This window comes from Python bivittatus, unplaced genomic scaffold, assembly GCF_059951505.1.
Source record: "Python bivittatus isolate LINGU-HERP-01145 unplaced genomic scaffold, Pbiv_v1 ctg000080_np1212, whole genome shotgun sequence".
NCBI classification, from domain to species: domain Eukaryota; kingdom Metazoa; phylum Chordata; class Lepidosauria; order Squamata; family Pythonidae; genus Python; species Python bivittatus.
The window spans coordinates 32,275,833-32,416,839 of NW_028277035.1; the positions used below are offsets into that span (position 1 = coordinate 32,275,833).

Genomic DNA, 141,007 nt, shown 5'->3' on the forward strand with positions numbered 1-141,007 from the left:
TAGTATGTGCTCCATTGATTATAGAAAAGCCTTTGTGTCAATCACGTCAAGCTGTGGAAAGTGCTCAGAAAAATGGGAATCTCAGAACATCTCATTGTCTTCATGAGAAACTTATATACAGGTCAGGAAGCCACAGTACAGACAAAATATGGTGAAACAGACTGGCTCCAGGTTAGCAAAGGAATGCAACAAAGCTGCATACTCTCCCCCTTATTTATTCAACCTATATGCTGAATATATATTAAGGGAAGCTGGATTGGAAGAAGATGAGTGTGGTTTTAAAACTGGAGGAAGAAACAGCAATAACATGCACTGTGCTGATGACACCACCCTGATAGCTGAAAATGCAAAAGATCTGTAAGCCCTAGTACTAAAAGTCAAACAGCGCAGTGAAAAATGGGACTAAAATTAAATATAAAGAAGACCAAACTAATGGCAACGGGTAGAACAACCAGCCTTAGAACTGACAATGAAGATACTGAAGTGGTGGATAGCTTCTGCCTTTTAGATTCAACCATCAACAGTAAAGGAACAAGCAGTCAAGAAAGACACTGCAAACTAGGACTTAGTAGAGCAGCCATGAAGGCCTTGGAAAAGATATTCAAATGCTGTGATGTGTCCATACCTTATAAAGATCAGAATCGTGCAAGCCATGGTATTTCCTCTGACACCTGATGGAAACGAAAGTTGGACTTTAAAGAAACAGGATAGGAAGAGTACTGATGCCTTTGAACTTTGATTTTGGAGAAGACTCCTGAGTATACTGTGGACAGCCAAGAAAACAAACTGATAGATCATCAGACCAATCAACCCAGGGTTCTCAGTCAAGCCACAAATAACCAGGTTCAAATTATCCTACTTTGGACACATCATACGAAGACCCAGCTCTCTGGAAAAGGCTCTAATTCTGGGAAAGATGGAAGGAAAGAGAAGGGGATGACCAGCAGCAAGGTGGATGGACTCAGTTACAGTAGCAATGAATGCCCTATTGGGAGACTTGAAAGAACAGGTTAGGGATAGATTGTCATGGATAAAATCTATCTGTGTGGTTGCTAGGAGTTGAAAACAACTTGATGGCACATAATCAATCAATGACTGATATAAATAAGAAAGAGGAAATTGGGTTCCATTCTAGTCAAGGTATAGCTTCTTGGTAATGAAAATAGTAGATGCCATTGATGTTCTTCAGGCTTACTAAATCTTTGCCAAAGAGGTCTTCAGAGCAAAATACTGTAGTAAGCCATACAGTGGTCTGTTTGGATTTGGTTTAGCATTAATACAAATCTAGCCAACCATGGCTTATTGAACAAACTGTGGCTTAAGATGATGAGCTAAGCCAGCAGAATTGTGGCTTGGAGAATTTTCCAAGTTCCAAGTTCTGTCCAGCTCAACTGACTCTACCCAGTCAAGCTAATCACTGTATTGCATAGTGAGGAAGGGTTATTCATTAGAGCTAGATTGACATTTAAACTGAGCAACAATTGGCTCCAGTAGAATTAAATGTAGCTTTCATTCTTTGGCACAACTGCTGTTATTAATATAGGAAAGGCCTTGCTTTAAATCACACACAACTGATCCACTTAGCTCAGATTGGTTGTGGCTCTCCAGGAAGCAAGAAGATATTTCACTTGCACTCCAAATAGCAGAAACAACTTTAACCCTTGTATATCAAGCCAAGCAAGCTGAGTGGATAATAACAACAAATATTTTTAAAAGCTGGTTTTCTTATTATAATAGATAACTTCCTTCTATTACTTTCCCTCCTGAATAACTCAATCAGCTTTTCCTAAACTATTGCCTTCCAGATGTGCTGGAGGATAACCCAATCATCTCCAATTCAGCATAGTTGCTGGGATCTGTAATCTAACATATCCGGAGGATAACAGGCTAAGCAGGATGTGTGCAATGCTTCAGTGTACTGGGGCCTGAACATAGCACCTGCTTCCACTCCTTAAACTAAATGCATCTTTTCTCAGGATTGTGCAGCAGCTGGGGAGGGCAGTCATACAATCTTAGGAAGAAACATGGCTGCTTTAAGGAGTTAGAGGTCAATGGTACATTTGCATTCCAGCACACTCTGAAGCAACTTCAACTTCAAACTATTGCACAGACCATATTATTTATAGACTGTCCTTTATTAATAGGTATAAGGTTGTATGCAATAAAACAATAAAATACAATTCCAAAACACCATTTGGAGGTATTAAAGATGTTACAGGACAAAGTGTATAATATAATAATAATATAAGTTAAGAAAATTATTTTTTCCATTTTTTTTATGACTTCTCCCTTTGTCATCAGACTGAATTCCCATTCTAAGCGTATTTCACTATCTCATCTCTGTTCTGAATGGGCTATGCTTGCTTCTCTCTGTAATTATCCTTACTGGTCTTTTCTATCATCTCCACTTTTGCCTTCCTGGAGAGATGGTCATGCAAGTTGCAGATATGTGAGTTTACTCAAAAGCAACTTCATTTTCTGCAATGTCTCCAGGAAACAACACAGTGTTCTTTCCCCAATCATTAAAGTTAAGGGCAAAATTATTTTTGATTGACACCCTTAAATCATATACCTACCTACCAGAGCATATTTCTGTTCCAGTAAGTATTGGTATTAGTCCCCAGAGCTTCAGTGTTTTCCTCTTAAACCCCTGAGTTTCAAAATTAAAAGCATAAAGACAACTGCAGAAAATTATATTAAGGGCCAACCTTGTCTGTTTTAAAGCAATTCAGGCAGCAATCCTAAGGCCACTTACTTGGGAGTAAGCTGTACTGAACTCTACAAGACAAGCTGTGCCACTGTGTTTAAGCTTGTGCCTCACCTGCTGAATCTGATTTAATAACTTAGCTTTGAACTCTTGTTAGAACCTAAGCTTTTGGCATTTTGCATTTATCACAGAGCAACAGAACTTGACATTTAACAAAAGAGGCTTATAGAGATTTTCCCTTTTCATTTCATGCAAAAATGGGAATGATTCATTCTTAGGAAGTTGCTTTGGTCCCAGAATTTTCCTTGCCAAGCTGATTTTAAAAGCTTGCCAAGCTGATTTTTTACATATATAGTTTTATATATTCACTCACCACTGAAATGTCTACATTCAGAGCATTTCTGGCTTTCTTCACTAAGAGCTGCTTGAATATTTAAGTGAAGTACATATCTACATATTCAGCAGAACCTCACTTTATAACAAAATTCTCCTTTCAATTCTCATTCACATGAGTGATTTAGGCCTTCTCCTGGGAGTGGTCATGCAAATTGCTGCGATTTGTATTTAGATCTGAGCCATTCCCCAAACACATCTGTATGGAAAATCTGGCCTAAGCCCCTATAACTCTCATTAGGGGATAAAGTGATTAAAATAAAACATGATGATTATTCCCATGAATGTATGGTGTGCATAATATTAAGAAAGGTATAGTTATCCTTAAACTGCAGAGAAGCAGTACATTATTTGGACTAAATAATATCTACTTTTAGGGACAGATAGGAATGAGGGCATCAGAAGTAGGATCACACATTTGAGTCTCCATTCTCCATTTTCTCTTTTGCTTGGGTTGTTATTTCACTGAGTTTATCATTACATTCCCTAATCATGGTATGAATATGCCCAGGTAACCATTTTTATATGTCATAATCACATGATATTGCATTCTTCCCATCCCCAGTGCACAGCAGAGACCCCTTAAAGTTATATCTAATGTTCCAGTTTGAGGTGGTATTTTCCCACTTCTTCCAGTGCAGATTTTGCTGTGGACATCATCTAGGACACTTCGTCAACAATATGGTTGATGATTTCATTGGGACTGGGAACTTTAGGTTGTCACTGACATGCCCCCTTTTCTCTGGTTGCTGGGCATTGTCCTCTATGGCTATTTTTATTTTGACTATGGGTGAGACCAGACACCTAGCCTCTGCAGAGGCAGTTGCCCATGTAATGCCTGGCCTGTGTTTTCTGAAGCACTTGTTAGGTCTTAGGAAGGCTCCTTATACACTTGGATTTAGTGCTTTTTTTTTTTAAAGAGGACTAGATCTGTTTTGTAAACATGGTTTAGTGCTCTTGGTAAAAGAGTGCTAGTTCTGTGCTGTACTGAAGGTCAAGTTAAACCAGTAAGAAGGTCTGGGTTCTGTACGTCATGTATTGCTGCTTTTGTCACCAGGGAGTGCATTACAGGTTTTTGCACTGCTTCTACCAATAAAGTGTTTCACAAAACCATAGCATACAAACCCAGTGCCCAAAGATAAAACACTTGGATTTTAAACCCCACTCACAAAGAAACACATCAACAGAAGCAGAGCTCACCTAACCTCCTGACCCAACCAATGATATCCCAAAGGAAGGATTTATTAGATCTTCTTCATCTCTAGCATCTGCATCTAGGGTTTTGTGAAAAAGAAAGAAAAAGAAATTCTCTTTGAGTGGTTCATGATGTTAGGATTTTAAACTCTGTAATCAACAGGGATTGCTACCTGTTGCCTCTTAATTCAGATCTTCTGGAATGCCTTCAAAGGGCATGCTTTTCACTAAATTGGATTTGAAGGGAGCTTACAATTTCATTTGGATGAAGGAGGGCATGAATATTTTATAGACTTTGACCATAGGTAAGGATGAAGCTTGCTGTTGATTGCTTGCTCCCCCCACTTCAGCCTGTGCCCCTTCTCCATGTCTGTTAGCCTGACTGACAGTACACAGGCTTGGAGGAGGACCAAAGGGTGAGGCAGGAGAAAGTGCGTCTGAAGCTCCTTGCCAACCTCACTTCTGCACCTGGGACTTGTTAGCTGGGCTATTTCTTAACATAAGTATAGCATTCTCTGGAAAGAATGCTAAGCCCACGTCCAAAAAGGCCCAGCTGACAGGTCACCCAGGTGCAGAAGTGGGGTGTGGGATGAAGTGAGAGGGTTTATGGTTCTTTCCAAACTGACAAGTCCCAGACATAAAGTTATGACTTGGGCAAATTGAAAGGTGGCTGTACCCTCAGTTCCAAGCACCCACCCACACTAGCCCAATGCTGCCCTACCTCATCTTAAAGACAACAATTGGTGGTTGCTTTCTAGCTGGCAGGTGATGTTTGGTGAGAGGGTGAACAAAAAGCCAGGGAATCTGCCAGTTGCTTTCCTTAACTTGTCCTGCTTCATCCTTACCTATGGTCAAAGTAAGGACTCCATTAGTCACCAGTCTTGTTATTGTGGCTTGGCGGTCAAGGCAGTGCAACACATTCCAACTCAAGGACTGGAGGATAGCATGTTAACATGGACAGCTGACCGTGCCCATACAGAAAGAACTGCCAGATTACACTTGCTCAGCCTCTAAACCAAATGCAGTCTGCAAGAACAGTTTTATTGGGCTAAAATGGATGACAATGGCACAAAAAAGCAATTGTCTGCAAGCTGCTTATTTTGCTTCCTATATAAACAAACTCTGGCTATCTGGGTTATTGGGAGCAAAACTGCATTCTTATGCTGATCTTATGCTTCTTATGCTTTATGACATTTGATCATAATGCTATTGCATCCTTAAAAAGAGAAACTGAGGGAAAGCTAACCTTTATCCCACTGCACTATTCCATATCCAAAGATCACATTCCCATAACCTTGGTATTAAGGCCTCCTGTCTACCCACAGATTATATGCACTGCAAGTCCCTCAACGATTCTTTGTGATGGGAAATCCTGTTATCCAGCAGCCCTGTGGTCCTCAGACTTCAGTTCATGATCATTCACAACATGGGGTGTATTACCAAAACTTGGTTAGGTCAGGGCAAAAGCTACCCTTCTGTGTTTTGGATCCTGCCACAGTCTTGAACTATTTATCAGGTGAGGGAAAGGGGTGGTAGTGATGTAACCTGACATCTTATTTGTGACTAGGGGCCTGCCCTTTGATGTCAGAAAAGTAAACACCTACACTGAGCTGTCAAGACAAGCTGGGTGCCCTGTTGCCCAGTGAGAGCCTACATGGGGCTCCCTGATCCTTTCTCTAGGCTGGTATTTAATTCACTTGTCTTTTGGTGTTGAGTGACTTCAATCCCCATGTCCTGAGGGCAGGGTTGAGGACAACCATGGAGTTCAGGACCTTCATAGTAGCCATGGGTTTGTACAGATAATCTCTGGCCCATCACATGTTGGTAGACATACTTTGGACCTCATCTTTGCCTCAGAGTAGTTATGCTATGATCTGGAAAAGGAGGACGTTGTATCTAGTCCATTGCCATGGTCGGATAACTTCCTGGTCCAACTGAGGTTGACTGCCATGTGAGACTTTAGTAGGACCTATTAGGAGGATTCCCTTTCCCCCCACCTGAGGCAGAGCAAATTCAAAAGAGAATGGTAGCTCCTGAATGAAGGGGAAATAACTCAGCAGAAAGCATGAGGCTCAATGGGAAATGTGACAGTAGTTTATGCGACTTGTATAATTTCCTTTTCCATTGCGGTTCTGTTTACTTGCTGCAACATTCTTACTCCTAAAGGGATACATGTATTATTGTAATACTGTAAACTGAATGAATAATCTGTCAACCAATGCTTTTCTCTATAATATGCAACCACTCCTTCAATCCAAGGAAGCAGGTTTTTTGTTTTTTTTAAAGATGAAATTTAAGCACATACTGCTGCCTAAAGGAAACACAAGGAATGACTCAGAACTAGGCAGAATGAAGGACGGGTGCTCTGGAAAACTAAACATCAAACTTAAGAGGGTTAATACATCTGCATGTTATTTCTGAAATGAAACTTGAAAATATATTTCATTATGATAATTATATTGCCTTTAATTAATTTGTGTGTTCAATTGATATATTCATTATGTCAAGCCTCAAGGTTTATGGAGGGAATATTAGATCTGCATATATTTTCCATCAAGCTTTGGCTGATAATATTTTCAGGACTGTATTACACTTTATATTATGAACCTGCCTGGCAATGCTCTTTTAAATCAATAGTTTTACTTAAGTTTCTTCACTAAAAATTGAAGTACCATTCATGGAACAGAATGTGAGAAGAGCTTTGGGAACAGATCAAAAACCTACATAGATCAGCAACTTTTTCCCCACAGTAGCTACTAGATTTTCTGGGACTTTCACCCTGCAGTAAATAGTATTCTGCATAAGCCTTAAATTTTGTGTTAGAAAGTACGTATAGACAGTCCTCTACTTACAAACTTTCGAGTTCCGAACTTTTGCTGATATGAACAAACCTCCAACAACTTCAACAGTTGAAGGTGTGCATGTGAATGTATGCCTGGAAGTGTTTGGCGCACCATATACATATGCCGGAAGTTTACCAAGCACATGCATACATGTGGCGTGCCGTACACTTCTGGGCGTCCATATGCAGTGTGTCGTGGTTGGACTTATGAACAAAATGGACTTATGAACAGCCTCTTGGAATGTAACCTGTTTGTAATATGGGGATGGAGCAGGGGAGAGAGGAGATAAAAATTTTAACTGCTTTGGGAAGAGACCATGATAAGTCTTGACTCTGTGTATAAGTGTGTAGGAGAATTAACTTAAAATTAAGGTAAACCACACCACTATCCCTAGCCCCATATTTTACGAAGCAACACCCCCCCCCAATAGTATGAAAACCTTAGGCCAGCACATACTCACTAAGATGACGTAGTACAGCTGCCTTTATCCAGAGATCCATCTAATCCCTTTTCAAAGCCATCCAAGTGAGCAGCCGTTGCTGCATCTTTCCAAATTCTGCATTTTTACAATGTGCTTGTGAAGAGGTAAGTTTTTTCCTCTCTGGCCCGGACATTCACCATTGTGCTTCACTAGGTATCCCAGGATGGTAACCCTTTGAGAAGGCAAAATCTTTAAGTGATGGGTTTGGGGAGGGAGGGAATGGTACAGACTCAGACGAGAACTGAAGTTTTGCCTCCTTACATCGCAGGTAAGGATTTGATTTACAAAAATAGTGATTTCTTTTCAAACAAAATTGAGGATTTATCCATCTTTTTTTCCAAATATATCTCTTGATATAACTATTTCTAAATTGTATTTACTATGTATCTTATTCCTTTGGTTCTTAGGGCCTATCTGTGTCTTTAATTTCCCTCTTTTTCTGCTACAGACAGGCTTGAATTGCCCACGTCTGTCCACATTATCAGGGTTCAGCTAGGCCCATCTTAGTCGCTTTCCCAGCCGAGGAACGTGAAGAAGCAATTTTTTCTCCTTAGCCTGAGTCCTACTCACTCTTCAGCTGCAAAGTTTCACTGACTTGGTTGCTAGGTGGTTTTTCAGCCAGGTAACTGCTGCCTCAGTTGCTGCATTCTTCGGTTTCTGGCTAGAAAGGGAAAGCTTGTTATGCTGTTGGCACTGCTGTGGAAGCTGGTGTGGCTGCTGGGCTCTGCCTCTCTGCCCACCTCATGCAGCTGCTCTTGCTTCTGAACCAGCTCCCGCCTCTTCCAGGCCTTCAGTTGCCTGCTGCCTGTGGGCTCTGACCCCACAGACTCACCAAGCCAGCTTTGTCTTGGGCATCCTTTGCTTAGCTCTGCTCTCAGTGGTGATGCTTTTTCTCTCACTCCAGTGCAAAATGATGGAATGCCTCCTCCTGACACACCCATACCCCGACCTGCCAGCCTTCTTCCTTTGTAGCTTGAGGGCAGGCGTGGTCCAGCTAATTCAGCTGCAGCCTGGAAGTCCTAGAGGGGAAGAAGGGCAGGCTCGGGCAGACTGTTGTGAGCCTCTCTTCCTATGCTTTTATCTTTATCACGCTTGTTCCTTCCCTGCATAATTTTTTAACCCTTTATTATGCCTCAGATATAGTAACCTTTCCTCATAGGGGAATTCCTCTAATCTCATGATGATTTTGGTTGTCTTTTTCTCTGCACTTTTTTCTTGCTCAGCTTCTGAATCATGTACAGAGTTCTTCCATTTGCCATGATACTCTGGCACACACAAGCGTGGAGATAATGAAGGAGGAGGAGGAGGAGGAGGAGGAGGAGGAGGAGGAGGAGGAGGAGGAGGAGGAGGAAAACTTTTTGGCAATCCTCTGAGGGATTCATGGGGAAGTATGTCCCTAATTATCTTAGTTCTATATAATAGCAATTTTTACAGTTTGATAGGGAATGGCTGGATCACATTAGTCTAACAGCAAGAGCTGTGATCATTTATATCATGCTTGTGATCAAAATGATCCTCAGTGCAATGCTGGTTTGCATTTGTATGGAATGTTTCTTCCCATGAACTATAATTAAAATAATACTTTTAAAGAATGTCAGTGCATTTGTACTCTTAAAAGTTCTCCCTTTTCATTGAATTTCCAGTAAATTATCTCCAAATGTTTTGTAATTATTCACAAACCCTGAGCACATCAGCCTGCAAGGCACATATTATGCTTTGCGGTGGAAATTTGCTTTTGTTTTTGATACACGCAGCATCTGCGAGGAGCATTTCTTGTTAAAATTTCACACATGCACATACTTCTGGTTTGCAATGACTTCCAAAGAAAAAGTACTGTTTCCTTTGATGATGTATAATAAGAAACAATAATAAAATAACAGGCATACATGATGAGATAAGGAAGTTGTGTGATTATATACGGTAACAATCTGTGGTGCTTTTCTTTCTTTTAGGACAGGAGATGTGTAATATTTGTGATTGCATAACTCTCCCTAAAGGAAACATTTTAAAACACTAATTGAAGAAAAGGCATCTGAGTGAAACAGATTTGTACTTAAAATTTGGGGGAAAGTTTGGGGTAAATATGGAGAATGGGATTTACAAGACAATCTACTGGAGTAACAATCCCCTTTCTTCCTACAAGAAAAGCAGTATAAAAATGCTGTTCAAATGAGCAAAACCACACTGTAGCAGCCCAGAACTCCAATGAAAAGAAACAAACTACTTTTATAGCAGCTTTCAACACACTGAATACCCATATAACTTCATTAAAAGGTGTCTTTCCATGCAACCAGTTAGAACACAACCACCACAACCCATGAAAAGAAAAATTTTTCCATACACCAAAAGTATATGAGAAACCATCCAGCAGATGACTTGAACTACTAGGCACCACAGTAGTCCACAAAAAAAGAAAAAAGCTAAATTAAATGCAACAATAGTAGTTACAGATATGAACTGTGGTTAAAGATTTTAAACCACAAATTGAATCTTAACCACACAGAATTGTCTAGTCTTTCCTTTATGCTGATAAAGAATTTGTTCAAAGACTGAGAGTTGACAAATTTCATCAACTAGCTTTTGTCATCTGACATGCAAGTACAGGTGACAATCTTTTTGGCAACAGTCCAGTGTAGTAAATCCAAAGTTCTTCATAGAGGGACAAATTCCAAACTTTTGGAATATAACTTAACAACGCATTAAGATCTTTAAATCTTAAACTTCCTTCCATGAACCTGGTTCACCATAATAAGCATATTAAACAAAAGGTCTTGATCACAATATGCATATTAACACATATTCAATTTTATTACTTCGTTAACATAACCAACCTTTTAAAAACATCCATTGAGGAGTACAATGGATCCTCAGAAGAATTTTGGATGAAGTAACCTTGTTTTAAGACCCTAAAAATGTATTTAACATTTTTAAGAACCTGAGACCCCTGATTTTGTAACCCAATTTTCTATTCTAAATTTCTTGCATATTATCCATATTTAGTTTAGTAAAGTTTTTAAATTGACAGTAAAACTGAACTGTCGGTTTAGCCTCTAAACAAGCCTTTCTCTGTCACATTCAAAACTATTGGAGTTTCTGGGGCCTCCATTACATCTGGTCTCAACAAAGAACGTAACAAATGCTTTAACTGTATTGTTTATTTATTTGATTTTTAAGATTTATAAGGCCACCCAACTCAAACAGTATGACTCTGGGCAGTATACAGCATAAACAGTGAATCAAAAGAAGAAGAAAAAACAAAGAAAACCATATAACACTAAACAGATAATATATAGTAATATTAAATGTAACATGTAAACTTTTTGGTGGTGTCTTTAGATTTGCAAAGGCACCATGCCCATTTTAGGGCTGATATTAAAAAAAATTATAGATGTAATGCCCCCCTGCCCCCGCTCAAAAAGATCAGCAACTCTGCTGTCAGTTTTCAGCCACTGAGATTGATGCCAGCTCAGAGAAGTACAAAACAGGAGGCTGGAGATTGCAATTTGTGCCCTCTCCCCCTGAGCATTTAACCCTAGAAGTCTCCCCTCCTGGTTCTTTCCTGCTCCATCTTCCTCTCTTGCCCCATTGCCCAGCCTTTACTCATTGCTGAATTCAGCCCCACATGAACAAGAGATCCCAGGGCAGAGGGATGGGAGGGTGGGAGGCCCTGAATAAAGCAGATTATCTGGTCCCTTTTCAGTCAGGATTCAGGCTGGGCTATAGTACCAAGACAGCATTGGTTGCACTTGTGGATGACCTTTGGAGGGCTCAGGATGTGGTGTGTCTGTCCTGGCCCTTCTGGATATCTTGGCAGCTTTCAGTACTATTGACCATGGTATCTTGTCTGGACTGGCTCTGGGGTTTGGGAGTCGGAGGCACTGCCTCAAGGCTTGGGTCTCATTCCCCTCTTATTTAACAACTCCCGTGGAAAGATCTGGTGCACAATCTGGGGGTCCTCCTAGAGTCATGTCTCCTGTTGGAAGATGTGGTGGTATGTGGGAATGACCTTGGGAGACAGGAGGAAGATCCACAGCCTAGGCAATGGTCCGATAAGAGACAGCTCAGTCTGCAGGTGGGGAAAAAGCCTGGAAAGCATTTCAGAAGGGACCCTCCCTAGTTTTCCGGAGACTAAGAAGAGAGGAGGGAAGAAATACTTTCACTCTTGCAAGATTCTGTTTAATGTAACCCTACGATAAAGATAGTGCTGATGCTCCTAGTCGTGCTTCTCGTCTGGACTACCTTGGAGTACTAAATGAAGAGCAGGTAGCAGCAAAGGCCAGGGGGTGGAGTGGGGGGCTTTGCACAAATTCATCTTGTACCCCAATTGCACCCATTCCTGGACTGGGAGGTCTTGCTCACAGTCACTCACGCCTTAGTCACTTCCTGTTTAGATTACTGCAATGTGCTCTACATGGGGCTGCCCTTGAAGACCATCTGGAAACTGCAGCTGGTCCAGAATGCAGCACTGTGTGCAGTTTTGGGTTCTCTGTGGTTCACCTGAGTAATATCTAGTAACACCACTGCTGCATGAGCTGCACTGGCTCCCAGTTGCTTTCCAGGTGCAGCTCAAGGTGCCGGTTATTATCTTTAAAGCCCTACGTGGCACAGGGTCAGGTTGTTTGTGGGGCCATCTCTTCTTGAGGGTATCTACCAATCCTATCAGGTTATTAGGATGAGCATACTCCCCTCCCTTAAATGTCACCTGATGGCAATTTATATTCCTTTTGTAACCTTGCAAACATTATAAAAGCTCCATTAGGATAACGGGTAACTATCCCATTCTCATCCTACACTTAACCACCATTATTAAATATAGCATACTGATTTTGAGGTGATACTAATTTTCACCATATTCCTTCTTTTCCAGACTGTTTTCAACCATCTATTAATTTTACCATTAATTTTCATTATCCAGGCGTGCATATGTGTGTGATGGGATGGGGTGTTTCTCAATAGAAGTGGCATCATTATTTATTCTAGCATTTACTTTCTCTATTAAAATTGCTCAGCTTTTAAATCCCCTTTGTAATTGTTTTCTGATTTTTCTGTAGGACATTCTTTTTCCTCATCACTGTTTGCCAATGTCTGTGAGTAAACAGAAACATTTGCCTTTAAAACAAGTCAGCTTCTCTTTCCTAACCATTACCTCAGAGTACAATTGTGCCAAATGTTGGCACTAAAACAATTCCATCCAAAGAAAGCCAATAACAGAATAAGAAGGATGGAAGAATGCCTGAGAAATAAACATGGATGAAACTGTAATTAGCTCTCCAAAACCTCCCACAAAAGTTGGGGGAAATACATCGACAATTTAAAAAGTGGATTTGTTGAGTTTTGGAAATTGAAGACTCTAAACCTGTGAATGTTAAACAACTTTGCCAGGAAAACTCTAATTCGCTTCCATTTTTCTTTTTACCAAGAGACACTGAGAACTTAGTTGCATGTGACATTTGCATTTGAGTTTTGAAAATATCAAATAGGTGGCTATTTTTAATCAGGACCACTGCATGTAGGAAACACCAGGATTCTGACTAGAACTTGTCCTGGACACTGCAATTCACAACTGAAAAATACCCCCCCCGCCCCCCCAGGGCAATAAGAGCTTTTTTTTTTTTTCCCATCAAAAATTACAGCACAATGGATTGAGTTGGCTTTTATCAAAAGCATGGAAGAATTAAACTTCCTGTATACTCTACTGTATTTTAAATGTTATTACATTGTTACAAAGTGCAAGACACTGTGGGCAATGTTTATAACATTTTGAGTAGTTAAAGTCCTGGAGGCTTTAGTTACACACACTCATTGCTTTAAGCCGCAAGTAGCAGTCCTGTCAGGGGCATTCACAGAAAAAGTAAAAATATTAAGATGGCAGCCACAACTGCATGACTGAAGCCCCACCCATTTTTATATGTGTCATCCATTATTTTCCTCACCCCTCCAGCTCTATTAAGATGGCATACAATTAATGCCCCTGAGATCTGGAACCATCTGTATAGCCAAGTAAATAGTTCCACTTTCCTCTGCTTGAAATATAATGAGGGGCAATTATCCTCAGGAGAGCAATATGAGAAAATAAGGGTTAATTCTCCAACTGTCACAGCTGTATTTAGAAAAAAGAAAAAGCAAAGTAAATGGAAAGGCAGTATTGTTTAGAAGGGGGATAAAGTCTGGGATGGCTCATAAGAGCCCAGTCATTTCTGTAACTTATAGAAATCAAGGTTAGTGCAGTAGACTTTTTTTTTTAGTATTATGGGAGGCAAAATTTACTATTTATGAGTTCCAGTCAGAACTAATAAATGCTAATTGACTTGACATGTTAGAAATGAACACTGACACTAGTGTCTTGACCAGAAGTATCATAGCTGGCCCTTATATGGAGTGGACCAAATACTCTTTATTGTATTGCAGCTCTATTAAGATGGCATACAATTAATGGAATTTTGCAACTATTTGGACAGCATCTTTTATTTTGATGCTTGGTCATATTGCAGTATGATGTATTCCTTTGCCTGTTAAAGCAATAGGTTCATTCTTTATCTCTTTGTAATCTTTGTGCTTCTCCTTAGAAAGAAAAGATTACTCTGAATTCTGCTTGGCACAAAAGGTTATTTTATCTATGTTTGTGAATAAATACAAGGAATGCTGCCAAAATTTGAAACAAAAAAGAAACTCAGTGCTTTAACTGATAAATGCCATGAAGCTAGTGAATATGTCCTTTGGATGTGAATAATCTTGTTGCATTAAGTCACATGCAAAACGTGAATATTTCTGATAAATGAATTGGAGCTCTTGTTGACATCCAGGTGGCTTTCTTCCTCCACTCCTGTCAAAACCCCCAACTGCCAACTGACTTGAGAGCTTCCAGGAAAGCTGCTACATTATAGCAAAAGGTATTAGTAATGAAGGTAAATGCATTATTAAAATGGAGGTTCCAAAGCAGCTAGAATTCAAAAATCTTATACTGATTATAGACCAAATTAACAGTGTGCATTAGATTTAACTTGGTTCAAGATCCCAAGGAAGATCAGGTCCTTTTGGGAATGGCAAACAGGCTTAACCACTGTGTTCTAATTTTGGTTGTCAAAGAAACTCCAGTTCCAGTTTTTTTCTTTTTCTTCTTTGGTGTTGCAGGGCTAGAGCAAAAGACCATATTGTGGCAGAACAAACAAATAATTTCATTTTTATAAAACATAACAGAAATTTGTCATATTTCAGCCCTCTGTTATCTCTGACCAGCTGCACATTTTGCTGTAATCTGAAAAGAAATCATCCATTTGTAGTTTTCATTTGATAGATTATAGAAGAATGGAAGGGTTTTTTTCCCCCTGAATCCAGTGACATCAAACTGGATTACTTGACCCACATTATGTAAGCATCTTCTAAAGCTTCAAATCAGATCCCTAAACCAGACTGAGTAGTTTCTACATTTACATTAAAAAATCCATATACCCATAACTCCTCAAATTATTCATCACATTTGAATTACACTTTCATTTGAATTACACTTAATTGTTCTGTTATGCCAGTAATAGACATCAGTATTGAAAGAGAACCCGATGACTAATTCTCTGCTCTGTGAGCATAATTTCTCTCCATCTCATCTTGCAAGCAACACAAGTTGTTTCCCTCACCACCTCCATTCTCTCCTAGACTGGAACTAGCACAGATCACGTTTGGTAACAAAGCACCACCAGCAGGTAGATTTCATTGTTTCAGTTTTCCATGGGCAGAATAATCTCAGCATAAGATAATAGTGGCTGGAAGAACATAACATGCTGACTGAAAAGCTACAATTGCCATAGGCTGAGAAGGTCAAAGAAGTAGAATAAGGTCTATCAAGCAATCTCAGTTGGAGCTCTTGCATAGCAACTTGGCACAGGGAGATTTCTCTCCATTGTCAGCTGTGTGAATTTCAGCAGTTAAGTCCTCTTCCCTCTCTCAGAGTGTCCGAGGGGCCTTAACACCTATGAGCTGGTAGCCAAGGGGTTGTTGAAGGTTGAAGTGTCCCCTGCATATGTGAGCGTTTCTGAGAGCAGGCATCTAACCCAACCAAGAAATAATGAAGCCGGTTTTATTATTATAACTTAGAGGAGATAGATGATAGGGATAGGCAAAGTCTAGCACCTTGTTAGCTACGTCCTACGAAGAGACCTAGCGCATCTGCTCTGTGGACATGGACCTGGGAAAAATGACAGAAGGAAGTGGTCTTAAATTAGCAATCTCTTAGGCAGAGAATAGGCAGAGTATTATACAAAGAGGGGTCACAGAAAATCCTTAACTTCCTTTCTGCATCCTACTGTCCCCTGTGGTCAGTAGGTCTTAAGGTACTGAGGAGTCGGTGCCACTGGATTTGGACCTCCAATAAGGGTGATGCCAGAGATATGAAGAATGCAGGCAGGACATCTTGCCTAAAGAATCCTGGCTTTTTAGGAGCACCATATTATTTTGTTCCTGATATTACATTGGGATGGAAATATTTTGCAGTAATTAATTCTTGCATTATTCCTGTGTGCTAAAACTATCCACTACTAGGGCTGCAAAAATCAAGATTATCACTAGATAGCAGCAAAGAGTTAGAATTTTCTCTATCTCTTTGCTTCCATTTAGGAGCTGCCTAGATTTTTGCATCCCAGATAGGATAACCCTACTGTGAATCTCATGTCATCTTAGAAAATGTAGCTCCTTGGGACAAAAGGTGTTACATATTTATCCCAATTAAACTGTTTATTGGAATTGGAACTTTTAAGGAAAAAATAAACATGTTATGGCAAGTATGAGAAATACCAGAATAGCAGCATTGATTGAAAGGGTTTAACTCTCCCTGTCTGTGCCTTTTGCCCTGATTAATAGCAGTTGGAAGATTTGATTCTCCAGGCTTGCATTTAAGTATTGTTTCTTTACATTCCTAAGATCTAAGCACAGATTCTCTTTCACATGTTCCTGTTCTCAACTGTTCACTTGTTTATCAAGAAAAGGGATGGGTAAACTTAAGATAAATGGATATTGCTGACAGCAGATGGCAGTGTGATAACACTTTTCCTTTTTAAAATGTTTAATTTGTGATTCACCTCAATGTTTAGAGAGGATTCACAGTGTGTGGTTTAAAGTGAAATTCAAAATATTGGCTTATCACCTTTAATCTGTCATCATTACAAACTAGGACTTCTTTTTCTAGAGGTGAACTGTAAGCTAAGTTTATGGATTCACACAAAGGGCAGGAAAATAATGCCTAACCCCTTGTCTCAGGGAATCAGGTTTGTGGGGGAAAGGTAGAACAAAGTAGAGAGTTCAGTCCCTAATTATTATAATGAAGTATGTCATATGTAATGGCAATCTAGATATAACTCTTGACAATGAAGATACTGAAGTGGTGGATATCTTCTGCCTTTTATTATCAACTATCAACAGTAAAGGAACTAACAGTCAAGAAATATGCCACAGACAAGCACTTGGTTCAGTCTAGGAAAAGGTATATGCAGAATGTGCCTATACCTACAAAGATCAGAATTACACAGGCATCATTTTCCCTGTGACAGTCTATGGAAGTGAAAGTTGGACTTTCCAGAAGCAGGATAGAAAGATTCTTGCTACTTTTGAACTTTGGTATTAGAGAAAACTCCTGAGAAAACCATGGAAAGCTAAGAAAACAAACGAATCCATTATTATTTAACTCAACTTGTTTTGATATAGCTTTTTTTCTTCAATTCCCATGAAAATGCTATTAAAATGTCACTTTTTGTCAATGTTTAGGCTACATCTACCATTACACAAGTAACCTTCTTTTCACCTTTTTCCTCCTACCCTTGCAGCTTCCTGGTGATTCTCAAAGTCTGATTTAAAGGATCCCCAGTTCAACAGAATGGTTTAAGGGGGTGCAGGGGCACTCCTTTCCAATAGCAGATGCTGTTCCATCACTAGATGAACACAGTTCTATTTCACCCACTGTAAGTTCATCCTAGGGAGGAATGTCCTAAAGCTTTGAGGTTATAACAGATTTTCATCACCTTTCTTCAGAAATATTGTGGTCACTTGGATGCTTTCACTCTGATCACCTTAGTTTCCATGTATACGATTTTCTTTTTTGGCTTCAGACCAAATGTGCAAATAAAGAGACATAGAAGTTCATGATTTTCTATGTTGACCATAGATTAGCTATTTGCCTTTAATTAGTCACATACTAGAATGACTTCTGGAACCTGTGGTTCTTATTGTACTGTCCCTTTAAGCTCTGGGAGTATGAGGTCACTTTGTGCTTTGAAGGCACTTTTGCGGGGAAGAGAGACAGAGAGTGGAATCGAGTTGTTTGAGTTCTGAGGCTGTTGAAAGTTGCCAAAGAAACCACTGCTCTGCAGTCATAATAGGACTCTGTGGGATGAGGATAAAAAAACAGATTTGAAAGAGGCATACTGAGATTCTCTTCTGTTGCTTGCCTGGTGCTGGAGGAGATGAATGTGAACTGCATCACCCAAGACTAAAACTGAACGGGACTGCTTAAAACGTAGTAATATGGGCAGCCTTCAGTTGGATGATTTTGTAGCTGGATGGGTAGGAGGTAAGTGATCCATGTGGGATAATGTGAAAAGACAGCAAAGGAATATTAAAAAGGGGCACAGATTTAGCTGGATGTTGATCAATTCTGAATTTAACAGATTGCACACATAGAGTTCAGTGTATTTCTCAGCCACTTGTATGTGTATAATACACCCCATTTTTGAAGAAAATATCTTCTGAATTAAGCAGTAGTTGCTTATAATGAACATTCAGCCCTGTGATTTTTCAAAGGCACTAGATCCATAAATGACAATTGGTTCAGGAGAGGAAAACAAAAACAAACAGGACTAAGTGTAGGTGAAAATTATTCAGGTTCCTTTCCCATTTTACTCATGCCTCTAATAAAGATTCAATAGAGATTTCCTAAATTAATTGAGCTGTGGGGTCAGATCCTGATGTTTAGACAGCTGGGATAGTGCTGTCTAATATTGGCCAGTCAGAATCCTCTATTCAGCCACTCCCTTCATGAGCTGTTGGTTTGACTAGAGATCAGGATAAGAAAATATGGACAAATGCCAACATTTTCAATCTCTTTTACTACTGGTCCCCAACTTATTGACAATCTGATGCTTTCATCTCAGTGGGTTGGACTTAAATATTCTAAACAGAGTTCTATTCAAAAAATAAAATGCTTCAAACCTTAAAAATAAAGGGTGATATCTGTTCCTTCCACTTTCCTTTTTCAGTTTCTTACATCCATCCCAAAATCTGCTCTAAAGTTTGAAGAACTCTCTGAAAGATTATGGAAAGTGATATAATACATTTTAAAGGATAGGAAGGAAATGGATGAAAATTGTCATCCTTTTCCATAGAATCAAAGTACTGTTTGCAAATATAAACCTTTTATAAATAGAACTCAGTTTTGCAAATGGAAGGATTCTATTAGATCTAGCTTCTACCTACTGAAGAACTTCTACTGATTTCTCAGATCCATTCTTGACCACAGCTAAATAAAGTTCCTCTTGATGCTTTACTGACAAAAGCACTGGATGTACACTCTTCAGTTTAGTTAACAGTTGGCTCAGTAGTACACAAATTTTCAGCAAATGGTCCAACAGATCTGGTGTGTGTGAGGGCTGAAGTTGACAAGATGGGAAACCCAGCAAGTATGGAACAGACAAACTGGTTGTGTAAACATAGTGTAGATGTGAATTGCCAAACTTCTGTGAAAGGGCTTGGAGACAATAGACACACCTATTCATAAAGTTTATGAATTTTATAAGGATCAAAGATCACCTACAGAAATAAGGATGTACGTCTCCCCTTTCTTTTATTGGAAACCCCTGGAGAATGACAATAGAATGACCACCTGCCAATAGCAAGCATCATTCATCTTTTGTAGTTCAGGTCTATGTCAAAGGAAGAATTATAAGGCACTTACTCACTACATGATCTCCCAGCCATATACACACCTATTATAAAGTACATTCCCTCAAGGCTAAGATTATAAGCCTAAGCGAATAGCAAGTGGCAAATATAGGTGATTATCCCTAAATTCCCAAACTATATCATGGTTATTACGTAACATAGAAAGATAAGCTTGTTGCATATTTAGAGATTGTACAGAAGGTCCAAAGCTCGCAAAAGGCTTTGGACTAGAAGATCCTATCTGCCCAAAGATCTAAGCATGACAGATACATTGGTTCCACGTCATTCATGTTCTTTTCAAAACGCATAGTATTCTGGCATTTCCACTTCAATCCATCTTTACCCTTTTCAGATTTTGTTCTCTTTTACTGCCTCTGCTTGCTAGAATAGACTCCGCATCCTGGGTTTGATTTGGATGTTAAGACCATTTGACTTTAACATACAATATTCAGATTATTAATAGGACAGTTAGTTCAAAAAATAATACTATAGGAAGCCATGCCAGGTTTAAGACATTTTCAGTGTGGAAATCGATCCTGTAAAGATGTTGCACTTCAGATGCATGGTAAGATATATCCTGGGTGATTCTGACAAGTTTAACTTGTTCATACTACATTTTAAATATTTTTCCTTTACAATTTTAGTTTAGTTTCAATATATGCACTTTTCCAAAGAAGTTGGACTATTTGCAACATTAAATCCTATAGGGAACATGAAGTTCCACTCCTCCACTTTCATCCTGATGTCTATATTTCATATTTAATAAACATTTAATATTCCATGGAGGTGTGAGTTGAGAAATATGACACTGACACTCCTGAATTGTAATTTGGAATATGCTTCCATTTTCCAGGTATATACATCCCTTTCTGTTATCAATTATTCAAGGGACATTGTCATGTAATTGGATCCATACACATATGAAACAAAGTTATTTGCAGAGTGCTCAAATGGAGTGGTATGCGTGGGATAGAGACATTTGGGAAAATCCCATTGTCTCCATTGGATGGTCATGATACCAGTGCTCCTGGTGGCTAAATGCGAATTAAAATGCCCATTTACTGCATCTGGAAGTAGGAGGCATGGGTTAGCAGTGATAGCTACACCACTGATGATAGCAGTTGCTGATAACTTTTAGCAAGGATTTTGTCTTATGACCCTAGTAACTGTTATCCAATTCCAGTTAGTTCCAATATCTTTTATAATTTCTTTCCACTAGCAGACCTTCCCCTCACACCAATCTTTGAAATCCTATTCTAGTTTTATTAAATTTCTCATCTCCATTACAACACATCTAGCCATTATGGTGACATTTTTTAATCCTTGTCAAATAAAAGTAAATAGATATACGGGTAATCTTTGTTTAGCAACTGCCTCATTTAGTGACCATACACAATTACGGTGGTGATGAAAAAGTGACTTTATGACCAATCCTCACATTTATGACCTTTGCAGGTCTGTAAAACAAAGGAAAGCTGAAGTAAGACCATAAGCACAGTTGCAGTTTCACTTAGTGACTGCTTCAATTAACAACTGAGTTGCTGGTCCCAATTGTGGTCACTAAACAAGGACCACCTGTAATGTTAAATTAAAATTATCCATTACTATCTGAACATCTTGATAAGATATAGCAGCCTCCTATAATATCTGCTTTTCTGTTATTTGGTCTTGGTTTTAATATGATGCCCTAGTGACTCCAGTTTCTTTTCCAGGGTTTCTATGTTCCAAGGAGTTAACTATCCTAATTTCAGCCCTGACACCATCTACTATGGTTTTTCCAAGGGGCTGCACATTTCTTCTCAATCCGGAATTATACATTGGTGTTACTCATTGAGTATATTGAGTTTCAATGGTGTATATGTTAAAAACAGAGAAGTACAGGTAGTCCCTGGGTTAAGAACACTTAGGTTATAGATGACCCATAGTTAAAACAGTGCCTATTGTAGCAAAATTTGAGTTAAATATACAATGATTTGAGTTAAATACACAATGGTTTGAGTTCATTACACAATACTACTTATACAATATTATACAATAATACTGTTCTGGCTTACACACAAATTCAACTTAAGGAACTCATTCTTAAACTGGGGACTACCTGTATATGGTGACATGATTAATATGTCTCTGCATGGCTTCCATTACTTGCTCCCTGAATAAAATAACTCTGGAGGGAGGGAAAATTATTAATACATGTGCTTGAATCAAGTTAACATAGAAAAATATATAGTCATGTCCATTTGATTCCCTCTTAATCTTTTCACCTGGGAATTATTCCATCCTGTAGTAACGTGCTTGGTGTCACTGGTTATCCTTTGCTGTTTAAATTAATATTGGAAAGTAAAAATTTATGTTCTTTCTCTGTAAAGTCTGACACTAAGATCTTATCAGTGCAATTGTAATGATCAATGTAAGACTCACAGTGACCTGTTCTAAGTCCCTAGCTAGAAGCTCATGGCAAAAGTTGGACTATTCAAATACCCTTGTGGCAAAATCTGGAAAGTCTGAGGTAAATGCAAATTGATCCTGAGATGTCAGACATTCTTCCCATGTACTGCAAAATCACGTGGGGTCCAGTAAAAGAACAATTCTCCAGTGGTCAATTTCTGACTTTTAAACCAGCATGTGACTGAAAACTACTTTAAATATCTCAAACTAGTTTAAATGGTGAAAAGTCTAAGTGTACATCTGTTTCCTTTTTCTAAATTCAGTTGCCAGTCAGAATTCCTTCTCCAATCCAGGTTACATATAATTTTGTTTGCTGCCCTATTTTGTCTAAATTTCATGTAGTTTTACCAAATTTGAAATACCTCTAGCAGTGCTTGAGCACTTCATGTGAACCAAATTTCATGTTCCTAAGATTTCTACTTTTACTTATGAGCAATATAATGTTCAAAGTAATAAAACCAACCTTATGATCCTCTAATCTATTTTATATCCTACCTGTTCTCTGAGAACTCAAGGCAACCTACATGGTAGTCCTGCCAACTTTACCCTATAACAACCTCCGAGGTAGACTGGGCTGAGAAAGAGTGAATGGTCTAAAATCCCTCAGTGAGCTCTGTAGCTGAATGAGACTTGAACCTGGTCTTCCTGGCTCAAGCTCAGGACATTCACCCTACAAAACATTTTCTAATATATATTAACTATACAATGCATAACATACATACAGCAACATTGGTATTCATCTATTTAGATTTCATAATGTGGTACAATAATTTAATGATGTAATATATGCCTAATAGACAACTTCACAGAAGTAAAATGGCAGAAAGCACTTAAAGAAAACTAGGCATCAGAACATCATTTCTCCCTTTAATGCACATACACTGCAAAGAGAGTAGCAGAGGTTCCAGGCCAACTCCTTTGTGGAAGGCATTTCCCACTTCCACTGGGAAAGCTCTCTTGTCATTTAGTAGCTTTCTGTGATTATGTCCCACGGCATCTGCAAGCAAGCCAAGATTTCATTGAAATGACAAGACGTGTCATGATGTCATGACACAAGCGCCACCCCTTACCCAGTTGGGGCAGAGTTTGCCTCATGATACCACAACACATGGGTCATCGTTTACCTTCCCTCTTGCCTTTTTGGTGGATGCCTGTGAAGGGATGTAGATCTGACCTGGGTATTGGGAAGGACTGAATGAGCCATTCAGAGAGAGCTTTCAGAAAAGATTTTTCAGAAAGAGTGAAGCATGAGAAAGACAAAAATAACTGCTCCTTGATCATGTTCAGTATAAGATGGGGCAGAGAGAAACTTGAAGAGGCTTTCAAGCATCTGTTATTCTATCCTACTACAATAAAGAGCATTCCTGGAATCCCTCTTGTGACTGTTTGTTGACCTTACCCACCTCGGCTGACAATGTCATGTCTGCTATAGGTGAAAGGTCATGACACATTTCCTTTCCCAAATTATGAAAGTTGACAGTGTATCTTTTGCTCATGGGTTCATTTTTTGCATGAAGAAAGAAATAGAAAAGAGAAAGTACAACTGGTTCATGCTTCTTTTTCTTTTGTATCATAAGAACCTAAGACACGAAAATCAGGTTCCAAAGAAGAACAGGAAATATACACTTTCAGACTTATAAGGTCTCTGTCCTTGATTAGATGTTCAGTATTTTGTCCTGTCCTGAATCACTGAAGAAGCATTAGATCTCAGGACCTTTCTTCATGATCAGGTGGCTTGTTGCCTTATGATAGCAAGCGTTGTAATTCCTTCTTTAACAGTCACTGTAAGACAATTTCTTATAAATTGCCAGCTGCCTTTGGTTGTGAATTTTTGCAACTTGCCTTTTGTTGAAATTGGTGTAGGATTTCTAGAAGAAATTGTCAGAACGTACTTAGGTTTGACTGCAGTGAGTGTAGAAGATAATTGGGAGAGGAATCTGGAGTGGCAATATTCTTAGCAAATGAATAGTTTCTATTTTTTTGCTTTTTCTATTCATTAAGCAAATGTTCCATATACAAATATGGGAAAAAGATTCAGAGGCTCTTTTGCTTTAATTTGAGTAGTGGTGGTTATCATTTATTATGCAAACTCTCTGCCTTTTTCCATCACTCAAAGGTCAAGGGAAACATGGAAGATCATGATAAACAGTTATGAGTTTAGACTTTCTTTTTTTCCTTTACCTATGTTCAAGTATTATAACTGGTCCATCCCAACATGCATGCATGATTATTTATTTATTTATTTATTTATTTATTTAAATTTGTTATAGCCAACTCCAATGGATTTAAGATTGCATTGCATTTGTTAAGAAGCCTAATTTCATGTACTGAACTGTTTATCATACAAATGCCATTAGGTCCTATAAAGATTGCTAGATCTCAAGATTCCCAAAATGATGGAGTTATAATTAGCAAAGTAGTGTATTATTAACTGCTGGGAGGGGAAAGAAAATGATGTTTGCATTTTCTAACTCAAGCCAGATTACACACAGCAGTCTCCACCTGCTCCTGACCTGCATTCATGCTGGTTTAACTCTAAGATGCTTTAAGAAAATCCTGTCTAGACTGAGATACTTTGGCAACAGCTTACAAGGTAATCAGTCCAGACAGCAGGTTACCATGCCCTCCCACTGGATAATTTCCCTGCCACTGTGCCCTCCTCCTTTTCTGTTCCAGGAAAGAAATGACCAATTGCTTTCCTTCCTGTGGGTGGGACTTAATGGATGTACAGTATATACTTTTGTGTGTATGTGTGTCTATATATACATGCACATACACACAATTTTAAAATACATATATATGCAGGCATAACAACCAGGTTTAAAAGAAAAGATATTTCTTACTATTGTACTGGTTTCTAGTATCTTCTAGAGCTTGTTTACCAGTAACACTACAGTAATACAGTGGTTATGACACTTCTCTTGTGAATAATAGGTTGCTAGTTTGAAGCCCAATAGAAAAATGTTTGTGTACTATTTTTCTTTCCCTGAGCTATAAACATTTCCCTGGGATTTTTTAAAATAATCAGATGGTGTACCATTTCATCATTTCTCCAGTTACTTGAAATATAAGGGGATGAAACCCTTTCACTTTGAGAGTCTGGAGACACAAGAGACTGTACAAATGATGAAACAATGTACTGCTGGATTTTAAAATAAAATAGTCAAAAGCAGATACATCAAGGAAAGAAAAATAGTTAAGTAAAAAATAATCCACTGTTTCAAACCAGCAACCTTCAATTTACAAGGCAAGTGCCATAATAATCGTGTTGTTATAGCATCATTGATTCAAGTAGCTCTAGAAGACATTAGAGATTATGGTAACCATTGAGTTAACTGAGAGGGCATTCCTGCCTCGGCCAAATAGTCAGTGAATTGGTGGGGTTAGCCTGTAATGAATAAAGCACAATAGCCAAAACTGAAAGGTTTGCCCCAGGAGACTTAAGGGGAAAAGAGTAGTCTAAAACCACAGCAGGAAAATGTGCCCAAAGGTCACATCTGCAGTGGGAGGGGCATGAGTTCAGAGTAATGTCATCTGTTCCTGCTCTCTGAAAATTTTTGTTGGCCTGTTCTGGCTATGGGGCAGTATGGATAAGCCATTAATGTCAAATCAGTGTCAAATGGACTCTGATTTAAGATCATGACTGACTACCACTTGACACTGTCATCTAAAAGATGAAAGTATAAAAATTTGTAATGTCCCAAGAAGCCACTCAAACAAACCAACCAACCCAAAATTTTTTAAAAAAACAAAAACTGTCAGCCATCAGTAGACACATAGAAATAAATCATATTTATACACCATTCAAAAGAGACAAGAAAAAGCCAAGAAGGAAACAAAAAGACCAGAACACATCCCCTCCAGCAGCTAACACCCAGATAAGCAGGAATTAACACCAGACAAACAATCAAGCAGAAAACAAGACCCTAATGAAGGAACTACCAAGGTGAAACTCACACCCCCACCAACACTGGCAGGGCAAGCTACTGTACATAAACAGGGAGCAAACCCCACACTCACTAGCACTGATCACTAGCACACTCACTAGCACCTAGTCAGGTAATGAAACGTCTGCCAGCAAACAACCAAGCTCAGAGAGCACCAAGGATCCACAGTTCAGCCCTGAACTACATATATTCTCTTCTATGGTAAAAAACCTGTGTCAGGTTATAAAGAAAATATACTGTAAGAAAACTCCACATTAACTTCCATTGTTACAGTTTGCATAAGTGTTTGGTTTCTGTAGTTTTTGAACTGTCAGGTACTCATTTGAAAAATCCCAAGGCTCAGCACTTTCTCAACGTTGCACTAAAAAAAAACACATTTCCTGGCTGTCAATCTAGACAGATCACATCTCTTAAATGTCTGGCAACTCCTCAGATGTTATACACCGTCAAGCTATAAAATGCTATGGAATTAATGCTATGGAAAATGTAAGTGACCTGTCACCTTTCTAGTACAGATAGCAACAGTTGTACTGATGAGTTATTAACAGCAAATGTCATTTACTCATATAGCCAGAAATAAACCTCTCCTTTTGCAGCACACATAGAATTAGAGAAATGTGTCTCCTTTATATCATAAGCATACTATGTACTCGTACTAAAAAGGCAATACATTAAGTGGCCATTATGGATCATATTAAGAAAAATTAAAGGAACAAGTTCAAATTTTTTAAAACTATAGGTAATCATTTCTAAGGCTTACTTAAAGATTAAACACTATCCAGCAAATTACCCGAATCAAGAATCCAAGAAAAGAAAATGTAAAGAATAATGAGTTAAATCAAGCAGTCCCTTTAATGGAATTTCACTTAGGGAACCTTCCTGCAAGTGGATTAGAGTTAAAATTTTCCATTTGCCCCTGATAACTGAAGTGGCTCTCCAAATGAGCACTAGAGATGGCGAAGAATGTCATAAGGGGAAGAAAGCATCAATGAAAATAATCTTCCCCTTTGTTCTAAGCTTGGGTAATTGAAGTCAGCATCTAATTAGACCATTTTGTTTAATGTTCAAATCATTTTGAAAAATAGGATTGCAGTGCCTTCTTAAAGTAATGCTTTGTGGCAAAGTATCTGAATCTGGAATATAGACACTGTAAGTGTTATTGAGCCCTTTGGAATAAAAAACAAAAGAAAACTCCGTACATTTCTGATAAACAGAATCATAGAGACAACATAGGAGGAAGGAACAAACTCACACATGTTCCCTAAGAATGGGCCTTAAAAACCACGTGTTCCCCAATAACAGCAACTCCTGCTTCCTTCCTACTCCTTAGAACTTGGATAAAAAATAGTGCTTTGTGCTGACCTGCAGGGGCTCCTATGGACTTCTCTAGCGGCTGTCTATGTTCCCATTGTTTTCATGGTTCGCATAACTCCTCCAGTGGGAGCTGAACAAGGGGGAATTGTGATTGATTCAAGTGACACCAATGTTGGGAGTCAGTAGAAAAAATGTTGCTTTGTTGTTGCTTTCTTTTTAATGAAACTCTTTAATTATTATTTTAACTTACAGGAGCTGCAGGTGTAATTGTGGGACATCCTTTGGACACAGTAAAAGTAAGTGTGTGTGTGTGTGTGTGTGTAATGCAATACTTATTCATGTAAAGAAATCATTCAGTACTAGGGAGAGTGGAAATACTTTCTGTTGTAGGGTATATTTTGCATGATTAACAAAACCCAGAAAAATACAATCCTGGTTTAATTACTAATCTGCTACTAAGGCAAATAATTAGGACCATTTAAAAAAATACTGGCAATACAGGGCAGAGATAAACTGGAATGATCTCTATATTACATGCATGCAAGAAAATTAATAAACCTTTTTTGCCCCATTTCTGCCAAGGGAATTAAGTTCATATTATATTGAAACTGGGATTTTTATTTGGAAATTTGATCCTTTTGGGAGGTCATTCTAGTTATGTGAAACTTTTTTTTTACACTGGTAGCTATAGCTTAAAAATATCTATGAAGAAGGTGACTTTTGAATTAGTATGGTCCATCAGAGTTCAAGTTCTTGATTTAGCATGCTGTCACTAAGCTTTTTGGATCTGTTATGGTGCAACTAAAGAATCACTTTGGTGCATTTTGATGGCACAGCAGATTAGAAGGAAACTTTTATTAATGTGGGAATAAGCCTTGAGATTGTAACAGGAAGTTTATTTTCTTCATTCATGGCCTCATACACTTTGTGGTGCACACTGATGGAATATGTAACAATTACTAGGTTCCCATGAATAGAATTGTGGTTCTGTATGCTTGGAGGATTTTAAACACAAAAGTGCCAAAGTACAGTGTTTGGTTGAATGCTCCCCCCTTCCTGTAATAACTTTGCCAAAGAATTAATCACATTTGTGTATTTGCAATTTACTGTGCTGTCCGTGAATTTGTCTGGAAGTAAGTATTGAAGGGATATGTGCTTCCCAGTTCTGCCAAATGGATGGCTTTACTGTCATTGCTGGTAGCACGTGCTAGGAGTCAACAATAGACCTTCTGGGAACATTTTTGCTACGTTTCCTACTTTTGCCTGGGCACAGCCAAGAAACAAGCAACACATCGTTCAATACAACTGTCAAGCTGGCCCCTTCTCTACTATTGGATCTTGATGCAGCTTTGTTACATTTCCAAATCAGCGAGGGAAAGGAAAAGATCTTAAATGGTGAATTAAGAAGTGGAGTCATAGAGCAATTCAGTATTTACTGATGAAGTAGCAAAGGTGCATCCTGAGGATAAGGGAATGAGAGTGGAGAGCCGTGCTGAATAGCTCAGTGTATTTGAATGTGGATTATGTTCTAGTACAGCAAGTCTCTTCAAATCAACAAATAAGGCATATAGACTATGCTCGAAGTGAGTACTTTGACTCTTTGCAAAACTTTGAGCCCAGTTAGAAATGTGCCAGATGCCAATAAACAAGAAAATAACATGATGGCCAGTGAATAAGAGGAATTTGGAAAGCAGTTTAAGTATAATCTGGGTTTCAACATTGCTATATTAGTTTGATTTTGAAGGTGGATGAGTGAGTGGGGTGTTCTGCTTTCACAGTACTGTGCTGTTGATTTTAGGAATAACAAATCTGCTTCTTAAAAAAAATCCACATGTACTGCTTTTTTTTTTTGACATAGCCCTCAGTGCAGTAGTTAATGTTTAAATTTCTTATAGGTCATCTGCGAATATCCTATACAGACTTTCTGTGAAATATTCTTCTCCCACCAAAAAAAAAAGGGGGGGGTGCGAGTTTACGTTTTCCAATATTGTATCATTATAAAGGCAGCAGTGTACAAATAACCCTGATCACTAATTAGTTGAGTTAGTGCCAGTATCTGCCAAGGCCTAAACCCAGACCACCCACTCTGAGCTGCAAAGCCCCTTGGCTCTGTTTCTCCTCTTTTGTTGCTGAAGTTTCCTGCTTGCTTGTCTCTTTCATATATCTGAACAGCAAGAAAGGCTAGAAGGCATTGCCCACATACATTCTCTTTTATAATGCAAGTTGGGGGTTCAGGGATAGGGCAACAAACAGAGCGGAGACAAAAGGAGACACCAACATCTTGCTTTGTAGCTCCCCAGTATCTGGAGCTGATCAGCTGCTTAGTACATTTTTCTTATCACTACTGGCCTCCTGCTAATAAGACTTATTACTGGATTTTCCCTCCATAAAGACATGGTAGTGTTTCTTGATAAGGCCCAGGAAGATATCCATTTTTACTACTTATACTTTAATCTCCCTCCCTCCTTCCCTCCCTCCCTCCCTCCCTCCCTCCCTCTCTCTCTCTCTCTCTCTCTCGCTCTCTCTCTCAATCATCTACTTCTTCCAGGGAATTCAGTAAGTTCATATCAAATTTGTTTATCAGAATAGCTCCCATCTAGGTCCAAAATGTGTATTTTGATCAGTATTTTGATACACCTCAGTATAGGTATTTATTCTAAATCCAGTGAAATGCACATCCACTAGGTTAGCCCTCCCAACTGTCAAGCCTACATGACACTTTTCTACAAGTCACATTGATACAGTGATCTATCTGTAGAGGGAGGGGTAGAAGTTTACAGGCTTTGCAACAGGGAAGTGATTTTGCTGAGAAAACAATTCTTTCTTTCTTTCCCACAATTTATCCAAGGAGTCTAAGATACATAGGCCTCCTTTTTATTCTCACAATAATTCTCTAAGATAAATTAGGCTGAGAGTTGGTGATGAGCCCAAACTCACCAAAGGAGCTTTATGGCTGAATAGGAACTTGAACTGGGTCTCCTATTCTTAATCAAACTTTTCTAAAATAGCCAATTTTGCACTCATTCAAAGGCCCAACCTTAACTTTCAATTATTTGCCACTCAGAATAAGGAACTTGTTTTCAGAATGTCTCAGACTAAATGATTCCTGACTTCAGAGACCGGGCAAACATTCTGATAATGAAACCTCTGTCCACAAACCTTTCCAGTTTCAATTTCAGGCAATATTATTGTGAGTTGTCCCTAATACTGCACCGGGATGCTGTGAGACAGACACTTTGATGCCTGCCAGTCCTCTCTGCATTAAGAAAAAGGAAACAAAATATTGTGGTGGCATTCTGATTGCTGAGTGGTGTTCCTTCGTCTTCTGGGCAGTACCCGATGCTGACATGCCAGGAGTACTTCCTTTAAGCACTTTCCAACCACTGCACCATGGGAAGCTGGGACTTGGGAAGCTGGACTCTCCACCAAGGAGAGCACAGACCACTTATCATCATTATTGTTATTCTGCATCTGACAAAAGGAATAAGGGCAATGCACATTTGCAAGAGTGCCAGCTGTGGTGTAATCTGATTAGTAGGACTCACTGCATTTTATTATTGGGTTGAAAGATCAAACTGGAAGTGCTTCAAGATTTTTATGTCATTCTTGTGGTTAAGAAGCCTCCTGTTGCTTGTAGCTGTGATATAACTTTATACCTTATCAGTCAGCTAGGCAAAATAGATTTTCTCCCACCATTTATGCTGGCTTTATAAGCTTCCACCTGACACCGTCTTCATTTTCACACCCCACTGACTATGTTCTTTTCATTTTCATCATTTCATCCTTAAATTAGGATTGTACTAATGTTAAATATTTCTTAGTGTTACAAATAAAGCCAAACATGGCATTCAAGCATATTACCAATTCAAGCCATGAGCTGTAGCATACTAAAGCAATGATGAAAGAATGGCAGGTAGATTTCTCAAAACCACCTTGTATTTCTTTTGATAATGTACCCCACTCAGCGCCATTTGATTCTTATCTTTTCCTTTTGTGTGAGGGCACTTTTTATTTTCTGCGCAAGTAAGGCAATTATTCCTGTTCAGTTTTGGAATGTGCTGTTTAGAAGTGTGTTCTATTCTTCCTTTCAAACCATGAATCAATACATTAAATAGCACTAAATTTGGCACAGGGCTTTAGCATGCCTCTTTTGTTAGAGCTCTTGGCCATCAGCATAACTCAACAGTGGAGCACAAGATTTGCCTACAAAAAGTTGCAGGTTCAGTCTTGGATTATGGCTGGGAAAGACTCATGAAAGGCATAACTACAGAACCCCTGATAATCACAATAAAAAATACTGGGATGAAGAAACCAGTGATCTAGTTCAGTTGTTCAATATAAACCACCTCCTATAGTAGCAATCATAGTTTGCATTTATATAGCTGAGAATATATATGTTGCCTGAAGCAGACATCACAGAATGATTTTTAGTTGGGCTTTTATAAATTCTAGAATCCTACATCATGTCTTGACCTTATTAGATAAACTGATTTTTATAATAAATAATTGATTTTTTTTCTCAAATGAATTTTAAGAGTGGATTAGAATACAGATTATCTATCTGATGATGGCAATGTACATAGAGCATGAATAATTCTCTAGGATGACTACCTAGATAGAGTTTCAGACTATCATTTGCAGAGTATGCTGACAGTGAAGGTTAAGATACTGTACTATAGTACAGTTTTTCTACTGGCAGACACTTGATAGAATGTACATTTTACTTTCATTTCCTTGTTTTCTCCCCTTTTGGTACAAAGCACAAATTAGAGTAAAATACAAATGTGCCTTGTTTGTTAAATACAAGCTCTCATTAATTGAAATTCATAATTGTATTCTTCTGCAGACTCGCTTACAAGCTGGGCAGGGTTATGGAAGCACATTTAACTGTGTCCGCACTGTATACAAAAATGAAGCTGTAAGTATGTTCTTGTGTCTGAAACATACCTGTACAGAGAACAAGGGAAGATTTTGATGTGTGTTAATTTATAAACCCAGTTTCCAGACAAAGAATCTTCAACTGGGAATGAGATTATTTTAAATCACTATCGCTTGTACAAAGAGAGATGGGGAAGTTTAACTGATCAGTGCTGCGATTTCAAAATTGTTTGACTCTATCAGGGGAATTCAGAGAAAGCTTCAGCTAAAATTCTATGTCATGAGTTAATATCATCTGTACTACTCTCTATATCAATGGAAGAAAGACTTCACCTATTAATATTTTCCCAACAAATTTATATACTGATGACACATCAGTGTTCAGACCATGCAGGAAAAACACTCAAATTTGACTTCTGTTTTGCTATTTTGCTTGAATATTGTCCATCAAGCAAAACATTTATGCCTTCAAAACCTTTGTGATGAAAAGTGTGATCTAGGTAAATCTATGAAGAATTCTGAAGAACTGAATAAAGTTCAGTTTTTTGTATTATTTTGACAGCATTCTTCCTCCCCCCCCCCAAAAAAAACCCTGTCATACATAATGTGGACTTGAAAGTATATTGATGTAGGGCATTTATACCACACTTCGTTTGCATCCATTAGGATTTCATGTGAAGTAAGACAAGCAACCCTTTGAATGCCAGGAATACATGAAGGAGCAAAATACAGTGTGCCTCTTTATTCATTAGTATTTTTAACATTTGCTTGCTCCTTCTTGTCTAGGAAACTCATATAGTTTCACTATGTATTCTAACTCCATGAGTATTCTGTGGTGGTATAGAAATATAGTAAGTCAATCAATCAATCAATCAATCCTTTCATTACAACTGTGTGAGAGATTATGACTGGTTTATGGATGAGTGGGATTTTGAACAAAGTGTTTTCTCAGTTGTCTTCTGACATTCTTACCCACTGCAGTACACTGGTTTGCACTCTGCAATGCAGACTGTGGGGTCTCCCAGAGAGGAGTGTAGATCTAATCAAGGGAATATGATGTATCCCCTCCTCATGTCACGGCCAGTGGGTGCAAGCAGTCTTGCCAGTTTTAGCTTTCTCTTGCTTTAGTTATGCAGTTTTGGCCAAATCATGCAACTGAAGCAGAAGGAAGCTAGAATCCACACAATCAAAGATATTAGCGACAGCAGTGTGTGCGTGTGAAATAATGTCATATCCAGAAGGCCCCTAAAATTTCCTCATTATTGGGTAATTAGTATTTTAGAGCAAGACTCTTAGAATCAAAGAATCATAAGCTATTGTACAGCTGAAAAGCATCCCAAAGATCTTCATCATTTTCTGAGGCAGTCTTCCTAACATAAATAGTTGAGACTGTTGGAATGACTCTTTCTAAACTTTAGCTGAATTCCCCTTTCTTCTCAATTGAATGTCTTGTCTTAAGTCCTTCCTTTTGGAGGAGTAAATAAATTTATTCCATTATCCATGAGTTTTTGCTTCAGATATTTGAAGGTAGCTATATCAGCAACCCTTAACAATCTCTTGAATATATAAAACATGGTCAAGCTTTCCACAGAGGGTATTCTCCACACACCCATTAGTTTAATAGTTAAATATACAAATTTGTCTTCTTGCTATCAAATCATGAACATTCATTAAACATTTTCCTTTCCAGCTTGGAAATATCACACAATATACCTATTATGTTAATGTCTTCATTTTATGAGTTCAAGTAGAGGCTAGACAGCCATCTGATGGGGTTACTTCCATTTGGAGTCCTGCTTTTACTAGAATCCAAGAAATCTGTTTCCTATATCCTCTATGTTGTTCCCATATGCAGCTCATGTTAAATTCTCTCATTACAATTTTCCATACTTGGCCAATTTTCCATACACTCTTTGCTCCCATTAAGTCCAGCCTGTTGACAATGGAGCAGACCAGACCAGACCAGAATTTCTTATTCAACACTCATACGTTACCTGTTTCATCATTTCTGCTACACATAGAAACCAACTCAGTGCTATGGTTCTATCAGTTCTCAATCCTTTCAAAATCTTTCTAGACATTTACCTTCAGAAAAACATGTCATGCCTAACTATTACTTTAATACTTATTAAAGTATTTTTTTCATTTTAACATATACCAACTCTATCTGTTTCAGATGTGGGAAGAACTGAAATTAATCCGTTCTTTTCATTTTCAAAGTGCATTAACTGCAAGAGTCATCTAACATCTATCATTAGCAATGTTCAATTCTTAGATTTTATATAATCTGTGCCCTTCACAGCCTCCTCTAATTTGCTAATTTAAAATCTTAATGGAGATACTGATAAGATTTTTAAAAGCTAAAAATATAAAGCGATGTCCTGAATGGAATACTTTTCCAGCAAGAATAAAAATCTATTAAAAAGCTGTCATTTGGACACATTCTTAAAGGGGCAATGAAACAAATGTTATTTATTTATTCATTTAAATTTACTGGCCACCCAACTCCAGTGGGCTCTTATTTACATCCTATTTTATTTTTCTTGCAGGTTGCTGGGTTTTTTAAGGGAATGTCTTTCCCACTAATCAGCATTGCTGTCTATAATGCAGTGGTATTTGGTGTCTTCAGCAGTACCCAAAGGTTCATTTGCCAACATCGCTATGGGAAATCTAACCATCCTCCTGTACTCATAGATTTAACTTTAGCAAGCATGGCAACTGGGGCTTTCTCAGTAGGAATTGGTAGCCCAGTTGAGCTAGTAAAAATAAGGCTGCAGATGCAGACACAAACTTTACTTACAGGTAAGTCTAGAATGTACCTATGCTTTTTAACATATTTATTATACTATACTATACTATATTATATTATATTATATTATATTATATTATATTATATTATATTATATTATATTATATTATAATATTATTTGGATTTCCAAATCTTTTATCATTTTATGTTTGGCAACAATTGTGCTATGTGAATATTGCAGCCATTCTCTGATTTTTTAAAATATCTTTCTAAGTTTTGCATCTGATTCCAAAGATTGAACTTTTAATAAAAAAAGAAAGTCACACAGCCATAAGAAAAGCCTTAGGCACAAGTAGTTCCCTTCTCCTAAGAGAAAAATGGCTTTTCAAGAAGTACATCCTCAGGACCCTCATTGTGAATTTACCCTAAATTAAACTATGGAACTGAATTAAATTACATTTACATAACTTTTGTCTGTCTACTGTGTTTGATCAGTGCACTCATTTTAAACGGAAAGAACCAGCATAAGCAATTTCACATCTTCCTGTTTCTTGGGTATACCCTTGAGCAGTAATTAGAGGTTCCTTTCATATTATGGGTTCTCTTTATCTTTTTTACTGCATTCTATACTAAGGAGTTTGCAGGGGAGAAGGAAGTGATGCAACGTGTGTCATGACATCATTACACCAAACCCACAACTTATATGTTTCTGTCCAATATCAGGACACAAGTATGCAAGGGCAGAGCTTGCATCCTGATGTTACCGCTCATGTGTCATCATTTTGATGCAACCTTACTTTGCTCTGGACAGCGATGATTCCATAGAATATTCCTATTAGGCAATAACACAGCTATCTCTGAAAGAACCAGCTTTAGCAACCATCAGAACTATCTTATTAAACAAATCTTTACCTCGTAAAACACAGTTGGAATACAATTACAGCTGTTCATTCAGCATGAATGTTTCCATGCTGGATTTAAATCATGTATCATTTTAGACAAGGTTTTATTTTGTTTACCTTTTTTTAAAAAATGTCCATGTTTCTTTAATGATATAGCTTGAGCCACCAATAGTGTTGTGCAACACAAATTCTTCTGGTCCGTGCCCAGGGTCCGAATAGTCTAGCATCCTTATTCCACAGGGACCAACCAGTTTTCTCTGGAAAGCAGTCAAACAGGGCATGAGAGAAATAGATGTGGAAAAAACAAACACATCAATCACTACTTGCATGGGTATAATCAAAACGTAGTCAAAAGAAAAACAAATACCTAAAAGCAATTCTAAATCAAGCAAACTTCTGATTTCATCTAACATATCACATCACTTACAATGGTATGCAAGGATGAAATGTGATTGTTTGACTTTAATGGATTATTTTCCTTTGTCTGATTTCTGGTGGCACCAAACTAGTGAACCTAGAGCTAGGAAGGGCCTTAAAACAGAAGGTATTAGCCATCAATTCATTATATATTTGGTGGCCACCCCAGCCCTTTGGAACAGCCTCCCACCTGAGATCCAAGGGATCCCTACCCTTTTAGCCTTCTGGAAGGCCACGAAGGCCTGGCTCTTTCCCCAAGCATTGGGCTAGGATGGGGGTTGAGCAGGGAGGCTGGCTGGTCTGGCACCTTGGGGGATGGGTACTTATGTTTTCATCCTTGTTTTTATGGATTGTTGTGAGCCTCCTAGAATCATTATGTGAGATAGGTGGCCATATAAGTCCTGTAAGTAAGCAACCAAGCAAGCTAAGTAGCTAGCTTTCCAGGTATTCGGGAGTGGAAATGGTGGTGGCATGAGAGTGCCTTTGCCTCTATAGTTCTTAGGCAGAAGAAAAGCAATAGGAAAGAAGAAATCAAAACAACTCCCCCCCACCCCCACCCCCAAAAAGCCAATATACACAACAAATCTCTGAGGAATTATTTGTACATGACACTGAAATCCCTTTTTGCTTGCCTCTGTAGCCAACCTGGAAATGAAGTACAGGGCAACTGGTGTATCAGTACAGAATGCCTACCGAGGTCCAATTCACTGTGTTGCCACAATTCTTCAGCAGGAAGGTTTGGCAGGACTCTATCGAGGTTCGACTGCCATGTTTCTGAGGGATGTTCCAGGATATTGCCTCTACTTTATCCCTTACGCATTTGTTTCCGTGTGGATCACTCCAGAGGAATGTCTTTCTCCCACTCCCTTTTCAGTGTGGATGGCTGGTGGGATTGCAGGTATGAACATTATTTAGCTGAGTTCACATCATGATACTGGGCCATAATATGGTTGGTTTGCTTTTGGGTTGGAACGGTAGGTGAATGCACTGGCTATAGGCTAGCATCTTGGGTAAACCAGGCAAATTTAAAGTATTGTTTAAAGCTCTTGGTATAGCATTATATATGTATGAATGCAGATGGTCAAAATTTATTTTGTTAATAAATCAGAATTAATAAAATATTTCTATGGAAGCTTTATAAACTAAGTCTCATACTTCAATACAAGAGAGGAAAGAAAAATGCAGTTAACTTGATTATCATGGTTGTTTTAGCATCAGTTATCAGATAATCTGTTGATTTTTGGGGGAGCTTTTAAAAACTGACTTGTTATGGAGAGCTTTCTCCTCATGTGAATGTTGCCATCTTTATTTTTATTTATTTTATTTGTGGTTTATGTTGTACATTTTTTATTTTTATTGGGTTAAGCATTGTTTTATTCCTACCATGGATATTTAGTCTGTATCTGTTTTATGTACGCTGCCAAGAGTCTATTTGGAATTTGGCACAAATAAAAATATGTGAAATAAATAAATGAATGAAAATTAACCAAATATGCACAAGAAATACTAGATCTGTCACTTAAGTCTACTTTTTATAAAATATATAATAATGTATTATTATATAATAATTTAAACAATGTATGAAATGCAGAATTAGATAAAGATGATTCACTCCTCTGCATAGGGGCTCTGATTGTGATTCAGAAGTTCCACCATAGATTAATTCAGTGAACCCACAAAAAAGTGTCGCTCTACAATGTTGTCCCCCAAAACATAGAAGAGTTTTCACTCTTGCTCACTGTAATGTCCTCCCCTCCTCTCCCTTGGAAGGAAGGTTCTATAACATACCAAGAGTTGTGGCTCTGTCCCTGTGGTGAGAGGGAAATTGAAACTGTGGCTCACTGCCTTTTTTATAGAAATCTATGAGAAATGTATATTTCCCCATGTATAACACAACATCTGGGCAGCCCAGAGGCTGATTGCCTTAGTCTCTTGCTAGCTGAACAAGTGGTAGGGATTTCAGACAATGTAGCTTGGTTTTGTGTTAGAGCTATGATTAAACCTAAACAACTCCTCCAAGTGAGGTGATCTGAGCCTTAATTAGGGTTCCATAACTCATTATATTTTCTCTTCCTTTCCCCCCTCCTTTCCTTCTTCCCCCTCCCCGCTTCCCCTCTTCTCTTTTTAAATATACACATAGCGCTCTATGTTTTATTTTTCTGTTTCTTTGTTATAATTGGCTGGAACATAATGGTCCATAATGGTCTTAATTCCAACAAACCCTAGCTGGGCTTCAGGAAGTATTAGACTTAATATAAGTTAGCATAGTCTTACATTCTCATAGTGTTTTATAAATTCTAGCATTACTTATGACTTTTTATAGCTATTTGGCTTACTTTATACCATTTAGATTATTCATTGTAAAAATTAATTGCAATTTCATAGAATTCGTTTGCATTTTCATACCTGTACTTTGTTATTTTCCCTTAACAATTTTATCTTTATTTTATTCTACCAGTGTGACTTTTTATTTTTATTTCTATTTTAGCCTAATTGTTATATTAGTTATATGCTGTTTTATGACCAAAATAAACATTTATTGACAGATTGATTCAGAGTTACACGAACAGGATTGGGTAAAAACATGGACTGCCAAGTCACATCAGTCAATTTAGATACAAATAAAATACATCAATCTGAAAATAAGTCATACTGGAGTGTACTTCTCCAGTAAAATTAGCACAGATTTCCAAGGATCTTTATATTGGCAAGGATGTAAAGAAAGGGGATATGTTGGGGATGAGATTTTGAAGAGAACTGTTAAAATAACATAATTAGATCTGTTAAACTGTAAACATCTGATTTAATGCTATCATGGCATGTATCATCTCTATGTAGATAAATATTTTGATCTCTCTTTTAATTATGTGTTTTCATTATGAGATAATTTTTAATACAGGAATGTGGAAAGTCACAGATTTTCCAAATCTTTTTTCATATAACAATTTCTACTGAAAGATGGTAATTTCTGGTGAGTTCTTTCTAAGTTGGTCTATTAATTTATAAAATAACACGAAGCTATCTGGCTATTCTTTTCTCTCTTTTACTGTGTCTGTTAATTTACTGTGAATAATGGGTAGGAAGTCCACTGAAGTCAGTATTTAATCTGTCCAATTATTTTCACACATCAGCACTGGCTCACATAAAAGCAAAGCCAGTTATTGGTTAACATGAATAGATTTTTCAACATTTCACAACCGAAGTACATTCCTCTAAGCCAGTGCTCTGTAAAAACATTTGCAGACCTAGAGCAATGTGCAAAGCATAGGTTAACTTATAACATACAATCCATTTATTTTGAAACTCTGACACAATTATATCTGAGATATGCTAAATTCTAAGATTACACCAAGTTCGAATGGCCTCTCTCATTTGTTTTGGATGTAAAACATTCTATATAAAATACTTGCTTCTTTTAAACTTACTTTTAATTAATGTTCTTTAGGGTATATCCTACATCACACCTACCAGTCAACATCCAGGCATAGTTTTATATATCCAGATGCATTTGGTTAACTTGAAGCTTTTCTGGTTGCAAAGGTGGGATGATGCTTTCTAAACTGCTGCATTAATAATAAGTCATATAAAGCATGGAGATTTAGGCTTGTACTAGCCAGCAGAAAGAACTTTTCCTTCATTTCCCATTAGTTTTTATCTATTCCCATGGGAAAGAGATGGCAACACTCCTACTGATATTTGGACCATTTCAATAATTCCACCCCCACCCTCATTCTGTTCAAATTGTTCCATCACAATGTTTCTGCAGAGAGACCCTACATAATAATGCAGTTAATCCTTCTAATATAATTGTGAATATATTGTGAGCTCTGTTTAGTAGGCAGCAGAAGTGGCCATAATTAGGAGTGGGCAAAACTTTTGAACCTCAAAATATTTGGACCTCAAATATGATTGCATGAATAGTTTGAACTAAAAAAAAGTATTTGCATTTGTTCCAAGATGGGAACAAAACAGCTGTTTTGAACAATGTTTTGGCAGTTCTGAGTACAATGACTGGGCTATTGTTCTGTGGTTTGTTCTGAGACTATTCTTATAACTATACTGAGATACTTTACATTGGTTTTTGCTGACTTTTTGGAACGATGACAGAGCCTGGCAAAATATTACTTCCTCCTCCCCCATAGAAATGTTAATTTTATTCATGTAGTTAAGCACTTGTAGCCTTTTCTTTTTAGCCAGCAAAAATAAGCACAGCAAAAGCAACAGTTGCTTTTATATTCTTGTCCATAGCCTGGCTGTGAAAAATATTTAATTGCTAAATAAATAATTAGGTGGAGCAATAATCCTTGCTGTTACCTGCCACCCAGTTTATAGAAAAATTGGTCATGGGGATAATTACATTCATCTGTTTTGTTTTGTTTTTCATTTTTGTCTGACTGCCTCTTCAGACTGGGAGGTTCTAAATTGAAAAGCATGCTGACTGAGACTGTCCTGTTAGGGCATGGACATGAGCAGGGGAGCAGGGATGGCAAATGGCATGCGGCATCTGCAGCAAGCTGTGAGGACACCAAAATGATAACATATTGTATATGTGGTGATGTCATCATGCAACTACTGCCCTTGCATACTTGTGTCTTGATGTCTGATGCAAGTAGATAAGTTGTAGCATTTGCATGATGACATTGTTGCGTGTGTATCATCATTCTGGCATGATCTCAGTTTGATGTGCAAGCCACTGCTTCTGGATTTTTTTTTTTAAAAAAATGAAAAGACTTATCTGTTGAAGTAAAAATTCCAGGACTTTTCCGATAACAGAACCTAAATTAACTAAATATTTTTTTCTGTTTTTTTCCCCCCAGCAATGCCCCATTATTTTCTACGGGAATATTTAAAAAAAAAAAGTTTTAAAAACTGTGGCCTTTTTTTTTTTTAATAGGATGGGCTCCAGGTACCAGTCAATGTAGACTATCATTGCATCCATTTTTGTGGCCCTGGTGTGAAGAATAAGGACATTAGAGATTCTTCTGAGTTCTCATTGTTTTCTATGGTTGAAATACTCTAAGCATTTCAAGTGCCTTTCTAAAAGTATGTTTAAACATTTCAGGTTGTGTCTTATCAGAACACAACCAATACAAAATAGTCTGATAGACAACTTGGTGTTTTGCCAATTGTCAAAGCACTGGCCGGGTGCAAGACAAGCGGTTCTTTTAGTTCTTTTAGATCCAGAGACAATGAACACACCAGTAGGTAAGGAGATTTTAAGCTTTATTGTTAACTCTAGCAAACAGATTTAAGCAGGAATATAAGAATTGGCAGATACCATTAAACAGAAATATAAAAGGATAGTATAAAAACATAACATACCAAGCAAGATGATAAAATTCTTCCCCTACTGTTGGGAGCTACCATAAGGCGACAGTGGAGACACCCCAAGATGGCTTAAATACCACAGCACCTAGTCCCAAGGCCTGTGTCCACACTACAAACCCCAGAGGCAATGCCAGGGCTTTTTATCAAAGTCTGGCATTGCAATCCCATGACTCTGTTTTGGAGTCAGGGGCTATGAGAGTTGACCTTGACCAGATATTATACCTGCTCATCAAAAGAATGAAGAGCCTGGGAACTGTATAGATAAGCTATTGCTTAACTTAAACAATCCTGAGGGTTTTCTCTTCTCCCCCCCCCCAACTTCTAAGTAAAAGTAAAAAACAAGCCAGCTAAACATTATTATGATTCAAAATGAGCTTTCTTAACATGTGCAGGAGAAATCAAACTATGTCACCTAAACTCATCAAAATAACTATGGTCCTCTGCATTGCCACTACACTTGGAACCTGGAACAAACAAGGTTAAAAGTTTTGAAAGGATGGTTTTTGTGATAAAGGATTATCTACAGAGGCATTGTTATGAGATTCTAGAGAGCTTTTTACTATATGTTCAGTACAAATTAAATCTTATGCAGGCAGTCCTAGCTTAACAACCACATTTAGGACCGGCAACTCCATCTCTAACTGACATGGTTATTAAGCAAGACATCACGTGACCATGATGGACTTATGACCTCACTTCTGCCATGGTCATTAAGTGAGTTTCCTGTGGTCATTAAGACAAACATCACGTGACCGCGACTTGCGATTTTACTGCCAGCTTCTCCACTGACTCTGCTTGTCGGAAGCCAGCTGTGAAGCATGCAAATGGTGCTCATGTGACCAAGGGACGCTGCAATGGTAATAAATTCCTGCCAGTTGCAAAGCACCCAAATGGTGATCACGTCACCGTGGGAATGCTGTGACAGTTATAAGTGTGAGGACCAGTCATAAAGTTACTATTTCAGTGGTGTCATAACTTCGAATGGTTGCTAAATAGGGCAATCATTAAGCAAGGACTATCTGCAATAACATTTTGCCACTCTTTCTTCACCTTAGGAAAAATATTTCAAAAACAAAATGACAACAAGTTTTGCTTTTATAAATGGAAGTCCCCTATCCCCCATTGGTAAGAATCTCTCCAACTCCCTCACCCCGAAAGATATCAGCTATTCTTTAATAAATTAATTCAAAATGTATCGTCTATCTACTATCTAACATCTACCAATTTCTCCCTAGGAATCATATCTTGGGGAACAGCAACTCCTATGGATGTTGTGAAAAGTCGTCTCCAAGCAGATGGGGTTTATTTAAACAAATACAAAGGAGTCATTGACTGTATCTGTCAAAGTTACCACAGTGAAGGTCTAAAAGTAAGCACTAACCTTTGAGAGTATCAGCTCATTACTGGTAACAAACTTAATATGAATGAATTGTCCCAATTAAAGAGCTGCATCCATGGGGAGTGGGGGGCAAGTAGGGTCAGAATGACAAAGCAGCATCATACCACACGGTTTGGGCATGTATGGCATCAAGGCACATGTACAAAAAAGGTGATACAAAAATTCTGCTTTCATTAGCCTGATCCCCTTGCCCCCCGCCCCCCCCCCCCCCACCAATGGAAGCTGATGAATATAGATATACAGTACAGAGAAAATTTCAGTAAAACCACTCCCAGTTAATATCTCTGGTCAAAATATAATGATGGCCATTCACTCAGGTGTTTTCAAAAGGGGATTTAAGTGTACTTTACTTTTATATGAACTTTAATTTTATTAATGTTGTTTTAGTTTATATTTAAACATCTTTATTGCAAGCTGCCTTGATGATCAAATACAGAAAAGTAGGGCATATATTCAGTAATTTAAAAAAAAATAGATATATAAATAAAGCAGAATCTGTGGGATGGGTCTATCAGCAGCTATGAGACAAAATAGCTAAATGGAATCAGCACCACTAGGAAGTCTCATTAATTATCTTAGTTGGAGCAGTATGGCCACATCATATTACTCAACTGATTTGTTTAAATTTTATACTCTTGCTGCAGCTCAAGCAAAAATATATGAATTTGGAAGCTGGCAACAAAAATATAGGCAACTAAAAGTAAATCAATAAGAACTTCACAGGTGGTTTGGTCCTTCTGGATCCCCCCTTCTTCCCATAGCGTGTTAGTAGATCCACAGTTCTGATTCAGTCCTCTGGTATGTTGGAACAATTCCTCACATTCTCAAGAAAGTCATCCCAATCCAGTTAGCTGAAGACTAAATAAAACTTCATATATTAGCTCACAAAATCGGGTACAGCAATGAGGGGTGGGGGTACTTTAGAGGTCCTCCTCCTATGCATGCAGCCACCAGTACTATGGGCATTATGGCTCATTGGAATATGGTGTTGCTTTGGGAAGCAGCTTCCAAAGCATAATTTGCACAACCCTTTATCAAAACAAAACACCCTTTCAAAGCTTCGCACTAGGCATATGCAAAAGCCTAATGATTATAGGTCTGAAGCAAAGCAAAAAAGGAATCATTATCAGTTATTATCAATCATCATTTTTATCATCACAACCCATTTCAGATGGTGAAAACCAGAAAACCAATTTTCATATCAGATCAGGTAACAAGAGGGCTACAGGACTTGGTTCCCTCTGAGAGGCACCAGGGTCTAGGAATTCCAAAGCAGCTGGAAGGAAATCACTGAAAAATTTGGACAATCAGTGAAAATCAAGAAATCATGAAATGCTATTATGAGTCAAATCCACTGACTTGTGCTTTCCAGAAATGAATGTATGAAATTTGAAAACAAAAATTCTGGAATCAAATATCACTGACTTACAGATGTGCTTCAGACTCAGAAAAAAGTCTTTACAATCATTGAGCTTAATGAATCGGAAAAGCACTAGAAGAACAGATCAACATAAACTTCCATTAGGATGCAGCCAGTGAAAAATGTGAGCAGTCAATTCAAAATAATGAAACAAAGTTATAATTGTCTGAGTATCAACAATGATACTTAGAGAAAATATTTTGGAATGCATGTGAAAAACTGTAAGATAAAGATTAACTCCTTTGAAATCTAAATGAAATTTAAACTTTAAACTTAAATTTAAATTTAAACTTCAAAGAAAATTGAATGTTATGAAAGTAGGATCAAACAATTCCAGTAAATTAGGCAATTTCAAATAAATCAACATCATTTGTTCAGAGCTTAACCAAAATCACAAAATTCTGCATGATACAAACACCAATTATGACAAAAACAATCAATGACTAATCAGCTCATGTATAGTCTTGCAAAAGTAGAATAAAATAAAAACAAAAACAATAGAACTGGATTACACATTGAAAGCAAGCTGCTAAACTAAAAATAAGATGCCAAAGAGGAAAATTGAATTGGAAAATAAAATTAATCAGTTTTGAAAAGATATTAGCAATCTACAAACTTTAAAACAATAGAAACTGAAAAATGAGAAAATAAAAACAAATTTGAAAAAAGTAATACAACCGGGACTGCAAAATAATTGAAGAAGTCATGGAAGAATTAAAACAGAGTGTGGCAACTTCAAAGAAAATTGAATGTTATGAAAGTAGGATCAAACAATTCCAGTAAATTAGGCAATTTCAAATAAATCAATATCATTTGTTCAGAGCTTAACCAAAATCACAAAATCAACTGAATCCCCTAAAGATCAGGAAGAAAGATTCGATTTTGGAAAAAGATTTGGGATAACAAAATAAAACACAATGAAATGGCCACACGCATAATATATATAATATATAGTACACACATACACACACACACACACACACACACACACACCAAAACCCAAACAAATGGAAAATATTGTAATAACAGCAGAAATTTTAGAAGACCAAGCTAATAAGGCGAAGGTGTAGTATTGTGCTGTAATATATGTATCATAATATACAATTATGCTACTTCCTTTTCCTGCCTGATATAAATACCCCAACAATTTTTGCCCTATTACTTACTTGCCTACAATATTCAAGCTGTTAATAGAAATCATTGCTAGTAACATCTAGAAACACCTGATTTCAAATTCATTATATCCTGTAGAGAAAAAGGGAAATTCAAAAATTCTAGAGGTACAAAGGACCAATTTTTGATTAACAAAACAATATATTAAAAAACTTCTAAAAGGCATAAAACAAAACTTTATATAGCTTGTATTGATAACAAAAAGGCATTTGATGTACTATTCCACAGTTACATTATTTGGAAATATTTGGAATTAATATTTGCAATTAATAAGAAAATTACAACATTTTTAAATAATGTAATGAACAAATGAAAACAACACTGTTGGCAAACCGAAGAACTTGGAGGAGTCAAAATCAGAAGAGGAATTTTTCTTTCTCTCTATTGCTTTTTAATATGGTTTTGATTCCATTGATGATGATGTTGTTGTTCAGTCGTTAAGTCATGTCTGACTCTTTGTGTCCCCATGATCCATATCGCACCAGGCCTTCCTGTCCTTCACTGCCTCCCTGAGTTTGCTCAGTTTCATGCTCATTGCTTCAGTGATGCTATCTAACCATCTCATCCTCTGCCGTCCTCTTCTCCTTTTGCCTTCAATCTTCCCCAGCATCAGGGTCTTTTCCAAAGAGTCCTCTCTTCGCATTAGGTGACCAAGGTATCTGAGCTTGAGCTTCATTATCAATCCTTCCAATGAGCAATCAGGGTTGATTTCCTTTAAGGTTGACTGGTTGGACCTCCTAGCACTCCAGGGGACTCTTAAGAGTCTTCTCCAACACCACAGTTCAACGGCATCAATTCTTCAGTGCTCACCCTTCTTTATGGTCCAGCTCTCACAGCCATACATTACTACTGGAAAAACCATAGCTTTGACTATGCGAATCTTTGTCGGCAAGATTATGTCTCTGCTTTTTAATATGCTATCTAGGTTTGCCATAGCTTTCCTCCCAAGGAGCAAGCGTCTTTTAATTTCATGGCTGCAGTCTCTGTCTGCGGTGATTTTGGAGCCCAAATAAATGAAGTCTGTTACTGCTTCCATTTCCACCCCTTCTATTTGCCAGGAATTGATGGGTCCAGATGCCATGATCTTAGTTTTTTTAATGTTGAGTTTCAAGCCAGCTTTCGCACTCTCCTCTTTCACCCTCATCAAGAGACTCTTTAGTTCTTCTTCACTTTCTGCCATTAGGGTGGTTTCATCTGCATATCTGAGGTTGTTGATGTTTCTCCCTGCAATCTTAATTCTGGCTTGTGATTCTTCCAGCCTGGCATTTCTCATGATGTACTCTGCATATAGGTTAAATAAGCAAGGTGACAGTATACAGCCTTGTCGTACTCCTTTCCCTATTTTGAACCAATTGGTTGTTCCATGACCGGTTCTAACTGTTGCTTCTTGGCCCGCATACAGATTTCTCAGGAGACAGGTAAGATGGTCTGGTACCCCCATCTCTTTAAGAATTTGCCACAGTTTGTTGTGATCCACACAATCAAAGGCTTTTGCATAGTCAATGAAGCAGAAGTAGATGTTTTTCTGGAACTCTCCTGCTTTCTCCATGATCCAGCGAATGTTGGCAATTTGATCTCTAGTTCCTCTGCCTCTTCGAAACCCAGCTTGTACATCCAGTAGTTCTCGGTTCACATACTGCTGAAACCTAGCTTGTAGGATTTTGAGCATAACCTTGCTAGCATGTGAAATGAGTGCAATTGTGCGATAGTTTGAGCAGTCTTCTTTGGAACTGGAACGTAAACTGACCTTTTCCAATCCCATGGCTACTGTTGCGTTTTCCAAACTTGCTGGCATATTGAATGCAGGACTTTAACAGCATCATCTTTTAGTATTTTAAATAACTCAGCTGGAATACTGTCATCTCCACTAGCTTTGTTGTTAGCAATGCTTCCTAAGGCCCACTTGACTTCACTCTCTAGGATGTCTGGCTCAAGGTCAGTGACCACACCAGCATGGACATCAGGGACATTAAGATCTCTCTTGTATAGTTCTTCTGTATATTCTTGCCACCTCTTAATCTCTTCTGCTTCTGTTAGGTCCCTGCTTTTTTTGTCATTTATCATGGCCATCTTTGCACTAAACGTTCTTTTGATATCTCCAATTTTCTTGAAGAGATCTCTAGTCTTTCCCATTCTATTGTTTTCCTCGATTTCTTTGCATTGTTCATTTAAGAAGGCCTTCTTATCTCTCCTTGCTATTCTCTGGAAATCTGCATTCAGTTGCTTATATCTTTCCTTTCTTTTCGCATTCCTTCTTTCCACAGCTATTTGTAAAGCCTCATCAGACAGCCATTTTGCTTTCTTGCATTTCTTTTTCTTTGGGATGGTTTTAGTTGCTGCCTCCTGTACAGTGTTACGGACCTCCATCCATAGTTCTTCAGGCACTCTGTCTACCAGATCTAATCCTCTAAATCTATTCATCACCTTCACTGTGTACTCACAAGGAATGTGATCTAAGTCATACCTGTGTGGCCTAGTTTTCCCTACGTTCTTCAATTTAAACCTAAATTTTGCAGTAAGAAGCTCATGATCTGAGCCACAGTCAGCTCCTGGTCTTGTTTTTGCTGTCTGTATAGAGCTTCTCCATCTTTGGCTGCAAAGTATATAATCAATCTGGTTTTGGTATTGACCATCTGGTGATGTCCATGTGTAGAGCCGTCTCTTGTGTTGTTGGAAAAGAGTGTTTGCTATGACTAGCTTGTTCTCTTGACAGAACTCTATTAGCCTTTGCCCTGCTTCATTTTGTACTCCAAGGCCAAACTTGCCTGTTATTCCGATTACTCCTTGACTTCCTACTTTAGCATCCCAATCCCCTATGATGAAAAGGACATCTTTTTTTGGTGCTAGTTCTAGAAGGTGTTGTAGGTCTTCATAGAAGCGGTCAACTTCAGCTTCTTCAGCATCAGCGCTTGGGGCGTAGACTTGGATTACTGTGATGTTGAATGGTTTGCCTTGGATTCGCACTGAGATCATTCTGTCGTTTTTGAGGTTGTACCCCATTACTGCCTTTCCCACTCTCTTATTGACTATGAGTGCTACTCCATTTCTTCTAAGGGCTTCTTGCCAACAGTAGTAGATATAATGGTCACCTGAATTAAATTCACCCATTCCTGTCCATTTCAATTCACTGATTCCCAAGATGTCGATGTTCAGTCTTGTCATCTCATGTTTGACCACATCCAGCTTGCCTTGGTTCATAGATCTTACATTCCAGGTACCTATACAATATTGTTCTTTACAGCATCGGACCTACTTTTTGCTTCCAGATAGATTCCACAGCTGAATGTCCTTTCGGCTTTGGCCCAGCCACTTCACTCTTTCTGGAGCTTCTTGGAATTGCCCTCCGCTCTTCCCCAGTAGCATATCGGATACCTTCTGACCTGAGGGGCTCATCTTCCGGCGTCATATCTTTTAGCCTTTTAACATTGTCCATGGGGTTTTCTTGGCAAGGATACTGGAGTGGGTTGCCATTTCCTTCTCCAGTGGACCACATTTTGTCAGAACTCTCTGTCATGACCTGTCCGTCTTGGGTGGCCCTGCACAGTATAGCTCATGGCTTCACTGAGTTACGCAAGCCCCTTCGCCATGACAAGGCAGTGATCCATGAAGGGGTCCATTGATGATAATTTTGATTAAAATGCCATTGGGCTATGTATTAACCAAGAAAAGTTTCTCATTTGCTCCAGCAAATGATTAGAACCTATATGCAAAATCATCTGGAGAGATACAATCATTTTTAAATACAATATTTGGCGATGACAACAAAACGGAATTTGAATTGGACAAGTGAACAACGCTAGCAATACAAAAAAGGAAAAAACTGAATACTCAAATGGAATTGACTAGGAATATAATAACTGACAACGGAGGAAAATTACAAGCATTTGGGTGCTTTAGAAGCAAACAATAACTTGTATGTCTAAGTAGAAAAAGAAAACCAGCTCTAAATAGTCAAATGCGTAAGAAAATTTTTAAAATCAAAGTTGAATGTTAATTGCACAATACCGTTAATACTAGGACTGTCCTGTAATATGCTATACAGCTGGCATTGTTGACTGGATACAACCAGAACTATATGCTTTAGACTGCATACAGCTTTAATTCTACTAATAAATGACACTGATCGTGTGTATTTACTAAGGAAAATAGGTGGTCGTGGTTCGTTGAAAGTGAAATAGTAAATGGAGGATGAAATCAGAGGTCTAAATGGCTAGATAAAAGTGAAGAGAGAATGTTAATAAATGCCTGCAAGGAAAACATTCTGAATGTCACAGGATCAAAGGTGACATACAAAACTAAACAGAACAGCAAATGAAAATTTTGAAACCAAAACCTCTGCATGGTCAACATTTGAAAGAAATTGAAGGCAAGGTGAAAAGCAATAAAACTCAGCAATAGCTTCAGACTGGATCCACCAAGGAAACAGAATGATTCATATCTGCAGTACAAGAAAAAGCACTAGCAACAAATTACGTGTTTTTTTAAAAAGGGAAACAACAGCAAATATAAATTATACAAAAATAATTAGACTAATAAGTGTCTACAGCAAAAATTGCCCAAACAGATTATAAGACAAGATATGAAAGTGCATTGGAATTCACTTACAAAGAATGGATCTATTGTCCCAAAGCATCGGCACAACCATAATGTTGAAAATCTGCTCCAAAATGACCATGCAAACATTTTATGGGACTTCCAAATTCAGACAGACCAATATATAGAACACAACATGCTAAACACCACAGTAGTTGAAGAAAAGCAGGTTTTTACTTACAGATGTGGCAACACCAAATGACAGCAGAATAGCTCCAAAGGAACTGGAAAAGATTATAAAACATTGGGACTTAACTGAAATACAGAGATTGTGGAATAAAATGGCAAAAGTATTCCCCATAATTAGTGGTGCATCGGGAACTATAACAATAGAATTGTCAAAATTGCCAAAAAAAAAAAAAAAAGAATTATTTGATCTCACAAGTAGTTTACACAAAACAGCTTTGCTTTGAATCACATACTCTGTGTATGTATGTACATGTGTGTTTATATATACTGGGACAGCAGTATTGGGACAATTCTTAAACTGTGAGATAAAGCTTGAATTGACCCTGAGTATTCTTTAGAACAAAGAGAGAAATATTTGATGATGATGATGATGATGATGATGATGATGATGATGATGATGTTGATTGGTTGCACAGTCAGCCAAATGTTTAGACTGGATTTGGCATTTTTATCCACCTATTGAGTCCTTCCCAAGGACCTGGGATAGGCAGATGTTATTGTTTGATGTTGTTAAATAATAACAACAACAACAGAAGGATGGTTGCAGCCTACCATGGACTTTCCCATACCATGGTTTGTAGCTGTTAAGGCTACCACATCTGAACAGGATGACCACTAGATGGTAGCAAAGGGACATGGAAAACTCCTTAGCAATCTGGATTTTTTCAGCTTTGATCTGGTAACTGTAAGTGTAGTAAAAATGTACTTTCCTGTGTCACTTGAAAGCCTTATGAAGGAGGTGATGTCCATCTATCTGAAATCAGACATTTTTTTCTGAACTGACATAGAATAACAAAATGTGGTGGTTGTTCAAAATTGAGTGATTGATTATGTGCATGAAGTTGGTGTCAAATCCTAGCAACCAGATAGAAAGTTTTTCTGAGGAGAAAAATTAAGTACTACTGACTTAAATAAAGCATCACTGATCTCAGTGGGGCTTGCTACTGTTACTATGTATACAACTGTTCTACTTTTTAAAAAAAAATAATGGGTAAATAATAGTATGAATACTTGTATTAGTGAATTGCTAATCAATTTTTTAAAACATTTGACTTATTCCAAAAGAGATTTGAATTGTCAAAAATGCAGGATGGCATTTTAATTGTATTTAAATTAAATCCAATTAAATCCAATTTAACTTTACAATTTAGTCCAGACACATTAGAACATATAGTCAAAGAATATTTTTAAAGAAGATAGCAGTTACAATATTTGCAAGAATTTTGAAATAAAGAGTTGAAATATCCCATATAGACAAATCAATGGTTAAGGGCCTTAAACAATTTTAGGTATGTTTCTTATGACTTTAAGATTAGATTCATTCAGAAAAATACTTTTTATGGTCAATCTCTTCAGATTGCTAATGTAAAATGATGGAAGGAATACTTACACATATAACATGGCCTTTCCATCCCATCTTGGTTAATATTAACAAATTTGTTAATGTAGTTTTAACGATATATGATTTAAAGTTGTGAATGTGATTTTGAACTACATACCAAAAATTTGCTGTTTTTCAAAACACTGAAATTGCTTATGGGACATAGCAAAAAAATCTATTTTCTTACGCTGGGAAGACTCCACTACCACAAGTTTACAGTCTTGGACTGATATGGGTTTGCTCTTTACTTATAAACTGGCTATCAATGAAATGGAAATAATGATCAATACTATTTAGCATTGATCCCTCTTGTTCGACACTCTCTCTAAGCTCAGAGAAGGAAATCCGAAGTATCCAATGTGGAGCCTCTTCAGAGGCCTTAATTTGTCTCCTAAAAGGAACTGGTCATTCTTCATCATGGTTTGTTGATAACTGATAAAAGACCATTTTTATACAACTCTTATCACAGTGCTAAGTTCATAGGCTGGTTTAATTTAGCCTAAATTTGTAGTGTACAAAGCACACCAACTTCTTCTTCTATTGTCTTTTACTGGATACCATCAATGGTATTTGGTCTTTTGATATTACTATCAGAAATAAGAATCTTGGCTTTTTTGCCCAAATATGAACATAGAGTTTTCTGTCAGGATGTGTATCATTTTCCAGTGCTCAGTTTCCCCTGACTCTTTCCTTGTGTAAGTAGTTGATATTTCTCATTGCATATCATATGTCCTAAATACTAGTTTCTTTTTTGTTTTTTTATGGTATTCATACATTAGGGGTTTTTTGCCCTTTTTTTGAGGCAGTGCCTCATTTTGTACACATTCAACTCATGATATTTTAAATAATCATCTATAAATCCAAGGCTTCTATTCTGCTGATGTCTTCTGGGTCACTCTCCATGCCTTTATCTCATGTAAAAGAACTGACAAGACCTAACATTGTACAATTTTACACCAATGAAGTTCCAGTCTTAAGCCCCAAAATCAAATAAACTGACTTATTTTTCGAAAAGTTATTCTTGTCTGTTCAATCCTGTTCCATCTGTTCAATTCTGCTATGAATCCAATTATAATTCAAAATACAGCTCAGACATTTATATTGTCATATCTTCACACTTGTTTTTCTGTAAGCATAGTATTTGGTTCAACAGACATACTGGGTATCAACATATATTTACATAGAATGTCTCAATGCTTGTCTCAGTCATCACCTTATATTAATCTAAACACATCAATCTTACTATTATATCTCTGTGGGCATTTCCAAAGCCAACTTCTCACTGCCTGCAGGCATTCACAGGGTTTCATCTTGTTCTCAGTGGAAGAATGCCATTTCCCTGCTAGATGGGATTCACATTCTAATATGGAATGTGACAGGCTGTTTGTCTAAAATAACAGGATTGTACCTGTTTGGCAATCAGTGGCCTTAAAAAAGTTAGTTAACTTTGGATGGATGGATGGCTAATCTTCACTAATAAGGGCCTTCCAGATATTTTGGACTAAACCAGTTTTCTCAACCTTGGCAACTTTAAGATGTGTGGACTTTAACTCCCAGAATTACCCAACCAGTACTATGGGTGTTGGATCAATCAAATGACTGTAGTAATAGCTTATAGACCAAAAATAAGCAATCTCTTTTGCATTTTCACAACAGTAAATTAGAATATTCTTAGAATCAATTTGGCCTTGAATTTACAAATTATTGCACAATAATATATTTCTTGAATTCCTTTACTCTTATATTTAAAGCGGCACTACAGACTAAAAATAACATGAAACAGTATATTAAAGTTTCTGGGCACATTTCCTTGATACTGGCATAGGATGATTGGATGTGCATAGGTTCTTTCCAGAGAGAAGGTTCTGTAATCAGAATGCCATAACTGAAAAGGTCCCCACTACTACCCCCACCATTTTCAAAGAAGAATCTCTTGAAGAAGGACTTTTCTAACACTGCATTTAAAACTGATGACAGCCGTATTCTCCCAGAGATATATGGTAGAAGCCAGGAAAATGAATGGAAAAACACATTTTTGTATGCATGATCTGATGATGCAGAGGTATATAAGCTAAATAAAAAAGGTGGGAGACAGATGGAGTACTGAATACCTTTTTTATGCAGAATATTTCCTTAATTTTTCTGATGAACTAGAATTAGTCTGTTTTCCTCACCTACTCCTAAAATCTCCATAACTAACTTTTTTCAGTTCTGCAGAGTCTGTTTGTGAGTTCTAAACCCAACTTTTATCTTATAGGCATGAATATAAATTTTAGAAGATTTCAGGCTTTGTGCACTGGAGTGCCATCTGGAAGCTTGATGCACCTCCATTTTCAAGTCCAGAATGTTTAGGATTGCTTCTCTCAAGGATGGCAGGGAGTGTGGGGCGGGGGGGGGGGGGGGGCGCGGAGCCCATATAAATTGAAGAAGGCTGCTCTGTACGGAGTACTCACAGTAGCCTTCTTTCCATCACCCTTAAAATTGCAGCTATAATGCTCTAATGATCAGGCAGACAAGTAACATCTTCTTCTCTGTCTTCAACGTCACTTCCTCACCCCCAGTGTTTCCCACAAAGTTTTTTCATCTGATCCACACTCATATTCTCTTCTTACATCCTGGAAGCAGAGAAAATATTCAGGGAACAGCTTCATGGATCAATGTTCATTCTTTTTTCCTCCAGCTGATTGATAGGAAAGTACAAAGCATATCAGTCAATCTGATCACAATTAATCCAATCATGGTATAACCAAAATCCCCAAACCTCCACTCCAAACTAAAGGGAAATAAAACAGTTCGTACCCCTCCCCCATTTCTTCATTTCTCAATACACATATATCTCTACATTTGTTTGTTGGTTTGTAAACAAATGGAGAAGTTACCATGATAGGTCTGATGTGAGAGAAAATACTTCTCTTTTTTACAAACACTGAAATTTTCCAAAGCTTCCCAGAAATGTTGAAACCTTTCCTCTTTTACATTTAAAGTCCTGTGAGTTGTGAAGATGGAATATTAGTGTAACAGTAATTAGACAGCCAACTCTTTTTCCCAATAATTCTGACCGTGGGGATATGTTACTATAGCATCAGGATTTACTCTATTTCTGGGAAGAAAAAGAAAGAAAAGCTTCTGGAACAGGATGCTGAACCACGGTGAGCATAAGAGGAAAGGAGAGGGGGAAAAAAAAGTAAGGTTGGCTTGAGCCGGTACCTGGGAAACAGGTTATGGCAAGAATTCACACCCGTGGAAAACCTACAAGGTGGAAAACAAGGTCTGCGAGGTCACAGTGATTTGAATGGAAATTACAGATTTGCTGCAATAAACTGGAACTGAGGCAGAAATAGATTGATTCCACATCTGGCATGAAGTGTGAAGCCAGTCCTGAAATGGCACAAAACATTGATAGAAAAATGTTTTAAGGAGACTGAATTTTAAGAAATCTGAGAGTGCTCAGATGACAACTTCTAAGCCTGAAGACAACTGGCTTGGGCTGCCATATTTTGAGAAAACATGGAAGACTGGAGCAACAGAATAGTCTGCAATTGCAGAGTTTATAAAGGGCAGGGTATAGGTTAGTATAGGAGGAAAGATGCCATTAAGCCTGCAATGTGTTTCTTATAAAATAATGATGAGAAAACAGACATTTCTCAATATCTGATTTTTCTTTCCTGTTCAAATCTTTTCTTCACAAAATACCTGACAGGCTGTGGTGGGAGTAACCTTTTCTTTCTTCTTATAATCAGGTCTTTTTCAGAGGTCTTACAGTGAATACACTGCGAGGATTCCCTGTATCTGCTGCCACATTCCTTGGATATGAACTTTCACTCAAAGCCCTAAGAAAAGAAGCAGAGACAAATCCTTGAATTCCAGGTCAGTTTCACAGAATGCTACATACTTCCAAATCTGCTCCATCAGTAAAATCATCTGAAAAAGATGAATGCTGGAGTAGATATGGACAGTATCCAGTTGTTCTGCAAGCTTTTGGCACTTATTTTTACATTTCTAGATAATTGCTCGAAATGCTGTAATTTTTTTAGAAAAAGAAACTGTACAAAAGTAATTTAGCAAGAGTTACTGCTAGGCGCTCTGCCCGCCCCCCAAATTAAATATTAAAAAAAGGAGGAATGTACGATGGTTAAATGAAAAGCAATACCTCTACTTTAATAACTTTAGTTTAAATAGTGATATTGTAATTAATGAAGCATGAAAATAATTCTTGAAATGAGCCCTTTTGGTACCAGTATTTATTTCTCCATGTAATTACCACCATTTGCTACACACTTCTGCCACCAATGGACAAGCTCCTTAAAGCTGTCACACAAAAAGAAAACAAAACCTTCCACACTTTGTCTCTTCAACCAGATCCCGACAGTCCTTTCTTTCCATCTCCTGAAGCAAACAGATGCCCTATTCCTTCGATTCGGGGAAAAGAGTGGAAGTCACATGGTACTAAATCTGGACTGTATAGTGGAGGGGGTAAGATGGTGAGATCCAACTTTGCAGTTGCCTCCTGGATCTCTCATGAGGTATGAGGCCTAGCATCGTCAGGTTGCAGCAAAAGTTCCTTCTTGTGCTTCCCAGCTCTGCTTAATCATTGTTTCAAAGCTTTGAATGTTGCAATGTGGGACTCTAAGTTGACAGTGGGACCAAGTCAAGGAATTCCATGTCAATAACACTATCTGTGTCCCAGAGTTTTTCTGCTGAAGCCTGGGTTTGGAATTTTATTTTATTTTGCAGGTGAAGCTTTGTGATGATATTCCATGGACTGATGTTTCTTTTCTGGGTCATAATGATGAGCCCATGTTTTGTTGGCTGTCGTGATGCTGTGAAGAAATTTCTCAGCTTCATTCTCGTAAACACTGCTAGCAAATTTCAACTCTTGAAGCTTTCAACTCTGTCATCAGCATGCAAGGAACCCATCTTGCACGAACCTTCCAATACTGAAGAATATCTATAACGTGACCCATACATTATTCCTGTGAAATTCCAAATTTGATAGCAATTTCCCTTTGAATGGTCCACCAAGTGTCCTTAATCAGTATGTAAAACATTGTCATGTAAAACTTACTTGTTGCTATCACAGGTTATCCATTTCATTCTTGATCACACAAATCAAGTCTTCCTGGTTCACCATCTTTATATTTTTTGGCCCAGCAAGGCATGTCAACAGAGTCATCACCATAAACAACTTGTGTTCAGCAGTGAATTTCAAGTGGAGGGACTCCTTCGGCAGTCAAAAATGCAACCATTGTTGTTGCTTAAAGCATACTGACGAGTACTCAGCTGCAGGTTTCCATTTCATGAGCTGTTGCAACATAATCTTTTCTCACAGCAACTTCCCACCAACTGAAGAAAAAGAACAGATGCTGAAGAACCCACCAGAACTTCTAGTATGTCAGTACTACCATTTGTTGGAAAATAATAATAATAATAATAATAATTATTATAATTATAATTATTATTATTTCAGTCACTGACCAGCACAATACATATATATCCAAAAATATAATAAACCACTAGAACCATCATAGGTAGCATATAATATATAGAGTAAATCCAAAACCTATGAAAACTAGACCTAATCTAAAAGATTATCTAATCTAAGAGAGCTGAAATAAGCTATGCCATTTAAGAACAGTAAAAACATAAATATGTTAGCTGTCCCAAAAGTTGGCAACCTATAACATTTGAGGCATTGTTTTCATTCAATCCTCATACAGTATATGCCACAGACTACAGTTTCACTTTACTGAAGTTTGTGAAACTCTAATGTCTCTATTTTGGTTTTAGAATTTGGGGTTTTATAGATGCTTGGTCCTTTGCTTCTTCCCAAGGTCCCCGTGCACCTCATTACTGCTTTCACTTTCTGAGCGAAACCAATGGCATTCAGGTGATAACTGAAGAAATCTGATGATCTGAATCCTCTTCATCTAAAGTCAATAGTTATAAAGCCAAAAGCAAAGCAGTGATCAAAACTTCCCAATAATCAAACTTTCTCAAAAGTGCAAACTATAGCAGCTGCCTGTAATATCATTCTCTAGTGTTTTCTGTAAGTGATCAATTGAACCCATGCTGAAAAGAATCAAAGGGAGAAAAAGGCAAGTGATTCAATGCTGTCTTCCTGTTTTGTGTCTTTGTAAAAGCAAATAAACTTCTTTTCCCTAGAAGATAAGAAGGAATGGAATAACCTTCGATTTCAAGCATTTATATACAGTTTATGCTTTTGATTGTTCTTCATCACAACTATAATTTCAACTAAAGTTTCTTTCCTTGTTTTAGTGTTGTTGTCCATTCTGATTTCTGTATTTTATCATGCATAATTTACTATACTGCATGGGATATCAGATGTGAGAAGGGAGTGCTTTTAGCTATGCAAGATAGAATCACTACACAGCAGCAACATATGCGGCTGATGAGGACATCTCTACTTACAGTCGTTTGTTGTGTTAGGCTATTTTTTTCTTACGACTATGCACAGTTTGCACTGGTGGGAAGCACAAGTGTAATGGAAGCTTAGCCCAAATCAGCTTTCTCATTACAATGTAGTCATAGAAATCTAAGGGCAAAGGTGGCAAGTCAGTACAAATCTCATCAGTTTGCTTGTGAGGAAAGAAATGGGGAAGGATTGTGGTTAGGTTTAAATCTTAAGACGAGAAACCAGAATTTTGATAAGCAGGAAACTGTGGCACAGGAGTAGAGTGAGATAAGATCATACCTGAATGAACAGTTAGCTTTGAAACTGGAAAGAATAGCCAATATAAGCACATATTGTTGTTAACAAATGAGGGCATACCTTGCTCCTTCCCATAAACATTTGTTTATGTAGCTTAGCAAAGAGAGGGTTTTATTAAAGAGCAAATTGCTAGCAGGGATAGGAACACACTTGTTTCCCAGTTTTTAAAGTCCCCAAAGTTCAAACATTTGATGCAGTATTTATACTATAGAAATTTGGATTTCTTCAGAAAAGCAACAACATTTCTTCATTAACTTGCTTTCTCCCTTATCCATTCCCAGAACAGTTCCCACAATCTCAAATTGTTTTCACCACCTCCAAATGGTTTATCACATACCCACACACTGACTTTCTTTCTTGGAGGCATCCTATAAATAACAGAGGGTCAAAAGGTCCTTGTCCATATATAAATTCCTTCTAGGGGGCAAGATTGCCTCAAACGAACACAAAAGTGCACTGCTCTGATTCGTTCACAAATCACTTCCACACTATAAATGAGGGTTAGAAATTCCTCTTGCATTTTCCAAGATTCTGTACGCACCCTGAGACTAGCATTAAAGATACCTTACTGAAGCCTGTATAATTTTTGCTTCTTTGATCTTGCCCAACTGTGTGGGGCATGATGGTTCCATTGTACCCTAAATAGAAGAATAGCCTTTCTTTTGAGAGTGAGAAGGACAATTTCTCCTTTTTTAAACCAGATTGTTTTTATTAAACATTTTCAAACAAGTAAGCATAATATCGTGTGAAATAAAATAAAAATGAACAACTTAACATACACAAAAACAAAAAGAAATAAAAAACATTACACAAAAAGAAAATACATAAAAAGCAAGCAAGAAAACAAACAAAAAACTAGTTATAATTATATCCCAAGTTCACCTGATTTTCTATGTCTTTTAAAAAAAAGCTTTCAGTGTGGACCAAGCCTGTCCAAGATTTTTTTTCCAAAGGAAAAGATGTGACATTTTCTCAAGATGTGAATATATAATTTTCTCAAAAGTTGCTAAGTCATACAGCTCTGAAATCCAGCCTTTTATATCTGGAATTATAGTATTTTTCAGTCTCCCAAGGATTATTCTTTTTGCTATTATCACAGCAGAAAAATCCCATCTTTGTTCTGAACATCTTAAATTCCAAGTAGTTGGTACTTAATTCAGTACAATATGCTTGTCTTTAAAAACCAAAGTTTTCTCAATAATTCTGTCAACATATTGTATAATCTTACTCCAAAAGAGCTGTAAGGAAGAGCATGACCATAACATATGAGTTAAATTGCCCTCAAATTTCTTGCAACCTCAACATTAATAATCATTCATCTGTCCTTTAAGAAACATTCTTTTATTTTATTTTTCCTTTCCTTTTCCTTTCTTTTCACATAAAGCTTTCAAATAACTTTCTGTAAAAATAAAACTTTGCTCTCATTTGTCTTTTGAAGGGGTCACTTGTTAATCTGACATGAATGTGACTGTTGGCAAGCTTGTGACTAAGGCATGAATGACTATGAGCAGAACCCATATAGTTGGACAAAAGCTCTCCTGATTTGAGCAGGAGCCATGAGCCCAGGAGAACCCCCAAATTTCACACAGGTTCCATCTGGGGTATTATAACCCCAACCCTATCCAGAACTAAAGATGGAAAGTCCCCAGAACCAAGGGGCTCTAAAACCCTAAGCTACATGGCCATGCTAGGGCTGAGTTGAAGCCTGTTGTTCCCCATCCAGACCCCCACAGCCTCCAGATACTGAGATAGAACTTCTGTGGCATCACTTGGACAACCCAGGGTGGAGACAGAAAGCTCAGTATCATCAGTATTCTAATGATACTTTACACTGAACCTTTGGATGACCTCACTCAGAGGCTTCATATTAAACAGGAGGGGAGCCAAGTCTGCAGCACTCCACAAAGCAGGGGACATGGGCTGAACCTCTGCTTCCCAAACAGCACCATCTGGAATCAGCCCCAGAGGAAATTGAGAAAGCTAAAGAATACCAAAAATAAGTCAATATGTGACTTCATTGATTATAGAAAGGCCTTCATTTATGTTAGCCACGTCAAACTGTGGAATGTGCTTAGAAAAATGGGTATCCCAAAGTATCTAATTTGCAAAACTATTGAAAGGTCAGGAAGCCACAGTATGGATAGAATATGGTGAAACAGACTGGCTCCATGTTGGCAAAGAAATAAGACAAGGTTGTATACTTCTTATTCAGCCTATATCTGGAATATACATTGATGGAAGCTGGCTTGGAAGAAGACAACTGTTTTTAAAACTGGAGGAAAAAATATCAGTAACTTGCACTATGCTAATGACGCCACTCTGACGCTGAAAATGCAAATGATCTGCAAGCTGTAGTAATAAAACTCAAGGAGCACAATGAAAAAATGGGACTATATAAAGAAGACCAAATTGAAGACAATAGGTATAACAGCCACCCTTAGAACTGACAACAAAGCTTCTGAAGTAGTGGATAGCTTTTGCCTTTTAGAATCGATCAACAATGAAGGGACCAGTAAAAAAAAAAAAAGTCACAGACTAGCACTTGGTAGAGTAGCAATGAAAGCCCTGAACAAGTTATTCAGATGCCAGGATGTTCTATACCTACAAAGATCAGAATTGTGCAAACAATGGTATTCCCTGTGACACTGGATGGAAATGAAAGTTGGACACTAAAAGAAGCAGACTAGAAAGACTATTGATGCTTTTGAATTTTGGTGTTGGAGAAGAGTCCTGAGAATACCACGGATAACCAAGAAAACAAATGGATCATTGGACAAATTAAGACGGATGAGGTGTGGGAAATGGTAGCGGTGGCAGCTTGAGAGGCTGCTGGAGGGTAGACCGGGCACCGGAGTCAGAATGGCATCCAGGAGGCTTCCCAGTGTCCCAGTGGCAGCGCAATAGATGGAGCAGCACTGCTGGTCAGCTAGTTTCTCAGTGCATCATTCACTCATCCTGGCTCTTGCCCTGGCATTGGGGCCATGCTGTTCGTTTGGAAGCTCTGGCATGGATAATTGTTATAGGTGTTTAATATTTTTAAGGAGAGGGCTTGACCCGGGTTTTGTTGTTGTCATTTTATTGTATGTTTGATATTGTATGTTCGCCTAATGTAACTCCCATCATACCGTATCAAGCTTTACCCAATCCACTTTCTGACCTTATCAGATGTATTATCTCTTGAAGATAGTTATTTACATCATTCTGAATTTCATTTTGTGATTTAAGGATTGGTCTACAGTACTTGTCACAAAGAACCACAGATTGACTCCAGCTTCCAAGAGCAAAAACGTAGTAACTTTTTCTCAGTAATTATAAAGCAAACCACAGAGGATTTTTTTTTCCTTCCTTCCTAGTGTTTTTCCCACAGGTTGCAAGGTCTGCTTTTTTATTTCCCCCCAGATCAGCTAAATGTTGATCTATTGGTTGTTGCAGGGATTGACTAACCATCTTGTCACCCAAGCCTGACATCATGGGCTGAGAGTGACTGGCCCAAAGTCACCCAGCGGGCTTTCATGCCTAAGGCAAGACACAGGACACACAGTATCCTGGTTTCTAGCCAGGAGCTTTAACCACTAGACCAAACTGGCTCTCTGTAAAGCAAACTGCAGAATAGTTGCTAGCTATAAGTGTACTAAAAATGTAACACTGACATCTAGTGGTTTGCACCTATTACAGCACCCTTTGTTAGAGTGGCAATTTTATCAGGATGCTTTGTTTTATTACAGTAAAAAAAAAAAAAGAATGAGTGCTAATAACTATGGAAAATTAGGTGATAAATGAGAATTCCCTTTAACACAGATAGTGGAAGATAGTATAAACAAGTTTTGGCTGCTTATGCAGAGCTGTTTTATATAAAGACTTCGTTGTCTTTCATCAGGAGCTTTTTGTTAAGATTTAGGCATGTTTTTGCTGTAGCAGCATTGTAAAGTTGCTCGATTACATTAATAACATGGTAGTACCCTCCTGTGGCCTAACACAGCATTACTGTTTGTATCTGAAAAAAAGAACAGAAAGAAAACAGGAGTTTAAATGAATTATTGAGTAGAAGAAAAGTTAGGAAACTTTTACATGAATATCCTATGCCAGATTAAAGCAGTTCTGGATCTCTGTGTTCCTACTGTGTCAGCAGAACTGGAAAGCTAAGATGGTTTATTTGAAAATAGGGCAGTGCACATGTCAAAAATTATTCAAAAATGCTTCAGACCTCGCATGAGCTCAGCACCTTTCAGATTTTATTAAAGCCTGCCTTCCTTCCTTCCTTCCTTCCTTCCTTCCTTCCTTCCTTCCTTCCTTCCTTCCTTCCTTCCTTCCTTCCTTCCTTCTTTGTAGGCTTCCATATGAACCTGAAACCTTATCTACATCTCTTTTTAGGCTCATGTTTTAATCAAGTAGCCCCAGGCTACTGTTTTCCCCCTTCTTCTCCTCTCTCTTTTTAAATTGTAACAGAGGTGCAAGGCTTTTTGAAGTTTCTGAACCTGTAGCAGGGAAATTGGGCCAGGGAAATTATTTCCATTCTTTGTTCTTTATATTTCAAGTTAACAGAAGACAGTTACCATTCACTTTCAAAGAACTTCTGAAGTTTTCAAGAATGAAAACAAGGGCAGTGTGGAAGTACCCTCAGTTAAAGTGTTAGAGGACAGATTAAAGAGACCTAAAGGTTGTACAAGAGATAGCAGACTTGTATAGATCACAGTTAACACATCTTAAAAGACGTGCCTTGTCATGCTGAGAATATCGTGAGGCCTCCATGTGAACAGCTTGGGTGAGTTGCCACCATTGAAGAGCAACGGGTACAAGGCCAATCTGACTTGACTGGCTGTTTGACTTAGATGGAATCAGCTTCTGCGCATTTGCAAAAACTGTTTGGATGAGTAAAATGTTGTGCCAGCACCACCAGTTAGAAGTAGGTTCTGCAGCGCTTACTTCAGGTGCTTTGAAGGAACTCTTTCCTCAAACCTTTATTGAAAGAAAATATCCATTTTAAGATTTTCATAGCCCTAAAAACTGCAGGCTACAGATTCACTACCCATATTTCCATGACTGAGAGGCAGCTGCCCTAGCACTTTCCTCTGCTGGATACAGAAAAGTTTTGGCCTGTTTAGAACAAAGAAGAGATTTCTAGAAAAAGGTGGGATAAGAAATGGGGCCTCCATCTTCCCAGCAGCCTCTGATGAAGAACTGAAAATCTCCAAGAAGTTAGAGAAGCCCAAGATATTGAAGCAGAGGACAGTTTGCTTCAGGGAGCCTTCTACAATCAGAAATTTGTGCTAGGTTTTTTGTTTTGTTTTCTATGTGTGGTGTTAAGTTTCATCTTCTTTCTTTCTCTGTACTACTTATGGAATTTAGTGTTGGCTATCAGTCTTCATGCATATCCCATGTCAGTTAATTACTCTGTAGTTTGCTTTATAATAACTGAGAAAAAATGACTACCTTTTAGTTTATGAAGATGTAATTTTTAAAATCTTCTTGTTATCTGTAATATTTTGAATTATCTCATTGTAAGCTGTAATAGTTCGGGCAGAGCATGTCATGGCTAGCTCTGACTCAGAGGAATCTGAGACACAGGAGCCTTCTGGGAGAGCTGGTTGGATCTCAGCCTGAGGAAACTCCAAGTACTGTACTCAGTCACCTGAGGTTGCTCCACCTGGCAATCACCAGGAGCAACTGCCTCCACTCTCAGAGGATGAGGAATTGGAGCTGGAAAGACCGCCCAGCCCCAGAGTGTGCTGTGTGCAATGGAGAGCAGAGCAACAGTGCTCAGTGTCTCCTTACATGCCAGGGGCGTTCCCAGGATTGATGTGCTTCACCAGCATGGGCTCAATTTGGGAGCAACTGCTAACCTGGCTCCCTTCATTGGGAACAACCAGTCCATTCGCTGGAACCTCTGCCTCTTGTGGCCTGAACTCTTGCCCATGGAAATGCTGTGCCTTTGGACCTAGACATACCAACAACAATACAACCTCTAGACAGTGCCCTGACAACACTTCTGCCTGCTGCTTGGACTTTGCTTACTGAAAACTTATCGTACGTTTTCTAAGGGATTTGGGACTGCTTAAGACCGTGTCTGTTCACGTCATGAAAACCTGTGCATCTTGGAATTTTGCTCTTTGTCTTTGGACTGGACTGTAACCTACACTTGTATCCTGAACCTTTGGGCTGTCTTCTGCCCGCTGCCCGTCATTTGCTTGGACTTCCCCTCTGGAAAGTTGCTCAAGGAGGTTGTGATTTGCATTTGGGGAGCACAAATTACTGGAAAAATGTGAATGTGACAAAACCAGAATTGACTTTTTGGGTCATCGCATTTCTCCAGCTGACATTCCCCTAGACCCAAATAAGGTGGAAGCACTGCTATCCTGGCAGGCTTCATGAAGGACCAAGAAGTCCCATGCCTCCTCATCTTTGCTAATTATTACTAAACCTTCATTCCCAACTTTGCCACCATCTCACACCTCTCATTTGCCTCCTATGGAAAAAAAGTGTCATTTACTTGGACCAGAAGGCACAAGAGGCATTTAAGGCCTTAAAGTCTGCTTTTGCCTCCAAACCCATTTCTATGTCACCCTGATTACCTTCATAGAGGAAACATATGCTTCTAATGTTACTACAGGTCCTGTACTTCTCCAAGCCGATCCTGGTTTCTCCATTCTTTTCCTGTGTGCATATTACTCAAGAAAACTGAGCTCTGCAGAGTCTAATTATACCATTTGGAATAAGGAACTCCTGGTAATCAAAGTTGTCTTGAAACCTGGCATCGCTATCTAGAAGGCGGCTGCCATCTGGGAGAGGTACACAGTGATTATCAGGATTTGGAGCATTTACCAACAGCCCATAGGCTCAACCACTGTCAGATCTGGTAGTCATTGTTTCAACTTCTGGATTAGATTCCCAGCAGCCACAGCAATAGAGCTGATGCCCTGTCCTGAAAACCAGAAAATGATCATGCAAAATATCCATTCCCTCTCAAAAGCATCATCCATCTGGAAAAGTTTTCATAGCCATCACAATGGCTTTGGATCCTGGATCAGCTGATGAACCTTCTGTGATGCTCTGACCCTTGGATCTCACTCTGACTACTCTTTTGCCTGCTGTTTTGGACTTGGAGACTTTGTGACTCTAGTAAGGCAAGCTTGCTTGACTTTGGGGAGTTCTTTCCTGCTTGTGTGTGCAACCACCTCTCTTGTGTGTTTGTGTGTGTTTGATGTAAGACAGGACACAAGCTACAAAAGTGTCCATTATGGAACTGAAAGATACTCCTAGAAGGCATTTTCAAAACCTTCATCAGTGTCTTGCAGATGAACAGTCAGACCTCCATATTGTTTATTCAGAGGCGGATGTTGTCACATTCAAAACTGCAATTTTTGATAATATAGGCACCATTGTTAACCATCTAGATGCAAGATTCCCTTATATGCCAGTCATTTCCTGCTTTTCAAGAGTTTTGAATGCAGAAGCTCATGATCCAAATGAGTCTGCTGAGATTCTTTTTAATCATTACTCCAAAAATGCAATCCTATTTTAAACTATGATAGTACCAAACAAGAGTGGGCATATGCATCAAAATGATTAAAAGCCAGTCATACAAAAATCTAGATCTTGCTGAAATCAGCAACAACATATTAATAAAATGTATATTAATATTATGCACAATTGTATATTAATAAAGGTGTAGATCAATAGTGAAACTCTTGAGGTCATCCAGTAAAAGGATTCTAGAGATAAAATCGAATAGCTTTCCACATAAGTGTCTCATGTTTATTAATTACACTCAATTAGCTGATAGGCCTATATTTTGCTGCATAATTTCTATCTTTTTTTGAATACTTAGGAATAACTATTACCACTGCTTATGCTTATAGCAGACTCATTCAAACGCCCAAGTCTCATACAGCCTATTAAAGCAAGGCATATGCTGACAGGTTTTTGGAAATGCTAGATTTTACAGAAACATCACTTGAAGAAGAAAAACGCATACTGCCATTGTTTACAGTTGAGGAGACCTAGAAAAAAGTTGGAAGGAGTAGAGATAACAGGACTAAGTATGCTGAAACATAGATATTGTAAGATAAGTATTTATTTAATATTGAATAAATTTATATGGCCGTCTCATATGCATGACTCCAGGCAGCTAACAGTTAAAAGCAGAATAAAAAAATAAACACCCAAGTTTAAAACAATAGAGATAACATAAAATAACTTAGCAGCCCAAAACACTCACTCAATACAAAACAGGCTCACCCATACTATCAGGGCCCTAGGCTTGATGGCAAAGCCAGGCTTTCAATGCCTTGTGAAAGACCAGCAGGGTTGGGGAAAATTTGGCAGAAAAGGTTCTCTTCCTGGGCGCTGCCAGACGGCACTCTCTTGTGGATGAGACCCAGAGTGTGCCTCTCCTGCTGGAGCTCTATAAATAGGACTACGCACCTCATGGCTTATGTATAGCAACTACCTAACATTTGAGTTGGGAATGACCCTGTGGTTGTTTTGTTGTGTGCTTGGCCATTTTATATTTATATATTGTTTGTTTATTATTATATGGATTTCCTTCTTCTTTTTTCCTTTGTTTGTTCTTATGCTATACACTCCCCAGAATCATGGTGTCTGAGTTGGCAGCCTCATAAATCTTAAAAATAACGAAATTTGCTCTGACTTCTGTGAGTGAAGGAACCCCTTTTACATATTCCTAAGCTTTTTAACTTCAAATGCTGCATCTCATGCACCAATATATTCCAGAGCTACAGTATTATCTGCTTGCCAACCTAATCTATTTTAAAATATGGGAAAGGATAGCAATTACTTTCAAAAACAGGTCAAGATGAAATAACAATTCTACAAATAAAATCTGACTTTTTTTTTTTTTCTAAAGAGCAATACAGAACTGCCACAAGGCTGGGAGTTTTAAATCTTGAAAAGCCATCCAAGTACTCTGTGTCTGTGACAACATGATTTTTTAAAAGGAGAAACAATTGTTTCTTCTAAAAATAACAAACAAAACAAATTGCCTAAACCACTTATGCTTGAAAGAATACTGCTAGTCACACAGTCCTGAAAACTGCTTGGTGACTAATAAAACTACTACAGTCTTCTTGAACCTGACATACTAACCTACTTCAAGGGTATTAATGTTGTTCCCATTTCTATCTCTCTGGCAATTCTAAGCCAGTAGAACTACAGTATCTAATATTGTAAGATGCAGTTATCAAGAACTGGAATGACGGCCAAAGCTCCAATTCTACTAAGTATAATAAAATGATATAATTTTGCACAAGCGTGCATTGCTTTCCTACTCCAGCCCAATGGTGTGCATTTGCATTACTGGGATCAGTCTACGTGTAGCTTGCAAAATAAACTCTAAATACAGTACACCAATACACTGCTTCAGTGATCTCTGAAAAACACTCATTCTGCAACTTACATCACTAGACACATCCATGAGGATGTTAAGGAAACACTTTTCTGGAAATGTACTTGGAGTAGTGTTAGCAAAATTTGAGAGTTTCTTACTCTCCCCAATTAGGATTCAGTCCGGCAGAAGATTAGACGCGAAAGTACCAGCTGAGATTTTAAAGTTTTATTGAAAGCTTGCCAATAGAGTCAGCTGGGGTCTCCCCTTAAGACAGAGAAGAACCCCGGTCACACCCAAAGAAGAAGATTTTATACATCTTTCTTACAAAGAGATATAATAATTAACAAATATTGGCTGAAATTGGCATAGGTTTTGGATCCTCCTTATTATTGGGGGAAACTTATCTTCCTGATGACCTATTGATTGCTAGTCAGAGTTCAGGGGCACCCCTCTCCGATCTTCCAAACTCCACTGCTTCCCAGAATGCACGCCGGGGTCACCTCCTCCCACATCTCCACAGCCTTGACATTCAAGGAGACAGGATGTCTGCCTAAAGCCCTCTAACATAACAGAAATGAGGGAAATGTGTGAAAGTTCATGAACATCAGTTTCCTTGTTATCCCTTTGGTTTTCAAATGTAAGGAAATAAAGATGAGAGAAACTGGGAGCCCTTTTTCATAAGGTTTCAGTAGGACATACAGCTTCTCCCAATCTCAAAATTCAAGAGTGAGTTGCTGGGCCGATGTATTTTTTTTAAAAGCAGTTTGTGCTAGAAAACAGTAAAATGAGGCTATTCTGTAAGAAATCCTAGGACACTGTGGATTGTCCTAGAAATCTGTAACTAATAAACCCTCATTTTATGCTCAGCATGTATATCTGTGTAAATAAATGTTAATCTCAGAAACACCACCAGTCTTCAGTGACCTGCTTCCAAGGAAACCCAGGTGAGTGCTAGCATCTCTGAAGCTCCTCACAGTTCAGAGATGAGTATATGCATTTAGCAATTCTGACTGGAGTAGCCCAGAAACCTATATAAATAAATATCCACTGCCCTTTTAAATGGTAATAAATATAAACTTCCCCCTCCAAAATGCAGACATCATCACACGTATTACAACTGAGGAATACAACAAAAGCAATTCTACCCAAGACTGGAGGTACTTTCATGACAAGAACACCCTTGAGAATCCCATGTTCCATAAATCTAAGGAGTGTAAACACTGCAACAGCCAGTCATTCAAAATTCCCAGGATTATTGCTATGTTTCATCTGCAGAACCTCAACCCCTTATTACAGAGGTCAAGCAGCAAAAAAGAAATTTCATATTTGTCTCTGGAGGAGTACTTGTTTAATCCATTTCTATATCTATCTGTATATTATCCCTAGTTTTGCTGATATATTCATCAACCTCCAATTATGAAATTGTACAGTTAATGCCTTATCTTTTAGTTTGATATTATTCACTCTCTAAATATTCTTTTTATTTGAAATACCAGCATATAGTCCTACTCATCCCTTCACTAAAAAGCTTATGGTCACATTTCTTCTAATTCCCACTCTCTCTTCATAACTTCCATCAGGCGCAAACAATCTGTTAGGGACAGCTTGTACATATTACAACATATTTCATCAGCCAATGAGCAGAGCTATACCCCAATGAAGTATCTTATTTCTATCATGTGACCTTGACAGCAATAATAATTCAGATAATTCAGGATTGAGTATCTTCAGAGGCAGAAATAGTGTTATTGATCTGTGGGACACATTGCATCATCTGGTTGTGTCATATTTAACAAAGTAAATATTTTTTGCATATTTTCTTTGCAATTACTTGAGACTTTTATAACAAAATAATGCAATAATGTCACATTATTTACATATATATATATATATATATATATATATATATATATATAATTTTTAGCTTTTATTCCTACTAGACACATTGCACCTGATTGTGCTACTATTCTTTCTTATTTTCAGATTTTATCCTTGAATATGGCAAGTTCAAATAAGAGATCTGACTTTATAAAACCTGATCATATTGCAGAAATACAGAGATTGTTAGAAGAAACAGTTGATGAAAACTATTTGATTGATGATTTCGAAGATTAGAGAGATACTGATTCTGAAGATCATTTAGAAGAACATGACAGGGACTCTGAATCGGAACAAGAGGATCATGAAACTGATGAAGAAGAGGAAACAATAACAGATGCTAATTATTTTCTGAGAAAGGACAAATTACCAAATGGTATAGTAATCCATCTTCAAAGAGTAAAAGAATAAAAGCTCACAACCTGTAAAGACATTTGCCAGGGGTTATAAGTGATGCACAGTTGGCAAAAACAGTGGTAGATTGCTGGAGACGTTTATTTAGTGATGATATTCTTGAGATTGTTGTTAAATATACCAATCAGTACATACATTTTATCAGACAAATATTCCTAAGAAAGGATGCTAAGTCTACCGATTTGATTGAAATAAAATCTTTTACAGGACTTTTATATTTAGCAGGAGCCTAGAGAGAAAACAGAGTCTTGAAGAACTTTGGGGAACAAATGGAGATAAAGAAATTCAGACTCCTGATGAGTATTAAAAGATTTAAATTTCTAACGTGTTGTTTGTAGTTTGATGATCATGATACAGGAACAGAAAAAATAAGATCAACTTGCCCCTGTACATGAAATATTCACTAAATTTGTACTCAACTGCCAAAAGAACTATTCTCTAGGAGAAAACACAACACTAGATGAAATACTCGGCTTTCAGGGAAGATGTTCATTTTGCCAGTACATACCATCAAAACCTAGTTAAGTATGGGATAAAAAATTATGCACTTGTGGATGCTAAATGTTTTATTTGTATAATTTGGAAATTTATGCTGGGAAGCAGTCAAATGGGCCATAAAATATAAGTAACAAACCTACAGATGTAGTAAAAAGAATGACAGAACCCATATATGGGTCAGGCTGTAACATAACTGCAGGTAACTGGTTCAGTGACACAGACTTAGTTGAGGAACTAAAGAAGGAATTGTCCCATGTGATCGACTGATTATGTGCCATCAAGTCATTTTCAACTCCTAGAGACCACATAGATTTTCTCCATGATCTTCCATGTCCTATGTGGGTAACCAAAAGACAAATACCACCTGCATTCGTTATAACCAAAGGCAGAGGAGAACACTCAAGCATTTTTGGCATCAATAAAGACACTAATTTAGTGTCATATATCCCAAAGAAATAAAAAACTGTTATTCTTGTGTCTAGTTAAATGCTGATAAACTAATTGACTCTGATTCAGAAGAAAAAAAGAGACCATCCATAATTACATTTTACAGTGAAACAAAAGGAGGCGTGGACACTGCACATAAAATGTGTGCCACATTCAGTGTTGCTAGAAACATTAAGTGATAGTCCATGGTGTTATTTTTTGCCATGCTAAATATAAGTGGCATCAACTTACAAGTCATTTACCTTGGAAATTGTTTACAACTCATGAAAAGAATATTTCTGAAACAGATATCCCATGAATTTCTTGTGGGAGAAATAGTCAGAAGAAGCATTAAAAAAAGATTGGAATGCCATTAGATCTGCAAGAAACATTGAACAGATTTCACCCTGACACAGAAGAAGTAAAGGAAGATGAAAATACTCCAGGTCCATCTGCAAATAGATGTACCACTTGTACCAAATAAATTAGTTGCCGAAGGCTTTCAAAATCTAAATGCAAAAAATGTAAGCGTATCCTTTGTCTAATGCATGCCAATCTTGTTTGCAACTCATGCTTCAGCAATGAAGAATCCAAGTTAGAATAATAAATATCTTCAATATTTTTGTGCAGTAGAAATTCTGAGTTTTATGCAATGTAATTTTTTTCACATAAAGAAGATAAACATTTTTACAGAGGAAACTGAGTTTTATGTAAATGCATTTTTTTCATATAGAGGCAAATTTATTTCAAGTAAAGCTTTTTTATTATAACAAAATATTTTATATACTGTTCTTTATAATAAAGTTGATATAGATAAATAGATAGCACATTTTTAAATACCCTTCTAAAAAGGTAGCTATAAAATGTGCCTGTCAGGCACATTGAGCCCAGTGCTGTTATTATAAGCATTGTGTCTGATGGAAGGGTCAGGCCTTGGTCCCCAACATTTATAGCAAGTAACAGTGAAGGAATTTAGGATTTACAACTATTGTGAGTGAGACCCTAAAACCACCTTTCCAAACCAAAAACAATTCCTCTTCCTAGGAGACATAAAGGATTCTGTTTTCTATTTACCAATGTTTTATAAAACTGTTTCTTCTCCCAATCTCTTTTTATTACATCATCTGGGGACTTTCAAAGGGATCTCCTAACTTGCTTCCTTCCTTCCTGCATCACCCAAATAGAGAAAGTAACAGGATGGCTACATCCATTTTCCCCAGTAATGTTCTAAAATAATTCATTTTTTTATTCCTCGTGCCCACAATCAGCTACTTTGTCTAGGCCTGCCAGCTTTGGGCTACCAAAATCTAAACTGGCAGAAGGGAACAACCAAGAGATAAAGAAAGCTCTTTAACACTTTGCTGCCACCCAGTCACTGGCTGGATTTTTGCAGCCCAGGTCTGACAAACCTACTCATCTGTATATATTTCTGACTTTCCTAATGCTCACAATCATTCTTTCAACAGTTAGCCTATTTTAATTAGTGAATATTTCACGTCTAAAAGGTCTATAATACAAGTTTAATCATCAGTCGATCTCATTTCCTAGGGCAAATGTTTACAGCCTCAATTTTTGGGGGGTGTCTTCGAATCAGTGTTGACTCCTGGCAACTGCCTGGCCAGGCCCCTGCAGTTTTCTTGGCAACGTTTTCTTGCCTTCTTCCTGGAGCTGAGAGAGAGTGAATGGCCCAAGGTCACCCAGCTGGTTTCATGCCTAAGGCAAGACCAGAACTCAGTCTCCTGGTTTCTAGCCTGGTGCCTTAACCACGACACCAGACCGCTTCTCTTACAACAGCAGTTAGCAACGCTAACTCAACAGGATTGTATTTCCTTGTAAAAAGCATTTAATTGGGAATTTTAAGAAACTGCCTTTCAAACTTGACAAGAGTCTTAACATTTCGAATCCTCTTCCCCCCTACTGTCACAATAATTCTACATTAACTCCTCACCATATTCCCCCTTCTTCGCATCTTTTCTTACAGAATAAGAGTTTATCCCAAGCCCAAAAAATAGGAAGACCACCAGCCAAGTTTCCCGACGTTATAAAATAACGCTTTCTACCATTTTAAACTCCCACAAACCCTTTTCAGCCCAAAATGGTAGCAACGACCACGTGACGACCCTCCCCAGCCCAGAGTCCGCGCATGCGTCACTGCCTTTCCCTCGTTTCCCTCGGGGGGGAAAAAGCAGTACTTTCAAAGCCCGCAAGAGAGCAAAAGCGAGCGATGCGCAGCTCGAGCTCCCGAATCTGGGTCGAGCAGGTGCGTGTCAGCCAAGCGCCTGCGCGGAAAGAACACGTCGGTGGGCGGGGACTGCTGTCAAACACTCCAGCCGTAGTCGCGGAGTCGGGTCTCGGTGGCTTCGCGTGCGGCTGCCCTGCCCGTCTCTTCGCAACTGGTGCGCTGCCTGCATCCCTGCGAGACGCGGCGATAGGCGTAAGTTGGAGGGCCGCCGCTTGGGGCGAGGAGGTATTGCTTCTGCGCCAGAGGCTTGGGCCTGGCTCTGGGTCCGCGGAGGCCGGTGAGGTCAGGAGAGGCTGGAAGGCGGAGAAGGAGCCCGGGGCGCGTGTAGGCAGCACCAGTTAGGCTAGGAGGCCCGGGACAGCGGCGGAGAAATGTAGAGGGGGCTGAAAAGAAGGGCGTAGCTGGGGTGGGGAGCTGCCTTCTAGTGCTGGCGAATCTCCTTTCCAGGCAAACATTCCACGGCCCAAGCAGTTTCGTTGCGCTCTGCCTTGGCGGCTGTCGGTGGATGGCCAGGGAGGTCAACTATCCGCAGGGTAGCTTCAGGCGGTTTGCAAGCAGAGGGCTGGACGGCTGTGGGGCTCCTCTGAAGCACACCTTCTCTCCTTTGAGGTTATTTCCCCCTGCAGGGGAAAGCCTGATGCAGGTAAAATGAGAAATCCAAAACAGAGGGATGAAGTGGGGATGTCTCACCTAGAAGCTCTTCCTGGACACCTGTTATGTTTTGTTCAGTTAACAGGTCACTGAGCAGAAAAAAGCAAACTGAGATGAATAAGGTCAAAAGTATGAGTTTGGTGTGTGGGGACAAATGCACACAGTAAAGCGAGTATGCTGTCAGAAACCTAATAGCTGTCTTAGAAGTGAAAGGGTGGGGCTTGGGGCTCGTGGACAAAAAAGAAAAGTGAAGCAGTAGCCTAAATGATAATATATAGTTGTCAGCAATTCATCCATAGTCTGTAATTCATTATGAATTAAAATCTGCTTGACGTAAAACTACATGTGTTGGGGTATGTTTCATGCAGCTGTTTATAAACAGTTGTACAGCTGCTAGACATAACCTGCATTTTTTTTCCCACATCCATGTAAGTCCAGTCAGTACATCTTGGAGATGGGTAAAAAAGACACTTCGGTGCTTTCATTTTCTTTGCCTTCATTGCTAGCATGTTACAAAGGTTAATGGAACTATCTCTTTAACATAATGCTATTGTATTATTTTGACATATAGTTCATGAAAGAATATACCTTTTTATCTGTAATACAGTGGCTACTGTTTGCCCTGGCAGGTTTTGAAAAAGCGGGAATCTAGGAGTCCTCATTGCAAATTGGAGTGTGTCCTACTAAACCAAACAGACTTCAAGAAATAATTGTGCTCAACTTATCAGACAGCTGCAGCAAATAAAGTGTTGGTATATAATTGGACATATTTGTTTTGAAATGCATTTTCTAATGTATTTTTACTGAAATTGCCTTTTTAAGACAATTTATGGTTGTTAATGATAAGCAATTACTGCAGTAATTCACTCCCCAGGGAGGGTGCAGAAAGAGATGACATGCCAGATTCCTTATACGTTGCCCAAAGACCCTAGATCAATATATGCATATTTACTCCAAAGTGAGTTAATATATTCAGTGAGCATTATTGTATAATAAGTACCATGTATAAAGGATTATAATCAATGCTTGTATTTCCTAAGTGTTTTAAATTTAATTTTAAATTTACTTGGTTTTATATAATTAGGGGGCTTACAGATAGAAATGTCATAATTTCATTTTCATGTGGCTGAAGTTTCATGTATTATTTTATACTAAATAAAGGATTAAAATTGGCTACATTGCATAATTATGAATTTAGTTTTCAACTTGCATTTCTGAATCTTTAACAGTAGAAATAATTAAATGGGTATGGAAATAGTCTTTTCATCCCTGCACATTAGGTTTGTCTTCATGTCCTTTGTACTGTGGTATGAAGACTCCCTCGGTTTTTAATTTACTAACCTTTTGTGCAGGACCTGTTGCTTCCATCTCATGTTCAGCCCACTTCTGAGGCAGCCTAGAGCCATCTTGAGTTGTTCCAGGTCGGAAATGGTGTTTTCCTTCTTTTGACAAAAAACAAACACTCTTCTCATGAGGATCATCCTAATAGTACTGTCAGAAGAATCACTCAGTAAATGATAAAAATAAGGTTGAATGAATAATAAATATAAAGACTAAATAAATAAAAATTAAGGGTTGAATCCCCAGCTCTGCCTCACCATGCATCCAGGAGAGTGATTTGTGGCTCATTTTCCCATCAGTAGATGATGCTGGATGGGAGGGGGGATCTACCAAATATTGCCCTGAAACTATATATAAAATTAAATTGAGTGAGGACAGTAACACTGCCCAGCCTCAGAGCTGAGACACACAAGGTAAGCTGTGGGGCAACACAGCTTATATCAGTGTGCTTGCCTTCTGACTCGGATATAACAGGATAGTATATTAACATGGCTGTGAGGAAGACCCTATGGAATTTCTTTTCCCAAGATGAAAATGAATTCCCTAGGTATATGAGACTAGCTGGGAGGTAAATCCCAGAGTCAGTTTTAATAATGATTATATTCTTGCACTTTCTGAAAAGTTGAGAAGTCTGTTCTGAAATAATGTTTTGGCAGATTACAATAAAATTTCTTTATTGTTTTACATAGCATAGAAGTGCAAGCAGGCAGATGCAGGTGATTGCCTCATGGCCACAGCTAACCATTGGGATGAACATCATTCATCCAGTGTTGTGTAACGTGGACCAGCTCTTTAGGTAAGGGAATGCTACTACAGGAAGATGTTACAAAACCTCTCTTGGATTTAACTTTATCATTCTAATACCAAAATATTATTCACAAAGGTTTGCTTCTTATGTTTTTATATATACATACATACATACATACATATATATATATATATACACATACATACATACATATATATATATATATATATATATATATAAAATATATATTTATTTCAGAAATATGTATGCTGTACATAACAATCAACCTGGTTATATTTTATTTCTATATAAACCAAAAAGATATCTTCTGTAAGACTCTCATATAACATGTCTTGGAAAATATTGGCAATGGAAAAGTTCTATAATTCCTACAATGAGATTATATAATTTAACTTTTCATGACTGTCTCTGGTTAAGTTAACATTTAATATTTTAACAAATATTACATCCAAAATGTAATAGCCCTATGGCCAGCTTCTAAAATTAGGTATGTGAGATGGCGACTATATAAATACGATGAATAAATAAATAAATAAATAAATAAATTTAATAGAAAAGTATCTGACTTTTGGTTAGACAGTGATATTTGGGTTTTTTCAGTTATTAAAATTAATAGCTGATCTGCAGAGGCATTTACTGAATAATAAACTTTTTGTCACTGTGTATCTTTTCAACCCTGTGCTCTACTATGGGTAGCTTCTCTTTATGCCAAACTATTGGTAAGTCTTGGTCAATCCCATATTATTCAGAATTAGGTTCTCAATTCTGCAAGGAAGAATCTTGCATCTTACAACCTAATTGTTACAATAATATTTTAAATTATTATTTAAACCTAATTATTATAATAATTTGATTATTAACTAGATTTATATTCTGCCTTTTTATTCAGAAGATGAAGGCAAAGTACATAGCTCTGCTTCCTCAATTTTTTTTCCCACAACAACCCAGTGAGGTAGAATGGACTGAGAGAGAGCGACCGGTCCAAAGTCACTTAGTGAGCTGCTGTGGCTAAGGGCAGACTAGAACTAGGTGCTAGTCTAACACCTTAGCCACTTCACAACACTGGCTGTCATAATTTTATGAATGCTTATATGGAATAAATCTGCGTTTAATTCATTGCAGCTTACTCTTTGGTCATCCATGAAGACTATTCTTATATTATTAACAAAGATCAACATCCTCAATCCTAAAATGCTTTGGAAAGCCCACATGAATGGCATAAAGAGAACTAGATTTTTCCTTTGCTGTTCTCTACAAATAGATATTCACTGGCATATTGCCTGTTGACATAGAAGTTAACATGGCTGTAATGATTAATAGCTACTGACATACTTTATGAATTTATCTAATTGTCTTTAAAAATTAATGACTACTGCTAAATTTTATAGCAATGAAATATGTGATATGTGTATTTTTTTTCTTTTTTGCCTGTCCTCAATATCCTGCCAATCAGCTTAATTAATTTGAATGCTTATAAGTTCTAATGTTACAAAGGAGAGAAAATTTTCTCATCTGTTTTCTGTGTCTCATTGTCCAATTTTATAAACTTGTCAGTAGGCTAAATAATCTTTATGCAGTGCCAGGGTAAAGTAAAAAAGATGTACATTTGAGGAATCCCATTTTTTACCTTGCTCAAATTTAGAAATGCTTGCAGGATTGCAATTTTGGTTTCTTATTCGTCATTTGTTTACACTGTAGCAGTCTGCATAGAAACATGGGCATTGGAGCCTCATGTCTTTAAAATGCAACCATATGAAGATAATAGGTCAAAATTAGGGCTATCTGAGCTGCAAGAATCCACATGACTGTTAGATAACAGCAATGAAATTTGGACACTCTCTTTGCTGTCATGTAGTGGATGTCTGGATTTTTGCAGCCCAAATCTGGTAGCCATATCCATATTATCATATGTTACAAAGCTGTCGTTCTGTAGCAAAAGCCATGAGAGTGATATTTTTTAAGGATAAATTTCCTCTTGTTACAAACATGGTATCACCAATTAGCTTGAAAGTTTGAATTAACTTTGTTAGAAGATGGGCCACTTGGCAACAGAGTGTACAGTCATACATTTGCTTTTCCCTTCTCTCCCTCTTTGCCTGTTGCTTATGCATGTAAATGACTGTAGTTTAGTTTTACCAGACAAAACTTGGTGAGTGTAAATGTGTGTATTCACTGTTTCACTAGTGAAGCCACAAAGAAATTGGAAGTTTTTGCTTTCTTTCTTGTCATTATGCATGAAAGTTAAAAGGTGGTTAATTGTAATTTTTGGTTTTCAGTATAACTCAGGTTAAGATTTGAAGTTAGCTTCCTTTCAATAACTGTAGTTAAGACTAACAAATTCTCTGAATTTGGATGCAACACTAAATTGCATTTAGTAAGAAGTGAAAGCAGAATCTTCCCAAGTGGATTAAACTGAAACAGGTTTGCCTAGTTTGTTCTTATAATGCTAAATGACAATTTCTTATGCACAAATGAAATTGCTCTCTCTTGCTTCAGGGGAGAAAGAGATGCACACAGTATAACTGTAGCACTCCACTGTATTTCCACAGCTTGAGAAAGACAGTATGAAGGTAGCTGCCTGAGAAATTGCTGAAGGGTGGGTGGTAGGCATTTGCCATTCAGCACTCACACAGTCAAGAAAGGGTGAGTGGCAAATTGCTTGGGTGTGTTAAGCCATTTACTAACTATTCTAAACACAGTGTTGTATCTTGTGGAGCTCTTTTCTCTAGGTTGGAATGCTTAATTGGAAGATGGATTCTAAAAGTTACAAGGACATATTTTTTTACTTCTGCCTTTACAAATTTCTTTGTTGTTGTTTAGTCGTTAAGTCGTGTCCGACTCTTCGTGACCCCATGAACCATATTGCGCCAGGCCTTCCTGTCCTTCACTGCCTCCCTGAGTTTGCTCAGTTTCATGCTCATTGCTTCAGTGATGCTATCTAACCATCTCATCCTCTGCCGTCCTCTTCTCCTTTTGCCTTCAATCTTTCCCAGCATCAGGGTCTTCTCCAAAGAGATCTCTCTTCGCATTAGGTGACCAAAATATCTGATCTTGAGCTTCATTATCGATCCTTCCAATGAGCAATCAGGGTTGATTTCCTTTAAGATTGACTGGTTTGACCTCCTAGCAGTCCAGGGGACTCTCAAGAGTCTTCTCCAGCACCACAGTTCAAAGGCATCAATTCTTCGGCGCTCGGCCTTTTTATGGTCCAGCTCTCACAGCCATACATTACTACTGGAAAAACCATAGCTTTGACTATGCGGATCTTTGTCGGCAAGGTGACGTCTCTGCTTTTTAATATGCTATCTAGGCTTGCCATAGCTTTCCTCCCAAGGAGCAAGCGTCTTTTAATTTCATGGCTGCAGTCTCCGTCTGCGGTGATCTTGGAGCCCAAATAAATGAAGTCTGTTACTGCTTCCATTTCTACCCCTTCTATTTGCCAGGAATTGATGGGTCCAGATGCCATGATCTTAGTTTTTTTAATGTTGAGTTTCAAGCCAGCTTTCGCACTCTCCTCTTTCACCCTCATCAAGAGGCTCTTTAGTTCTTCTTCACTTTCTGCCATTAGGGTGGTATCGTCCGCATATCTGAGGTTGTTGATGATTCTCCCTGCAACCTTAATTCCGGCTTGTGATTCTTCCAGCCTGGCATTTCTCATGATGTACTCTGCATATAGGTTAAATAAGCAGGGTGACAGTATACAGCCTTGTCGTACACCTTTCCCTATTTTGAACCAATCGGTTGTTCCATGACCGGTTCTAACTGTTGCTTCTTGGCCCGCATACAGATTTCTCAGGAGACAGGTAAGGTGGTCTGGTACTCCCATCTCTTTAAGAATTTGCCACAGTTTGTTGTGATCCACACAATCAAAGGCTTTTGCATAGTCAATGAAGCAGAAGTAGATATTTTTCTGGAACTCTTGTGCTTTCTCCATGATCCAGTGAATGTTGGCGATTTGATCTCTAGTTCCTCTGCCTCTTCGAAACCCAGCTTGTACATCCGGTAGTTCTCGGTTCATGTATTGCTGAAGCCTAGCTTGTAGGATTTTGAGCATAACCTTGCTAGCATGTGAAATGAGTGCAATTGTGCGATGGTTTGAGCATTCTTTGGCGTTGCCCTTCTTTGGAATTGGAACATAAACTGACCTTTTCCAATCCCGTGGCCACTGTTGCGTTTTCCAAACTTGCTGGCATATTGAGTGCAGCACTTTAACACCATCATCTTTTAGTATTTTAAATAACTCAGCTGGAATACTGTCATCTCCACTAGCTTTGTTGTTAGCAATGCTTCCTAAGGCCCACTTGACTTCACTCTCTAGGATGTCTGGCTCAAGGTCAGTGATCACACCAGCGTGGACATCAGGGACATTAAGATCTTTCTTGTATAGTTCTTCTGTGTATTCTTGCCACCTCTTCTTAATCTCTTCTGCTTCCGTTAGGTCCCTGCCTTTTTTGTCCTTTATCATGCCCATCTTTGCACTAAACGTTCCTTTCATATCTCCAATTTTCTTGTAGAGATCTCTAGTCTTCCCCATTCTATTGTTTTCCTCAATTTCTTTGCATTGTTCATTTAAGAAGGCCTTCTTATCTCTCCTTGCTATTCTCTGGAAATCTGCATTCAGTTGCTTATATCTTTCCCTTTCACCCTTGCTTTTCGCATTCCTTCTTTCCACAGCTATTTGTAAAGCCTCATCAGACAGCCATTTTGCTTTCTTGCATTTCTTTTTCTTTGGGATGGTTTTAGTTGCTGCCTCCTGTACAATGTTACGGACCTCCATCCATAGTTCTTCAGGTACTCTGTCTACCAAATCTAATCCTCTAAATCTATTCATCACCTTCACTGTGTACTCACAAGGAATATGATCTAAGTCATACCTGAGTGGTCTAGTGGTTTTCCCTACATTCTTCAATTTAAGCCTAAATTTTGCAGTAAGAAGCTCATGATCTGAGCCACAGTCAGCTCCTGGTCTTGTTTTTGCTGTCTGTATAGAGCTTCTCCATCTTTGGCTGCAAAGTATATAATCAATCTGGTTTCGGTATTGACCATCTGGTGATGTCCATGTGTAGAGTCGTCTCTTGTGTTGCTGGAAAAGAGTGTTTGCTATGACTAGCTTGTTCTCTTGACAGAACTCTATTAGCCTTTGCCCTGCTTCATTTTGTACTCCAAGGCCAAACTTGCCTGTTATTCCGATTACTCCTTGACTTCCTACTTTAGCATTCCAATCCCCTATGATGAAAAGGACATCTTTTTTTGGTGCTAGTTCTAGAAGGTGTTGTAGGTCTTCATAGAAGCGGTCAACTTCAGCTTCTTCGGCATCAGTGGTTGGGGCATAGACTTGGATGACTGTGATATTGAATGGTTTGCCTTGGATACGCACTGAGATCATTCTGTCGTTTTTGAGGTTGTACCCCATTACTGCCTTTCCCACTCTCTTATTGACTATGAGTGCAACTCCATTTCTTCTAAGGGTTTCTTGCCCACAGTAGTAGATATAATGGTCACCCGAATTAAATTCACCCATTCCCGTCCATTTCAGTTCACTGATTCCCAAGATGTCGATGTTCAATCTTGTCATCTCATGTTTGACCACATCCAGCTTGCCTTGGTTCATAGATCTTACATTCCAGGTACCTATACAATATTGTTCTTTACAGCATCGGACCTTCTTTTCGCTTCCAGATACATCCACAGCTGAACGTCCTTTCGGCTTTGGCCCAGCCGCTTCACTCTTTCTGGAGCTACTTGGAATTGCCCTCCGCTCTTCCCCAGTAGCATATTGGACACCTTCCGACCTGAGGGGCTCATCTTCCGGCGTCATATCTTTTAGCCTTTTAACATTGTCCATGGGGTTTTCTTGGCAAGGATACTGGAGTGGGTTGCCATTTCCTTCTCCAGTGGACCACATTTTGTCAGAACTCTCTGTCATGACCTGTCCGTCTTGGGTGGCCCTGCACGGTATAGCTCATGGCTTCACTGAGTTACGCAAGCCCCTTTGCCACGACAAGGCAGTGATCCATGAAGGGGACAAATTTCTTAAGTTTGCCCAAAATAGTAGTTGTGAAGCATTGCTTTTCTTTTAGTTACCTTTACCAGAATTGCCAGATGATACTGTTAACTTGTTAACATTGATAGTTTCTTTATATTGTTTAACATCCCCCAGTCAAATATTAATCAAGGTGCATTTGCTCGAGAAGTATAGCTCAATGATATCTTTGCATCTTCTTTTTAATTAGCTATCTGGTGATGTTTCATAGGATTAATCAGTTTCTGATATTTTTATATTCAAACTTTGGGATAATTTGCTTAAGTAAGCATTAGCTCCAAAACTTAGTCCCTTCCATGGGTTTCCTAGACTTGGCAGGTCAGTTTTTCTTTGGTGGATGACTTCACAGGTCAATCATTCTACTGGGATCCCACCCTGCTTTCCAGTTAAGAAATCCTTTCATACAGACAGAAAGACTCAGCAATGGGATGGATGTTCAGACACCAGAAAGGTGCTTGTGTTAGACAGAAATTTCCACATTTTCTGGAGGTATGTGTGCATGTGCACCTCTAATTCAAGACCAGCTGATTTGGGCAACTAGCCATTAACATACTTGGATCTATTTGGACATATTTTGTTATATCTGAAAGATTTGTGTTCTATTTATTCTGAGTAAAATACCGGCTACAGTTTTATGATTTATAGGTATAGTAGTCCCTACAATATTCTGCTTTATGCTTAAATTGGCTGAAAGGAAATATAACTGTTTTCTATATTACACGTCCTAGCCAGTATTTTATGTCAAATTATAATACATATTATCTCTGAAATATAAGTACAATATGTATAATATCTTACTTAAAGTATTAACATTAACAGTAGTTTAAGCATTAACATGCATTAACAGAAGTAATAGTGGACTTATTCATGTCCTCAATGCTGGAGTGAGCCATATAAGTAGCATTATTTTCTGGAGGGCTTTATGATAGGAATCATAGTGGAGACTTTGGGAGCAAATGCCACTATTGGACATGCAGTACTGTATGACCAACCCATTGGTAAAAATGGCATCCATGAGTACAGAATTTCTGTTAGGCCCTTTCTAAAGAGTGGAACTTAAAGCCATATCATTCTCTTTCCAATTAAATTATTTGCTGACTAGAAAAAGCAAACAGGACTTTCGGATTATATATCCTGAATTCAAAAGGGTTTAGCATTGAAATCTTTAGTAGTTCTAGCAGTAAGCAATATAGAGTTGGGTCCAGACTTTGTCATGCTTAAAGCAGTTCCCCTGAAATCAGTGAGATTCAAGTTAACCATGATAAATCCCCTCTATTTCAATGGCTCTGCTGTAAGCGTCACTTAATCTTTATTTAATCTATTGTATTCAATTTTAAAACTTTGAAAAATAGCAGAAAAGCTTATACAGGCTTGATTTTCTGTTCATTATCTAAATAGCTCATAAATACATACAGATTTTAATCAAAGGATAAGAGAATAAAACATTGTTGGTGTGGTCTTTTGTATTTTGCCTGATTGCATGTTGTAAGACAGGAATGGTATGTTGACTCTTTGCAGAGCCCTTTCAGGGCAGGGCTGAAAAGTACTGGACTATGATTCACACATCAGACCCATTTTCTTTTACAAATGCACATACAGACATGCATACTGGTAAGGTTGTCTGAGAAGGATGAGAAACTTGAACCTCAACCCAACTCAAAGGTCTCCTTATCATGATCCTTGTATATCCTCTGCCAGATGGTTGCCTGTATGTATTTTAAATAAATGATAACATGGGTATTTCTTGTACTTAACAATGTGTCCTCTTATTGGTAAGTTTCATATGGCCATATAAACTAGTATAAACTTTCATACTAATTCACTACAGTATTGCTAATTACATTCTGTGACTTATTTACTAGTAATTCTAATTTATGTATTAATATTAATGCATGTATTTACATATACATATATATATATATACATCTCAAATATAATATTTTCTTCAAAATATTTTTAAGTGAACTTAGTGTATGCAACTCGTGCTGGAGTAACATCCCTGGTGACTGAATTCTTCTGACTACAGAACATATACTGTACAGCAGTGATGATAGCAGTAGAGAGAGAGATCTTCAGCAATGTTGTCTCTTTTTCTCTTCTCTGGGATCCCCTTGATTGAAGGTAACTGCTTCTCAGGATGGTCTGAACCTTGGGATTCCAGTCCATCTTGCCTCTAAAAAATACCATGATTGGGGTGGGGGGGCGGGAAGCATCTTTCAACATTTCAAAAAGATTTGGCTACAATGGTCCAAGTTTTCAAAAGGATTACAGACCCTCTTGATCCGAAACTAAAGCATCATTGAGCTCTATTTCTGGTCAAATTTAAGCCTCCCCCCCCCCCCAAAAAAGACTTTTACGTGCCTTTCTTACTGTTTCTGTAACCCATCCAAGGATATTTTGCTTACTTCCCTGGATTCTATATGCAAAATTAATCATTTGAGGTTTTCACCAAAAAAGGGATTTAAACTACAAAACTACAACTAGTAATCTTTTAACTGGCACACTGATTTCAGAAGTAGAAATTGCAGCTTTATTAAGGAACTGATACATTTGTGCATAGGAGTACTTGAGTTTAATATACTCCAATATTATGACTTAGATGAGTGTTAGGTGCCTTACGTCCCTGAACTTGTCTTTGTGGAGGTCCTTATCCTTTAGGAATAAGGACCTCCACAATAGGTCCTTAGGAAGGATACGGTTGTCAAGGAAGATACGGAAGATACGGAAGATACGGCTTGATAGGAAGATACGGTTGTCAAGGATGACTAGTTTATTATTTTTGGTGGTTATGTGTTGGTTCTATTATTAATATACTGAATGTCTGAATATTTCCCTATATTTCGTGGGGCTGTGAGTAAGAGGGGTGCCATTTCACTGCCTGGAGTAAATGTTGGACTAAGCATTTGTTCTGTTCCTATGTAGTTCTTATTTTAATATTTTTCACTAGTAATCTCAATGAGACAAATTTAATGGCTCTGATAATCACAATTAAGTTTACATCTGCCCTTGTCCAGTTATTGAGAAAAGTGAACTTCATTCTTAGCACTAGAACTATCTTAATTTATTTCAGCTTAACCTGAAGATAATTCACTGCCCCAGAGATAAATTCTTCTTTTCAATAATTCCTATAGTACTATCAATTGTATTTTGCATTTTCTTTACCTAGATGCAGAAAAGGGTTACATGTTGGTTAACTAAAGAAAAAGTTTTAAATCTGGGCTGGGTTAGGTCTGATTACTAGAAAAGTGATCCATTCAGCTCTTTTTATTGCTAGAGATAAACATGGCAAAATCTTAATTTTTAACTTTGATATATATGACATGTTGCCAGATGTGACTTTTAAATATGCATGCAATTATTTGTAAAAATAATGCATCTATGGATTACATAGATGGAATAGTCCCATCTGTGATAATTTAGGATTTGGATGTTAATTAAATGCACTATTATGAAAGGGTATCTCACTTGTGCATGGGATTACACTGTTGGTGGCATTTAATGTAACACCAATTTGTAATCTGAAGTACATTGTGCATAAAATTATTTGTAAAACCTGCATGGTATAGAAAATTTCTCTGTATATTTCAGAGGTAAAGAAATGCAGATACAGTTATATATTTACATGCAACTTTTCCATTCTGATTTTTAATATGGGTACACATTATATAGAGTTGTACTATAATACTGTATATGTAGTCTTAAGTCACTTCTTTCTTGGTGTTCTATTCACAGGGTTTAAGTTTCAAAGCTAACTAATCATTAGTCAAGCTTTAACTGACTAAACTGATAGTGAAGTGTAGTATATTTGATAAGATGTTGACTTTATTAAATAAATTTGAAACCATTAATCCTAATTTTTATTTTATTAAAAGCTTTCCATCAAGGGAAGTGAGCATTCCTTTTTGAAGATTATACTTGCCAGCTGCAATTTAACATGCAATGAATTGGGCAGTTTTTAGTTACACATTCTTAGTCAATTTAATAGATTAATGATCACTGGAGCCTAATGCTTGAATGTTTACAAACTAAAGAAATATAATTAATTTAAAATATTAGGAAAAGTGAATGTCTTTATTACTAGAAGCTTTGTATATTTCAATTATGGAGAGGAGAAGAGGATACAAATACTTGAATAAACAAATTTACATAATAGCCTTTTCAACCAACCCATTGCGGCCTTTTTAAATTGGCATCTCTTCCCCTAAGTTTCTATATCTAGATTCATAAGTCTCTAGTAGAATCTTTCCATTGTTTTCATCTAAATGTTCTTCAGAATTTAGGATCTTGTATGTGCAAGGCATGTGTTGCATCCCTATTCTGTGGTTGTATACAATTAAGCATACTTCAGATGTATTTACTTGACTGAATCTAATAACCTTTTCACATTATTTATCCATCCAGTATCAGTAGCTGCACCTTTATGGTCAAAATTTCAGATTGTTGCCAATTAGAGAAAAAGTGTGAAAAGAAATAATCCTTTAGATTTTTTATGAGTCTTTCTATGATATGTCTTGTAAACTTATTTTCTGCAGTTTCTCTAAGCTGGTTGATTGATTGATTGATTGATTGATTGATTGGGTTTATAGGCTGCTCCAGTCTGCTGACTCTGAGCAGTGTGGAACAACTAAAAACATACAATAATGTAAATAGCAACTAGAAATACTCTTATGGATCAGGAGGTCATGACTAAAAAATTTAACAATTGTAAAGAAAGACTCCCAATCAAGAGACCAAAGGAACAATCCACCCTCCTTGACTTTACTGATTGATTATTTATATGGTCACCCATCTCAGGTTCATGACTCTGGGTAATGAACAGTGTTAAATGAAAAATATAAAAGCATAAAAAACAGGAAAACAAAAAAAAATGCACATAAAATAGCAGCCTGGGTAAAAACAGACTCATCAGTCACAAGTTGACATAACTAATGTACAGGCTCAGCCCCACCTCCTGACCCCCAGGCTTCTAACCCCCAGACTTGATGGAACAACCAACTTCTTAAAAGGGAAGGGGCAATCACACAATGTGCAGAATGCTATTTTAGAGAAGGGGAGCAGTGACTGAAAGTACATACTTACATGGCCCTAAAAGATGACAGTCCCTAACTGAGGGGACAGGTAAAGAGCCTTCCCTGATAGATCTTATTAGGCAGGTAGATATTGTAGGAAGAAAGTGATCCTGCAGATACCCAACCGCTGAACCATGAATGGCTTTAAAGGTGACAACTAGCTCCTTAAATTGTACTTGAAAAACAACTGGCAACATGGGTTTCTCAAGGAACACCCATCACTACCCAAGCCACTGCAATTGCAGCTTCCAAATGTTCTTCAATGGTAGGTACAGTGCACTTCAGTAGTCCAATTAAGTTTCACAATAAACAATAAACTGGTTAAGGCATGAGTGACGTGAATATTGGCTGCCATTCTAGAAAAAGCTCACTAGATGGAGCTGAGCAAAGGTCCACTTAGCCATAGATGCCACCTGCTCCTCAAGCAAGAGCTGTGAGTCTAAGAGGGCTCCCAAACTGTGAACCAAATCTGCACAACCCCATTCAAAATTAATGATGGAATCTCCCAGGAAGCAGACAGCTTTCAAACCCACAGTGACTCCCATCTTGTTGGGATTAGGTCTCAATCTAATTCTCCTCCAGGCAGAGAACTTCCAGGCCCTTGAAAGCACTTCAACAGCATCACTTATTCAGCCAAAGATTAAGATGTACAGTTGGTTATTATCAGCATACTGATGAAACCTGACCCTGTGCCACTGGATGATCTCACCATGTTCATGTACCTGAATAGGAGTGTAGGGCCTGGGCACCCCTCACTTAAGGGGTTTAAGGTTTTTCCTGTCCCTCACTCCCTCCCCTGTTCCTTTGGAAAGGAGTGGAACAGCATATAGAGCATCATAAATATTCCTTTTGAAGAAAATATTGTTACCGTTTATCCATAATAGCCAGTGGCAAATTAATTTCCTATGAAGAAGTCTTAAGTGGAAAATAACCTAAGAATCTGTTATGCTATAGATCCAGCAGTTTAACTTGCAGCTACCCAGCACCTTGTTTGTGGCTCCCTGTATCTCTGAGATTTCTGAGATTGCACTGCCAAAATTCAATGACAAAATAGTCAAATTTTATCATTGTTGATTTTTTTTCCTTCCCCCCTTCCAAAATAGGAATGAGAGCATGAAGCTTCTGAGAGGTAAACCATTTATATTCTCACCCTCACTACCATTTTTCAGTCCAATGTTAATCCTTTTTTAAAAAAAGAAATGTGGAGCAGTTAGGAGGAAGAATAAATCAGGAGACCACTAAACAAACTACTCTCATCTCCACTTTTAAAGCTCTGAAAAAAATCTTGAAATTGGCATCTTTCAAGGCTTGCATTGAACATAATGGTGGGACTTGGAACAAAGAATCATATATGTGAGATGGGTGGCTATATTAAATAAATAAATAAATAAATAAATAAATAAATAAATAAATAAATTTCCAAAAGCCTATAGTTACCACTTCACTGTTAAAATGGTGGTGGGGGGGTGACCTTAAAGTTCAGCCACATCCTTTCTGGGATGTCACTAGATGACTTCCTACTGGCCAGTATAAAATTAGGGGGCTGAATGGCAGCCATCCACTCTTCAGATACCACCTAACCTTTATATAGTTAAGGATTTCATTAATATTTTTTCATAGAACAAAGATATATTTTCTTTTGTTTGATTTGGCATTCTGAAAGACCTTTCATTCTGTCCTTATTTTTCTAGAGATCGACTGTACTTGAAAACTCACAGAAAGCTTTGTCATTTCCATATATCTCAACAGCATTTTACATGATTTTGTTTTGTTATCGGTATGAAGAGGATCAAGGAAACAGTTAGATATGAAAATCCCATTCTTCAAGCACTAGAAAGAAGGAAAAAACAGAAAACTGGTTTTTGTAACTCAATGTTTGCTGCATCTCATTCTTACAACTTTATTGACTGGGGAAGCCTGCCAATCCATATAGTTTTGCAAATCTTTCAGTGTCTGCCTCTTGTTGATCGTGCTCGGGCATCTTCAGTTTGCCGGAGATGGAATGAAGTATTTCATATCCCTGATCTTTGGAGAAAGTTTGAATTTGAGCTTAATCAGCCTGCTACTTCTTACTTAAAGTCTACTCACCCTGATCTTATCCAGCAGATTATCAAGAGACATGCTGATCATTTGCAGTATGTAAGCTTCAAGGTAACTAATGTTTTAATAACTCTGAATTTTCTTATATTTTATGCACATTGGGTTACATTGGGTGTTTTTTGTGTGGGAAAGCTGCTTTTATATATTGCCTACTTGAAGTATTAAAGAAATGAAAATTAGAAGTGTTAAACTAGAATTGGGGACTCCAGCTCAATCATTCCTTTACATTCTTTTCTCTTGCAACTCTGATATGATTCAAAATGTCTCCCAGTCGTTCAGAGCAGATGGTGTGGGAGGAGTTGCTGGCAGTAGACAATATACATTTAGCATAAGTGAATAGACATGTTTGCATACGGACCAAGGAGAGGCAGATTGAAATATGGACCACTCATCATTTTTCATCCTAAGTAACTTTAGAAATTTGTGGGAATAAACAAGTGAAGGACTGTCTTTGATAAAAAATGTCATAGCAAGCCTCTTGATTGAAGTCTTAGTGTACTTTCTGTTAAAACTGAATCATTCTTGATAGGTTGAAGAGTATGTCAGGTATATACCAACAAGTGCACAGTGGCTCCTTGTAGTTATTTATATTTATAAACTATATTTATATAGCTAAGTGTGCAGGTAGACCTTGCTTAACGACTGCCCTGTTTAGCGACTGTTCAAAGTTACAGTGGCACTGAAAAAGTAAATTTACAACTACTCCATGCATTTACAATCATCACAGTGTCCCTCCGGTTACATGATTCAGATTCAGGCCCTTCGCAACTGGCGGGCATTTATGACAGTTACAGCATCCCACAGTCACGTGATCGCCATTTACACACTTCACATCTGGCTTCCTGACAAGCAGAGTCAATGGAGAAGCCAACAGTAAAATCGCAAGTCGTGGTCACATGATGTCTTGCTTAACAACCCAGTGGTTCACTTAACGACCAAATGGGAAGTGATGTCATAAGTCCATTGTGGTCACATGTTTCATTTAGCAACCATGTCGCTTAGCAGTGGAGTTGCCAGTTCCAGTTGTGATCACTAAGTGAGGACTATCTGTATTCAATTTATGTGTGGTTGTTTGAAATTCTGTATCAACTTCTACATATATTTGTGCACCTTTCTGTTCAAGAACTGTAGTTGATAGGATGAGTGATTAACCTTAATTAACTGATGAAAAGCATCAACAGTGCTTAGTAGTGCTGAGAATCAAAGGGTTCCAATATGCTTTAAAACTAGCAAAGAAGTATAAAATGAATGGCAGCATATCTTATTCTGACTTACAAGATACGTATATGCAGTATGTATAACTTAGTGAAATACTATTCTTCAGGTTGACAGTAGTACTGAGTCTGCAGAAGCAGCATGTGACATTCTTTCTCAACTGGTGAATTGTTCTATCAAGACACTTGGCTTAATTTCAACAGCAAAGCCAAGTTTCATGGACGTTTCTAAGGTATTGCTTGCAAAGCTATGAACTTGTAAAACTGATAAATACAACTTTTTATATAGCTGGCATTATACATTAGGGAATACATTCTACAGTTTTTTTCCCCAGTGCATCATCTTTTGAAAGAATTTGTTGATCAGTTTTGCTTTCAGAACAAAGTTTTGGTACAGCAGGAATATTTACAAATGGAGAGAAAAAATGACTTTTTCCAGTCCCCTCTTTCTGCTGCAGTTCCTTGTCATTTCTAGAAGATCTATCAATCCTCTGGAACAAAGTGAAGAAGTAGCTGTAGCGTGAAGAAGTAATTGATGAATTTGTTTCCCATCTTTTCCCATCCACTGAATCAAATGTTGCTATACAAGTGAAGCAACACTGTTGGGTACCACAGACCTATAATTTAAATAAGCAGATCCTGCTGTGAAAAACACTAGATCATGATAAAGTGCTAACATGAGAAAACAACCCCAGTGACCAAAAAGACTCCAAGAATTTTTTAAAATATCTAATTGATAGTGAAGTAGTACATTAGTACTTTGATGATCACTTGATGTACAGTATACAGGCAAAAATAGAAAATATTAAGTTTGAGAATATGTTAATGACAGGATGAGCTTGCTGAAATAGAGTCCTCCAAATCCATGTTCTTTTAAATATATGTTGTATTTATCCTACATCTTAAAACAGTTTTGTAAGGTTTGGAATATTCAGGTGATGTATTACTGGTCCAGCTGTTTCTGAAAATCTTAGCCATTTGCTGATCCATTTATCTGTAAGGATGTTTACAACTTATTGCATATTTCTGCTAAATTACATAAATAAGCATTCAAGATGGTTTACTACAGTCTACATCACCATCCACCATGATCATGCTGGCTAGGGTTGGAGGAGTTTTAGAGCAACATTTGGAAGAAATTGGTTAGGAAGACTGCATAAAGAACATTTGTCAATATTCCCAATAATAAGCAAGATCTGCATGAAGAGTGTCAGTGAACTACCTGCAACATAATTCAAATGAATTTCCACTCAAACATACTTCACTACAATTATTTCAAGTCAGTTATTTCATAAATTGAAATAATTATAATTACTTCACAGTAATTCTCTCCCCACGATTCATTTTCTGTGTGCCTCTCAAATCTACTGCAGTAGGTATGCAACTCACCAGAAGGAGTGAGGAGGAGAAATCTGTTGCTGAATGCTTTTCTTCCATTTAAATGACATAATTGGTTATAACCTATGCATGATGATTTTGCCATACTGGCAAAATTATACTACCACTACAGTATTTGAATTTGAACCCTAGCTGAGTAGTTCAGTATGAACTCAGCATCTAATTATAAACTTAAAAAGCTTTATTGGGTTTGATCCTGGTGTACTCAAAGATTCATTTATTGTTATGGGTTTACTTTTCAGCATTAATAGCTCTAAACCTTTGATTTAATGTACATTTCATGGTAATGACTCATTAAATACTTGACGTCTAGATGAATATCCCTTCATCTTTGACAGCTTCTTGAGAAATATAAACCGACAGTGTAACCCCTTGTTTTAAAAAAAAATGTGCAAAATTTATAACTGTATAGGAAATGTATATGACATGTTTCCTTTCTAATTTGTTTGAATAGGCTCATTTTGTATCAGCGCTGACAGTAGTGTTCATCAATTCCAAGTCATTGTCTTCCGTTAAGATTGAAGACACACCAGTAGATGATCCATCCTTGAAGGTCCTTGTTGCTAACAATAGTGATACTTTAAAATTGCTTAAAATGAGCAGCTGCCCTCATGTGTCACCTGCTGGTAAGTAATAAACCCAAGTAAACAAAAATGCAACAGTGAAGCAACAATGTTGAACTATTTTATTGTATTAGTTTCAAAATTATCTTGCTATATAGAATTTTTTCATGTCATTTTTTTACCCTTGTTACTGCAGCTCTTGGGTTCATCCTTAACTACAATGTAAACTTTGTGCTAGTTAACCTTGAATAGATTTTTGGATGCAGCAACAGAGGCTACATCTTTTAACTAAAGAAGCAGCTTTATTAGATTACAGTTTGGTATCTCACAGGCAAGGCAATGCTAACCTGCTTTGTTGAGTGCTCTGAGTTTCATAGAATCATAGAATGTAAGGTTTGAAGAACTTTGGAAGTCATCTCCGAACCCCTGTACCATAGCGGTTTCTTAAATTCTCCCATCTTCCTTCTCATTGGAACAGTATGTAGTTGATCTTATTCTGGGGACATTACCGACTCTCCTGCCCTCCTTAATCTGAGGATATCTGTCCATGGGGTCCCACCTAGCACTTCTCTTAAGTTCATTGACTTTACAGTGGGGCAAAAAAGTATTTAGTCAGCCAGCAATTGTGCAAGTTCTCCCACTTAAAAAGATGAGAGAGGCCTGTAATTTTTATCATAGGTATACCTCAACTATGAGAGACAAAATGGGGGGAAAAATCCAGAAAATCACATTGTCTGATTTTTAAAGAATTTATTTGCAAATCATGGTGGAAAATAAGTATTTGGTCAATATCAAAAGTTCATCTCAATACTTTGTTATATATCCTTTGTTGGCAATGACAGAGGTCAAACGTTTTCTGTAAGTCTTCACAAGGTTTTCACACACTGTTGCTGATATTTTGGCCCATTCCTCCATGCAGATCTCCTCTAGAGCAGTGATGTTTTGGGGCTGTCGCTGGGCAACACGGACTTTCAATTCCCTCCAAAGGTTTTCCATGGGGTTGAGATCTGGAGACTGGCTAGGCCACTCCAGGACCTTGAAATGCTTCTTACGAAGCCACTCCTTCGTTGCCCGGGCGGTGTGTTTGGGATCATTGTCATGCTGAAAGACCCAGCCACGTTTCATCTTCAATGCCCTTGCTGATGGAAGGAGGTGTTCTCTCAAAATCTCACGATACATGGCCCCCATACATTCTTTCCTTTACACGGATCAGTCGTCCTGGTCCCTTTGCAGACAAACAGCCCCAAAGCATGAAGTTTCCACCCCCATGCTTCACAGTAGGTATGGTGTTCTTTGGATGCAACTCAGCATTCTCTCTCCTCCAAACACAACGAGTTGAGTTTAGACCAAAACGTTCTACTTTGGTTTCATCTGACCATATAACATTCTCCCAATCCTCTTCTGGATCATCCAAATGCTCTCTAGCAAACTTCAGATGGGCCCAGACATGTACTGGCTTAAGCAGGGGGACACGCCTGGCACTGCAGGATTTGAGTCCCTGGCGGCGTAGTGTGTTACTGATGGTAGCCTTTGTTACTTTGGTCCCAGCTCTCTGCAGGTCATTCACTAGGTCCCCCCATGTGGTTCTGGGATTTTTGCTCACCATTCTTGTGATCATTTTGACCCCACGGGGTGAGATCTTGCGTGGAGCCCCAGATCGAGGGAGATTATCAGTGATCTTGTATGTCTTCCATTTTCTAATTATTGCTCCCACAGTTGATTTCTTCGCACCAAGCTGCTTGCCTATTGCAGATTCAGTCTTCCCAGCCTGGTGCAGGTCTACAATTTTGTTTCTGGTGTCCTTTGACAGCTCTTTGGTCTTGACCATAATGGAGTTTGGAGTGTGACTGTTTGAGGTTGTGGACAGGGGTCTTTTATACTGACAACAAGGTCAAACAGGTACCATTACTACAGGTAACGAGTGGAGGACAGAGGAGCCTCTTAAAGAAGTAGTTACAGGTCTGTGAGAGCCAGACATCTTGCTTGTTTGTAGGTGACCAAATACTTATTTTCCACCATGATTTGCAAATAAATTCTTTAAAAATCAGACAATGTGATTTTCTGGATTTTTTCCCCCATTTTGTCTCTCATAGTTGAGGTATACCTATGATGAAAATTACAGGCCACTCTCATCTTTTTAAGTGGGAGAACTGGCACAATTGGTGGCTGACTAAGTACTTTTTTGCCCCACTGTAGCTCTCCTGAAATATAGTATGTGCATATGACCAGTATCTTGAAACCCAAGATGCCATGTCACATCCTCCCAGAGTTCCCATTCCATTTACCTCTTCAACCAGCTCTTCCCTATTGGTTAAAATCAGATTTAGGAGCATCAGCCACCTTTTTTTTTTCTTCGACCTTTTGGAAAAACGAAGAGTCAACAGGGGCAAACTTGAATGATTTAGTTTTCCAACTGATGTCCAGGTAATTGAAGTCTTCTATTATTACTAGGCCTCTCTTCCGTATTTCTTTGTAATTTGATCCAGGAGGGCATTATCAGATCTTCTCCCTGATATAGCCATCTGTAGCACATCACCACAATAATATGATTGTAATTTCACCTTCCTTGTATTCTTATCTAATTGTTTTTTACTGGATCCTTGTGCTCATATTCCTGGATTCAGTACGTATATGTACTTCTTTCACATCTAACATCATCCCTCCTTCCCTTTTATCTGGCCTATAATTTTTAACAAATTAGATTCCTCAGCCTGTGCATTCCCCTATATGTTCCTCTGGTAGTTTTTTTTTTTTTTTACCATATTTAAATAATGCTTACTAAATCATATTTGCTTTTCTACATTAAGGACTTTAGTTCTTTTAGTTTGTTCTCCATATATCTTAGAGTCAAAGAGTCCAAACTGTTTCTTTTGGCACAATCTGTATAACAAATTATTTGCTTCTTGTAGACTTTCTTCTAAGGCCATGTCATTCAACAGGAAACAGTGAAAAAAAAATACTAATGGTGCCTCCAGCTTCTTTGTTCTGTTGCACAGTAATTCACAGTCCCTTGCAGTATCTTCAGAACTGTATCAAGCTGTGCCATTTGTTCCCATGTGGATCAATAGAAAGGGATAGTTTTGGGAACTTTTCAATCATATTCTAAATGTGAAACCCAGGAAAGCAGCACACTTCTCTTGATAAGCTGACAGGTTGCTATTTTGATGTGTTTCAGTAGGGAATCTCCAATCTTCACCACCTATCACTTCATCCTCTTCAGGGCAAAGACAGGAATCTTTTTCTTTTCAGAGCCTGTATAGTCCTTTTCCTCAGCTCTATGTCCAGCTGTTCTTTGCCAAGGGATCCAGAAGCACCATAAGTGGAGAGGCTGTGGAAGCTCTTCTGGAGCTTCTTCCCCACCCACTCCACTCCCACAAAAGAGAACTCTTCCAAACAAGCTTAGTTCTTTCACCTCTACCCCCTCCTGGCTTTCTGTCTTCTGGGAGGCTTTTCTTCTTCCTCTATAAGTACTTCCAGGATCTCCAGGAATTTCTCATCTTCCCTGAGAAGCTGGAGAGTAGACAGATTTACCTCTACCCCATCACCTTTTCTTCCAGGGGGTCACCAGTCTGTACTTGGAATACATGTCATTCTTAAAAGAAGAAAACAAGCATCATATATCCTGTGTGAGTCATGGGAGTTACTCTTTCCACTTGCATGTTCTCCAGATGAGAAGATGGTTGGGGGAGGGTTTTGCTCACTAGATGAGCTGATTTCCCACAAATTCCTAGTTAAATAGGCATTTAATTCATTTTAAGACCAAATTAGGTAGGCAAAATTACAAAATAGTGATTGTCAAAGGATTTTACAAAAATATCTCAGTGGATTACAAAATAATATTTTGCAGTGGATTGAATTATGCAGAATTAAAACTGCATAAGCAATGGAACCAAAAACCCTCTTTACATTACATTTTTATTTTCCTGTTAGGCAGAGTATCTTTCTCCGAATGATTAAATCTTTGCGGTTTGCTGTCTCTGTTATATCTTGTCTTATGTCTTGGACTGAAAACTGTATGGAAAGAAATTTCATTAATTTTAAAGACATTTTTATGAATAATTTATATCAGTTTTTTTGTTGTTGTTTAGAACATGTCATTGCAGAGAACCAAAGTGTTAAGTGATAAATCTGTTGAGATACTGATACTGTTTCTTCAGTGAAATTTGCAGATGTGTATTTTCTGAACAAGCAGGGAAAGTAATATACAACTTTTCCCCATCACTTTCTTGACTTTTTTCCATACAGAATATATTAGAATATTTTCAACTTTGTCTGGGCATATGAGCACTTTAGCATTAAAAGAAAAATTTAAATATATTTTATACACTTATATTGAATTTTCTGTCTTTTTTAGGAATTCTCTGTGTTGCTGACCAGTGTCACGGCCTTAGGGAGTTAGCTCTTAATTACTATCTACTAAGTGATGAATTGTTGCTGGCTCTTTCAAGTGAGAAGCATGTTAATCTGGAACATCTCCGTATAGATGTTGTAAGTGAGAATCCTGGACAGACCGAATTTCACACCATCAAAAAGCAAAGTTGGGATGCGCTCATTAAGCACTCCCCTAAAGTCAATATTGTGATGTACTTTTTCCTGTATGAGGAAGAGTTTGATGTATTCTTCAGGGAGGAAACTCCTGTAACTCATCTTTACTTTGGCCGCGCAGTAAGTAAAGCAATGCTTGGCCGTATTGGATTGAACTGCCCAAGGCTTATTGAACTGGTTGTCTGTGCTAATGGTCTTCAACCTTTGGATGATGAACTAATTCGCATTGCTGAACGTTGTAAGAATTTAACTGCCATGGGACTTGGCGAATGTGAAGTTACCTGTCGAGGTTTTATTGAATTTGTAAAGATGTGTGGGGGCAGACTCACACAACTATCCATCATGGAGGAAGTCCTTATTCCAGATAGTGACTATAACCTGGATCAAATTCATTCTGAAGTTTCCAAACATCTTGGAAGAATGTGGTTCCCTGATATGATGCCAACATGGTAAACTGTCCAAGCCATAAGACTATAATGGTCAGACCTGGCTGTACAGGGTGTTGATTTCTATGCAAATAAGGAATTCTGAATATGAGATATAATACTGAATTATTGTCTTCTGTACTTAATTATGTACAGAATACCATGCCGCTTCAGAAATGGAATATAGAACGTACTGAAGTATATGGATTGCAAGTATGTGTCTTAACTAATAAATACTTAGATTATTCTCCAATTAATTAGAATAATTTAAAACGATGTCTTTAATTATTAAGCACTTCATCTAGTCCAAAGTACTACAGTGCTAACTTTTCTGATATAGCTGGCCTTGGGTGTCCAGAATGTTAAATTAAAGTTTATTTTTCCTCTTCCTTTAATGAAAACTGGGGGTAATGTACACACTTGTAAAAAGCAGCAGTAACACTGTTAGAACTGTGGTAAATGTATGAATATGTGCTACCACAGGCCAGTGTTATAAAACACGAGCATCATTTCTGTTTAGCAAGCTGAAAAATTGTTCCTATTGACTAATGTAAAAAAAGTATTGAATGATTTAGAATCCATATAAATTCTAATTAGGAATGAACCATGCAGGTAATAACCATAGTGATTACCACCAAGGCAACGGAAGATGGTTGTAAGTCATGAACCATAGCTCTCCTTGTCATGGCAGTACCATTCCAGCCAAACAGCTGCAGAAAACCAGATTTCAGATAAAGTAAACAATGTACTTTACAGATGGGCAAAAGCCAATTTGCTATTTTGCACATGCGTAAAATACACAAAAGTGCTCCAGAGCCCATGGATACATGCAACTGTTTACTATGGATATCAAAGTCTTACATGGATTTACTAAGAGTGGATGTGCAACACTGTGGATAATAACATCTACCTACATAGTACAGTAGCTACTTTATTTTTCCCATCTTACCTGCAATGTACCAATTATGTGTTTGGTAAACATATTAGAAGAGATATCTTGCAGTATCACAAAACTTCATACCTGTCCAGAATAACAGTGCTGGATTTGTTAAAGTCTAAGAATGGAAGAATTTCTTTCTACCCTTGCTAGAAAGTAGATCAACCTTCTATGTTGTTTTTAAGAATAGAGATACATTTTTCTTTCATAGTTCAGTTTTCTTTCATCTCATAGATCAGTATTCTGCAGGAGCAGGGCTAATGTTAATGTAGGCTTCAAAAATTACTGAAAATGGATTTTGAAAAATTACTGGAAAAGCTTGATGGATGGGTAATCTGTTTATACAATATGTATACCTCTACTTCCAGTTATTGTTAGCAAGCATCTGCAGTAGATGTCAGGATCAGTTAGGACTGACACAATAAAGTAAGGAAGTGTTTCCAGGGTTGTACTGCTTGAAGTTGCAGGTGATAGTTTCTTGTTGAATGTTTTTGCCATGAAAAAAAAATCTTTAAACAAATAAGCAGCATTCCTGGGAGGAAAAAAAAAAAGATACATTCTCTTTTTCAGTCATATCATTTTTTCTATTTCTGTATGCTTAGCATATTCATGGAACAGCAGGTAAATTAGCCTCTTGTAGCCTCACATTCTACAGACCAGGAAATGTTTTATCCCTGATTTTCTTCAATATAAGACAAAGACAACATAGGATGAAATACTTCAGCATTATGCTTTATCTACCCCTTACATGCATAGGTGTGTTCAGTTAGAGATGCTGCCAAAAACTCTGCCCCTCTTCAGCCATTTTTTGCCAGTAACTTAATAGGAAGGATCTACTGTACATGTATTCAGTGAGCAGTACTTTGACAAATCTATCCTGTTGATTTGAACAGAAATCACATTCTAGACCAGAGAGAGGTGCATTTTTTTCATTTGTTTGAAAATGTATTTGAGTTTTGTTACATGATTCAGGACAGATTGAAGCTATAATTCAGGTATCCTGGTTTATAAGTTAAATAATTTTTCCCTCTATATAAGGACAATTAAGTGTTTGCTTTTAGTGTAATATTTTCAGTAGTGACCTATTGAAAAACTGGCATAATTAGGAAGTAGTTTTTTGTGTCGAGCAAAAACCTTTCTTAGAAGATCATCCAATTTGATTTGTTATCCATCAGTAACCATGCAAGACACAGCAGTTTAAATTGGAGATTTGTAAAAGTAAACATTAACTTATCCACCAGTATTTCACAGAAAAATAGTCTTTTTTTCCCCCCCATAGTCAACTTTTTTCTAAATGGGGCAATTCTTTTTCACTGATGTACTTATGCTCAATTGCATTGCAGTCCTGTTCCTGTTCATTCTGAAATGAACCCTATTTGATAGGAACTTACTTCCCAGTAAGTGTATTTAAGGTTACAATTTTAAGGATTTGTAGATCAGTTGTAGAAAACTTAGATAAATTGTAGAATAAGTTATTTTGCAGGCTAATCCATAGCATCTAAACATTCTGTATAACAGTAATAATCTGTTTCTTGGTTGCAAATTGTAAGAATATAAAATTTCAAAAATTGGGATTCAGTTACTGACATGTTTATGAAAGAGAAGTATAATTCTGAGAATTAAGAGTTCAGAATAATGGGGGAGAGTCTGTGTCCCCTGATGAGCTTCTTAAATTTCACATCTTGCTGGTAATTTGCCTTAATGGATCATTGAAAGTAGTAAGTTGCTGTTAAATGAGAAAACCATACTTGAACAATTCTCTAAACTTCAACTAAAGCTATCAATATGTAACATTTTGCATTATGGAAGGATCTAACAATTTAATTCTTAGTGTTTAAAACAAAACCCAAGTAAAGCCACCTCAACCCATTTTTTCAGTGAGCAGTTTTGTAATAACCAAATCATAATGTTGTGTATAAAATGATTTCAGAATGTTGATGTACATGTACAAAAATAAAAAAGTCTATGAGATTAATGCACTTTTATTAACAGTTAACACAGTTTGTGCAGAAAATTATATCCATTGTTTTAAAGAGTTATTTTGTTTTGTTTTTGAAACTCATGGAATTTTTAGATCTTTTTTTCTTTAATAGTAAAAGCATTTGTCACATGATAAACTGAAATTGAGAGGAATTTAAAAAAACAGTCATAGCAGATTACCCATTGAATGAATTTCAGAAAAAGTTACCTGTTTTCTGAAATTACATATGAAAGACATGTAAATTTGTGGCTGAAATGTTTAGAAATGGTAATCTTGGAGAATCACACAAACTCCCTAATAAAGCTTTCATCCTGAATTATTATAGGGTAGTATTAGCAAAATAATATGGCATCAAAATTCTGCTACAAATCATACAAGCCTACTTTATATAGATGTTTCTTCTATATCCAATTTTGTCCTAGAAGACATTGAATATTAGAGCTTTAGAAAAAACAATTTAATTTAGAGGAAAACAGACTATAAATCAGTGAAGTTTCAGAAATGGAGACTTTATTTGATGGCTATCCTTCAACTACATACACATTTCACTGTTTCTACCAAAACACATACCTTTACATTTGGATGAATAGATACAGAGATAACATTAAGTGTAGTATGCCCCATTTTATTTATTTATTTATTTATTTATTTATTTATTTATTTTTATTTATTTATTTATTTATTTTAATGTAAATGGGACCTGTCAATTAAACAATATCTTGTGGACCTAGAAAGTATGCCTACTCTTGGAGTTTCTGCCCTCTGGAATGATCTCCCCACAGAAATTTCTGTGACTCCCACTCTTTTGCCATTTAGGAAATTATTAAAGACCTGGTGGTTCTCCCAGGCCTTGGAGACAGACTGTGTAGTCCCCAGTCTGTTTTCCTTTGGTTCTGGTAGATTTATGATCGATGTTTTGGTTTTCTGGTCAGATGTGTTCTTTGATAGATGTGTTCTTTGGTTTTTAATTGTAAACAGCTTATAGTCCTCTAGGAGTCAAGTGGCCTTGAAAATTGACAAATGTTTGTTTTTATTTATGTGGCTGGTTTAAGATTGGGCCAAAATCTGTCTTCCAGTTTCTTAGGGTTAAAATAAAACAGGGTTCTGTATTTCTATTTTATTTTCTGGAAGTATATAAATTTCTTGGGAATTTCTTTTGGTGTTTTGAATTTATTTTAATGTTGTTCTTATAGTCTACATTTAACCCTCCTTCTACAGTCTCTCTGGCTACCATTGTTTCCTGGTATGAAAAAGTCCTGATAGTGGAATTGCCTCATCATGTGTTCCATTGCAGTTCTGTTAAATTAGGGGAAGTCAGGGAAGAGTAGAAACCTAGGGGGAGAATTAGTACCCTGTTTACTTGAAAATTGTTAAATGTGAATATGCTGCATCTCATCCATCAGAATTTTGCTGAAATAGTGTTTGAAAATATGTTCAAAGTAGAATTGTTGCTGTAGAAGAAAGAAAGCAAAATAAATGTGTGGTAAGCATTACACAGTTTGAGAGGCACAGGGAAAGAGTAGACAGTGTTTACACTAATTCCAAACTGGCCATATGATTAAACAGGATGCCTTCAATGGATTCTGCTTCATGGGGGATATATGAGCCAGACTGAAAGTTTACTATACCTCATTAAGGAAATATTTTCTTTATCATGTCCTATTCCTTCCTTAAGAAACAGCTTGTAGGTTTCTGTTGTCACCACTAGATGTCATATGTGCAATCAGTATGGCACTTTTTCAGCTTCTAAACACACCAGTGCTCTCTTAGGAGAGTTCCTCAATTATTAAGAGCTGAACTATTAGGAAAGCAACTCCGTAGATTGGAAAAGGGGAAAGATGGAAGACAACATTGTAATAGTGTTAAGAAGACTCAAGAAGTAGTTGACAGTGAGTTTTAAGATGTTTTTGGTTTTAGGTGTCCTGAAGCATTTCATTATGGAACCTGGGAAATATTGTCAGATTCACTTTGGGCACCCTACATATTCATCACCGACTATTTCACAGACAATTAAGCAATACAGATTTCCCAATGAAGCAAACGTGCTGATGTTGGGAAACAAAATCTTGCTGTGACCATGGAACTGAAAGTCAACCAGCAGCTTGCCTCCTTCCCCAGACACTAATACAGTTTGGGTGCATTTCATAAAAACAAGCCTTTTTCTCTGTCTCATCAAACATGTTGCTCTTACCACCTTTGCTGCAGTTTCTAAACCTTTCTGCTACTTTGGCTGATCGGTTTTGCACAGGATTTGCACGGAATATCACCTGAAGTTAGGGTGATATTCAAAAACACTCAGGTCTTACAAGGTGCCCTTCTGTAGTGTCATTGGGCCAGCCAAAAGCCTTCAGTCAGCGCTAACTCTAAACGGTGTCGTTTTTGTTTTTCAAAAACAGAAGTAAACTTATACTGAAGTCTCAAGCACTGCAAAATGGTTACCAATAGAGTTGAAGAGTTTTATCGAACGCGAGCTGTGACTTCTTCCTCCTACATTCTCTGTTCTACATAGGTCCCTCTGATTGCAACCCCCCCATCTCAAAAATACAGTCTGATTCAAATAATGTTTATGCTAGATAAAGAAAATCATCCCACTCCACATGCAAATACACTGAATGTTTAATTCAGATATCAGGCAAGCTAGTCCTGGATAGCAGTGGGACCATCTGTTCAAACTGGAAACTGCACATAAGAAAATAAAGTTATGGTGGAACAACTACCATGAGAGTAAGCAGGAGTGGTGAGTAAATTTAAACTGTCCAACTATTCACATGTTACTCATAAATGTGTGTTTGTAAGAAGCCACATATGCATACCAGCTTGAAATGAATACTCATGTTTTGAATACCTTCCATAATGTAATGTATACAAAATGCATCAGAATGATGATTCTATTTGCATCTGTTCATTTGAATTAGGGTATGCATGGGATCTGACAAATTCTGAATCCTGGGGTGGAACAGGACAATTTAGGCTTAATTTCTTTTTCCTGGGATAGATAGCCTGGCATGTATATTCTCCACTGTAATAGCTACTATTACTGTGCTTGTTATCATTCATCCTCCCTAAAATGGATAATGCAGGTAAATACAGTATTTTAAAACCAGCTTTTAAAAAGTGTCCCCAATAAAAACTCTATTCAATGATGTCCAGGAACAGGAGTGATAAATCTTAGCTTCTTGTCATTCATTCTACCATTTCTAAATTTATGTTTTATTTTTTGACTTAAAATAATTATCAGCATTCTCTTCATAAAATTTTTCTTTCGTTGTTTCACTTCAGCAATAAAAATGCTATAGAGATACATGCATTTTTACATGACAAATAGAGGGGATATGCTATCAAATGTATTCTAGAATCAGTTATCAGCCATTCCTTTCAGTTCAGGTTTTTAGCTGGATCCAATCCAGAATATGTTTATTATGAGGTAACTAAACTAATCTTTATAATACAGTTAAGATTTTATAGCATTCTACAACTGCCTGCTAAGGTTCAGTAAATTATAATATGCTGGTACAGGATTTTTTTTTTTTTTTTTTTGCTAGAAGACCAGACTTCTTTTTTAAAAAAAATATATTAAGAAGTTTCATATAATAAAAAAATCAAAAGAAAAAGAGAAAACTAAAGTTAAATATATAAATGACTTCCAACATTATTTTCAATAGATAATTACAATCTTATTTTCCCTCCTCCCTCTTAAATAATTTACAAATCCCCTTATCCCCTTTAGTCTGCATCTTTCTTAATCTTCAAAGCTATAAATCATCAATTCATTTTTTTCTTCTTTCAGCAAAAAGTCCATATAAGGTTTCCAGGCTTTCAGAAAAGTTTTTGTTGTTTGTTCTCGGTTTCACCATTTCTGCAAATTCTGACATTTTTACAATCCATTCCTCCACTGTGGGGATTTAATTATTCTTCCATCATTGTACATGCAGTAATTTTGCTGCAGTTACCATATACAATATCAATCTACCATCAGTCTTTTCTAATTCATTGTTCATAAGTCCCATTAAAAAGAGTTCCGGTTTCTTAGCAATATTAATCTTTAAGATCCCTTGCATTATTATATGAATTTGTATCCAAAATTACTTAGCTTTCTCACAAGTCCATCATGCATAAAATGTCCCCTCATGCTTTTCACGTTTCAAACACTGGTTTGAAAAAACTTTGTGCACTGGTGTCATATACCAAAGATACATAACTTTATAAAAACATTTTCTTAAATTATGACCCAGTGTAAATTTAATACCAGTTACCCACATTCTCCCCCAAGTGTCCATCTCTATGTTATATCCAAAATTAGCAGCCCATTTTCTTATGCAATCTTTAACCTGTTCTTTGGATTCGAATGTTAACAAACGTTTATACATATTTGCTATTACATATTCATCATTTGAACTAATTCAATTTCAAATTCCATTTTGTATTTTTTAATCCCAATTGTCTTTTTATCCATATTAAACCTTTCTTTTAACTGTGTATATGAAAACCACTGAAAACTATGCCATTCTGCAGTCAATTGTTCTTTTGACTTCATATTGATTTATCCTCCATCCTATATTAATAAGTTTTGATATGTTGCTAGAAAATTCTGCCAGATACAATCTGATTTAGTTTTCCAGAGTTGGTCTGGAATTAAAAATGACAGGTGGAAAGGCTAAGCACTAGCCCAGATAAAAATCTTCACTTAATTTATATTTTCCCTATCCCCAAACTTTAGACCTGGAGCAATTTCTACATAACAGGAACAAGTCCCTACTCTTAAACCTAAAATATAAAAGATAAGATACTTAAGGAAAGAGGATTTGGAGAGCAGCAAAGTAGGGAGTTGTTATCACAACTAATTATGATTAGAATAGACAAAATACCTACAATTTAGATTTGTGCATACTTCTGCCTGCCTTAATACTTAAATTTTATATTTCTGTATTCACTGATGAATATTGTTGAAGGATTGATAGAACAGGACTGGGGGAAAATCAAGCTGAAATTCCCAATCAGCTCTGAAAATCCCTGAATATCATTTGGCCAGTTACTATCATTTAGCCAGACGGAACTTGTGGGATTGTTATAAAAATAAAATGGAAATGCTTGCATAGTTCCTTAGAAGAGAGGAAATTGTTTTTTTTACCACCATGAACTATGTTTAAGTCTCTTTTCACCAGTTTTTGCAGATTATTTTTTTACTTTATTGCATATGTACTACAACCACCACATGTTGGCTTCAGGAATAAGTGTTGCTGGTCATGAATGCATCCGTTTCTCCATTATATGAAGGAAGGACCAATTGCTTGAAGGAAGACTATCAAATGGTAATCCCTTGATTTATATATACAAATTATTTTTGGAATTTTTGGAAGATTACACAAAGCAACTTCCTGTGGTACTTTCTCTGATAAAGCAGGAGCCACATGAAAACTCTCCACTCAAGGAGAAGGAGAACAGGATAAGCCCACAGACTTAATCTGAAATTCCTCATGGCTCCAAAATTTTGGTAGATGGCAGATATATAAATTTGTTTAATGCATAAATTTAATAAATAAATCTGGAGCATGCAAGGTAATAAAAACAATATGGAACAATTCACGGAAAGTTAGGTCAAATTTCTGTAGAAATTAATTGGAGATATATTATTATGAGGCGTACTCTTTTCAGCATCTCACCTATCTGTACTTACTGGTAACTAAGCTTATTGAAGCCAGTTGGGTATCCTTCCAAGTAGATTGGCTTGTACTTCCCTTGGCAGCTGACTAGCGCTTGACTTTTAAATGACATTCTAAGGCATACTCTGCAAAAGAGGTAGGGCTGGGATAAAACTAAATGTTATGTGCATAACTTAAAAAAAAATAGTCCTTTTATATGGTATAGTTTCCTTTTCTATTAAACTAGTACATTCCAGTGACAACTTTTGGAGAGACCTGTGGCCACATCCAAGCCTTTTAGAGGTCACATAGAACTTTGGTGCTCCAGGCTGTGGACCTGTATTAAAACATCTTACCGTATTTTTCCGTCAATAAGACGCCCCCATGTACAAAACGACCCCCACTTTTCCAACCCAAAATTAAGAAATCAATATTTTAAAGATAGTGCAGAACACATTTTTATTTAGTAATTAGTTAACATTTACATGATACATTCAGTGGGAGGAGGTCCAAACTGTCTCTCTGCAGCTCTATTTCCACGCTCTTTTGCATAACTGATTACATTCAATCACGAGTGAAACTGCCGATAGCTTGTCTCTGCAAACAGACTTCCTCCAGTTGGTTTGTTCAGCATCAGCTGACGTCAGTTACATCAGGCTCGTGACTGGAGGAAGTCTGTTTGGGAGACAAGCTATTTCACTCGTGATTGGAGGCTAGCAATAGGAGGAAGCCTCTCTGCAGAAACAAAGTATGGGCAGTTTGGAACCGCGCGATTCTCGGCTGACTTCCTTGAATAAGACACCCTTCAGTTTTTAGGGTAAGGGTTTTAGAAAAAAGTATCGTCTTATAGTCAGAAAAATATGGTATTTTAAATTATTATGAATGGATTTTCCTCCTGTTTTGCTGTCTGTGATGCTTTCATTATTCTCAGATTTACAAAACTGTAAGTTGCCTTGGGGAACCTTTCTGAGCTGAATGGTGACTCAAAAACACATTTCTAAATCAGTAGTGTTTCCCCAGTTGACAGGAGGCTAATTGCAGTTATAATTTAGTTTCTGCTCTATGGGAGGACAATGGTGCTGCTAATTTGCTAGATAAGTCGAATTTAGTGTATTTCCCTCAAAAATTCTCAGTGCTTTCTTACATACATTATTTAATTTCCTCACTTTCAACATGAATTAAGAGTCATCCAAGCTGATCTGCCTATTTTGCTGTGACAGGCCACATCAGTTTTACCCACAAACTGATTGTCAATGTCTAAAAGCTAAATTATGACATGACATGAATAACATGTAGTGTTAACCATATATGAGATCATTTCCAGGAATCTCTTGAAATGTAGTAATGTGAGAAACATCTGGCCAATGTGCAGTTGTGTTTGATTTAAATGTAGAAGCCTTATTCCAAGGAGACTATGTATTTATACATAAGTTATGCTCTTTTTGGAGATTTCCATGCAACTGCCTCATTAGACATTGAAAGACCAGAGTGTCTCAAACATTTTGATTCATGTTATTTATGTAATTCTCATTCTACTTTAAATTATTTCCTAAGTGGGCTTTTTCCATTTTCTACTGATTGTATTACCTGAAGCCCAAATAATATTCTGTCAAAAGATTAAACATTAACACATACATGTAGGTAACAGTGCCCTGAAAAGGAAGACCCAAAGATTAATCAAATCTAAGATTTCACTGATCTCTCTACTTCAATCCATGGCAGTTGTGACGTTACTGCTTGAGTCCATGGTGTCCTCCTACATGCTGAATCAGTTCAGTCATTGTTGCCTACTGAATCAAGACCATTTTTGGAGACTGAGAGCCAGCTTTGGCTTTTAAAGCAGACAGTGATTAACTAGGGAGAGAATTAACTGGATTTGGAACAGCATTTCATAACTAGATGTTCACTGTAAATTATAATTCAGAAGTTTCAATATTTGTGGAGTATAAGCTTCAGATTTCCATATTTCATTTGGAAAACAGTCTTATTGCTAAATGAGGTTTATTTTATTTTCATTTTATATTATTTAGAAGATTTTGAACCCACCTCAGAGGGTGTAGGCAGTGTATAAATAAGATAATATATTAAACTACAAAATTGAACCACAAAACAGTAATAATAGCAATATCACCAGTGGCACAATCTTACTTTGTCTGTTCCTAAGGACAGGTCTTTAATTGTTCTTCAGAAGGCCTTCACAAGGGACACATTCTTGCTTCAGCTGGTAAGCTGTTCCATGGGAAATACCTGCTTCTATGATCCCTCCTATTGTAACTCCTCATAGGAGGGGAGCTTAAACAGGCACTCTGTTCACCTGGGCTGAGACAGAATTTATTTGAAACAGGTGGTCTGTGACATAGCCAGGGGCCAACCTGCTAGGTTCTGTATACATCTATGAGGAGGACTGCCTTTTAAGTCAGAGCATGTAATGGGTTGTGAGAATAACCTTGAGGAAGATGAGGAAGAGCCATAACCAAGGCATGGTCAGATAAGAGAAATGTCAGCCCAAAGCAGGGATGCTTTGAGAAAGCATCTCAGAGTGGACCCTCCCTAGTTCTCTTTAGGATAAAGGCAGGGAGGGGAGAGACACATTCAGAGTTGCAAGATTCTGTTACTGTAACCTTATAATAAATGTAGTTTTAGTATTCATGACTTTGGTGTTCAGGTCTAGCTACCTCAAAGGGCTGACAGGGCACCAGTTCTTTAATATATTATGCCAAGAGACCTATCAGGCTTAAACATTATTTTTTCTGATGAGCCTTTGGACTAGATACAGATCCCGAGTTCAGTTCCCCATGTGGCTTTTGTTTTCTGTTCTAGCTGGCTGGCTGTTATGGAGCCATATTGTTGCAGGCAATGTGCTGGAATGGTTTGTTAAGGTCAGTTTGCACTTTCATGATTTATGCTATTTACTTTAATGATTGGTTTATGTCACTTATTTTAATGAAAGGTTGCCAGTTGCTTTAGATTGATTCTTATGTGGATCTATTTTTTTAAATAAATAAATAAATAAATCCCTTCGCTGGCATTCTTCCAAGCACACATATCAAACTGTTCATGCCATCTTTAAATACGTTGAGATGATAAGCTCAAGCCACCTAATGTTATATCCATGAATGTTCTTTCACATTCACGATATTTATTTTTTGAGCAAGGATAACGCCAAGGGATAGTGAAGAATAGTACACACTCCTCCTTCTCCCTCCCACCCCAAAATAGCCTCTTTTTCCCCATTTGCTCCCATATCTAGCTGGCTGGGACTATACAACAAAAGTCAGATATTAGTCAAAGTACATTATGAGCCAATCTCATGAAGTCAGGATTTTCCACTTTTTCTTTTTCTTTTTCCTTCTTAAACCTCACTGACTCATTTTCCTGCCTTCCTCCCCCTCCCTCCACCAAGCAACAGCCCCCAGCCACTGCAGCCAAATAAGTAGGAGATGTCTCAGCTTCCCAGGAGCCAGACCATGCCCTTGGCTTCTTTGCAAACCAGGAACTGCGGGCCAGACTGCATGTGGACTGGGATCTCCCTGCAGACGTGCTTCTTGTCACAATCCCAAAGAAATTCAGTTCTCTTGATAAATTAACCTGACACATCTTCAACATAAATTATCTGATCTCTGTAAGCTTTTAATGTAGAAGAAAATCATTGCCCTCCCCCAAATGTTATATGCCCCTGTTTTGCTCCTCCAAACTGTTTGCTCTAGAGTAATCATTTTTTAGCTTTTTAAAAAAGCGTTTATGCCTGTGATACATGTTACTCCTTCTGTACATTAAATGAGTTGCATCAGATTAAAGTTGATCTCCATATTCTTTACAGAACTACTCCTAAGATACAGTGAGGTCAGTGTTGTACTGTACTGTGTTTCCAAGCAAAAACGTACACAATATATGAGGAGAGCAGCAATGTAATGTATCTGTTACCATGGGAATTGTGATGCTTAACTAACTGTATATAAAAAGTTCTTCTGTGGCATGAGGTTTATTCTTCAAAATCCTGATATTTCCATGACAGATGTATCATCAGATGTTTCTTTTGTGAAATGTGGAAAATTTAACATTCTCCATTGCTTTCCAAATACCATACTTAGGCTGTAATCTATAGCCCCAGGAAAATAAAATAATTATCTTCTATTCCAGGAGACATAGAACAGATTATTTTTCCCTTTTGGGTGCAGAAATCCTATGGTCTTCCAATCACAGAGAAGGAAATGTCTCCAATTGTCCCTGGTGGCAAGAGTGGGGAGAGTAGGAAGATATTTCATGGAAGGTGTTGGATGGATTTGAATCTATAGAATCCATAGTCTCACTTCAGTTCTCCCCAACAGTCCTGGCCTAAAAGTAAATTTAGATTAGCCTTGGAGCACTTGCTGATTGCAGGAGGGCAGATAGCGGGAAGAGAGGGAAACATGGCTTCTCTTTGATTTCCACTCCACATGTGGAAGTTCCTGGAGATCCCAACCTGGGCAAAGCAATCACCTAGTCCAAGAAGATTGCTTTGTCCATGGGGAAACAGGGAAAGGATTAAAAAATATATTCAAACAAAAGCATTTTTCATATGAATAATTTGCAAGATTAGTACAAATCTACAAAGACTCTTAAGTACAGGTTCTGGATTGGAAAGTTTCATGGAATTTCAGAGGTTGCATTCAATACAACTGGGTTTTCCTGAGTAAGACATCTGCCCATTAATCTGGTAGCAAATGACTAGATATATTCAAAGTTGCCATGGTTTAATAAGAAGCAACTCCCGTTGCTTTAGGTTTGGTTTTATACAGTAGGTTTTGGGGGGAGAGGGGAGGAATCCGAAGCAATTCAAAATGGTCCAATAGGAAGCCATGATAGGCCAGTTTGAGGAGGCTTAGCTCCTCATTTTCCTTTGTTTCATCTCCCTCCTGGCTCTGCATAGGGTGAAATCTAAAAATAAGTCAGAGTGCCTGGAACTGTCTGGTGGACTGCTGTAATTTCCCATCTGTGTGCCCTTGTTTCCATCCACCAAAAATGATGGTTAACCTCACACTGACCCTCATCATACAATGAGCAACACACAAAGAACAAGTTAAAATAAGTTGCTTTTCAATTTGATTTAGCTATTTTGTGTTTGGAGACTAGACTATTCAGTTCACATGCTATATTTGGTCTTTAACTGCTTACATTTACTCAAGAGCATTGAGTAAACTCAACCCAAAGGTTATTCATGTTGAATATTCATCTTAGAGTCATTTGGTTACTTCCAGACCTAATTCCCAGTAGTTTAATTTTCACTTTATGTTAAGTCATGGTTTGTTTTAATTGTGGTTTGTTGAATAAGCCACAATGGATGGGTTTACACTATACACTAAACCTTAAAGTAGCATTTATAAGACCCAGTGGCTGAATTCACACAGTAGCCTAAAATATAAATACAGATAGTCCTCGCTTAACAATAGTAATTGGGACCAGCAACTCTGTCGCTAAGCGACATGGTCGTAAAGCACAATGTCGCATGACCGCAGTTGCAGCAATTCTGGTTGCTGTCATTAAGCAAATCCTGCACAGTCATTAAGCCTGACATCAGGCTTTGCCATTTGTCAGTAAGCCTGACATCAGGCTTTGCCATTTGTCATTAAGCCTGACATCAGGCTTTGCCATTTGTCATTAAGCCTGACATCAGGCTTTGCCATTTGTGACCTTCTGCCGGCTTCCCCATTGACTTTGCTTGTCAGAAGCCGGCAGTGAAGGTCGCAAATGGTATCACATGACTGCAGGACACTATGACTGTTGTAATTGCAAGCCAGTTGCCAAGTCACCAAAATATGATCATGTGACCATGTGGATGCTGCAACAGCCACAACTACAGGGACTGGTCATAAGTCTTCTCATTCAGTGCCATTGTAACTTTGAACAGTCACTGAACAAGTGGTCATTAAACAAAGACTACCTATAGGCAGGTTTCTCTATTACTGCCTTACACTAAAAGGCAGCAAGCTTGATTCAGAATTCAACAAAGAATTTTGAAAAATTTCAAGACACAGTAACAATATTTCATATTAGTAAGATATTATTAAGTAGTATAAAAAGTCAGTAACCAAAAAACCAAAAACTACTGATAAGCATTGTCTAAAACAGCTATAGCAATGCTGCAAATATACACATACAACCATAAGCATCTGGTCGAAGCCATGATTATGCCGTATGTATTATGGCATCATCATGAAAACAATGTGAATTAAGTAACCTGCATCATTTACTGTGTGATTATGTTGTGATGCAGGCAGTCAACTTGCTCACCCCTGTGGATAACCATGCTATGACAAGTCCCATGCTGAGTCACTTGTTTGTGGTTTAGTGTATTTCATGAACCCAGCCAGTATGATTTGTAAGTTATGGTTTACTGCTTAATGTGTTGTGTGAATCCAGTCTTGTGGGTTATATAATAATATGCCTGTTCCTAAGTCTTATGTAGTGTATCCGTGCCAGTCAACATCTTAAAACATAACTGTTCATATTTATCAGCTGTGTTCATACAGCACACTTTGCCTGATAAGTATGAATAGTTATTTTTAAGATGTTGACTGGCACGGATACACTACATAAGACTTAGGAACAGGCTTCTTCTTCTTCTTCTTCTTCTTCTTCTTCTTCTTCTTCTTCTTCTTCTTCTTCTTCTTCTTCTTCTTCTTCTTCTTCTTCTTATTATTATTATTATTATTATTATTATTATTATTATTTTCAATTTATATGGCTGCCCATCTCAAATACGTGACTCTGAGTGGCTAACAATACTTAAGATAAATCAGATCAAAACTTTATTACAGTCACAGACCAGCACAGAAGATAAAAACAAAATAGCAAAATCATAAATAATATATATAACAGAAAAAACCAACCAACAACAATAATTGTCATAGCCGTGATATAGGCTCAGCCACAAACCCAGTGCCCTGGGCTTGACAACAAAACAAGGTCTTCAAGGCTTTACAAAAGGCTAGCAGGGTTGGCGCAAGTCTGATCTCCTGGAGAATGATGTTCCAGAGGGCAGGCACCATGTCAGAAAAGACTCTCCTCCGGGAACTGCCAGATGACACTCCCAACTATGAGAACTTGCCTCTCCTGCTGGATCTAACAGGATGGGTTGATATAGCCAGAGAGATGATTCCATAAATCTGCTTGTTTGCTTGCTTGCCTTATTTATTTATTTCCGGATTTATAAGGCTACCCAACTCAACAATGTGTCTCTGGGTGGCGTAGAACAACAAAAAACAAACTTAAACCAAAAAAGAACTACATAATGTTAAAACATACACAATTTATAAATATGAATATGAAATACAGATGAAAAATGGCAACCAACACCATAATAAAAACAACCAAAAGGGGATTCCATTCAATTGGCCCCAAATGCCTGGAGGAAAAGCCGGGTCTTAACGACTTTCTTAAAAGCAAGCAGAGTTGAGGCCTGACATATATCAGGGGTGGGGGAACATTGTTCCAGAGGGTGGGGCAACCAAAGAAAAGGCACCCTTCATAGGATCTAAAAGAGGGAACCTGGAGCATGCCTACTCTGTGGGAGCAAGTGGGATAGGCAGATGTATTTGGGAGAAGGCAGTCCCAGAACCTTGAATTGCATCTGGAAGCCAATGAAGCTCATGGAGTAACAGTGTTATATGAGCTTAACAAGCTGCACCCATAGCTACCCACACCACTGCATTCTGGACCAACTGAAGCTCTGGATGGTCTTCAAGAGCAGGCCCATTTGCAGGGTGTTGCAGTAGTCCAACTGGAAGGTAAGTAAGGCATGAATGACCATGACCAGACCTCCTGGTCCAGGAATGGATGCAACTGGCACACAAGATGAAGTGGTGCAAAGGACCCCCTGGCTACAGTTGCCACCTGCTGTTTGAACAGGAGCTGTGAGTGCAGGAGAACCCCCAAATTACAAACCAAATCTGAGTGCCATCCCATCCAGAACCAAAGATGAAAACATTCCAACTCCCAGATCTGGGTGGCATGAAACCCATAGCCACTCAGTTTTGGCAACCTTTCTTCCAGACCCTTGCAACTTCCAAATGCTTGAATAGAACCTCAACAGTTTTGCTTGGACAGCTGAGGATATATAACTAGGTATCAACTGCATATTGATGATACCTTACCCTGTTCCAACAGATGACTTCACCCCATAGTTTCATGTAGATATTAAAAGGGAATAGAGAGTCAGTAGAGCTCTGAAATACCCTGCAAAGCAGAGGGCTAGGGTTCAACCACTCCCCTCCCACCAACACTGACTGGAACCAACAATGGAGGAAAGAGGAGAACCACCACAGAGCAGTGTCTGCCACGCCAAACCACTTCAGCCAGTCCAGAAGGATAACATGGGGAATGGTATTGAAGACTGCCAAGAGATTAAGGAGAGCCAGAATGGATGTATCACCTCCATCCTGGGCATGTCACAGGTCATCTACAAGCATGACAAAAACCATCTACATACTGTACCCCAATCTGAATCTTGACTGGATAGGATCCAGATAATCTGCTTCTTCCAGGACCCTCTGAAGCACTGTCAGTTAAAGAAATGGTTATATATACTTCTTTCAGCCAGCTCTATAAAAAGGGAATTATTCATCACTTGCAGTTCTACCTCAGGAATAGTGTACAGGTTAGGAGCATATAGATCTAAGCTTGAGAGACATCCAAGGAATCCTTGGGCTTTAGGCTAGATTGGGAAGATTTATATATATTATAAATATTTCCGTCTCTCTCTCTCTCATTTCTATCATCTCTTTCTCTATCATCTGGCAGAAGATAATGGCAAAACCCACTTCCATATTTGCCAAAAAGCCACACTTACATATCCCTAAGCTTTCAGGACTGAAGTTCAGCATAAATGAAGCTTTAAGGCAAGAGCATTTTTTCCTTGAACAGGAAAATAATAGCTATGAAGCAATTTCAGGATCTGCCTGAAAAGGCAGGGTTAAAGCAATACACGCACACACACATACATAACTGAAATACGACACAGATTATAAAGCTTTGAAAAACAAAGCAATTCTGTTTAATCATATATCCTTCCCTTTTAATAAGTCCCAGAATATGTAATACCAAGGGTATAGTGATTTGAAATGGGCTCATAAAAAATAAGGCTGCACACCAGACAGTTTGGGACAGCAATTTTCTTAGTAAATGCATTTTAGCAGTCTCTTTTGCCAAAAAGGTTTCCAAAGCAGTATGGCCAAGGTCTGAACAATTTGATTTATAAAAAGAGAGCTGGAGGTTTAGCAGCTTAAAGGTTTGGAAAGACAAATGGAAAATGTAATGTTTAAAAAAGAAAAGAAGGAATGGGTGAGAAAGGGCAAGATCAATCATCAAGGAGAAAGGATGTGGGTAGGAGAGTCAAGGGAGACATGTCTGGGACTGCTTAATATTCTTCATTGTTCCTTTTCTTAAAAATAATATATGAGGAAGAAAGTAAAATTTGAAACAGTGAGTCTTTGGTGAGTTTTTTATATGCTAAAACAAATGAGAGATGTTGCCTAGTCTTGATGTTAAATGCATGGGCATTTATAAAAGCTGTGATATGAATCAATAGCTGTATGCCACATATACACATTGCTAGTTTAGATACAGATCTCATATGGATTAATTTTACATTTATTAGATTTATTAGAGTCCAATCTGTCTAGATTTTTCTTCCCAGAAGTAGCCCATAGTGTTCTGTGACAAGCAGGAATAGGGGGCTCATTTTGACTCATTCACAATTCTGTAACATGATTTTTGTTCTTCCTAGGATGACATCAGATGAGTGTATTGTAACCAAGTTGGGATTTAGGATTGGGTTTTGAAGAAACCCAATGGTGGTTTAGGTGTCTGATATGATAAATAAGAGTGGTAGAGAATTAATGTGCTGGACAGTATATCAAGCTATCTTCAGGAATACATAGCACTGCAAGAAATCACTAGACTGGTAGAGAGTGTTAGTGTTTCTGGATGGAGGATAAATGATAGAGGATGGTGGAGAAGGTGAAGGAGATCAGGGGAGATGGAAGAAGAGCAAGAAGAAACATTAGGATTTGTGATGGTGTTTTGTGGAGAGGAAGGAGAACATTGGATAGACACAGATATCGGAGGCAGCTGAACTAACTGTGTTTTTATGGACGAGATTAAAACCATCCAAAAGAGAAAGAAGATTGCTGTAAAGAATGGAATGAATTGAATGGGAAATAGCTTTTAGGAAGTTAGAAAGTTAGAGCAGGAAAGTTAGAGCATTATGGGATGGGGTGGAGGAAGCAAAGTTTGCAGAATTAATATAGGTGTTTTCACATTTGTTCAATAGCAAGACTTCTTTCACAGTATTTTCAAAGCTCCCAGTAAACAAGGGTTAATCATCAACTGGACAACCAAAGTCATTTCTGTGCCAAATCAGAATCTGAACCCATACTAGAAAGGATTTAGATAAGTCTCCATCCTCTAAGGGTCCTAAAGTTGCAGTATCATCACCCTATCTGCCGCTTTAACTAAATATGGAACGTTGGGCACCCATCAGGTGATAGTTGTTGACATTGATGAGGCCCAGAGATGTAAGTTAGGGCCTCATCACTACTTCCTTTAAATTGTTAGGAACTCCAGCTGTCATAGAGATGACACTGATATGAGATTGTAGTGGTAGTGAATTTATTCATCACTCTCCCTCTTTCTCCAGTCTGCACCAGCTTGTCAGCCACTGAAAAGGCTGGGATCACTAACTGCAAAAGTTGCTCTGATTTGAGGATTGATTTGTTAATATCCCTGCTTTTTATCAGTTAAACAACAACAACAACAACAACAACTTTTTTGGTGCAAAGTTTGGCCTCTGAATATGCTGAACTTCTGAAGAATATATAACAGGTGGAGCTCCACCAAGCATTTTTAATGGGGAGCAGGGAAAGATAGAGATATATCCTGCATCTTGAATGAGGTTAAAACAAATAAAACACCTTCATCCTGAATTGCCCTGTTCTATGCCTGGTTTCTAGTTGAAACACAACCTTAGTAATGCATGTTTGCTCAGACTTAGGTTCCACTGAGTTAAACTAAGCTTAACTCTAAGCTTAAGGGACTATAAGACAACCATCTTAAATAACATTTGTGATCCAAGTGTTTGCTTTGGGACTGCTTTGCTTTGAGTGCATACATGGCTCTACCTCTGTTTTATTTCTCTGTATTTATGTTATGCGGCACATTTCCCCTGCATGTTTATGTTATTAGAAGCCACTACATTAAACAGACTGGATCCAGAAAGTGAAGAGTTTACAAGCTTTAATAAGTTATAAACAATCTGAACAATCTAAAGCGATAAAACAGATCAGGTCAGGCTTCTAAAGCAGAATAATATAAAAAGTACTGCTGTAGAAGAGCTTAAGCTTTTTCTTTATACACAAAAACCCCAAAGTGAGGAGCAAAATTCCTAGCTTCACTCACTTATTTAACAATGTGCATTCATGGTTGTTAATTAGCTTAAGGCTCTGAGTGACCTCTTAAAACTCTAAGGATAAATTAGTATGTAATTGCGACCTCTTCAGAGTGATCCCCAACTGTTCTTTTAGCAATTTATGGTGTATAATGCAATTTATTTCAGAGGAAGTGTTTTTAGGATTGCAGTCCTACAGCTCAGTGATAAAATTTAGACAGTATTAAAGGCAGTCTAGATACATTCATGGAAGAGAATTTTACTGTTGGCTGTTAGTGATGTTTAAATATAACTTTGCCAGTCATGGGCAGTATTCTTTAAATATTAGTTGCAAAGGGGCAGCAGTACACGAAAGATACTACCTGTCCTGCTTGTGAGCTTCCCAAATGCATTCTTCATAATACAGAATGCTAGACCAGATGAAAATGTTGGCCTGATCTAGATGGTCTCTTTTTGTCTTCAGAGTGAGCCATAGGACAAGATGAGAATCTTACTGGAGTATCACTACCCTACAATCTGACAGGATCCCTACCTAAGCTGCTCAACCTGGTCTTGAGGCTGGTGTTGGAGATCCCATTCCTCTTGGCACTGTGTAACTTTTGTTTCCATGCTCGAAAAGCCAATTCAGGCAATGCTCAGTAATCTTGGGCCCAACACATATAGATGGCCACACATTGGACCTCACTTTTGCCTAGGAACAGATGTAGTGATTTGCATAAGGAAGGCATTTCCATCTGCCCTTTTCTATGGTGAGATTCCCTCCCTGATTCAGATGAGATTGATGTCCATCTGTAGGGCAAATGAACAAGTTAGGATGGTCTCCCCAGACCCCTTATGCATCCTGATCAATTCCAGTGTGTATTTTGTGGTTTTCCCAGTAACCTTTCAGGCATTTCCATTAGGTGCTTGTTCAGCCACTGGCAACAGAAGGTGACCCAGGCATTTGATGTAATTGCCCCCAAGCAGACTTTCTCTGTTGCTGATGCTGAATGGCTCAATGGTCTACTGAGGATCTCTGGGGTTGAAGGGGTAAAAAAGACATCTGGAGCACCAGTGGGGGAAGACAAAAAGTGAATCTGACTGACCACAGCTATGAATTCAAGTTTGAGTCTACATTGTAGCAATAAGGGAGGCAAAACATTGCTTCTTCTCCTCCTTTATTATGTCAATGGGCTATTACTGTACAGGTAGTCCTTGCTTACCAAAGGCAATTGGGACCAGGAACTCTGTCACTAAGCGACAAGGTTGTAAAGCACAATATCATGTGATCATGCTATCTTATGATGGCAGTTTCAGCAGTCCCAGTTGCTGTTGTTAGGCAAATCCCCCACAGATGCAGCATCCTGCAATCACGATTGCCATCTATGACCTCTTGCCGGCTTCCCCATTGACTTTGGTTGCCGGAAGCTGGCAGTGAAGGTCACAAATGTCAAACACATGAATGCGGGATGTTGTGATGTTGTAATTGCGAACTGGTTGCTGAGCACCCGAATCGTGATCATGTGACTGCAGGGATGCTGCAATGGCCACAACTATGAAGACTCATCATAAGTACCCCTTGTTCAGCACTGTCATAACTTTGAACTGTTGTTGAACAAGTGGATGTTAAACGAGGACTACTGGTATATGGTACATTGAGAGGATAGGATTTGGCTTGATAGAAGTTCAAGCTGAACATTTCTCTGATCATTTTTTAAAACTTTACATGTTCCTACTAATACAGTTAGTAACTAGTGTTCAGATACTTCATCACATGTCACATATCTCTTCACCCCAAACTCTATTTTCTTTTTTTTAATTGCATATGTTTTAACAAATTATTTAAACAGAAATTGCCAAAAGATACAAAAAGTGCAGTAGAAGATAAACATCTGCTAATAAAACAAAAGTAAAAACATTATTTAAAAATTTGGTAGCACATTTTCCCCTTTCCTTCCATTTATTTCCCAACTGCTAACCACAACCTAAATATTTGTACTGTACTTTGAATATTAAACAGGGAGATTATTGCTAGTGTCTTTTTAAGTCATTTCAGCTATTGCTTTTGACTGGTCACTTAACTCTTTTCTTAAAAAACATATTCCAAAGGCCTGAATTTGTCTTGCTGTGTAATGTGTCTTATATAAGGGAGCCATTCCTTCTTAAAAGCCTAGCTAAATTTATATTTATACTATTAATTTTGTCATTGCTGACATTCTCTAATTTTGGTCTCCCAATCTTGTGTTGTTGGCAAAGTTTCACTTTTCCAATGTTTGCCAAATTTGTTCTTGCAGCCATCAACATATATCTCAGTAAATTGTGATACTTTTCATTTGTGTTTTCTGGAATGACTCCTAATAAAAATATTTGTGGTTTCAGTTCAAATTCTATGTTTAACATTTTCTGAATGTTTTGATGTATTTCCTTCCAATACTTTTGATTTTCTTTTCCCTCCCTCCCTCCCTCCCTCCCTCCCTTCCTTCCTTCCTTCCTTCCTTCCTTCCTTTTCCCTCCCTTTTTTGCAATACTACCACATGTGGTAAAATGTACTTTCTTTGTTATAGCATTTCTAACATTTGTTGTTGTATGATTTGTCTATCTTGGAAATAATTGAAGGAGTTATACACCATCTGTAAAATATTTTATACCATTTTTTCCCTCAGATTATAGCTTGGAGTAAATATTATTGATTTTTTCCGGAGCTCTTCTCATTGTTCTACTGTGACTACTCTTCTGAAGTTTTGCATCCACTTTATCATGCAGTTTTTAATTTGTTCTGTCTCCATGTCATGTTTCAATAACAGATGATACAGTACTGTATATATGTCCTAATAGATGCTCTTGGTTTTGTATAAGATAATGCTGTTATGTTGTATGAGATAATACTGTTACCTTTCTCAAGGGGCCTCCTTCTTTCTTTTTTATTCTTCCAGCAAGTTGTAAATACATCAACTATAGTAAATTCTTTCCTTAAATAAACAGTTCCTGCTGTGTCTTTACTCTATTTTCTGAGTCTGGATATATCATATTGGCAAATGTGATTAAACCTTTCTTACTGTACAGTAGTTGTCCTTGAAATAAAAGGCATTTGACAGGGGCATTATTGCTGAAATTGATAGACCTATCCTCATTTTTGGAAGACTCCATATTTTTAACAAACTTTGCCTTATAATAGTTTTGTTTCTTTATGCCATAACTACCTATTATAGAGAGTAAGGAAGATGACCTTGACAAAAATGTGCAAGAACTCTTACTTAGGCAAAAGGGGTGAATGTTTTTTTAAGTACAGAGCAACAAAGTAGCATTTGGAAGTGGCTCAGGGAGACGCCTCCCTAATTCACAGGCGTATAAGGAGGGGGAGGAGGTTCAGCACAAACAGTCTTGTAAGATTCTGTTATTGTTATAGCCAGTCTCAATAAAAGTACTTTTAGCCTTCCTGTGGAGTTGATTTCCTGAGTCTGGTCCATCTTGAGATCTATGAAGTCCTTTGGCTAAGCCAGCTCCTTCTATAATTGATATTCTGCTGTTTGGGGATTTTATTCATTCTGTTATCCATGATAGACAACTTGATTGATAATATAATTTAAGGTTAGGAAATGCAAGTTTCCTTCTTCTTTTTGAGTCTTGAAAAAAGTTGAATCTTACTCTCATTTTTCCCCCCTGCTTCATATAAATCTATTGATTGTTTTGTGCCAGTCCTGCAAGCTTTTGTCTGAGATTGGAATTGATGCCATTTGGCATAAGAAGTTTATCTTGGGAAATATTTTCATTTTTATTGTTGCAATAAGCCCTAGCCAAGAAAGTTTTAGTTTTTTTCACCCATCAAGGTCTTGTTTTATTTCTTTCCATAATTTATTATGATTGTTTTGAAAAATGTCTGTATTGCATCCTGTCAGATAGAGATCCAGATATTTCACTGGGTTTTTCGTTATCCCACAACCAGTCTCTTCTTTCACAAAATCTTCTTCAGAGGTTAAGTATCTTGTTATCATCTTTGTTTTCTTTTCATTAATTTTGTATCCGGAGAATTTGCTGAAGTCTTTGACTGTTTTCATCAACTGACTTATAGAACGGTGGCTGCATAATTGTTAATGCTACACCGTCTGCATAGCATTTCATTTTATACTCCTCTCCCTTTTGACTGACTTTTGATCCCATTATTTGTTTGGCTTTTCAGATCTTGTCTGTCAAAATATCCAGAGCAATTCCCAACAGAAAAGGAGAGAGTAGACACCCTTGCATTGTTCTTTTGCTTACTGAAAAAGTTGTGGAGAGCATTCCATTTGCTGTAATCTTTGCTGTTTGCTGTCAATATATATTCTCTCCCCAAGTTTAAAATTTTATTCCTGGCTTAATTTTGTTTAACACCTCTAGTTAGAAAGTCCACTCCAAATTATCAAACTTTTTTGCATGTCTAGGATATTACTGCCACCTTTTTAAAATGTTGAAGTATTCTAGTAAATTTCTTATCAATCTGACATTGTCCTTCATCTTCTTCATGAGAATGTAACCTGTTTGATCTGTATATATTATTTTGAAAATGCACTTCCTCAGTGATTCAGCTAATATTGTAGTGAATATTGTATGATCAACATTCACAAAAGAAATTGGTCTATATGATTAAGGTTTCTTTGGATCATTCCCTTCTTTATAAATCACAGTTATATCTGCTTCTTCCCATGTCTTTGATATTGCTTCTGTCACTTGGATTTCATTCACTGTCCTTAGTAATGGTTCCAACAATTCTTCTTCCAGTTTTTGGTAGTACAGTATTGAACTGTCAGCCCATCTGCACCAAAAAGGCAAACTCTATATTCTTCATAATAACTGTAACATGTCTTAACGTCAGGAGAATCTTTAAGTTTGTGTGCACACGTGTAGGTATGAAAAATCAAGATGGCAGCTGTGACTGTGAGATTGAGGTTCTGTCTCTTTTTTATGTGCATTGCACACTCAGTCTTATGGATACAACCACAACCTGTCCTTCTACCCCCTGATGCTCCTTTTCCTATTAAGAATGCAAGAGTCCAGTTGGATCAGATTGAAGATCTATTGAATTCAAATCATTTTTTTTTCCAATGTTCCTGACTCCCTCAGGCAGGATATAAAGGCAATAGTGCATTATTTTGCCATTAAATATGGGCTTCCATTATATGATGCCATTCCACATAAAGCTGCTAACAATCTGCGATCAATAAAATGACATAATAAAAGCAAAACATGCTATTAAATAAATAATACTGAATAAAATTACAGTGTGTCCTTAATATTAGACAGTAATTCAACAAAATCAAAATCCAAACAAGGAACATTAAACACTGAAAGGGAGTCAAAAAAGAACTGATGTTGCAGAGGTGGAATTAAACAAGGCTTTTGTGGTAGAGAGATTAAACATGTTGTGATGCTATCACTCTATGAATAATTGACACACTCTCTTTAACACCTTCCCCAGTGACATTTCCTACAAAGAATTCATTTAGCTTCCCTGAAATCTTCTGTCTTTTCATTGTACTTTTTCACACTTTCCCCACACTTTGAAGAAAACTTCCTTGTCTGTTGTCATTGACATTGCTATTTAACTATGCTGGCATTCTTTGTAATTCATTACCAGCTCTTATCTATAGCCAGTGTTATGCAGAGAGCTACCATTTCCCTGTAAAAGGAAAGGTTCTCGATTTCATATGGGAAAGAAGTAAAATAGTGAACTGCATGGGAGTGGCATCTGCGATGTGATGTGCATGTGTCTGTGTGCAAAGTTCATACCGTGGAGACATCAACAAATTACAAATGATCAGTTACTGGAAAGTATCCCTCTTTCTCTTGCCAAAACATCTGTAAATTTAGGCTCACTCTTCTAAAATCAAGCTAACAAGATGACTTACCTCTGTAATAAAAAGTAGCCACATTACTCTATATGTAAAGCATGTTTGAAAGCCTGCTGTATTTTCCATGAAAATACATCCTAAATATGATAATCCTAGCTACTATTGCACTATGTGACATCTGCTCTCAATTTTCATTTATATTAATGTGTTATGAATTATATAAAGGTTATAATCCTAGTCTCATGTGAACCAAAACCTAAATGAACTGAATTCTCTGTATTTGGTACTCTAGGGCAATTACATATGCTGCATCTATTTACAGTGGGGTTTCTTTTTCTTGATTTACGATCATTGTAAGTAATTGTGGATAAAATCCATAGATGATTTTCCATGGAAGGAACTGTTTCCATGAGTAGCATGGAGAGAGGGGTGACCTTCTTATCACTGCTGCTCACAGGATCCCTCACAATCTGTTCAATAAGTTTGAAAAAGCTCTACAAGAAAGTAGAAGATGGGGAAAATCCTATTCTACTTAATGGCTGTTCACCTGTGCCATGTTGGATTTCACTCATATGTTATTATATATTTTCATATCAAGCTTTTGCATATAAAACAAACAGGCATCGTCTTTTGACCGTTTATTCAATGCAACGATATAGTAAGTTCCTAAGAAGACAGCTAAGACACAGATCCCTATCAGTTTCAAGTCAACTCCACCATTCAAATTTACTTTATATTTTCCAAGTAGTTTATCTGTCATAATTTCTTTCCAGGGAAATCTGGGATTTGCTGTTTGGTCTGGGTAAAGATAAAGACTCGTCATGTTGAGCTTGACTCCTGATAACTCCATGGGCACATCTGTAGACATTTCTCGGCGGTATTGCAGTCCTGATTTTTCTAGTGGTCTCCCAGCTCTGACTCTGCTTGGCTTTTTGAAGATTAGCCAAGGCCAATTAGGCTGGATGCCTGTGAATAGAAAGCAGGCATTGCACAAGTGCATGCAAAACCAGTCTTCTAAGTATCTCCAAACTTACTCCATCATCCAGGGGAACTCATTTTCCAACAGCTGATTTGTCCATCCCCCAAGAGTTGAAGGCATAAGGCACATGGGGTACTGGGCTCTCCCAGGGTCCAGGAGGAGATCCAGCATGGTCTCAATCATCTCTGTCACCAGAAAACATGGACCTTGGCTCAATTTTTCCAGCAGCGGACGGTTTTGGGATTCCAATTAATGTAGTCTCCTGAAGCACAGACAGAGAGTGGCTGCTGGTGCTTGGAAGATAAATGGCAGATCTTCCATAGTTCTGCAGACCCCACATCTGACAGAGGGAAGCCTGTTAGTCCATACAAAAAGTAGCAGACCAGTGTCTGAGACACAGCTTCTTCGGTAAACTGCCCTATTCTTTTCTGCACTTTCACCACTGAAACAATGAAGCAACCACCGCTTCTTCAAATAATTCCTCTGGTTCTTCCATCCCATACCTATCTCTATGGCAGTCCCTTCATTGCAATGACCAGCTGAACTAAAAGTGGGCAAAGGGTGAAATGGTAGCAGAGATGGGTTAAAGGGCACCCTGTGGAAGTGGCTACCATTTCAATGTTCTCATAGTGAAAATAGGATAAGTGCTAAAGAAAGAACCCTGCAAAGTGGCTCTGCTTGAAATGTGCTTGGGGATCCTCAGAAATCTTTGTGCCTTTATGACTTGAGTGAGAGCAGTAAAACTGCTGCAGTCTCCAGAAAAGTTGCCTCCTGGTTACTCCTAGCTGGACTGATAGCTTCCCCTGTTGCCTGACCGCATTTCAGCCTGTCAATCACTGACACGATAGAATGGCTCTTGATGGAATGGAGAAAAGCCAGGAGAAACTGCAAGGCATTGCTTCTGGAAACTGCAGGAAAACATGGCAGACTTGGAAAGCTGGATGGGATCAATGCCCCAGCCATGTTCCAACCAGCTGCAGCAAAGGAATAGGGACAAAAGATAGTATCCTCATGGGATCCACTGACAGGGAGAGGGTGAATCTAGGGCAGTGTTTCTCAACCTTAGCAACTTGAAGATGTGTGGACTTCAACTCCCAGAATTCCCCAGCCAGCATGGTTGGCTGGGGAATTCTGGGAGTTGAAGTCCATACATCTTCAAGTTGCCAAGGTTGAGATACACTGATTAGGGTTATCAGACATCCGGCATATCTCTGTCTCTGTCTCTGTCTCTGTCTCTGTCTTTCTCTCTTTATCCATAAAGAAGTGACCTCCCACCTTCATCACAACAAATATAAACAATTTTAGTAACTTATCACCTTCCCTTAAAATACAACTGATCTCTTCTTCCCATATCCCATCTCTTACTACAAACAAATCCATAAAACTCGTCATTTCAGTCCTGATATCAGCAAAATTCCATTAAGAGTTATCAGAGATAACATCTGACATATCCTCATGTCCTTCATCTGGCAGGCATAGCCTTAAAATCAAATATTGTCCAGTTTTTTTGAGTGTCTTGTCCCCCCCCCCCCCAAATTTGGACTGTTTTCACAACAGTAGTCACTGAAACTTTCTTGTATTGTGACCTTGTAAATTGTCTGCTTCTTTCTTTTCCTCGTTCGTCGACAGACTGTACGTTACAGTGTTTAATTTATTTTCTGATTCCAGCAATCAGCTATAATCCAGCCCCTTCAAATATATGATCACCCATACAAAATAATATCATTGATTAGGGGTCATATGCAAACCCTTACTTAGATATGATACAGAGACAGAACAAACAAAAACTGTATGACAAAATGGATGCAAAAGTTTAAAGAAACAGTTACAGTACCACAATGGGAAGAATTATGGATTAAATCGATAAAATTTACACCAAGTATAACTTAAAGGAAAATTGGTACAAAATGTTTTATAGGAGGTATACAACTCCATCAATAATATCTAAGACAGACAAATCACATAGTAATAAATGTTGAAAATGCCATGAAACAGAGGGAACATTTTATCACATGTGGTAGTCATGTAAAAGAACTCAAAAGTACTAGAAAAACATAGTACAATGCAGAAAACCTTAGAATTTACATCTGAAATGAAACCACAACTTTTCCTACTATAATCTCAGAAAAAAATCAGTAAGGAATATCATAATTTAATAAGATACATGCTTACAGCAACAATAATAAACTTTGCTCAACACTGGAAGAAAGACACGATCTCAACAATATCTAAGTGGGAGCTTAAACTTGGAAAATACGCAGCACTGGCAAAATTCATGTATCAAGATTTATAACAATATAATAAAAAGGGGAAATTAAAAAGTAATTAAAATCTATGATCACTATAGTTTGTAGATCACATGACTGATTTGGTGAAATTTGAAAAATGTGTCATTGTCAATTCTATCTTATTGCAAGCATATGTTCTTGAAAATAAAGATTTGTTGGAAAAATATTGATTGAAAAACCAGTCTTTCTGAGGGTGGAAAAAGTAATGTCATATACATGTAGGCTTAAGATTGATGCTCCTTTCTTTCTTTCTGTTCCCCGCTGGGTTTATTTTCTTTGCCCTCGTTGTTCTTTTGCCTCGTGCTATTTTTGTGTTTTTTGTATTGTTCTTTGTTTTTACATGTTTTAACAATTGTAAACTGCCCAGAGTTTCTGGGAGGCAGGTGGCATATAAATTTAATAAATTATCACTTACATGTTTTTTCAGTTTTTCACTGTACTTTTTGTCAAGGATGCCAAGAAAGTTAAACAGTTAGTGTGCCCTCCTTTCTACCCCATTTCTTTTCCTTTCCAATTGTCCATGTTCTCTTTTGCCTGTTCAGATGTCTGGTAACCCCAGGTGAATCAGTCAGAGGGAAGGCCTGTGATGGATTTAAATGGCCCCCACCCATGCAGAGGACAGGGATTAGTGCTTGCCAATCCAGCACACATTGCAGGGCCAGGCAGGGAGGGGAATCCACCAATCAGGACCCAAGCTAACTGCTGCCTGGGACAAAATGCCAGGCGGGCATAAGTGCTATGGAACAGACTGAAATCCAGACTGCAACTGCCTGCGCCGGCTTAATTTTCAGCTCAGTGCAACATGAAAGACACACAGCTTAAGGCTGCAGAACAAAATTGCCTGGCGTTCCTGCAAGTTGTAATGGGTTGTTATGCTGAAATGTAATGATCCTCTTGGATCAAAGAAATTATTTAGAAAATGATCTAATAAGGAAGGAAATGCATGATCTTCCCTAATAGTTTTTCCTTTCTGCAAAAAAATTTGGAAGACAGATCAATCAGCCATCATGAACACTTATAAAGTAAGCCCATCCGTTTCTGCTTTCCCAATGTATTTTGCATTTATTTATTTACTTGCTCTCTGCAAAAGAGGCATCAGAATCACTTTAATAGAAAATAATGTATTAAACGGAAGTGTGCAGAATTTATCACAATGATATTTCATACCACTGATTGTGATAACTTTTTGGGATATTTTACAGTAGTTGTCTTATCTGATTGACTGTACCCAGAAGGTGGTCCTGAATAACTATTGCTTGGCCTGGATGCATGGGTGTGTCATGCAAACATCATAACCCATTCAGCAGCATGGGTAGAGGAAGTTAATTTTAGCCCTTTAGTTAGCCATGTCATGGGTGAGAGGGTTCCTACAGCTGGGTCTTCTGATATACAAACAAGTTCTAGATCAGTCCCACAAAATGGAATCACTCATGGTCTTTAATTTTTAACCCTCCCAGCAACATGGAGAGGGCTAGTCTGGCGAAGAAAGAAGACAGGATGTTTAAATCACTTCCAGTTTTGTACAGTGACACCCATTCATGCCACTGTGAATTATTCTAGATTTTTCCCTTTAATGTTTTGCTTTTTATTTTTTAAGTATTGTCAGGAAGCAACAACCTTCCAGCCACCACAGTGGCAGCTGGGAGGCCATCCAATGTGGTTACTTCCCATTTGACTGGCCATCTGTGACTGTCTGCTGCCAACTCACTGGAGTGTTTAACATGCAGTAGCAGTAGACTGAGTCACTCATTTATCTAAGCATGGCCATCATAGCTAACAAACTGAGACTTCATCCAAATTAGCAGAAGCACTGTGCATCGATAGACAAGCTAATCTGGATGACTTATAAATTGATTTTGCCTGCAATATATTATTTGGAAATGGGATGAATATGGAAAATGATATTGGTAGAATAGCAACTCACCTAGAAGGCTAAGTGTGTACAGGAAAAGGCAATACGTTTGCTGTGTACCTTCATTTAGAAATCTGCAAGACTAACATACAGTTGCTTGCAAAAGCTTAGAAACCCCTAATTGAATTGTATATTTTAATCAATCCCTAGGTGAACAAAAGCTGACACACAGCACAAAGCTATTCATGACATCTCTCTGTAAATTTCCATGCATACTTTATGTGCAATTAATTACAGATTCAAAATAAGAAAAGGCTGTATAATAGGAGAGGAGGTAGAGGAACTATATCATAGATATATTTTTTTTTGGTTAACACAAAGTACAATTTCCACTTCTGTATTTCGGAGAGGATTGCAAAGACTATTTGTATTTATAAAAAAGGAAATAATATGCAGAGAAGCCACAGTCAGAAAATTTATAGAGCAGAATATGAAGGATTCATTGTGAGCCTATTTCTCAAAACTCTGTTTTCAAAAAAGTGACCACCCAAAGTCTCAAGTGGTTTTGAAACTTATAAGAGTAAAAGGAGAGACCCAAAACAGAATGTTAGCTACAAATGATTAAGCACCAAGAAGTGAAAGAAAAATTTCAAAGTTCATAGGAGGAAAGGGCTTGGCCTTTCAAACTGATATTACTGCCAAGAGAAAATAAATTATTGAGTACTATTTTATTGAGTAAAATGTGGATGGAAGTTAACTGAGTCAACTAAACAGGCCTTCCTTTGATACTTCTTGGGAATTTGACTGAGAGGCAAAGTTGCCAGGTTTCAGGGTTTTGAGTTTTTTGGGGAAAGAAAGGAGCATAGTCTATGAGTGAGGAGACCAGAATCAAAGAGGGGAAGGGCTTTTCTTTCTTATCGGCTCAGTACCTTTTATGATTCCGAGAGGCCTGGGAACAGAATGTTCAGTTGGGCATTCTCCTCCACGTTCTACTGAAAGAGTATGCCTGTGTATATGTATATATTCTCCATTTCTTTTTGTCAGTCGAGGTCAACTGCCAGAGACAGGAATGCATGGAAAAATCCAAAACACTGAAATAATGATCAGAATTATATTTTAACTAATTAGATCCTTCCTTCCTTCCTTCCTTCCTTCCTTCCTTCCTTCCTTCCTTCCTTCCTTCCTTCCTTCCTTCCTTCCTTCCTTCCTTCTTCTCCTTCCCTCTTTCTTTCCTCCTTCCGCCTCCTCCTCCCTTCCCTTCCCTTCCCTTCCCTTCCCTTCCCTTCCCTTCCCTTCCCTTCCCTTCCCTTCCCTTCCCTTCTCTTCTTTCTTCTTCTGAATATTATATTAGCTTTGCAGCAGACCTTAAGGACTCCAGCAGGAGTTAGTCTGCTAAGTGTTAGACTGATTTGCTTGTCACAGGAAAAATAAAAGCTTCTGCAAAATCGCTCTGCAGCTTGCAGTGGAAAGCAGAAAGAGATGTCCTACTGCCCTCCTGAGAAACAGTACCTGCCATTAGCAGAGAAGGAGCCACTTGTTATGATGTCATGTCTGTGTGTGGCAGACCCCTGGAAGTAAACATCTGGAAATTATTTCTTAGAAAAGTCTCATCAAGCCCTTGGTCCCTGTGACAAGGCTGATCTACTTCATTTCTCCCCAGCTTTCATTTATCACCAGATGCTGGTGCCAGTGGTGTGGAAAAGAACAGCACAGGCAATATCAGTTCTACTTGAGTTGCGGAGGTATGAAAAAACACAGTGCAGTGGTTAATCAAGAATTCAGAAGGAAAGGAAACAGATTAAAGAACTGGGATAGGTGGATAAATACCTCTCAGATGATTCATCAGAAAGAATGGAATGGCTCATAAGAGGAACTTCTACTATACTTGAGAAAAATACAGAACATTTTTGGACCAAATCTCTTCTAGATGAGATTTCTTGTATTGATATTAGCATGATGTTAACATGAAGATTAACAATTTATGAAAGATAAATGGGATGCTTAAATTTCCAAAGAAAAACCAACGGGCTTTTAATTTGCATGTTAGTCTTGTAAATTCCATTCATTTTGATTGGACATGCACATGCCTTAGGTTAGGGTTAGGGTTAGGGTATACTAAGTACTTTAGTATACTTTAGTAAGGTATACTAAATGTGGTTCCAATGAAAAGAATCCTAGCACTGTTTTGCTTTTTGCTTTTGCTTTTGCTTTTGCTTTTCCTTCCCCTTCCCCTTCCCCTTCCCCTTCCCCTTCCCCTTCCCCTTCCCCTTCCCCTTCCCCCCTCCCTCCCTCCCTCCCTCCCTCCCTCCCTCCTTCCTTCCTTCCTTCCTTCCTTCCTTCCTTCCTTCCTTCCTTCCTTCCTTCCTTCCTTCCTTCCTTCCTTTTTGGTGCAACTTCATTCCTTTCAAAATGGAGCAGTAGCAGTAATGAACAGGTGTTACAAGAGAAAACTATTGTCACTGGAGCCCTCCTAAATACCTTATGTTTGATGCAAGAAATCTGCCCAGTCAAATCTTGTTTTATAGCATTTTTGTCAGAAAGAACCATTTGGATACAATGGCAGCTGAATATGTACCTTGAGCAAAGTATAATGAAATTGCACATTTAAACCAAAAAGTGTAGTGGAAAATGATGTACCTCTCTCTCTCTCTCTCTCTCTTTCTGTCTCTCTCACACACACTTACACACACATTCATTCACCAACAGAGATATCAGGGCACACCAGCTGTGATTTTGCCGTACACAAGAAAAGGAAAGAATTTTAACAGAATTTGGTGAGGAAATGTAGGAAACCAGAACAAGGCTTGGACTGAGAAAGATTTATAAGAGAGGAGCAGCATGTCTTATTCATTTTAATTAAAAATGTTCCATTTAGCATCAGAATAGGAAACACAAAAATTAATGAGGAAAAGAAACAGCTTCCTAATGGCCAAAATAAATTAATCAAATGTTTTTTTACCAGAGCCTCCTTCCTGTCTTTCATGGCAGTGATTTACAATCTGAATTTCTGGAATACTGTGGCCATCACCAGAAGTATATTAATTTTTCAGTGAGTTCAATAATGCAAAGAAATGTTCCAGAACTTGGGATCCATGTATTTTTTTTTTCCCCCCTTCTCTGGTCTTGGGAACAAGTTATTGTTTCTTGCCACCAGCAGAGCTCAGCTTTCACACATAAAACAGTGCAGACGTTAGTCATAGCATTACATGACAGCTGAAAGAGACCAGGGAGTGATTCCATTTTCATCTCAGGTGGCTTAGGTCTGCCTGTTGCAATCTACGTCAACAGCAGCCAGTTCATTGCACATGAGGCATTTTATTGGTCAGACAGCATTCTGAATACCTTTGACTAGCACCTTTTTATTTAAACACTTCCAGACATAAATCATGCTAGGGAACATCTGTCTGATTTTCTGGATTATATTTTACAGTAGTCTTTGTACACTAGATGCTCATTTTACCATTAAAGAGCAGAACTCCAGACTTCCAGTGTTTCTTTATTTGGACTAGAATCTGCCCAAACAAAGGTCTATCGGCAGAAAGGCATGCCAGGTCACTTCCGTAAACTATGTGCTGCACCAGAATCAAATTTCAATCTAGAAATGTTGGGCTGAAATCCATAGTTGGCCAGTGATATCATCTTTTCTTCAACATCCGTGATTATCAGGAACTAGTCAAAAACATGTTTGTTTGTTTGTTTGTTTGTTACTCTGAGACTCTGGTGTGACCAGTAAACTTTAGATGATACATGACCTAAGGTTGCTAGCATCTAAACACTTGGACAGATGCTCTTATGATTGAGTTGGTCCATTTAGGCCAATTCAGGTGGATCTTTTCAAGGTATTTTAGGCATCCAATCAATCTTATAATAACTTTAGCATGTGTCCAGATGAAGATGCAATGCCTCTTGAGAGGTGAGTACGTGTTTGTATCACAAGCCATTACATGCTCTTGGGTAGTTATTTGGAGTTACACTGAGCTGTTTGTGAGATTCTTTCAACACAGACAAAAGTAATAAAAAGATCAAAGCACATTGGCTGAGGTGGCTCTACCTTCTTACTTTTTTTTTTATTGTCTAGGAAAGTATTGCAAAGGAGGAAGCAGCCAAGAATGACTTAAACTGTCCATACAACCTGAAGGATTAAAACCATATGACTTTGAACTCCATAGTCCCTTGGAACACTGTCAGACAAGAAAAACAGACTCTTGTTTATTTTACAATTTAACAGACACAAAGAGCTTTAATTAGGACATTTTAGAGGAATAATAACCGATAGGATCAAAAATTTCTGTCTGCTTTACTTATGATTCAATGACAGACTGTTGTGGGACATGCCCAAGACATCTAACTTGCAGACTCTGATGGGTAAAAGTAATAAGTGCCAAAACTGTCCATCTTGATCATGCTTCAGAATATAGAGAAATCCTCCTGGAATTTTATGCAGATGACATCATGCTATCCATGTATTGTATATATCAGCTAATGATTTTGTTAAAAAGTAGACATTTCTCTTAGAAATCAATATCATAGTAGCCTGCTATATTATCATTTGTAGGACTTCAGTTAGATAGAAAGATCAGACAAATATGTTCCATGGATTCCACATTAAAATATACAGCATCTCATTGTTAGTAGGCATGATGCCACAGTTATGGAAAATGTATCACCGGCTTGCATTAGAGAGGAGCATTCTCCTAATATAATAAGCTAAGTATGGGAAATAATTAAACTTTTTTTTTTAATCTTGGGGGGTTAGTTCCCAAGTTAAAAGTTCTTAATAATAAAAAAAAATCCTGTATTATGATCATGGACCAGCATAATATTTAATGAAAGAGAGCTATTGGCAAAATGAATGTTTTTGACTGGCACATAAATTCAGATTATTCAAGTAGGATAGGAAGGGTCCTAAATTTGTCTTGCCTTAACCAAACAAACCTGAGACCATTGCTTCTAATCTTTTTTCTTGAATGATGACCTGATTATAAATAGATTTTGGATACTGTGAAATGCAACAAAACTATGTAGCCAGTGGCTGGGCTGATTTGTATAGTCAAAATCAATTGGTTATATAGGGAGTTAGGTTTACAACTGGGGTCTATAAAGGTAGTAGACTTTTCAAACAATACTCTTCTAAATTGCCTCTTAAAGGAACAGCCTTAAAAAGATAGCATTATCTTTATCAACAGCATTATCACTATTTAAAGGCTTAAAGATGTATTTGATGTTCAACTGCACATAGTTTTTTTCTTCAGCTTGTTTGCTTTAATTTTTAACAAACTGCAATTATATAAGACAGCAAGTTACAGTAAAAAAAGGAAAAAAATCATGGAAATAAATTTCTTAAACTTTCTCCCTCAGACACGGCAGGCCCTACAGTCAGGCAAATGAGGCAGTCTTTTCAAGCAGGATATGCTAGGGAATGGAAAGTACCAGGGGCTTTGACGACAGAGTTTTCCATCAAGAGGCCTGCAGCCCTTAAGTTAGTTGTTTGTCCTCAGATGTGGTATAATGCAGGATGTTGTTCTGTTTCCATATTATAGTGTTAGCTGACCCTTCGTCCATTTTCTGAAACTGGTTCTTACCTGTTTCAGGCAAAGAAATCCATGAGCTCAGGAGTGTATGTGCATTTCCACTAAAGATTGTCTCCTGATTTTCTTCACAGAAGAAAAAATATACGCCCTTGTCACTTCCTTTTCCAGACTGAAAAGACAAGAATCCGCTTCTGACGTTTTTGTTCAAGCAGAAAAGTCATCACAGGAGAAAGAGCTAAGGAGTTTCCCCACTACTATGGTTCAGTGCAAATTGCAGCCTCTTGAACCTTGAAATGAGGTTCATTTTCTTGGGCTGGTTTTCTTGCTTGCTAACCAGTTACCACCAATGACAAGTTCACATGCTATTTAGCTTGCAGGCACCATAATAATGATGTGGAGACACTGAGAACATGCTGCAAGAAACTTCTATAAACAGTACTTACTGCTGGCTTGAAGATAAACTTGCTTGACAGCTAAACTTTCTTTATGCGTAAGTTATACCAAATGTAACATGATTTATTAAACATAGCTTATTTAAGTGGGCTGTGAAGGAACAGATCAAATGTTCCTTTATCTTACAATTCTGTATCAAGAAATGTTTACAAACCTCCTGAACTGGCTCTCTCTTTATTTATTTTTCTATAAACAGCATCTTTTCCCAATTATCTGCCTAACTGTAATCTATAAAATCACTCTAGTTAAAGTAAACCATATGTTTTTCATAAAAGTATGTATGTGTGACATACATACGCTAGGTTCCTTGGCTGGCTTAAGTGTTCTCTGCATAAGGCCCAAGGGTGAAGAGAAAGCAATGGCTACCTGCCATTTTTCCATTCTTTGAGCTGGAATAGCCTTAGAAAAATCTAACATCATGATGTAATGGAGAAGAGGAAAGAACTCAATTAGTCTCAGCTTCCCAAATGTAAATTAAATAAATAAATAGCCACTTGGCTCCCCACACTCAAACAGTGAGGTTGAAAAGATTCAGACTTACATCATCGACACATGAGGAATGAAAGTTATTTGGAACTCAGCAAATTCTTTCCTAACAGAGATATTAAACATGGAGTTTGAAGCCTGAGATGGACACTTCCCCGTAATTGGGACAGAGTTAATGTCAATACCTGCCATCCATGTGCCACTTAAAATGGTCATAGCATAATACCGTCTCAGTAGTTTAATCTTAATTTCCTCAATACAGCACTCTCTGTTAATCAATGTTTTAAAATGCTAGAAAAGGATTCTTAACCCAAGATCCAAATTGATTTCCTACCCATTACTTCTTCTGATCAGTTTTTAAGCACGTCATACAGTTTATTTGATCTATACATTCCTTAGAAACATCATAAAGAATACTAACTGCAACCAAAATAAACATTTCCATACTGATCTGACTTTGATAGGCTTCTCACAGCTGCCACCTGTGGGAACGCTTCACAGTAACACTGTGACTCTCCAGAAACAGCTGTTGGGCATCCTGGCTTCCATATCTTGAAGGATGGACAATGAGGAGACCCTGGAAGCTCCATTAAGGCAATAAGTGACTGCATGCAGCCAGTGTTGTTCCCACTCACATAGTGAGTCCCACTTCCAGTGTAATGTGTCAGTTCCAATGTAATTTCTATGATATAATTGTTATTTTTCATTTAATATACTGACAATTTATCACAGTACAGCAATCTTCTCCATGCTGGGCACTATCCAGATGTGTGAACTTTTATTCCCAGAATTCCCACTCAATGTGGCCATTGCTGAGAATTCTGGGAGCTGAAGTTTAACTGAGGAATGTTTAGTAGAGACAATGACTTGAAATAATATTTTGTTGTATGACAAAATGGCTTGTAGCCAACGACTGTAGGTTGCTGCCGCACTATTTATGGGCACTTGTAATACACTGACATCAGTAAAGCAAACCAAACCCCCCCCCCCCAAAATATATCCATTTTGGATATATCAGCTGATCAACTCCTAAGGCTTTTTATTCCAGCAGTGACATAAATTGTCCCATAGTTTCAACCAGCGTCAGCTAAACGTTTTCATCTTTTCTTCTGTCTGCCTTAAAAGGTATTTGTTGAAAATGAAATATTATTTAGATTAATAGGAGAGAGCTATTTACATGAGCCTGCAAAATCTGGTCAAGTGCAGGTCCTGGGTCATGGTAGGTGTTACACCCCTTATGTGACTTTGTTGGATTGTTGACTTTTTCCCCCTAGATTTTCTCTTCTGAAGATACAATTTGGTGTTTTTACTCTGTTTTTATTATTGCATTCTGTAAGTCATCCATAGCTGTAACAGGGTGCCTTGTAAATATTCCTAAATAAATAAAGTAGAAAATTACCTTGCATTTAAAATTTGATGGTACTGATGATACACAAACTGTTTTGCAGAACTCAGAAGTGATACAACTTGGCCATGAGGATTAACCACCCTGAAATTGGACAAAGGAAAAGAAGACACTTTAAAAACAAAACAGCCACAATACTTATGATCCGAAGCATACTTTATAGTGATCAAAATGTGCCACCAATTCTTTCAAGATTTCTCACAACCACCTTACAAAGCTGAACTCCCCAACATGATCAATATATTCCTTGGTGCCCACCAGATTTCTATCCCATCATATGTTTATTTTACTTTTTCAAAATTAATGTAAAAAATTAAATAGAAAGCTAGCAGATAGGAATGTTAACTTCAGCTGGCCATTTCATTTTTATTTCAGAAAATGGCTCTGGGGCCTATGTAAGCCTAATTGGCATTCTTAGAAAGTAAAGATAAGAAACACTCTCAGGGTTAGAAACATCTTGCCTTCCAATGTGTTTTCCCAGGAAGTAGAAGTTTTTGTGATTGCCCATGATCACGCACGTTCACACTCTATTTTTGCAATCACTGGTAACTAGAGGGACCCCTTTCTCTGTATCTGCCCACCCCACATGCTCTGATAGGGAGGAGGACATACTCCTGGTCCCTTCATTGAAACAATGCCCCAAAGGTACACATTCTCAGTGGCAGCCCCCTATCTAATGGAAGCATCTTCCTCTCGACATACGGATGGCCCCGACCCTCTGGCCTTTAGAAAGGCTGCCAAGACCCAGCTCTTTTCCTGGGTCTTTGGGTCATGATGCCTTGGTGCCCGACTGGATGAAGGTGTCGTTTCTCTTTGGATCAGCATTTTATTCTGTCATTACTGCTTATCAGTTTATGTATTGTGGTTTTGTATTCTTTTGGTGAGGTTCTCTTAAACTTTCTGTAAGCTACCCAGAGTCAGTTTGGTTGCGTTGGGTGGCTATGCAAATATTATTTATAAATAAATAAATAAATGTAGAAGGCATCATTTTTTTCTATGATGAAATTCCCTCATATATGAACTGAGAGAGTAAGGATGAAGTGCAGGAAAGTGTTGTATGGTCTTATCACGTTATTAGCCATCCCCCATGTAATGGCATCTAAGTACATTCACCTGTTTTGCCTAATTCAGGCCAGTATGGCCATTAAAGGGTATGTATTTATTTACTTACATACTTCTTGAATTAGAATTCTGCTGTAATCAAAAGAGACTCTTAACAGTTTGTATAAATTAATAAAAATATAGAATGTCCATAGTAAAAAGATAAAAACTATTAAACAATGTCACACTATTACTCAGTCTGATGGCACCGATTCTCCAAAATAACTGTTTTAACAATTTATACAAAGGGAGTACAGTGGGAGAAGATCAAATTTCTGAGGGGACACTATTCCAAAAAGAAGGCTTGTGCCTTCAAGCCTCCACCCTCTTTTGTTGTTGTTGTTCAGTCGTTAAGTCGTGTCCGACTCTTCGTGTCCCCATGAACCATATCGCACCAGGCCTTCCTGTCCTTCACTGCCTCCCTGAATTTGCTCAGTTTCATGCTCATTGCTTCAGTGATGCTGTCTAACCATCTCATCCTCTGCCGTCCCCTTCTCCTTTTGCCTTCAATCTTTCCCAGCATCAGGGTCTTTTCCAAAGAGTCCTCTCTTTGCATTAGGTGACCAAAGTATCTGAGCTTGAGCTTCATTATCGATCCTTCCAATGAGCAGTCAGGGTTGATTTCCTTTAAGATTGACTGGTTTGACCTCCTAGCAGTCCAGGGGACTCTTAAGAGTCTTCTCCAGCACCACAGTTCAAAGGCATCAATTCTTTGGCCCTCAGTCTTCTTTATGGTCCAGCTCTCACAGCCATACATTACTACTGGAAAACCCCCTTTACTTCACAAAAAAATCACAAGTAGGTTCTCCTGAAATGTTTGAGTCAGGCTGTCAAAGCTGGATAGAAAACAAGATCCTGTAAGTGCAGAAAAAGGTAAAGACTCCTTCAAGTTGAGCTGAACTCCTGGTGACTTTATGGATAAGACCATAGAGTTTTCTTGGTAAGAGTATGGAAGTCACCTTGCCTTTGCTTTCTTCTTGACTGATTGCAGTCAAGTCTACAATCCTGTAATTTCCTAGTGGCCTCCCATCCAAGTACTACCATCCAAGTCCAATCCTGCTTAGCTTTTTCTAAGATCAGTTAATGGCCATCTACTGTGGCAGTCTACTAAGAAGCATCCAAGGCCATACTTGCCACATGAGAGCAGTCAGTCTTTACATTTGTGTGTAAACATCTGTAAGATCTGTGCAATCAGGCATTCATCTATTATGTAGCGTGTGTGTGCATGTATGTGTGTGCATGTCTTTCACAAACTACAATCACTCAGAATGAAACTGTTTTGTTAGGATAAACGGTCACATGAATCATTATAAACTGGCAATGGTTACTTGCCTGATTGTTACTTCCTTTTTTTAAAAAAATGCAGCATCTTTCTAACTCATAAAACTAAAGGATGATGTTTCCCATCTGAATGTATTCTTTCTTTATGGGATTGTAAATAGAATAAACTTACTTGGTTATATATAGTAGTAAGTATATCCCTATGTTCTCTCAAAAGATGAAGACTGTAATGTTCAACAAGAAAAATGTAGGTGAAGGAAAATGAGCATGAAAGTGGAAGCATTTAAAAAAGTTTTTAATGAAGCCAATAATTCAGTGGATTAGGTAAACAAATTTTAAATAGCAAAGACAATCATTCAATGGAATAGGCATAATTACTTTCTTACTGGATCTACCTGATCATTAGCTGTAGTAAAAATACTTCCACCAGTAAAAATTTTTTTGCCTGCATTTATTTTTCATTTTTGAGAGTACACCTAAAAAAGTTATGTATTTTGAGATGAAATCATGATTACCATTAGTTAATCTAATTTATCATATAGGTTGACTAGCAAGAAAATTTATTAAGTTGGGGAGGGTGGGGTTGCTCTAGAATAATGATAAATTTCCATTTCAAAACCTAGGGAAATATCATATTTAAATAAGCAAACAACTTAGCCAATCTACAAGTTATCTTATATTGTCCAGGGCATAGGTTGACATAATGGTTCTTATTTCATAAAACCCACCAATCCCTCTATCAACGAACCTGGGTCTCCCCAAGTTGCAAATGAAAAGTCAATTTTTTCCAAGTAGGACATTTATCTGTTTACAGGCCCTCTGCTATAGTATTTATTGGTTACAGTGAGTTCTCAGTAGATAAAATTTGCAAGAATACTGCAAACAATAATTATTTCATCACCAGGAAATATGGGTTATGCATGAGAAGCCCGTGGTTACATTTCACAAACTCACATCTCTGTCAAGCTAAAGGCTTCTTCTGTTAGGTTCTGTGATACCTTTGGGAGAAATTCATTTCCTGATTTATAGTACAGCAGCTGTCATTTCTTGGCTGCTTAGTTTGAAAATAAGTATAAAAGCATTTTTGTGTCGATGTGTGTATAGTCAATATTTCCAGCACATTTGTAGACACAAAACATTGAACAAGGCATTTCTATAAATCATGGTGTTTTTTTTTAAAAAACCCATTATTTAACAGAATGCTTGTTAGATTCCAGAAGGAAATTGTTTTAGTCTTTTGCAGCAAAAACAAGAGCCTTGTTGCATTTTAAATACTAACACATTATCTCATATATCCATGGAATAATAAATAAGTTAGTCTTTAAGTGCCATGAGATTCTTTGTTATTTTAGTGTTTTTTAAAAAAATCCTACCCCACTGAGCAACCGACCAGTAATGGGTTAGACATTTGTGATCTGTGAATCTCAGTCCTGGTTGTGGCTTTGTGTCATCATCCAGCAGAAACACCAACTGTACTCATAGCCCATGTTGCATCTACCCTGGCCAGGACTGCAGCTATTTTTCTTTTTAACTTTCCACGCTGAGTCATTTGGATGCAGGGCTGTGGGACAAAAATCATGGCCTTGCCCTGGAGTTCCTGATCTGCATTCTATTCATGGGTTTCTCCTGCAACAAATAGGCAAACTTTGTCTTTTTTCATTCTGCAACTCTCTGAAAAGTTGCTCCCAAGGGCTTTATTTTCATTCCCTTTCCTATTATTTGATAATATAAAATTAGTCTTTCTCCTAGCAGTTCCTGAACAGGTTGATCTTGGTCTAAGTCACACATATTACAGAACTATTTACTGGATTAGTCACTACAGTTCAGGTGTATTGAGTAATACACCTATAATTAATAAATATAATATTATTATAAAGTAAAAACTTATTATTAATATAATACATTATATTAAGATCTTAACTTCGCAGCAGAGACTTGTTCTTTTATGTGCTTGATAATGTCATACATAGTAGACATTGCCCAGGAGAAGATAATGGCAAACTGCTTCCATATTGTTGTCAAGAAAACAACATGGGCATATCAAAGCTGAGCTCAATTTACACAAATGGAAACTCCTTCTTTGAAGATGCGCGCAGTGATTTCATTCATTGCTTTTTGCCTTCTCCCTATATTCTTTTAATGCAACTTTTCATTCTCTTATCATCTAGCTATCCTAACTTTTCCCTGATTGCTATTCTGGTTGTGCTGCATTTTAAAGCATATTGATTTTAGGAATATGCTTCATTTTGTTGCAGCAACTATCTTCTCTTTTTCACTGGCTGTGTAATCTCATGTACAGTACCGTGGAACTGTACAGCCATTAACAAAGGCATTGACCAGGATGTAAAAACAGCAGAACTGTATTAAGACTGAGATTTAATTATGATCTCATGGGCTTAGTAAATGAGTCACTTTTGTGTCTTCAGTTCCCTTTCCCTAAAATGGGAATAGTGACTTCTTTAGTGATATGGACAAACAATATACCTCTGGTAACATTTTTTGCAGTCACCATTTCTCTTTTGGG

General features: G+C 37.8%; 2 protein-coding genes across 21 annotated transcripts; both read left to right on the plus strand.

Moving 5' to 3' along the window:
* The first annotated feature begins 17,904 nt into the window (after nt 1-17,904).
* Nucleotides 17,905-57,903, plus strand: SLC25A48 (solute carrier family 25 member 48). 2 transcript variants are annotated; one of them, XM_007423584.4, is made up of 8 exons: nt 17,905-18,170; nt 27,499-27,542; nt 32,093-32,164; nt 34,674-34,926; nt 36,833-37,090; nt 42,756-42,889; nt 55,416-55,542; nt 56,410-57,903. In XM_007423584.4, the coding sequence occupies exons 1-7, from the start codon at nt 18,125-18,127 to the stop codon at nt 55,533-55,535; spliced, it is 927 nt and encodes a 308-aa protein (XP_007423646.2). In that variant the 5' UTR covers nt 17,905-18,124; the 3' UTR covers nt 55,536-55,542; nt 56,410-57,903. The 2 variants fall into 2 exon arrangements, with proteins under 2 accessions (XP_007423646.2, XP_025019404.1); XM_025163636.2 differs by lacking the exon at nt 56,410-57,903 and adding an exon at nt 56,035-56,219.
* Nucleotides 57,904-73,205: 15,302 nt separating this feature from the next.
* On the plus strand, nt 73,206-101,405 carry LOC103050300 (F-box/LRR-repeat protein 21). 19 transcript variants are annotated; one of them, XM_088133769.1, is made up of 9 exons: nt 73,207-73,398; nt 73,654-73,849; nt 74,487-74,605; nt 75,888-75,994; nt 81,647-84,131; nt 88,771-89,230; nt 90,504-90,626; nt 92,246-92,417; nt 96,709-101,405. In XM_088133769.1, exons 6-9 carry the CDS (start codon nt 88,859-88,861, stop codon nt 97,350-97,352), a joined length of 1,311 nt encoding a protein of 436 aa, XP_087989895.1. In that variant the 5' UTR covers nt 73,207-73,398; nt 73,654-73,849; nt 74,487-74,605; nt 75,888-75,994; nt 81,647-84,131; nt 88,771-88,858; the 3' UTR covers nt 97,353-101,405. The 19 variants fall into 19 exon arrangements, with proteins under 19 accessions (XP_087989907.1, XP_087989909.1, XP_087989910.1 ...); XM_088133767.1 differs by lacking the exon at nt 73,654-73,849 and adding an exon at nt 78,464-78,610 and having other exon boundaries at nt 82,360-84,131; XM_088133774.1 differs by lacking the exon at nt 73,654-73,849 and adding an exon at nt 78,464-78,610 and having other exon boundaries at nt 83,972-84,131.
* Nucleotides 101,406-141,007: the final 39,602 nt, after the last annotated feature.

Coding starts and splice junctions, on each gene's coding strand:
- SLC25A48 (XM_007423584.4), top strand. CDS start 18,125: ATGGGCAGCCTTCAGTTGGATGATTTTGTAGCTGGATGGGTAGGAG. Junction 18,171..27,498: donor TGTAGCTGGATGGGTAGGAG/GTAAGTGATCCA, acceptor TTTAACTTACAG/GAGCTGCAGGTGTAATTGTG. Junction 37,091..42,755: donor GATGGCTGGTGGGATTGCAG/GTATGAACATTA, acceptor ATTTCTCCCTAG/GAATCATATCTTGGGGAACA.
- LOC103050300 (XM_088133781.1), top strand. CDS start 88,859: ATGAAGAGGATCAAGGAAACAGTTAGATATGAAAATCCCATTCTTCAA. Junction 89,231..90,503: donor TGCAGTATGTAAGCTTCAAG/GTAACTAATGTT, acceptor ACTATTCTTCAG/GTTGACAGTAGTACTGAGTC. Junction 92,418..96,708: donor CCCTCATGTGTCACCTGCTG/GTAAGTAATAAA, acceptor TGTCTTTTTTAG/GAATTCTCTGTGTTGCTGAC.